The sequence below is a fragment of the Atractosteus spatula genome, chromosome 12 (assembly GCF_055471065.1).
Source record: "Atractosteus spatula isolate fAtrSpa1 chromosome 12, fAtrSpa1.hap1, whole genome shotgun sequence".
NCBI lineage: Eukaryota > Metazoa > Chordata > Actinopteri > Semionotiformes > Lepisosteidae > Atractosteus > Atractosteus spatula.
Window position 1 is genome coordinate 5,038,709 of NC_142717.1, and position 144,179 is coordinate 5,182,887.

Genomic DNA, 144,179 nt, shown 5'->3' on the forward strand with positions numbered 1-144,179 from the left:
TGACATTTAAACACGTCCAGCTCACTGTAAACCTGGGCAGGCTACTCCATTATTTTGATATGTTGATGGGTACTTGCTAAAACACAACACCGCATCGAGAAAATTGCGCTTTAAAAATGCTCTAAACAAGATCTAATCCTCCCCTTCTTGAAAATGGAAAAGAATAACCCACTTTTTTTCCCCGAATTTCTTTTTAATCTGTCCCCGCCGCCTACGTCATTTTAATTCGTCTTTCGCTCTTTTCATCGTTTTGCGTTTGTTTTCATACCACGACCACTGTGGTTGTAAATAAACGCAACGCGGTATTGCAGGACATAGAACTACATTACAGACGCAGACTTTTAGTTTCAAGTCATTGCAAGGTAATTTATTTAACCAACGTTTTCTGTAACCCTTCAAGAGAATCATTCTGGAGGGTTCAACGGGTTTGTGTTTATTACATACGAAATGTCTGAAGCCTGAGACCACAACCTTTCACATTTCCTCTCGCAATTCACTGTTTATTTTGATTGTAACTAAATATTATTGGCGAGGATGTTTGATTTACACAGGGCAACTTCAGTCCTTGAGGGCCGCAGATTCCTCTGGTTTGCATTCTGCCTCTGGTGCTAATTACATCACTGAACTAATTATTTGGCTAAGAAGTCAGATCACCTGTTTTTGTGAAGTCATTAGTTGTTACGTGTTAAGTACCTACAGTATACGACCTGCAGGGCCCCTAGCCTCTCAAGAGTGGCTCAGTTCAGATTCACATTTATGAAGTGCTGAAATTTTAGTATAACTACTTTCCTGTTAGCACTACCTCTGTTTCCCTCCTCCTCTTAGTAGCAAAAACAACAAACATTGCAAATATTGAATTGCAGGGATTTTAAGGTAATACGTTCTGTTGGATTCAGAGTGATTCTAACATGCAGAGTAGGAGTACTATATCAGTTTAACTGCGTAGGTTAGATATTCGCAGGTATTCTGTTGCCACAAGCAGAGGACGAATTTAAAACGACATGTACAAAGGGAGCATTCAGTGAGGACAATCTCAACCCCTCTGTGTGTTGAACAAGGTTATAGTTCTAATGTGGATACCATCTCTTAGATTAATGTACACAGTATATATCTTACAGTCCGCTAAAAGAAATCGTCTTAGTTTTATGCCTGTGACATATCAATTATTTACATTGGTTTTTCATGCTTTTCTGACTTCTGATAACGTTGAAGGTGCGCACAAAAACAGGAATTTGTCTATTTTTACTATTGATATTCTAAGTAAAAAAACCCTGAATAACATTGGTAGTTTGTGTTCATTTTGTTTCGCGTGTGGGGAGGCGGGGCAAGCACTAGGACCCAGCGGAGATCTTTCTGGTGTGTACTACAGATGCGGCGAATTTAACAGCATGTGTCATCTTCAAAATCTTAAAAAGAAAAAAAAAAATCCGTGACTCTGGCCAAGGGGGCTTCGAAACTAGCTAAGAAATCCCATAGATCTGCAAGCTTTCACGTGACAGGAGCGGCTATATAGAAAAAGCATCCAAGCATCAGGACCAGTAGTGGTATTTCACCTCAACAGATCACAGATGTAGTCAAAATAGAATCAATGAATCTTTTTTATCCGTCTGCCGCTAATAAAAGGGAGATAGGAATTAATCGTAGCTTATCATAAATTACTTCGCCTTCAAAAAAAAGGACACGCTTTTTTATCGGGAACTTACTAGATAAAATCGAAATTGCTTTTAAGAAGCTTTGGTGGGAAGGAAGCAAGGTTCTCACAGGAACGGATCTCTGCAAACTTAACTTCGTACACTAGGCATGCTGTATGCTTCAAGCTCACAGTGGATTGCCGAAGGGACATAGAAATATTTAGACTAGAAGTCTAGAAGCGGACTTACCTATGATCCATGCAGGTATTTTTTTTTATTATCATTCTATTATGTACATTTAATGCTTTGGATCCGTTACCGACAGTCGTACACTCTTCGGAATTACACGCTTTGAAATAACGTTTTATGATTCGAGGATTAATGAAAGTGTGGGACATCCACTATAAGTTTAATTCCCATATCTTTGCACGTGGAAGGTACATTCTCAGCAAAACCATTGCTAAATTAATTTCTTATCTATATACAGTGCATATTAATACAATTTACCAAGCAGTTGACTTAGTTTAATTGATTAGTACCGCAAATAACACACATATTCTCATTTTTGTACAGAACACACAGGGATACTAAGCTGTCTGCACAAATAAAATGGTGTTTTCCGGAGGTGCGAAAAGTTTATTCCTGCTGAACATCTAATGTGTGAAACATTGGACTTCAGACTTCTGTTTGAACCTTTTATTTGGCTTTGGAGAAAGTTGCACTTAACTAACACATCTGAGGAATAGGAAGAGTCAACATCGACCATTCTTAATACTGAACACCGGTACTTCTGCTGGAGTTGGAAGACACAAGACCGTCCAGATGCAGTTTCGACTTTTCTCGTTTGCGCTGATCGTCCTGAACTGCATGGAGTACAGTCACTGTCAGTCACATCGCTGGAAAAGGAACAAGAGAGGTCGGTACAATAAGATGGGATCCTAATTTATCCATCATTACGAAGTCCTTATTCATTGCTTTTGAGGGTTAAGCTTTTTTTTTTTGCACGAAGCCGCTGTAAAAATAGACCATACCCTTTCAAGTCTAAATTAATGTTAATTTCGCAAGCCACAAAACACAAAGGAATAAGCTGTATAAGTCTTATTTCAAATGCTTAGCTATTTTTACATAAATTCTATGACTGAAGTTTGTAACCGTAACTCAATTTAGAGATGACAAAGTTAATTCCTAAGAAATTTAACGGGTTGTTTGATCTAATGACTATCACAGCATGAATAGTCTCAGTTTTGGCATTTTAAAAGACAGAATTTTGCATCACATACTATTTTAAAGCGAACAAGATAAGAATCACAGAGTTGCTGGGTGTCTAGTCGTCATTTGGCTGTCAGTGCCTTTCGTGGCTTTTTTGCACGCTAAATTATTATTGAGGTATTTAAGATACCAAACTGTATTCGCAGTCTCTGAAGATTGTATTACCATTGCATTTGCGCGGATGTATTTCTGGTAATAGTCCTTCTCTAACAGAACGGTTCAAGATAATGTAATGCAGTCGGGAGGTATCATAAGGTAATCAGAAGAGATAATGAGATACCTCGCAGAGACAGATCAGCTATCTAAATGATCGATTTTATGATGTTTAGAGTAGCTGTTAGTGATACATCCAGGACGTCTACCTACCCAAGAAAACACTGTTGCTGCCGTGCCCAAAATGTTCTCTGTGGTAGACTGAAGTCATGTCAAGTTACTTTCAAGGACTAGAAACAGGGCATACCGGGTTAAACTGAGGAAAATTACACCAGCTGTTCAGGCAAATCAACTTGAAAACCGTGGGACAGATTAAATAGACGACATCCTTTCGTGGTAGCAAGTTTTCACAATATCACCGTGGGTAGCGATTCTTGAATACTCCTTGCATGTACCGTTGTTCATCAAAGCTGTCTCTTGCCCAATAGGTAACACTCACGTATTTCATAGTACTCGACAAAAAAGGCACAAAAGTTCATACAGGATAACGTGTATGGCAGCAATTCTATTGATCTTTATCCATTCTAATTAATCAAACAGGATTATGAGTATAAAAGAAAATAGTGTCCAGCCGGTTTTCAGATTTATTACCACGCAAGAAAATAAAAATAAATAAAATCCGTGTCACCCTTCGTGGTTCACCCCTAAACACAGTTTATGCGCATTTTATGATCTCAAGATTGTTGTGTCTTTGTGTGCTTGTGGAATCAGAGCGCCCCAGAGGTTTAGCAAAGCTATTGCAGTTCATCATTGCTATTACGTTCCAACAATGTTAATAAGCCATTTGGTCACTACTACGTTTGAATGTATTACATTTGTATGTGGAGACATTGTGGAAACACTATTGTTTTTTTGGAGGGGAATTGTGCATTTTTGTCCAACGACCTGGAAAAATGCTGAAAAGGAGAAGAGGAGTCAGAAATTATAGTAGACGCCCCAGTAATAAAAAAAAATAGCTAACCTCTTCTCAAAGTGATCAGCGTATTGAGCGATATGAAACTTCTGAGTAGGCTGAAATGTGGAATGTCATGTTGGTTTAATTTTATAAGCACTACGCAACAGATGGTTTGCAGAGTTCCTGCATTTTTAGAGATAGGATCATAATGCACAAAAGTGCCCAGGCTATCTGTGCCAACAAAGGGTGTACTGTGTCTTTAATTAAATGTGGAACTGCTTAGTGAGGTGGCTAGACAGCGGAGGGCTGGTAGAGCTGTTGCGTCTGTCTTGGAGCTCAGCTTAGGGAAAGGGTTGTGGGAGTAATTTAATGAATAGAGGTTGAACCTCTGTCATATGAATTGGCCCTCTACAAAACCCTAAGCTGGTTTTAATTGATCTTATATCCACTGATTGATCTTTGAACAGTTGGTGCTTGCATAACAATTGGCCCTCTACAAGCAGATGGATTTAGTTCTTGAGTAAATACAGGGACCTTGAATGAATGACCTAGCACTTCCAGCTGAAATCTGCTTGCTTGTTAATCTGTATTGCTTTTCCAAAAAATAAAAGATGCACGCTGAGCATATTTTCAGATTCCACGCAGTACTGTGTTATAGCTGCGTGAAATGCACATTGCTGAAACAATGCTTCTGCTGTTGCTGGTATTACTAATCACAACAAAAATGAATTTAGTAATTAACTTGACAGAAATGGCACAGGATACATCAGAGTGTGTTTCTGACTGTAGTCCTGGGTTTTGTAAATTGCAGCCCAGATTTGCATTGTATATACTGTATGGAAGAAAGGGAAACCTACTCTGCAGTTGTACTTTTTCCATCGCCCATCTGCAAATAATCAGGCAATCACTGCAGGGTACTGGCAAGCAGAATTTTTCTGGTATTCTGTTTTTGTATGAAGATTGTGTGATCTCAGATGCTCCATAATATAATTTTCTTAATGGGATCAAACTTTTGGCAGAGATGAAGTAGTTAAGTAGGGAAAAGCAAGCAACACATTTAGCCAAAGGGGCCTGTGTCTTTCCTAATTGTGCAAAAAAGGTTAGAGCTAAAGGGTGTTGAGAGGAAAGGATCTGGCTTTTTTAAAATGTCAGGTTAACCCAAAATATGACCCGCAGAACAATCTTAAGCCTCATGCGTTTTATTTTAAGCACTCTGAACTTTGGTTGCATTTCATTCGTTCTGGTAAAACTCTCCAAGTCACGTACAGATTTTACAGACTTTAGGAAAGAGCTCATATTATTCTGAAACCAAACTAAGGCCTCGAGCTGTGTTTAAACATGGTAGCTGGGATCCAAGCCGAGGCTGTAGAGCATCCTTTATTTATTCTCATTATTTAATTAATGGGCAAGATGGTTTTTTCCTTATGCCCACGGCTGCTTTTAAAACCCTTATGTATACACAAAAGAACTCCAAAGTGCCAAGTTTCCTGAAGTAGGAACATTTTTGTAAACCTAAATACTTAATAATTATATTAGACTGCCACCTCATTAGACTGGAAGAGTTCCACTGTGTCATGAAATGCGAAATGTCATTTGGTTTGAAAAACAGTTTAAATTAGCTCAGTTTAGGTAACAAGACTTAGCGTATGAAAATAAATATTGTACCTGATAATGTATAATGTTCCATTTAAAAGTAAAAATGAAGATTTAGCAAATTTTGCACAGGTATATTTGACTAATACTACCTTTCAAGCAAACAGAAAAGATTTTGAAAACAGGTCTATGATATTATCTTTCTCAACAGGTGATTTTTTTTCCTTTTTAAAAAGTAATATCCATGTCAACATTTTTGCCTGAAACCAGTTACACTAACGTATATGAATAAGTGAGTCAGCAAGGAAAAGAGTGCATCAAGATAAGGTCAGATAGAGAGTAGCTATTTGAGGTGTGGTCAGCATTTCACAAAATACCTCATAATGACTAAATACTCACTTCAGCACTGAAAACACTGAAGTTCCAGAAGATCTTGATAATTGTTGTGTTTTATGACCTGGCATCAGAAAAAGTAACAGATAAAAATGTGTGTCATTATAGTAAAAGCAAGTATTACTTTTCATTTGTATTTTTTAGCTAATGATGCCACCTGCTGACATAGTAAAAACTAAAGGACTAAAGAATAGACATTGCCGAGAGAAAGAGGCAGAAATGCTGCAGAGCTTGGAACAGAGAACTAAATGCACAGAATTCAGTTAGTCTAACCTCTGTATATTCATGTTAGTGGCAAAGTTTGTTTAAGGCAAACTGTACTGATTGTGTATTTGCATTACTGTAATAATTCAAATTTAATGGAGTCTTTAAATCCTTCCATCCATTTTCTAACAGGCTTCAAATGATTCAGGGTCACGGGGTACACCCGTGGGTGCAAGGCGGGGTACACCCTGGATGGGACGCCAGTCCATCACAGGACACACAGACACGGAGGAAACCCACATGCACACTGAGAGAACATACAAACTCCACACAGACATCACCACAGGGCTGAAACTGAGCTCAGAGTCCCAGTACTGTGAGACAGCAATGCTAACCACTGCACCACCTAGAGTCTCTAATGTGTATGTGACATTTTTATTTTTTTCCCAAAATGATCAACATTAAGTCTACAGACTTTCCTGGAAACAATATTGTCGGAATACATGTCTGAAAAATTAGAGGCATAGTTAATTCTGCACAACTTATATGTGCTTTCTTAATTTTCATTTGATTTGTAGCAAATGGGGTTTTGGTGATATTAAAGGCAATGCATCGAGAAAGATCCTGGAATATGACTAACTTCAGTGCAACTTCAAAGAAATTTCTCCAATTTAAAATGATATATTAGAACTGGATTTTACTTTTGCAGACGTGCTTTAGTTTCACAGAAATGTTAACAATACTCATTTATACTTGTACAACCTGTACACTTGTACAGTTCTTTAATGAAGAGCATGGAAACTATAAAAGTTTTAAGCAACAGTAAAGAATGCATGTTCCAGTGTACCGTGGAATTTGTTGGCATAAAATTAGAAATACCAAAACATTTTTTTGTTTTTCAAGAATTTAAATCTTTTACTAATTGGGAAAAATGAGGCAAGTGGCCCAATCACTAAAGGCCCTTGGTCAGAGTGCAGGTTGAGCCTTATTGTCCAAACAGGGTTGGTTTCAGCCTGGCCAGTGATTGTAGATGACAGTCCCAGGTGTTTCCCAGGCAGGAGCATCTGGTGACTACTCAGAGCTGGGGATCAGTGGGTTACAGCCAGTCCTAGGTGTCTTGTTAAGCAAGAGCTGCTGAGCATGCAGTGCTGTCAGTGGGAGCTGAGCTGACAGCACTCTTTCTATTGGTGCTAACGGTGCTGCAGGCAGTGTGAGGCTTGTGGGATGCACAAGACCAGGATGGTTTGGACAGGGAAGGAGAATGCTTGGTCCTTATCTTTTCTGTGCTGCTGTGAGGCTGGTGAGCAATGCTGGGCAACATCTGTTCATTCCAAATTGTTGGGGGTCATAAATAACTACTGTTGTATTCTGAGTTGCACAAGAATCGAGATAAAGTCTCATTAATGTATAAATTCATTGGTATGCAGGCTTAGTGAAGTGCTTGAACACCTTCATTAATATATAAATAATCCTGAAAGAAGAACATAAATAGCACCTGTATTCAGTTCATAGATTCCTTGCTGTCATGGGAGCTATAACAGATCATGAGAACGTTATCTATAGTACATGGCTGTGTTTCAATCTTTTATTTTTTTCAAGTTCAAGGCTTAACTCCACACTTAACAACTTCAGCAGAGCTATACATACAGTATATGTATAGTATGTCATAGACACAAGAAAATTAAGGTGCCTTTCACTGTCTCTTCCATAAACCGAATACAACCAAACTGGCCAATTTGTACGCTGCATGCTTAGATCTATAGCACTTGCTGTGTATTTAGTGTTCTGTTGTATGAAGCCCAAGGTCACTGTGTCTAAGCATTGACACTGGACTTCTGTACTTACTTGCAAGTGATACAGTATATGACGAAGAAAAGGATTTATTCAAACATACGCACAGGAAATTCTATATCTGATTGGAAAAAGGGGAAAAAAAGTAACACTATAACTTTTAATTTGGTTTTTGCATTTGGTCGTTTCATTCTGAGGCGTTACGTGTTGTGATCAGTATCATACAGGGAGGGTTCCCTTCAGGGAAACATAAGGCATCACTGAGAAAAGTGACTTCTCGGGTGTTTTTCTTGAGAGCCCCAAAATGCTTTGATTGTAATCTTTTGGAGCCCACACCATGTTCACTACACTTGACGGCCTTGAGCCTCATCTGTGCTTTTGTTGTAGCAGTTGTTTCAGAGATGATCACTTACAGGACCTAGAGCACTGTTATCAGAGTGTAATCAGAGGCTCATTGGGTAGAATAACATTAGTTCTGTGCTACTTAAACATACTCCAGAGGGCTTAAGGATGAGAAGAAGGAAAAATATTTGAGGAGATCAGCTGGATGTGGCTGAATATAAGCAACGTCACCTGAGAAGGATTAGAGCCTGGCAGAGCCTTGACCTCAGCATTTAGGATTTGTGTTCCTATCAGGCCAGCTGCTGGTAGCTTTTCCCTGTGTAGTTGTTCTGTGCCCACAATTGTGCAATGAAAAGGTCTAGTGATTTCCCTGGCTTCAGCTGTAGTACACACACACAGAAAAAGCAATCCCAATTTAACAATCCTTACACTTATTAGTTGCAGCTGGGTGCTTTTAATTACAAATATTTTATCTTTTCAACACAAAAAAGGTGCAATGTTTTTTTCTACGTGAACTAGGAATGTTACTAGTATGAACGTAGTACTTCCTTTGCAAAGTGATTTTCAATCCTTTCGTTTGAAAATGACGATACTTATGCAGGTTTTCTGTTGAACAAAATCATTTATAAACAGATACAATATGCTGAAATTGGCAAAGAAGGAACTGGATACATTTCTTAACCTATGAATTATATCAAATGGATAAAATGGCTCATGTAATGAAATTCTAAAATACACAAGTGTTTCATTTCCTCACTTTCCTTCTCTTCAGTTAATCATTTTCACAGTTTGTTGTTTTTGCATTCTTTCAGTTATCACACAAGTATAGCCACTAATTGTGTGGGTGAAATCATAATATTGAAGGAGTTTTCAACACTCGGATCCATGTGTACATGGTGTGAAAATGTGACTTGACAAATTGTAAAGGAAAACAGAAGGACAATTCAAATTTTAAAGTGAAATAAAGTCAGTTAAGTGTTTAATCCCTACATTTTTATATAATTGTACAGTCCATAGTCTCCACTTTGAAAAGGCCAAACACTTTTTTTTCAGTTTTGACTAAATGCCAACAACTAATCTCCGTTCTTCTAAACCCACTTTAAAATCATGTCTTTTGCTTAGATAACAGTGTAAGTCTAATGTTTTTTACGTTTAAATTTTCTAATGGAACCATGGTTCCTTCTAATTTATGTTTGGACAATATGAATCCTTCCTCCCACATTACTGGGTTGCTTTCATAACATTGTCAGGAATTTACTATTTATGAAAGTAACCTGTGATACAGAATTTGGTTAAAATCCAGACAGAGTCCATTATGTGAAGAGCCACATGTTAAAGGTTGAAAATATTTTTGTTGTACACAGATAACATAAAACCCCAAAGTTATTTCTTGGTGTTTGCCAAATCAGTTTTTCTTACGTTCTTATTGTTTTAATTTTTCTTAAGGAAAAGGCTCTCGTCTTTAACGCTCAATCGTTGTGATCATAGTATCCCATATGTGCTGGTAATTCTTAATGTTTAACAGATGTTTTTGTTCCAGGCTACATTTTACCACACTGTAAAAGTTCATTTTCGGAAATGTGAAATAAAATGGACTTATTATATAAATGTTATAATACACTCCATATTTTCCTGTGGTGGTTGGAAACTCTGGAGATGCAGACAAAAGGTTCAGTGTATCATCTTTGTAAAATAAAGCCTTTTGTAACCTTTACCTACGTTCCTCTTTGAATTACATGGCCTAAAAGCAATTATAACTTAATAAGTTTTCTTATAAAGCTACAAAGTACGGCGAGCCAGTTTCCTTAATTTGGTCTTATACTTTAGTTTATTGAGCAATAAAATTCAAATTTGGGATTTATTCCAAATGGTAGGCTGAAGAAAATAACAAAAAACCCAAAATTTAGTGTTTAACGAGATTGTAGTGAATGATTTTACAGGTATTTAAAATTAAAGTAACAGAGAAATCACAGAATATTATTCATTGTTAAACAACCAACATTTCAAATATCTGACAGCTTTACACCACAAAAACTGCCAATCCTAACAAAAGATAGGATAGGGACTTAAAACAAGCTAGTTCTAGTTCTTGCCTTTTTGAAATGGCAATTTTTGCACTATATTGTCATTTTGAAATTAAAGGACTGTGCAATTTAACATAGACAAACAAAATGATCTTTTAATCCATGTGGTACGCAACACCACCTTCCTTTAGTCTTGCTGTTAGGCAGTCTCTGTCTTAATAGGCAAAAACTTTTATGTGCAAAACTCACTGATCAGTCTTCTATCACATTGATTTAAAAAGAAAAAAAATGCTGATTTTTGTGGACGTCTTTTATAATGTTCAAAGGCTCAGTTATCAGTTCAGAACATTTTTTGGAATCCTGAAATGTCATTTGTGTGGGTACACAAAAGGGGCATTGAGTAAGAATATAGTTTGGTTTTGTATATTTAAATTGGAAGCACATGTCAATCTAATATGTAACAATTTTGAAACCGACATCTGAACTGCTGAGGTCGACAGCTGGTGCACCCAACAGTTTACGTCTAATACCTGGATAGCAATCAGCCATAGGTTACACACTGAAGGCAGCGCACCCCGACCACCAGTGTGGTACCCCACAAAGAGGAATGACCTTTCACCTTGTAGCCGTTACAAGCTTCATTGAGTTTTGCACCAGAAATCTGTGTGCCGTACAGTTATCGAGAATTATGGGAAAGGGGCGATTCAGGTTTGCTAAATATCTCAGCAGCGTGAAATCTGCAGTCTTCTCCTGAACCTGAAGGTGCTTCGAGCAGTTTTTTTCTGTTCCCTTTGATTAAAAATAGTGTCAGGTCTTGTGTGCGTTTAGCTGTATATAATACCTGGCTGTGGGAGCAGATTTATTTTAAGTGTTCTTTGAACCAGTCAATTTCTTACCATCCTACTTACAGGACCAAAGGCTTTGTGAACGGGTAGGTTATGTAAACCTGTGCAGCGTCCTTTTCCGTTTGTACTGTATATATACATGCATCACGTTTACTGTATTGATCTCAAAGACCGTGACTCAGGAATATAAAGCCAACAGGCCTGCTGAAACACATTTGGAACGGCGCATGTCTTTGGCAATGATGGATATTTACATACGCGCCTGCACAGATCGGCACAACAGCTTTGGCCCTGCTTTGCAGCGCGAGTCTCTAACATCATACAGATGGACCTGGTTTTTCTTCTGCTTTTATGGGACCTCTAATTACGCTTACACACCACATCAAAATGGGGCTCAGCATGCAATGCTTTGGCATTGAGAGGAAGTGCGCTGGTCAGATGTAATAAAATGTCTCCCGGCACAAGTTGTCTGTAATTTCAAAGTAGAGAGGGGGCATATATGTAAATGCGCGGGTGCCCCGTCTTTCAGCCTCCCATAGAACTTGAAGCCACCAAATGTCTGCTTATCAGATTTGATTTGATTAATTCAGCTCGACGTATTACTACGTGCAGCTTTAGCTTTTGTCAGATCGAGCTCCTACGTGGAGCCCAGGAGCTGAATGTGTTTGTAATCAAGATGAAAGATGTTAGTGATTAGCTTCCCCCAGTGTTTAGCTCATTGTCTTTCGCGAGTTTTAGAGGGAGTGCGCATCAGACGCACGGAGGTCTTAGCCAAGTAAGCTAAGCTTTGTGCAAACAGAAGTAGAATGGAAATCACTACCAATAGTACGTCTAGAACAATAATCTAAATATTAAAAAAGGGTGAATATGGCTGGAACATGTCAACAACTTAATAAATTAGATGACTGGAATAGTGCATTTAAAAATGTGTATTAAAAACCAAGTTTTCAGTTTCAATGAGGAGTCACTTATTTACCCAAAGGGTTGTAGGAGTATGGAACGGTTCAGCCATGTTATTGAAGCCAATACCCTGATTTCTTTCAAGATATTCTTGGATCAATTAACCAATTAACAACTATCAAATGGGCTAGATGGCCTGAATGTTCTCTCCTCTTTTGTAACCGTTCTTATGTTCTGAGGATTATATTGAAACGTATAGGGTGTTTCTATAATATTGACTGAAATTCAGGATTAATGTACAATAGCTGAAAGGTTTTTATCTGACAAATGGTGTGCACATGAAGTAAGGTTCTGCTCTGTTTCTATCTAGTGCCCTTCAGTCTGACAGACTGATTAAAGTGTCATGAGATGCAAAGACAGAAGTATCCACAAGTATCCTTCTTTGACCTAACACTTGTATTTTACTTCTACATTGACATGGACTACTAGACATGACATGCACACTTTACCTAACAAAAGACAGAATATAGACGTATTGCTGGAGCTTCAAAGCGTAAGTTTCAAAAACGCTTCCTAAAAATGCTGAAAACATTTTTAAATACAGAAACATTCCAATCCGAATTGTAATTGCACTTAATTGCATTGCATTTAGAAATACCTATATTGCTAAGATGCAATATAGTGGCAGTTCTGTTTGTTACAAAAGGTTAAAAATATAGGTTAAGTTGGTTTTGGTAAGACAATTTAAGCAACTGTCAGTAAAATACAGCTATAGTAAGGTAACTGGAAAAAAAAACAGTAAAGCCATGATCATTTTTCAAATTCTTTTTTTTTTTTGTCTGCTGTTATGCACTTGTGTTACATTTTGGCTGACTTTTCTTGAACTTGATATTGTTTTATTTGAACAGGAGCCAGGCAAACTGTCTTTCCCTATGAAAACAACTATCGCTAATATAATAAATTGTGAGAAATAGCAACAAAGGTCTCATTTAGTTTACTAGTGAACTGAAGGCTTCCTAGTATTGGCACTGTAGTGTTTTCATTTAATTGGTTCATCTATAATGTACCAATTAAATGAAACCACCTCCATTTTTGGTTGTGACATATTTAATATAAAGAGATAATGTATTCTTGTCTACATGAAGGCGAGTCGAACACTGTGGCATGTATGCTTGTTTATAATAGGTAAGTATGTTTACTGTGGGCACAAAAGTAACCTAACAAACCAGAAATGTTTCTTAGAGAAGAATACACTCTATACTCAAAGTATGTCCTACTATAATAACCATTTTCCACAAAAGCAATGAAAGGTATGGGGCATCTCACAAGCAACTTAAGCCCCAAATGTCAAAACTCCAACAAGAGCTGTATCTGCTTGTGAGGATTAGCAGTTTTTTACAGAAACATTGGTTAGCCCTTTACAGTGCAAATGTTTTTTTACAGTGAGTTTCTGTAACAACTTGGCACTGTTTGAGATTATTCAGTTTCAAACTACTTTTTATCCTCAGACTTTATTATTGTAGTCATTTTATATATTTTTTAGATTTGTGGGATATTGATGATTACAATACAGCAAAATGTTCTTTACTTTTTTCGCAATTTATTTAAAAGCAAACATTATACTCACGAGAAATGCCTTCATGTTTAAACTAGGAAGTGAGGCACTACCACTTGGATTATTTCTTAAACAGAACCATTTCGGGCAATTACCAAGTTTCAGAGTGATTTGATATGTTTTTTGTAGCCTTAAACTTTTGCCGTGACAAAGGCGTACTTGTTTCTTCAGTGACTGAATCTAGGGCTCCCTTTCCAGAAAAGGGCACTTCATTTCCTATAAGTGTCACACAAAAGTCATGTAAAAGTGCACTTTAAGCAAGGGTGTCTGAGTAAAATGGAATTCCTTTCAAAATCACCATCTTACACAAGAGTAGTGGCTCATCTCGTTTTTCAGTCTCATTATGTGGGTGTCACAGTGCATATGTATTTTTTCAGGACCCTGTGAGAATAAAATGGGTGCCTGTAAATCATATATTACAAATACATGTTTGGGATTAACCAGTAACATCCCTTGTGAAAATCTGCTATGGTAAATTTGCACAGTGGTATATTTATATGCTTTAGCCATGGCTTTAAGTTACTTGCTCCATGAATTTACTTCAATTCCTTCCTGTGCTGTGTTATACTGTTATGGACTTTAGTACACTTTGTTCAATTTGTAAATGGTGTTCCATATTAAACACTGTTACAGATGACAGTAAAAAAATGCATTTTGGTATTGGATAGTTCCTACATAACAAGGAGGATGCAGTCTCTTAACCCAATTAGGCATGGAATCAATATGGTTTTGAATACTGCCTGGTCCACATTTTCCCATGGTTGTGTGGTTAATTAGCAGGATGTGGAATTTCTTGATCTGAGTTTTTACATTTTGCTTCATTCAAGAATTCAAGAAAATGTTGTCCTACATAGCACCTCGGTTCTGCGACGGCTCTCTCCAAATTGAATTTTTCTGTGGTATCAGCACAGGCAGTTTACGTGGCAGTAGTTCGCATGCATAACCAAAGAAAATATTATAAGTAAAGCTGCATATTGAAAGCGCAGTGTGAGGCTGCACTTAAAATGAACATTTGTGAAAAATTGTATGAGTCTGCAGGGCAGGTTGTGAGCCAGTTTTAATTATATAATATTCAGTAATTTTGAAAAGTATTCGTTTAACTGGACATGCAAAGCTTTCATGAATTAGACCTTGCACATGTGTTTGGAATTCTAGTCCTTGTCTGAATGCTTCTAAGAAATGGAAGTTTAAGACATTTAACACTATGTATTGTGTGTCTTCGGTGTTGTAAAATAATGAAGGTTGAACATTTTGAGATGTATTTATTTCTGCTTGTCCTTAATTTCAAAAGTACCTTAATTTTATATCCTCTCTAGTTTTTACACCTATTGGTTTTGAGTGTCATTACACTCCTTTTCAAGAGGTTATCTAATGTGGAGCCTCTCTTTATTGTAGGGGTATCTGCTTGATGCTGCTCTGTGCCTAACATCTAAACTCAGAGTCATCTTAGCTACTACAGAAAGGAAGATCCCCATCTCAGGTAGCAGGGATCATCACGTTCACACATAAAACACTCTGAGTTCTGGTGTTAAATTAAAGGTCCAGCTGGTGATCCTGGCTGTATGGAGAAATTTACAAATACAAAAAGATTACAAAAGACAAAACAACAGGAAACTGTGGTTCTGCCTAGCTTTAAATAAACTTGAAAATTCTCTCTTCCTGCTACTACTTTCCTACTACCTGTTGCCAGAGACATCACACCATTATATACACAAAGATACTACTCATAAACCCATATGAGAATTTCCCATTTGAAAAAAAATTCTCTGACAGTGTACATAGGTGTGATTACGGTAAAAACAAATCTTTTTGAGACCGTTTTGGCGACCTCTAGTGGCATACCTGAATTAACCAAAGACGTCTCACTGGGCATCCTGCCACAGTATATAGACATCTATCCAGGTTCCAGGGCGTCTATCAATAAAAAAAATGGCCCACCACAAATAGGATATTGTCTGGTCAGGGTTCAGGTTGGCTGAGCTTGCATATCAGAGCAGCTGAAAGGCGTCTGTGGTAAATGGTGAACTACATAGTACTTAGCACTCCTGCCTCCTCTGAGAATATAACTACGCCATTTCCCACAGATTGGCCTCTTTTGTTTTCTCAGGGATGTGGGAAGGATTGTATTTTCTTCTTCTTTGCGAACTTAGATTGCACATGTATCCCACCGGCTAAAGGCACTTAGTTTTCCCTGCACTCTGTACTCTTTTACTGAACTCCATTCTTTGCTGAGCTTCTGTTCAGTCAGCTTTGGCTTGCCAAGCTGTCTTTAAGGTTTATACATTTTTTCTCCTTCCAGACGAGCCACCCTAGTTTGCCATTTCTTCTCTGACAATTTCACCATTCTTCCTCTTCCCTTCTTTTTCAGTTTGTAGTACTCTCTTTTCTCCTTTTACCAGTCCTGAATCAGGCGCTGCTTAGTATGTTTTTGTTTGGAGTGAAACTAGTTGTTCAGACATCTGGTTTGTTTTTCGTTGGTTCAGCGGACAATTGTGTAAGATATAAAAAAGGTTTAAAACAGGGAGGGGGTTATGCAAGCACAAAAAGTCATTTCTGTGACTGTCTGGTACACCTGCATGATTTGATGCTTATCTTTCATCGGTTCACAACCTGTACAGCTGTGATCAGAACCTGCCCAAGAAGGACTGTCATGACAGTTGATCTACCTTGTCTAAATGCATGCCAACAGAGCCCTGGTAGATAATATTGTTTGTGTAGTTTGCACACCAAGTGGACCAGTGGCCTGTCAGTCATTGCATCTGAAAAGGACATGGGCCTCACACTACATGAGTGAGTTGTAGCAGCCCTGCTTGGTGTTGGCTGGATTCTGACTGGGAATCTGAGCCAGCTGGGTCTATGCAGGCCTGAGCTCTCTGACACCACCGTCTGTACTACCCACAGCCCTCTGTTGCTCTTGGCCTTCCCCAGCATCCTCCAGAAAATCTCTGCTTCCTCCAGCCAACCCTCTTGTGTCTGGCCCTTTTCCCATTGGAAGATTGCGGTCACTGCCCTGGTGTAGACTGCTGCTGTTGTAGAACTGTTTCTAAAGTTTGATCTGCGAGGAGGTTCATTTTAAATTTGGTTTAGCTCTGTGCAAGGGAGACAGACACCTGTTGTTTGGAAAAAGTATGACATTTCAAAGCAACGGGACGGCAAGGATATGCTTTGTTAGAAATACCATTGTACTATGTATGGTAATCTCTATGTTGAACCAAAATGTTAATCCTAAATATATGCTGGTTCTAAATACACAGTATGCTCAAAAGGCTTGACTAAACACAATATCTATGGTAACAGACAGACGTTCAGACCATAAGAGAAGGAGTTCGTTTGTGTCACTGTTGTCTCTAGAAAAAGGTACTTCTATATGAACCAAACACAGTTCGCTTAAATATGCTGTGGCTTCCTGCTTTACTACACTGTCAGACCACACAGTGCTCTACATGACAGGACAACACGCTAAGGAATATTGCTAGTCTGCTACAAGGTCTTCCTCACCAGCCATCTGACTCTGCAATCAGACTTGGATAGGTTCTAGGTGGGAGGGGAGGATCCCCTCCTTCTAACAAGCTTTTTAGAAATTTCAGCACATATGTCATGAATAGCCCTCTACCAGACTTGATGTCTTGGATGACTGGGGTCCGTGGATCTGCAATGAGTTGTCTTTTGGCTCTAGGCGGCTGCTGTTCCAGACTTGATGTCTGGTGGAGGGCTATTCATGACACATGTGCTGCAATTTCTAAATAGCTTGTTAGAAGGAGGGGATCCTCCCCTCCCACCTAGAACCTATCCTGGCAAACCAGCACGTTTACCCTGCAGGAGCTTCCTCTACCCTTCCTCTCTGGGGCTTTGAGATGGTGTCAGACAGTCTGGCGAAAGCCTCCTTTGAGTCTCCCCATACTGTGGAGCGACTGCTTCTGCCAATAAACACAGCAGTCCTGGTGACCATTGCTTCAACATTACTTTCACCTGGTCTGTGGGCAATGGCTTCACAGAGTGTGAATTCCAGTGGTGTAATCCTCCTTAGCTACGTAGGTAGTGCCCTTCTTCCTGCCTCCCTTTTCTTTGACTGAGGATTGTCGGTGGAAAATCCTCTACCAACTGTGGGAAGAGGGCTTTTACTTTAACCAGATGAAGGGCTGTGCCGGAGATATCTGTCATGGCTCAAAATTCCTGGATCAAGCCCTGTCCAAACAGGACTATGACAGAGTTAGCCTCCCATCACCCGTGGGGGTGGTGGCACATTTGTCTAAGGGCATAGACTGGCCATAGATTGACGTATTTGACACAGTGATATTATGGGCCCTGTTCCACCCAACCCCCCCCCAGATGTCTGGCAGAAGAATTTCAAATATTTTCTCGAAAGTCTTCAAGCAGTTTAATTACTGAAACAATGATACCAAGTTTGCACATTTTAGCTGAATTAGATAAAAGAATAAAGTTTCAGAACTTTGTTTTTGTGATTTATTTATGGCCTGTCACCATAATGAAAATATTGGCTCTATGTTCTGTTGTTTTTTTTTTTTGCTATAGTTCCACTGAAGTAGATTATTTTAACACTTGTGGTTTAATAGTCACATCTGTCTGATAGCTTGGTAATTATTTGCAACTGCATTTCTGTATGAGTATTTGTGGTAACCATGGTTAGTAAATATACACATGACATTATCCATAACCAAAATGGACAGTGAGCAGTAGGGGTCAAGAAAAAAAAATGTAAAAACCCAATGCAATATGCATCTTATAGCCCTGAAGGGGTTTCATTTGAATGTGTAAATATGTGAAAACAATTCAGAACAGGCAGAAATAGCTTTCAGTTGCTATGGTTCATTTGTTACAGGCTACTCAGCTCATTTTGATATCGATTTAACTCATTTAAATCACAAATGACTGTGTGACAGCTAACCGCAAGGTTCCAGATTTGTTACATAAGTGGCGTAAAAACAATAACAACAAAACTGAAAACTTTGAAAAGAATCCTTTACGTTTCTATCAATTAATAAGGACACTTATTTCATTGCAAGACATTGCAAGAAACAACAGTGTCTTGTCCTCATACGTTGATATAATGTCTCCATTAACACCATCTGTGAAAATGAAACTATCATGGGCCTTTTCCTCCACTTTTGACCCTCTGGATTACTGTGGATCTCCCACATTGTTCATGGGGGGTGTAAGACTATCCTGTTAAAGGGTTAATGAGGTATAACTGTGCAATACGGTTCACATACATTTCACTGGTAGGGGGCCAACTACATAAGGAGGAAAGGTTTGAAGAATGAGTCAGTTAACTTCTAAAGGTGGGGTTGAAGCAGGGGAACCTGGCTTTGCTTTTATTCTTTAGCATCTAATTAGAAACTAATTGGCGTTACTTCGTGTAAATATGCTTTAACTCAAAATGGAAGAGGGGTTTCAGCTCAGCCTGAAAGATTGTATGGGGGAGGAAAAATCAAAAGCATATTGTCTTAGCAAAGCTGTTGGGCAATACCTCAGACTGTTTCAGTGCCCTTGCTGTAGGCCCTATCAAATATCCCCACAGAGCATGTAACCCATGGCCAATTCTGCAGATCTTTAAAGCCTTCAATTTTAGAAAGCATGTGTGTCCCAAGTACTTACGGAACTCACAGCAAATCGAGCTACAGGTGTGAAAATTAGGTGTAAGTTTTATGTGTGATAAATTACCAACAGGTGTGCTCATTTAAGCCACTCCATTTTTTTTTCCAGTCCTGTCTGCATCTATTAGACTGAATGAGAAAGGAAAACACATTGCCTTTTCCTTGGGTGAGGAAAAAAACAGCCAGAAATACGTAAAACACATTTACTTCTCTTCACAATCGCATATTTTACACAGAGAAAATTCTTGATTTGCCTTGGAGGCTGCCAAATGAACACCTTTTTTTTTTTGCAGAGGGTCCTCATAATGCAAAACTTTTTCAGCTGTGGAGACCTGAACCTTTTGAAAGTGCCTGCATAAAGCTAGACCATGTCTAACAGATTATAGGTACAGAAAGTTTAGATAAGTACAAGAATTGTTCATTTTTTTAACAGTGGTGGCAAACCAGATGATTATTTCATCTCAGATTAACTAATATTGTACTTTTTTGTTCTGAGATACACAGTTTTCCCCTGAGTATTTAACTGCTGACTGTTTTGCTTGGTCCATCCTGAGATTTGATCATGGTTGCTTCCAGGCTCAGAGCACACACAGCTCCCCTCACTAGACTGTGAAAACTCCTCTATGCTGAAATATTGGGAGAATTGTACACTGTCTACGTATCAAGGATGGTGCTGTCATTTCTATTACATGCTCCAATCAGCCCTGTAACACTAGGAATGACAGTCCCTTGCATTTATATAGAGATCTTAATCACAAGAAATCTCGATGTGCTTTACGTATGGGAGGGAACTCACTTTTTATACCACTAAATCATGTTTATGCATAAGACTTTAGGAGCAAAGAAGTTTTTTTTTTCAGATTTGATGTTTTATACAATTGCCCTTTACTCTGAGCCAAAGTTTTATTGTTTTAGCTCATTTTTCTTAAACTATTTGTTTTGATGTAGGCAGTTTAATGAAGGAACTTGTATTCCACTTGTCATATATAGTTAGCTAATGATTTTTTGTCATTTTTTTGTCACGGGTGGGTCAATGTGTAGGTCAAGGTTAGGAAAAGTTGTAGTTGTAATTTTAATTAAATTTGATATGCTGATTCTATTTAATCACTCCGCTGAGGCATAATCCATATGTCTGTTATCACGGAGAGATAGATGGGATCATATTTAAGCAGTACTAAAGGTTAGTTTTTGCATAAAATGTGGTCTGGTTTTATATTTTAGGTTTATACATATACATAAAAGGCTTTTCATGGAAATTAACATACAGTTAAGGCTGGTTGATACAAAAGTACACAACCTTGAAATTAACTTTTCCCATTGTGGAACTTACCTGTACGTTTCTCTGGTATCATTTTTTTAAAAACAAAACAATTGTTAAACAAAGCATCCAGATGAACATGTGCAAGAAAGAACATAACATTCTGAATTGCATTAAGAAATGACTAGTTGATCAAAGTCATTTCAAAAAGTCCAGCAGAACCCCAAAGCTGGTGACGCCTGTGGTGGTCTTTCCATTGACAGTCATTTCTCAGTGGATTAGGAAGACATGGTTTATCTTCCAAATCCTGGCTACATCTTGGATCATTCAAAGAAATCCTTGGAGTTATTACCAGTTTACACCCTCCAAAATCTGGCATTTACTTGCTAAATGATTCTGTTCATTGTAATTTAAGATGGAAGATGTAAGTCAATTACATACAATTTTTCATATTCTCATTTATCATGCAACAGGCATCGCCCATTTGTTACGCTTGCTGTGATTTTGACAAAAAAGATAATTAAGACAAAGATTCTAGTTGCTTGGCCCTTGTTCTGTTGTAGAAGTATTCCCATGAATGTGTCGAGAATCTGGCAGTTCTGTCAACGAAAGTGGAAGCAATCTCTCTTTAGAAGTGTTTAATAGATTATTAAAAAAATATCTGGAAAAAAAAACCCATTCACATGTCACATTTATGCCACCTCTGATATGTCATAGCTCATTCACACAGAGTTATTGCGAAACACCCTGACAATCAGTAAGTTACTGTCATGGGAACATTAGTAACAAAATGTCACTGCTTGTGTGGCGGCAGCTTTTCTTCATTTTCAATTATTCCGTATGGAGTAAAACTTAATCAGTGCCAGACTGCAGGACCTTCGTATAGATATAGATTTTACATTGTGTTGCAAAGAAGGCCTTAGTTTTTAGTAGACAAAAAGACACAGCACGATTTAACAGCAGAGTAAACAAAATGGATGGAATATGTCTCCTATCAGTGAAAGATGCACCTCTGTAGGCTTTGTTTGGATAAAATAATGTTGGGACCAACAATAACATGTTGGGACCAGTTTCTTCCATGATTTTCTGATGCAGATTAAATAAAGCCTTTGGTTGTGTGAACTTCCTTAAATGATTGAAGACAAACATGCTCACATGCAGTTAAATTTTTTTTTTTCCTTGCAACTTGTTTTTCACTGAGGTGTTGCTGTAAAAGCTACGCTTGCTACACCACTGGCATGTCCAATCACACAGACAGCTGTGGTGGCTTAGTGCCATCTCTGACTCATCACATGAAACTTGTGATAAACGCATAATAAAATACAACTGATCTGTACCGATAAAGCATGTTTGCATCCTGTTTCAGACAGCACTGACCTGCCATAAGTCATCTGTGTGAAAAAGGACCTATAAGGTGAAGCATTAAAGCTTTCTTCCTTCCAGACACTGTTATCTTTGTCTGAGTTCATGTGCTTTTGACTGAATTCCAATTATAATTCCCTTTACGTTTCACTCTAGTATACTAGACCACGGAACACACATGCATTCATCACAAAATGAATAAACCAAATTTGACACTGAATGAAATCAAGCAGATGTATAATAAATGTTTTGAATCACTGAGAAGCACACATCATTGCTGTCTGCAGTATCTATGTGCTGTTTGTGTTTAGTATAAATTAATTTGCTGATATCAGATGAATCCGATGAAGTTGACGCATGATGAAAACAGGACTGTTTTGATAGTCCCGATAATATAACTATCACAATGTAAGTAAATATTTTTAATAAATTGGGAAAAACAAAAAACAATAGTAGCATTGACTGTCCAAGAAATATAAATGGTACAGTAGGTTACATGCATGCAGTACTCTTCTGGACATCCAGTACAGCTAGAATCAGATGAACATTTGTTTTTGCTATTTATGTTACTTTATAAATATTCATGTAAATAGCATAGATAGAATTGATTCTGAATTTGTTTGAAAAGAAACCCATTTACTGAGACTGCTGCAAAATTAATAAAATAAGGTGTCTGTAATTATTAACACGTGTTTACAGTATACTTCACTAAAGTAAACTAACCAAAATAGTTATCTTTAGCTTGAATGTGACCAGCTGCGGGAATGTTAGTGAAGGGTCCAACATATTTTCTGCTACATTTGGTCTTCTATCGTACAAACATACAGTATAATTCAATTGCACTGTGCTTTTGTAGTTCATAGTGGTAACTTTCCTTGTTTCATTGCAAAGTAAAGTGCAACCTCTATACCCTTGTGAAAAAGTTCAATAAAGATTGTGGGAAAGGCAGGGGCACTTCAAAATCCTGTCCTTGACGGGCGTGTTTTATCATTTCGTTTCATGAAAGGTGCCTGGTAAGCCACAGCAGTCACGGTTCCTTAGCATGCTGAGAAATTCCTGGCTGAATTCAAAGCCACCAAATCCTAAGAAGAGCGCCCCCATCTGAACAGTAGCCATTACAAGCTAATACGCCCAATACACAGCACGCCAGGTAGAGAACTGCAAAGGGACTTCACCAGTTGAATTTAAGGGTGAATTCCAGTTGGATAGATTTAATTTAGTGGACTCTAGCCTGGTCATCTAAATTAACTCCTAGAAACCATGTCGTTGAAACAATAATGACCAAGAAGTCTTTATTTGAAAATGTCATCTGTATTTTCTACAGATCTGCTCTCACAGATCTTGGGAATTGTTTTGGGATGCATTATCCTAGAAGGAAAAGTGACACTTTTTGGTCCAACGCCACTCACAGCAGATACCCGACTTTCCATCTCAGTAATGACCAAAACAAACTTTCCTCAGCCTTTGTGGTCTGAAAATATTGGACTACAGGGCGATTATGCTGCTGCCTCACTGGTAGCACTTGTTCACTTGAGATGCTTTGCAGGATTTTCAGCCACAATTGCCTTATGACACAGCTCAGATTACACCAAGGGATCTCTGATCTCAATCCCTTTTCCAAAAGGAGAGTCTGTCACATAAGCCACCTCAGAACCCCAAAAGTGCAGAATTTTGGTAAGCTTTGCAGGGTTACTTAGTGTTTAATACATAGGGTCAGGAGAAACCCTCATCATGAAGTGCCATTTAGCCATAAAATAAAGAGGAGAAAAATTAGGACATAGCAAAGGCAGTGCCTGTAACACAATGTTTGTCAATATCTGTCCTGCATCTTAAAAATGATTGTGGATTAATTTTATATATCTATGGTTAAACCTCTTAGAACTCATAACACGGTATTGTTTTGAGCCTGGACAAGACTGGATTCCTAAACGGACACAGAAATTAAGGGGAACTTCCATGCCACATTGCGTGAAACATCACCAGCCACGTTTGAATAGAGGGCTGAGTTCAGGCTCACAATGTGGCCGTTGTAACTGGGTGATTCAGTACAGCATCTGGAAAGTTAATGTGGCATGTTTATTTAAACCTTATATGTCTGACCTTTTGTTTGTGTGGACCTTATAATAAGTCTCTCTGAGACTTGAATATGTATTTAGAAATTGAGACTACTCCCTGTTTTTATTCCTGGGTCTGCTGTGTATTTGCATTTAGTCAACAGATGGTACTGTAACTTCTGAGTCAGAGCAAAGGAGCCAAAATTGAAAACAAATCAATACTTTTCACCTGGCTAACCCTTTCTTTAGAACGTGGCACCAAACCTTTCCAGTAAAAGAGTGCTATAGTATCTGTGTGTCTAGAATAAAGTGACAGAAAGGCTGTATACTTGATTGTGAGCCACGCAGTGTAGCAAATTAATAGGAAAATCCTTCAATTCTGATCTAGTATGTGCAGGCTTAAAGTAAAAATAACCTGGACTAGACCCTCAAGTACTGAATTACTAAAGTCCTATTTTCAATTTGCCTTTTTTGTACAGACCACTTGAAACGATCTCATTAAATATACCTGTGATTGCAGTACAGTTTTTATTTTGCATCCGCCAAGCTCAATGATCTTTCCAGTCAGCATATAATAGAACCGACATATATTGGTTGATTTGTACTGCTATTCAATTTCTAATTAATATATATTATTAATATTGTTGTTGCGGTTGATCCACGCTATGTGAATTAACAGGAATTCTTTGATGTGTAGGGATTGTTAATGAAGTCAGTAGGTACTTTGTGCTGCAATATCCCAAAAGGAGACTCTCCCGATTTGCAGATGCAATGCATGAACAGTTTTTGTTCTCCTTGCTCAGGCACTGTGAGCAAATGGTGTAGGTGGTAGACTGGAGCAAGAGGGTACAATTTCAGGGGGAGCCAGAGCATTGTAATTTAAGATTCTGAACTAATGGAATGCCTTACTTATAGTAACAAGCTGTTTACAATGGTACTTTGACTAACAGATTTTTTAATATTGCTGTTCTTTTACTTCTGTTGCTTCATTTGACATACTTTCCACAGTTAGGATGTATTGATTGTGAAAAGAAAAGAGGTGGAAAACACGGACGTTTTGTCTTTTTTAACCCATTGATTACTGTTCTTTATAATGGTTTGTCTTATCCTGGCTGAGAATACAGTAGTCACACAACGTACAGTAGCCCTGTGTACAAGGGCTATCCAAGAGTTAACCCCATCTTTTGATATGAAAATAAAAACGACTTACATGCCAGCTTCTTTCAGTGGAGGCTCTTATGGGACAGACCTTATGAGTATCGATAATTTAAAAATATTGTTCTGAAAAACAGAACAATAAACACAGAAATGCTTCTGTGCTTTGAAGAAATGTATACATACACGGTTCCAGTGGTATATGTCATTTTCACCACATCACAGGAAAAAGCCTCATAAGCTATTTGTGGCCATGTAGCTCACAAGGCCTGAGGTTTTTTTTCTAACCGATGGGATATTCTTTTAGTGTGTTCTAAGTCCATCTTGTGTTGCATCTCATTTTATGCTTTGAACTATAATTAGAGGATTTTTTTTTTTCATTGAGGACTTTACAACTCACTGTGTACCATCAAGCCCTATTTGGAATAATTTTGGTTTTCGAAAAGTCATGCCAACAAATGCCATGGAAATTGGACTAGATGTATGACACAGCAATCATATATTCCTGTGAGCCATGGGCACTTTTCAAATTAAAAACAAAGCTCTTAGTTTTCCCCCTCGTTTAATATTTTATACTTTTACTGTCCTTAATATCTATACTGCCAACATGTTTGCCTTTCCAATTTTTAGTTCACTCTAATTTCCATGAATAAGGTCATTCTAAAAAAGAAAAAGCTGTCCAGGACCTAGTCTCAGAATTAATTTTACAATTAATTCTGTAAATCTGTGTATGTTACTGTATATGTTAATTTTATTAAATCTGTTTCTTCCATTTTATTAAATCAGTACTCCACCCACTGTCAAATTTCTCTGCTTCTCATCAGTTAATTGTTATTAGAAATAAACCTTTAGTCAAAATAATGTACATAAATACCCCTTGATTTTAAAACTACAATACAGGTGGATCATGTTTCACTCTTAAAGGACAAGATCTGTCCTCCACATGGTTAATAAAATCTGAATAAACAAGGAAATAGCTGCAGTGACGAGGGTAACTTTTACTTTTCCATTACAGTAAATGACTGTGAGATTTCTTGAGGGAGCAATCAAAATGCTTACATAAAAGATTTGTAACTGAGTTTTTATGGCTTAAAGTTGCAGGAACTTTTAATGAGTCACTGTATGATGTCATTCAAACCATCTGTGCAAGAGGATTGCTCAAGGTTGCCAAAACTTACCCCTTCGTACTGGGGTTTGGCAGTAATACACAACATTAGTTATGGGTTTTCAATCATTAAGTATACCTGTAATTGCAGTATTTTGTGGTTTCAAATACTGTTTGTAAGTGTTTGGCTCTGGTATGAAAAGTGTTAAAAATATTGCTTTCCAATTATGCAAAAAACACAATGATCCAAAAATTCATCATACAATCTGTATGGGACATCAAAAGATACTTATCACTTAGGAATGCATATTTTATATAAAAAAAAGTTTTTGGCAGAAGTTTGATTACTTGATCTTTCATGATTGACTATGATGTACTCAAGTGGCTTTGACTGTTACATAAGGACTAGTAACCTTATTAATGAAAGAGTTGATTGAGCACGGCTGATGAGGTAATGTAACTTGTTGAAGGTCAAGCCTGTTGAAAGTCAAGAATGAAAAACATGGAAAAACCCACCAGAATTCCCTGCTTATAGAGATTCGTCTTGGTCCAATAGTGTGAGGTCAGTACACTGTTGCTTTCAGGGGAACAAAGACCTTTTTAACAACTAATCAACGTTTTGTGTAGACCACTGTCGTGGATATCAGCAATGCAAAACAATGCTAACAATTGCAATTTCCTATTGGGGACGCTCAAGGGTAATGTTTTTTTATCATGAATTAGTGCTGGCCATGAATGTTTAGGTGCTATATAACTCCTATAAAGATAACGGTGGTCTTGGAACCCCACTTTCTGCTCTTCTTCATCTATAACAACATTCAGGCAAGGAAATGCATGTCTTCATATTGCTGTGAGATGAGAATTTGACAGTTATGCTTTAGATACACTTGTCACTAGACTTGAACCTCATTCACAACTTGTATTATGAGCTGAAATCTAGAGAGCAAAGACCAGTGAACAGGCACATGCTTGTGAAGTGAACTGGGACAGAGATCAGACAGCAGCTGCAACCTGGTGCAGAGGATGTATCACAGATGTCCAGCTTGTACTGCTTCCAAAGCTGACCAACCACACTTCTAGCCTGTGGTTTTCAAACCCCTGTTGGAAAAATATTTTTTAGCATTAACTTGTTGAATGAATTTACATGATTGAATTTACCTACAGTATGTTATGTCTGTTTGATAAAGTATCAGTGCACCTGCCACCAAAAAAAGTTAAAAATGTTTTAACATGTTTGTGATATTTTAGTGTACTAAATGAGAAGTTTCTTCTGATGCACAGTATATTTCTCATAAGAGTAGCACATACCTAATGCAAGATTTTCTCAAAAATAATTTTTATGTTTATGTATATTGTATGTTATGAGAATCTGAGCAGGCTAAAACCTTACAGAAAATGTCTATAGACATAGTTGGGAGTATAGGGAATTTCACAAAAAGCATATTTTGCTGTGGATCCTTGCAGGCTTAAAGATTTTCATATTTTCAGTAGTGCTTTTCACTCTTGGAAACATTAAAGGCAACTTTGGAACTTGGGCAACATTTTCTAAGTCAACATCTTTAGTCACTTAACAAAGTTTCCATATATGGTTAAAGTTTTAAAAGTACAAATTTTCATCACACTTCAGAATTCTCTGAGTACAGTAGAGAGGGACCAGTAGGCATATCTGTTGGCAAAGGAGGACACCACAAAAACTCTGCTAACTGCCACTTCAGAGTTGCTAACAAACCAGAAAATGTACAGCTTCATTAAAAAAAAAATGAAAAGGAAAATTAACATTAGACAGCAAGTACACCAGCAGGGAGTTCAAAACAATGGAACAATTTTAAACCCAAAAAATACAACACAGTAGTTTTATTATCTTCCCACTTTTTATGCCAGTGTTTTTAAAGGATCAGCACCTCAACTATTTGGCTGGGTTCTACCACATTACTTTATTGTGGCATGAATGGCAGAAAAAGATGAACTAGTCATAGCCAAGCATACAGTTTGCTGAAACTGAAATTTTCTTGAAGCTATTTGCAGAACAGAATTCCATTGTCCTCCTTTGTCAGTTTCCTGTCTCGTCCTCCAATTTGACTGCAACAATAGGGTTTCCTTCTGGTGTCTTCATGGGGGATGTTCAAAGCTTGCCTGTTCTGTAAATACTTCTTCATGGAATGACCAGTAGCTCTTTGATGTGGGAACTGCGGTGATCATTTGTCTATGATCACAGTAATCTTAGGTATAACTATAAATATAAACATTGTTTATACAGTATATCAGCATTAGACAAAAAAAACATATTATGTTTTGCATTGTTAATAATTCTTTTTACACCTGGTGTACAATAAATATTTTTAGTGTACTGTGCATACTATGTGTAGAAACCTTATTGAAAATGTTTAGAAATGTTTAGGAAAAACAAAAAATGTAAATTATTTTAATCCACACAGCAAAATAGTGAACTGTTATGAATGTATTAGGTAAAAATATTTTCAGAAATGAGAAAATGTAGCTCAAATACAATGGAAAAAATACAGAAAAGATACCAAGGTGTCAGCTTTTGAAGTGGCTGTGTGACAGAAACTCTACGCGAATATATCCTTGAGGTCATGTTGGATAAAGTACAGTAGTTCCTCTTGACGTACTTGTCTAATTTCTTGAAAATGAATGCTTTGGCAAGGAAGTACTTACCAGAGCCTCTGTTTATAGGGAAGCCTAATGAGGTCGATTTGTTTTTTCTTACACAAATGAAGTTTGTGTAACTTGACAAATGCAGTTTTTCCACTGTGATTTTACTGAGAAAATCCTGCAGACTTCTGTAGTTTGGTGAGTTCTCCACGAAGGCAACCAAAAAAAATGAAGATTTAAGGGACATTTATACAACAAGTAGGATGTAGAGGTGAAGGCTAACAGAGTGAACCCTTCCCAAGAGTTAGCACACTACAAGGCAGTGAAACGACAGGGAACAGAACAACTATCACATTATGCGTGTGTTTCTGGTGTGCCACAGAGAGATCAGAGCCTGCTTACACCAGAATATGTGTAGCCTGTTGCATGCTTTAAAAGAATATAACAAACAGTATGTTAAACTTTCTGGACATACAGTTTTGTTTGCAACATGAGAACATACAGTAAGAAAGGTTACACATCAGAGGAGGCCTTTTGGCCCATCTGTCCTGTTTGCTAGTTAGTGGCTTATTGATTCAAGGATCTCATCCAGTCATTTCTGGAAGGAAGCCAGGGTATCAGCTTCCACCACATGGCTGGGCAGCTTGTTCCATAATTCTTTGAATAAAGAGGTACCTCCTATATTTAAGTGCACTTCAAGATAGTCCTCATATTCCTTTTGTGTCCTCTTATTAGTGTCCACTAATGTGCGGACATTACTGATGCCTTTTGAATACTTGTGTCAGGTCCCCTCATTATCTTCTCTGTTCCAGACTAAAAAGGTGCAGCTCTTTCAGCCTTTCAGTGAGGGATATCCCATTAAGCCTCAGAGTTGCTCTTCTCTCAACTGATTTCAGAGAAGCATTACCTTTCTTTTGTAATGGGGTGACCAAAATGTTGCACAATATTCTAGGAGGCCTAACTAGTGCATTGTACAAATAATCCTAGCATCCTTTGATTCTAATTCTACATTGGGACTTTTTGTATTGCTATTTTTCTTGCTTTGCTAAGTACCCCTTCCAGCTTGGTGTTTCCCATTTTGTACTTATAGACAGTTTTTAATTGCCTGTATGCAAAACCCTGCCTTGAGTTTTATCTAAATATTTTTTTCATTTTATTCTTTCTACAATGTTTGTTCATTTGTTAATTTGGTATTATATGCAACCTTGGCTGGTTTACTCACTATACCAGACTCTAGATCATCGATAGTGTTTTGTTAGTGCTGCTTAGGTGGTTGAAAGCACATGCTATACATGAAACAGGGGCAGTGAAATATGGTTTTAGTTTAAATGATATTTTCTGAAGGGCACAGTCCTTTAGATTTTATAATTATGGTCTCTAACAACTAAATATTTGGAAACTGAAGCAGTTGAAGATTCCTCAGCATCAGTATCCTAGTGTTTCTTTGGACATGTAAAACTGTATTCAAGTTGGGTTATGCAATATGCTTTTAATGTCAATTCACTGTGATCACCAAAACACTGACCCTGACCCTGAGAGGCTTTCGCTGTGCTGAGATAGGAATTCCTTCATCAGACACAGCCTTAGCTTAAGCTTTTGCATCAGCAGTTTTGTCAAAATCTTTCTTAATCTCTTGTACTTTTTTCAGAAGCAATTGTAGGATTTTGTCACACTGGGTGTCATGGGGGCATTAAATTGCAGATTTGCTCAGAACCTCCAATTATTCCTATGATAAGATTAACCAAACTAAAAAAAAAAAAAAAAGCCAGATCCTTGTGAGACGAAGATAAACAGTCAAAGACTGAAATGTGATATAGTAGGGAACAGTCTTTTACAGATCAGAAAAAATAATTTGTGGGAACCACAACAACAACCCTTAATAATTCAGAGTTAGCTAATGATTTATTTCCCCTTATTATGCCCTTTATTACTCTGTCATGAATGTTTCTAGGTGTCCAAAGTGTCTAATTAGGTTTTTTTTAATTTAAGAATGCTGTGAAAGTTGTGACAGACTTGCATTAGATTTTTACCTACTGAATTTGCTGGGCAATTAAACTTGGAAGATTGATCCACCAAATTAGTCTGCTTGACGTGATTTGACTGTAATTTAAACTAATGTAGATAATCACTGTTACTAGTCAGATGAATCATTTTTTCCTCTGGAGGTGAGTCATTTCAAATTACAATGTCATTAAAAAGTGGCACAGAAATGAACTTGGGCCTGGATTGAATCAAAACTGCTACCCTTCCTCCAATTGCAAATGACCAGCCTAGTAGGTTGGCAGGTTTTCATTGGGTGGATGCAGGAAGCCTCTGGCAAACAACGAGTATGGAAGTCTAATTTGTGATTGGTGGAGGCGTCCAGATATTCATTGAAACATTCTGCTAGATGAAGAAAGGGGAAAGAAACGTATCACTTAACATTTCAACAAATTCACAAAGTGATAATCAGGAAAATTACAAAACACTGCTGTAGGTAGAACACTGTATTGAACTGTGTATTGAATTGTACTGAACCGACATGTCAAAGATAAAGTCATTATGATTCATTATACTGGTTAACACTTGACATTAACATGGTTGATCAACAGAATGTCTATAGTGAAAGTCAAAAGCTAGTGGCTTATGTGGCCACCACTGCAAGAAATAAAAGTTGTATATCTGCAATGCATGCTTGGTGCCTTGATGGGTTCTGTCCCATTCCTACTATACAGCCTGTATCTGTTACAAACGTATCTCACAAAAGAGGAGTTTTTACACAATCATAATGAGGATGTGCGTCAGGATGTTAAGAGTAAATCAATGTAGACCCCTGTAGTTAAGTTGCCATTCAATCACTACAAGTGCAGGAGTAGCGAGTAGATACTTCTAATTAGATCATCTATCTTGTAGCTCCCCATCGATTGGTCTGTTGCACCCTACAATTAACATATTGTTATGCACATCTGCTCTTGTTGATGTCAATCAGTGTGATAAACAGAAAACCTTTATTCTTTGCTAAGGAGGACTTGATCCCCCTGCTGACACGTCCATACAAGGTGATGTAGTTTAGCTTCAAAAATGCAGATGACATTAAGAGTTGATCTCCCAATAAGTGGAGCATATTGGTTATTTTCTCTGGTATTCTTTCTTGATTTTCACCAGACTTGACATTCAGCAGATTACATCACTTCATCGCCTATGTCCTATAAACTGAGATTTAGTGCTTATGCAACAAAGTCACTTACTGTAAGTGTATCAAGGTCAAAGTCAGTCATGAATGATTATTTCATTAAAAACCAAGCAAAAATTTATTCCACTTTTATATAGTAATTTCTGTTATAATGTGTGTTGCCATAACACAAATTGGCTATAACATAACTGTAGTTATAAAGAACACTTTTTCCATAATGCGGCACATGTTGGCTGTAACACAGCTTAAGTACACTGGAACTAGTTGCACATGTAGAGTAAAAATGGTTGTGCAGCTTAGCGCAAACAACACAGTATCGGCATCAGTGGGGTATCTGTGCTCAGCTACTATATTTTCATTATTTGGAAACATCGTTTGCAAATGTATTCTACATTCTCTTTGATAAGTTAAAAAATTACAGTTGTGTATGTTGTTAAAAAACGTTTTTTTTTTAGTAAAAAATGTTGTCTCACCATCCCTCCTCCACTGCTGAATTTCTCATTTGTTACAATGCAAATACTGAGGCTTATTATGCCTTCTTTAATCTATTTTTACTGTTTTCTGTTGAAAATTTTCACCAAAACATATTCCGCAGATTAATAATGTGACCAGTTACAATAGAAAACAAGCTTTCTACCCCCTAAGCCTTTACTTTCCATTGCACCAATGGTTTCTATAACACAGTGTTTTCTAGGAACACAGTTATTGTTATAGCAGAAATGGCAGTGCTTTATTTTGCCCCCCAAAACATTTTCCTTAAAGAAGCCAGGACATGGGTTTTGATAACACAGCTACCTGTAGGTACTCGTTCCAGAGTCCCACTAAAATGTGTGTAAAACAGTTTCTCCCGTTTACAGTTTAAAATTTCCTTTGTAGTTCTACTTGCATTCTTGGGTGAATCTTTCTCTGCTTTGGTCCTGTTCATTATTGCTTCCACTTTTTCAGGCACTCTAACAGATTAATGAATTTACCTTTTTTAAATTTATTAATTAAATTTAACAATTGAACCTCTAACCTCTAACACTTTTCTTTTATGTTAATTCTATTAAATCTAGCAATTTGACTTAACTCAGACATGTTCTCATTTTTTAACGAGGTAAACATCCATTTAATAACGTAGCTATTTCCCTTTTATCATTTAAATGTTTATCATTATTATCTATTAACTTTTTTTTTATTTTCCATACCATTGCAATATTCTTTTCAATCTCTGTCAACTCTTTTAATATTCTTTTTTACCTGTACACCCAGCTTCAAGGTAAATATTTGACGTATTAACATACGTTGTATATGACTTGATTGTGACATTTCAACAGAAGACTTTATTCTGCATGCCAAAAGGGTTGTACTAGACATGAACCAGAGTGCTTCTCAGGGGAAATTGACATTGCCATATTTTGGTGACTCTTGAGTGTCTTACAAATTTGCAAACGTTAGCTGGAAAATATGCTAATGTTGTAACACACACAGCTGATGCTGAGCACAGCAACAATCTTAACTTCTCTGATTGCAGATGTTTAGTTTCAGAAGAGAAACTGGGAGAGCTGGAGCGTCTTTTTTTCAGTCTTGGAATTTAACAAGTTTAACTCAAAAAATATTTTTTGTTTAGTCACGTTAAAGGACTATTTAATTTGTTTGCTCATTACTAATATTTTGATCAGTGGTATGATGGAAGAACGTGATTGTTGCTGTACATTGCAGAACCTGAGATGCTTCATATGCTTTGTTGATTAATTGCTTTTCGTTTTGCATTTGGATTTAAAAAATATCACATTTGCTACAGAAGGGGGACAATTTGCTGACATTTAGAAAAATTCATTTCAGTTTCACAAATATATATTTTAGTTTTTAAAATGATACCTGCTGATTTGCTGTGTTCAAGGAATGCTAAAGCCCTACAATGTTGTCTTGTTCATGATAAGATGTGTGAAACTATGTTATATACAATAAATACAGATGCATAACTCCTAAAGAGGGTTCATGTAGCATTGTCTTCTATTGAATTCTGGTACTGAATATTTGTGCATTGTCTAACTGCAAAATCTGCACTTCTGAATTGATTTGCAGGAACAGAAAACCTGCTGGTTCAAGACCAAGCAGTGGACGTAGCCTTTGTCTGTCCCAGAGGCACTCTTGTGTTAAAGGAGATCCCATCCCACATCATTAGACTCCTACCACCCTAGAGGTTATTTGTACAGATTCTTAATCAGCTGATTTTGGCAAATTTGATTCAACTAAAATATAAGACACCCCAATGTTCCTGATCTGGCTTTTTTGATAGAATTCATTCGAAAGGAAACTTGAAGATTTCATTTTAAAGTGTGGTCCCGCAAGTTAAAGGTAAAATGCTTTCAAAAGTATAACTGCCGCCCATCCAAAACAAATGAATATCACAGTGCTATTGATGTCCAAGGCACATGAACCTCCCTATAGGTACTGTAGCTGTCATTATTTCACACGTTTCTGATATCTTGTTCCAGCCGTGCCAGAATCCAATCTGAGCTGTATCCTCTGTGCATATGATTTTGCTTTTCATGTTCTTCTGAAGAAGCATTCCTGTTAATACTGCGAAAGAACAATATTTTCTTTCAGTGTCTAAAAGAAAGGGTTAAGGAAATAGAATACCCTTAAATAAAACGTCTGCACAAGCTTTTTTTTCAGATTATATCGAGCTGTGCTATCAAGCATCATAGTAGGTTGTCATGTAATAGCTGTCGTGTTATCTGTAGTCTTGATATTCAAAACTTGGCTTCAATCAATAGGTTTGAAATCACTATGTGCTCAGAAATCTTCGTAGAGTACTGTGAGTGATTCTATCTAGCAAAAATAATCTGTAGAACATTCCAGTTCTTTTGTGCTAATTTATAATCTCTTTATCATGGACAATACAATATATTTTTAAAGATGATTCTGGTCCTGTTTAAGGAACTCAAAAGTTCCTGAAGTTGTTTAATTGATATAACACTAACGGGGAAGCATCAACCTCTAAAATGGTATGAGTAACGGAAATCTTGTAAGGGTGCATCTTTCTCAACTTTTATTTTTTGGTAATTTGATCATTTTCCATGTTGTTTTTTTCTATCCTTGGACTATGCTATCACCGCTTTCATTTATTTTTTTACAGTCCAAACAAATAGACCAACTTTAGTTATGACAGATGCATAACGCTACAGCAGATCAGTAACTGTAGATTTTACGAAGCCCCTATCTATAGTAACAAGGACTATATAGGACACAAGGCAGGATCTTATTCTTTAGTAGAAGAATAAATCCCACATATGTTTGATGAAAAATGGATTGTGGTATATACAGTAGACATCTATATGTCTATAAACTGTAGACATCTGGGCAGTATAGTCTCTGTTTTCTGTACTTTACATGAATGCATTTGTAGAAACATAGGACACAATTTGAAATATCCTGATTTACAATTACATTTCTAATTGCAAATTAATCTGTCCCACTGTCAATCTAACATTATTAATACCAGATGATTTTGTATTTACAGGATGTAGTCCAGATGATATAGCCCCAATATACTTATCAGTTTTTGTTTTTGCAAGAAGCACATTTGGCTAGAAAATAATTATTGGTACAAATATGGCTTTACAGTGAAAAACAACAATTGATTAAGGAAACATTCATTATTCAATATAACCTCAAATAGTTTCACACTTGAAAATGTCTCTTTCAAAACTAGAGAGTAAAATGTGACAATAGACCTGTTACAAAATGTTTTTAATGTACCATATAAACCATAAGAACTAATCCATGAACAAGCTTGGTAGGACTATAACATTGTTCTGCATTTTTGAGATAACACAATGTATCATAATGCTAATGTGGCATATAACATCTTATAATTCATTTATCATTATTAAAATGCATGTTTTTAAAAATGTGAACAATCACGTGTAACATAGTACTAAAATGAAGTGTTTCATTCAGTCCGAAGGGAGGTTTCACTTTAAGGATTACGATTCTTTTACTCACATTTGAAAGTGCCAAATTTAAGACCAGTTCTATTTTGTTTCATTTAGAGCTGCAAAAGTCCTTTAAACGAGACGGTCCCTCTGTTCACACATGAATCTATGATTTGTGATACATGACTAAGTCCTAGTTGTCAACAGTCGTTTGAATGTAGCATGCTATGTGGAAAATGCTGAACACATTATCACTGTGTGCTAACACTTACATTTGGTCTTTTTTGCAGCTAGTTATGGACCTTACCCAATTTGTAAAGGCTGCTCAGTTTGTTCCAAAGACAATGGATGCCTCAGCTGCCAGCCACGGTTATTTTTATTCCTTCGGCGGGAAGGAATGAGACAATATGGAGAGTGCTTGCACGCCTGTCCATCAGGATTCTATGGTCTCCGCGCTCCAGAAATGAATATCTGCTCAAGTAGGTATTTTGTGTCTCTTCCTTTACTTCTGCTAAGTGCTGACGGAAAACATGAAAACAGTGGGTTGTCCCTTAGAAGGGCTTTGTGATCAATCTCAGCGTAACAGAAGCTGGTTTGTTTTAAAAAACATAATTCAGGAACGGCATGCTTGTTGTGAAGCAAATCTGTGTGTTTTGGCACATCAGTACCTTCAGTGCAATGAACATGCTCCATTTCTTGCACCGATATTGTATTATGTTTCCAACCTTTTAACAAGACGTTCTTTGGTATAAGAACTATACGAGGTACTGTATATAACTGTAACAATAAGAAGTATACAGTAAGTGTTGTTAGTAGATCAATGCAACTCATATGCTGAAGTTCATTTTTAGATAAACTCAACATCACACAGACTTCAATGCATGGTACATAAAAGAAAATGAGACAACTGAAATTATTTTATATTGTTTTAGATCAAAGTGAGATGCACCATGTCAGAATCCCTTACAGTATATGTACACATGGCTGCGTCAAACTTGGGGTTTTCCATTTTATATTTGTAGTTTATGTTTTCGCTACCTGCATACAACACCCTGAATCTACGGAGTAAACATTAAATGTCATCTTGTGAAACATATGTTTCACGCATGTGTTTCAGGACTGTCCTGAATGTGGTCTAACTGATTTTTTAAAATCCGTTACAGCTTCACTGTTATTTGCTAATCCTTTGAGTTTCGGATCAACTGCATTCTTGACTAACTGTTTAGCTATTCAAGAATCTAAATCATTGATATAACTGATGAAGAGAAATGGTCCTCATTTTGTTCCTTGAGATACACCATTAATCCCAACAACCTGATTTTAATTATCTAAAATCTGAAAAAAGGACTTTTGTTTCTGCTATTAGTTATTTAAGTTTTTTTTTTAATTATCTGCATGGGAAACATTTCCCTTTCTGTGTTATAAGGTGTATTCTGATGAAAGCAGTTAATAACAAAATAGGATAACCGCATAATTAAATTAAGAAAGATAGCAGATTCATGTATTATAATTCTACTTCTAGACTCTGTTTGTACTCCAGGTCGTAAGTAGCTCTTAACCACAATAAATCAAGCTTTTGCTTGATCTAATACATTGTATGTCTCTGTCTTACCTTATTTTGAAATGCCCTGAATCAAATAATCTGCTTAACAAGTTTACATAAAAGCCTGTGGTGTTAGTTGAGTATTTCATATGAAAACAAAAGAAAGCTTAACTGTTTTTTGAGCTAAGCTAATATCTGGACACTATTGGAATGAAGCCTCCATCAAACACGTCAGATCTAATGCCCAATAGAACTAAAACCTGTTATAAAGATGTAGTGTAAGAGCATTTACCAGATGGTGGCAAATAATTTAGAGTGGAAAATCTCATTTTACATTTCTCAGATTTAATTCTTGAACTGAAATAGGCTGTAAAAGGAATTGTAGTATCAATAAAGTTCCTCTGCTTCCCAGGGTAAGGCAAACTGGAAACCCCTGCAGTAACTGTCCACCATATTCACAAATAGATGAAAATAAGAGGAAAAAGACATTTTGTTCTTTCAAATATTATATATTACCTTTTTTCTCCCAGAGTCTTGTGTTTTTTAATATAAACTATACAGATATGTGGCAAGTCACTCAAAGTGCCTTTCCAAGCGAACTGTTCTCAGAATAAAACCCCATGTTGTCATATAGTATCAAATCTACATGGGTAGGCTACTTTGATGTGATTGCAATTTGGTCATGACTTCATAATCCAACTTTTCTTTGACCCTCTACTTTTTGTTACACTATTTATGTCATTTTCACTAAATATTTAAGTTTATCCGGTATAATCGGATATTCTACTGAGTTCATACAAATGCTAACTGTAAGATTACTGGAAACAATTTGTGTGACAGCATACCAACTGTTAGTAGCTCTTAACATTAACTCTTTGCATGGCTAGTGGTTACTGAACCCCTGAAGGAAGAAATTATAATTTTACTGTTCCTAATTACTATTACCATTTATTGTTTTTTGGTTGAATACAATAAAGTCAGTAATGTAATAAGATATTAATTACATCTGCTTTTTTTAAAAGCGAGGTGCCCCTGTCCAATCTTATTGTGCTTTACTGGATTGGCCCCCTTAAAATTTAAATTAATTTCAAGCGCTACAGAGCATAGTCAACTTGTTTCCTGCTTTATTTGAGTTCTTAACAACTTGATTAAAAACTACTGTTAACATCATTGTTCAAAATGATGTTTTCTAGCTCTTTAGCACTAGATCTTTTAATGAGACTATAAAATGTGAAGGATTTCTTGGTCCTGGCAAACAGATTTTGGCACCTGATAGGAATCCCAAAATGAAAGCATAAAGCCAAACTACTGGTACTGTAAAAAGCAGGAACTGAGACAGTGTTCTTGCTGTTTAGTAAAAGGAAAACAAATTTCTACAAATGTTATTTTCTTTTTCAACTTCCTAGCAATGTGTGGCACTAATGGAGAGCATTTTGTTTACACCAATATTAGTTTTTCAGCAAACTATTTGTTTATCATGAGTTCTTGGATGCAAACAAAAGGCATTTACATTATGAAAATACAGATGAAGGGAAGTTATTTAACTGGAAAGAAGGCCTAATCATAACTTGCATGACTGGCATCTGTACTTGCAGATTTGTATAAATCTCAATCAGACAGAATAAACAGTAAATAGGAAGTCAGTTCATTGAAACTACAATGTATCCTTGCTAATTAAAACAAATAGTAAGTATTTCTCAGAAATTCACAATGGCAGCTTATGTGAATCTATAGTGCCCTGACTTTTGGTTTGTAGTCTGGGAGATACAAATTAATTTAATTTTTAAATCAAGTGTTGCCTGTTGCACTTTCAGGAATTCTGGGATAGAAATAAAAACCCGATTATATCAACATTTTCATTTTAATACCTTACTATATCCATTAAATGTGGTTACCTTGGTGCCTAGTTAATTCATTTGGGATCTGAAGTCACAGAAAAACTTAAATTCTTTTAAATGTGGAGGATAAAGTCAATGTATAAACTGGATTTGTAAGTTATTTGCCGGTTGCTTTTCCCAGGTGGGGAAGATTGTTCTGTTTTTCAACACAGTCCCCTTCCACGTCCACACACTTCTGTTTTCGTTTTTCAAGGCTGTGGGTGCTTTTGTAATCAAAAAATTTTTGTTGGCTCTTGAGCCATTTTCCACACCTTGTTACAATAACAGAAGTGGTCTCTGTGACTTTGAGGAGCTTCCTTCACTGGGCCAAACAGTTGAAACGTCAACAGCACTGAGATGTGGACTGAGACTTTCTAATGATGGATAAAATTTATTTTTCACAATCAGACATGCATAGTTATTTTGTATATAACCACGAATAAATGTATTACATGCTCAACGGCATTTCTAAAGGAATACTAAGTTTTAAAAGTTTTATGCACATGCCTTCACTTTGTAAAAGTTTTAAGATGTTAACCAATGTAATCAATGGTGTAAATTTTAACAGTGAATCTGAACAGCATCAAATAATTTCAGCTGAACATGCAATGAAGTATGTTAGTACTTACTGGAATATATTTAAAAATATTCTGTACTTCACCAAATTTAAAGAAATTACTCTTTACGCAAAATGCCAGCAAAACGCATTCTCCTTTCATTGTAGTCCATATTTATTATCGTATCAGAATACGATGAGCAATTTTCTTTCAGTTTTGGGAATTAAAAAAATTCAGTTTATATCTGTGGCCTATTTTTAATCAAATGATTTAATGTTACGTTGATTCTAGCAATATGGATCTTATAATTACTCTTAATAGTGTTAATAGAAACATCAGTATTCGGGCTTGGAGAATCAGCTGGACTTGGTAAATTGCTCACAAGACCTCATTTTAATCAGCTTCAGATGAAGTGGTCACACGGATGACTTTTGCCCAGTGTACTTGTATACATGACAAGTGTGCAACACCCTGTGCTTTCCACACATGACATCATGCCACCAAATTGAGGATGCACAAGTTTTAACACGTCTGCACAGGCTTGGAGAATTGGGGCCATATGTCTTTTATCAACTGGGAAAGCACACATTGAATCTGGTGTGGCTTCTCAAGCCAAAGGGAGCTTCTCTGCCAACGTCTGTAACTGAAACTAACCATATAGATTTCATTGCTTTAAGTAACTGTAACTTGCAAGAACTGTCAATAGATGCCTAGACTTTAAAAATTTAGTTTATTCCTTTTTTGTCTCTGGTGAAGGCCACCACAGTCAAAAATATATTTAAACCACACATTGCATTATTCCGTTCGTTACACATTTTTACATGTTCTGCAGTTAACACTCCAGTATGAGCTAATGGAGTTTACATTTCTAGAATTACCTCCTGTGTTTGTAGCCATTCGATACCTGTGTTAGAGTTGGTCTTTAAGTAGCTAGTAACAAATGTTGGCTGCCCAGGATAAGTATACAATGAGACGATTTTTATACAAATGTGAAAGACTTATTATTATTGGTAGTGATAGCAGTATTATTAGTATTAGTTGTTTAAGGATTAATAAATAAATAATAAATAATTAATAAATAATAAACTTGTAACTGTTTTTTTTAGATTCTAAGCGTTTTGAAGAGTTATGGTATTTAATTTTTCAAGGTTAATTTTTTTCTCAGAAACTTATTATTTACTGATTCTCCTCTGTGCTACATCTGACTTGAGTAAGAAGGACGATGGTTTCCAGATGTTAGAATGTTTCAGCTGATAAAACACTGTATTGACTAGCCTGTTTTCTCAATCTAGAAGCATGCCCAGTGAACTAAAACAATATTTATAGTTGCTCTATTCGTAATGCACCAACTAAAATCATTTGCATTGTAAAAAAAAAAAAGCAGGTTCATCTTCTACTAATATTCTTTAGATATTAGAGATTCAAATGCATAGGCAAAGCAACTTTTATATATTTTGAAATAAAACAATTAGAATAACAATTTTGTGATGGGACAAAGTTCAGTGTTATCACACTAAAGTTTATATTGTCCTTAACTTAGTAATAATGCATATTATTTTACAATAATATTGGCAGTAAGGAATATCTGATTTTGTAACCAGACAAGCGTTTTTACAGAAAAAATAAAACAGCTTTATTAACCAAAATTCATAAATAAAGAGAAGAAAAGGGCAAATTCAGGGTAAATAAAATACTAAATAAAAGATTTTGGTTTATACTTCTGCAATTTTAAATCAGCAAGAGGAGTGTCTCAGTGTATAATCACTTCTGGTGCTGGGGCAATACAAGATAAAGCAACTCCTAATTATTTCCTATCCCCATTCTGTGAGAACATCGAAATCAATTCTGAACTCCTTGAGGGGTGCCTGCCAAGACAGAGACCCCATCAAGCAGAGCGTCAAATTACCAATGTCCAGGAAGTGTGCTTCAAATATTACAGAACAATGTGCCTGTAAACTGTACGGTATCGGACACCTTTGGCTTCAGGTCTGGGTAATTTTATTTTTTATTGTAATTTTCTAAATTCACATGCTTCTGTACATCAGAAATGATGAGTAGATTTTGTATTCTGTGTTTGCTAGTTCCTTTAATGCTGTTAGTCAGCCCGTGAAGCCTGGAGTTCACATACTGTAGGTTAGGCCACACCACTCTTAGCCTTTTGTAAACATAGTGTGTAAACCATGTGTGGTGTCAGGTGAACGTTGCAGTTCATGGTGGAAGTGAGGCATGCAATAAGAAGCTGAACAAAGACGTCTTCTGTAGATTGGCATGTGCATGAGTTGTTGTTAAAAACATCTTGTTGTCTCCTGGAGCAAAATGTCAGAGCAGCTGCAGTGTTTTACAGCTGATCATGCTGGGATAGGCTTGACTGAGGGCCTCTGAGCAGACATGTTTCAGAAGACAGTAATGGAATCGATCTCTTTGATTTTTTTTAGCTATACACAAGGGTCAAATTTCCATTTTTTGTGGAACTAATTGGCTATTTGTTTACTTAGCTTTTGAGATGGTTGATGAACAGGCACATTATTTGGAAATATAATATGTACAGTACAGTGGTAGAGATCTGTGGTTTTTACTGTCAATACCTTTGATACTTCTGATCAAGTTTTAAGTTTTGTGACGGTACAAATTATTGCAAAGTGCCACTTCATAGGTACTGTGTACATACTGTTCTTGCTGAATAAAGTGATGTTAGATGAAAAATTGCCTTGACTGCAGAGATGCATAATGGCAATTAATAGAATGTCAGATATTGTAGTTGTCATTACTTCCCTGTTCAGAAAACCCAAATAATAATAATAATAATAATAATATCCTTACACTTATATAGTGCTTTTCTGGGCACTCCAGTCAAAGCGCTTCACAAGTAATGGGGACTCCCATCCACCACCTCCAATATGCAGCATCCACAGTTTTTTTATTGTAATCTGTATAATGGAAGTGGTGAATGCTAGTCCGTAAAAAAAACAAAAACACCATTAAAGGTCTATCATTTAAGTGAGAAACAACTTTGTTTACAAAGCTGTAAGTAAAATTGAATGCTGATAATTAGACATTTGAATGTAGTGGCCAAGGAGCCAGGGGGTTCTAAAATAATACATTTTTAGTGAAGTTTCTTGGTGGCTCAACAGGCAAATGCCTGCGTTGGGGGTACCGAGAACATTGTGCCCTACTGTCCAGAAATTGATTGTGGGTTTTAATCCACGGAATGTTATTAGCAGACATTAGAATGCGGTAGTCACAGCTGGTCAAGTGTTGCTGGGGTTGAATTGGTCTGATCCTGACAAGCAACTTGCAAAAGGCAGGGTACACCCTGGATGCAGACACAGAAATACAATCCCAGACACACACACACTCACACCTAGGGCCAATTCTCCCAGAAGCCAGTTAACCTGCCAGTATTATTGGACAGGAGGAAACCCACATGAACATGGGGAGGACATACAACTCCTCACAGATCGTGCCCCAAGCCGGTTATTGAACGTGGGGCCCAAGCGCTCTAGGCAAAAAACTGCACCAGCATGTCAACCTAAACAGAAATAATATTTTCCATAAATGTCAGGCAAATGTAATAGCTCTCTGAGTACAGTGAAGGCTGCAACTTTAGCACCTTGTAGCCTGAGTTTATTAGCTCTCAGAAACTAAGTAAAGGTTGTCCCTGACCAGTCCTTAGAGAGGTGGGAAATCTCTGAGGAGAACCAGGCTTGTCCTCTGTGTGGTGCTGGTGGGTTAGTCTTCCTTCTGGTCCACAAATACCAAACTAGGGCGCAGGTATGTGGGAATGGTGGTATGATTTGTGAGAGCTGGGGTTGCCTCGAATGTGTGAAGTGGGATGAAAAGTGCAATATAAATGCAAGGAAGTATTTTAATCTCACTGTACGGACCATAGGATAGGCATTGCATTTGACTGAATCGCATTTCATCATGGTGCAGTGTGCCAACTATTTCAGATCTGGGAAATATTCCGCATCACCTCCGAACACAAGCTGTTGTCTTAAACTATCCAGCCTGCTATGTTGCAGATCTGCCACATGCTGAACCCTGAAGGTTACAGCAGCAGGGTTTCAGTGAAAGTGTGCCTGTACGAATGGAAATATTTACAAACAATATACAGTAGCTATAGCTACAGAATATACACACAGCATTGTAAAAAGCTATGGAAGCAAAGAAAGAGTGTACCATAATGAAAATTATGCACTATAAATCAATTGATTTTTTAATAAAACCTAAACGATACATAATACTAGTTGAGACAGCAGTGAGGAGCAGTGGGCTTGTAAATGGATGTAGATTTGTATAGATGATGCTGGTAGAATGCTGCTGTTTTGCCCTTTATCAAGGGACTTGAAGTTCTCCAATACAACGCCCAGCTCTGTTAATGGGTCATCTCCAGGTTATCATTATTAATGAGGATTTGTTCTCAGTTGACTTAAATGAGTTAATTAAAGGTATATTATTATTATTTCAGGGATACACTGACAAGTTACAGTCAGTGATGTCACTTCACTATAATAATGTTACAGTAAATGTTTTATTTTTACATTAAAGCTGTTAATCTATAATATGTATTTTGCTTTATATACTGTATCCAGATTTTCGTTGTTTCTATAACTATTTTGAATACTGTGTATATTTTGAAAATTTTTACCCTCTTTTTTTCTATAACACTGTACTGCTATACTGTGGTTTAATTTGTTTTTAATTTGAGCGGACTGCATGCTGGGCAATCGGTTGTGATCAGTTTGGTACCTTTCAACTGTAGAAACAGGGCTTGCACTCTCTTTGTAGGAAAAGATTCTAGTTTTCCCCTTGATTTGTGTTTGAGAATGATTTGCAATGAAAATTATGAGAATTTTTTCTGGTCATGTGGTCTCTGAAAAGTCAAATGTTTTGGAATCTCGCATTGCTTTGAGCTTGTATGATATAACTTACTCGTACATTGTTTTTCTGTTTTCAGTCCAAACCACAGTGGAGAAACACTCTAGCCACAAGGCCCTCAGGATTAGATAATTCAAAAGCTTGCTGATTCGATTTAGAATGCACTTGACAGGAAAACCATGCAAAACAGAATTTTAAAAAGCAAAAAACTTATACTTTGACGAAATGAAATATTACTAAGCTTACTGCTTGAATACCTTTGAATTTCCTATTTGTGATATGGATTTTATAGGTTTCTTCACATGTAGAAGCAGTAAAACAAAAAGAGTATTAAAGGCATTAAATTGAACTCATTTTACATTGGATTATTTATGCTGCGCCAGATATAGAGACCTGCTTTTTTCTTAGGTTCCCAGTGGCATCTAGGCGGGATGTTAAACAACCCTCTACTAACAAGTGTATGGCAGAAAAATCAATTAGGGCAAACGTCCTCTATTCAATGGAGAGTATGTGAATATAGGTAGGTAATTTCAAGGGTTTATTGAATTATGAATTAAAAACATGACTCAGCATGCTAGCCAGGCAAGTTGTTGAGATGGGGACCAAAGGGATCATATGCCATGCCTTTGTGTTACCGAGATACTTTGTGTGCCCTGTTGCCCCTTTTGGATATCAACACAGAAGCAAACATATCACATTTAATTACCTTTTCTTAAAATTGCAGTTTCACGTCAATTTAAATCAATGTTAATTTAAAGCAAATGTTAGCGAACTCGTCATCCAATGCTAGGTTAGAAACATTCATTATTGACATTTCTGTATTTTTATAGTTTACATTTATTACAGTACTGTATGTGGGTGCTGGTTTCATGCAGTTCTGGAAACAGCTTGTTAATTTTCTGATTTTTGCTCTCCGGCCACACAGAGCATGACTAATCTGCTTTGGTCCAAAACAACGTACTGAAGACAATGTTTATCAATAAGTTATGCACAGGAACATACATTACATTGATTTAGAGAAACAGACCAATTCAATAGTTACTTTAAGCGACTAACTGTACTTTACCTTCACAAGCTTCATACAGTATTCTTATTTCATATTTCCCTCTCATTTGGATAATGTCCAAAAGCTTGGAAATCATAAGTGGAATGAAGAAGGGCAATGTCTTGTACCAATGGCTTAGGCATCTTTTTCTCAGCTCTATTGAATTGGGCTTTTAAAGATCTTGCAAAGGAGGTCTACCTGTCCATGAAAACTGGAAGCACGTTGTATAATCCCACTTGTCCCAAAGCCAAGATGACATTTGTGGCATGTCTGTATTAGGTCAACCTTGTTTGCAGATCCTGTTGCACTTTGTGCCCATGAAGAAAACCAGCAACAGAGCCACATGGATTGTCTGTTCCAAGTATTATTCCATGTTTTTCCTCACAAGCAATACCAAGAACACTGGTCATGGGACAGCGTTTCACACAGCAGCCATTTGGTAACCCTTGACAATGCAATTCCAGAGGTAGTTCATGCATTGTGCAATCTCAGATGAGTGATAACTTGTCACTTGTAAAGACTTAAGTATTCATATGTGGAAGGCACACACCATCTTTGTTAGACTCACAAATATATACAGTACCTGGAACAATGTGAATCTATGTAATTTACAAATCACCCAGCACCACTTGTCCGCTGGCAAGAGAAGAAATTAACAGATTGCACATCTGGCGAGAAAATGTATCTAACATCTAACACGCAGCCTTGCAGTCCTTAGACAGATATAGCTTTAGTCAGATACATGGTACCTGCCAAAAAGTGAGATAAGAAATGTCAAGAGACCAACTGGATGTCCAAAAGATGTATTTTGCCCGTCTTTAACCATATCTTGAGGCTCTTGAGGCTCTCTTGACACCTATATCAATGAGTGGGAAACTCTGACAAGCAATATACACAACTTCCATTATAGCTGTGATGCCTACACGCAATATCATGATGTGAAATGTCTCATTCAGATTTGGATAAGTACACCTTATTGGAATGTAGAGTTTTTATGGTTGAACGAAGAACGAAACGTGTTGTTCAACAATTAATGCTCTTGGATTCCACTCTTTTTACGTGTTTTATAATACGTTTGTGTATATTTTTCTCTGTTCTTCAACATTTTCTTTCATTTCGAAAACTTTACAAGGTATAAAGTAAAAAGGATTTTAAATAGCTCTCAAATTATCCAAACCCCCCAAATTTATTTTACTTTAAAACCCGAAGGTTGTTGTTAGTTGTAAATAACTGAAAGTCACACAACAAGCCACAGCTTGAAATAAGTACCAGATGTTTTTTTTCCTTTTTTCAGCAAAGGCATTCAGGTGATGACAGGCTTTAGTGGAACTAGAATTCAAACAAGAAAAAAAAGACTTTTTGTGGTGAAGAACCACTGCCTTCCAATTATGGATCTCGTTTATTAGGTCTCGATCTTGCCTGCAAATTGACATGAATTTTAGTGTAAAAAATGTATTATTGTAAGTAAAACATACTGTAAAGCAGTGGGACAGTGGTTTTATCTACATATAATGCTGAGCACAGCTTCTTTTAACAATGCATAATTCGATGTGTATATGTACAAATATTACTTACAATGCCTTGAGAAAGTATTATGGTGTCCCATTTTATGAAATTTACAAAATGATGCATGTGCACTGTTGTAAAACTATTCAAGACAACAGTTTGCATGCTCATCTGAAGACCTCTTAGGGTAAGATACATTACAGGGTAATATGACATTTATTGATTGTGTAAGAATGTACAGCTATGAACTCAATATTTGCGCCTTTGGCAGCAGTTATAACCAAAAGGCTTTTTGGGTGGGTCTACCAAGTTTACACACTCGCTTGGTGCAATTGGTGCCCATTCTTCGTAGAGCTCTCTTGAATTGCTTGGGTATTTCTTATAGGCAGCAATTTTCAAGTCTTTAAACACATTCGCCAGAGGATTCAAATCAGGATTTGACTTGGCCACTCAAGGACAATCACTTTATTGGCCATTTTGAAGTGTGCCTTGAGCTTTGGCCCTTTGCTTTGGTTCATTGTCTTATTGAAAGGTGAATATTGTCGCTGTTTTTAGGCATGAAGCAGTTTCTATCTAAGATTTGCTAGGAGTTTCTACATTTATACTTCCTATCAGTCTTGACATGTTTCCCAGTCTGTACTGATGAGAAGCATAACTATAACATGATGCTGCAACCATCATGCTTGACTGTGGGGATGGTGTTGCCTGAGTGTGTTGGGTTTGTGTCAGAGGTAAAGATTTGCATTGAGATGAGAAAGTTGCAATGTTGTCTTAACAAAAGAATAACTAATTAGGTGCTTTGTTGAATACCCCATGCATGATCTGAGATCCTTCTTTCAGTATCATACAAGCACCCTTTATGCAGGATAGTGTTTGCCAATGAACATTTTCTCCTGTCTCACAGCTGATTTCTGTAAATTTTAAGTAAGTCAAAAATGACCTCATACTGGTATCCCTAACCAATATCCTCCTTGCCTCCTTGCCCTCCTTGCTCCTTTCCCTTGCTCACCTCTTGATCTGTGCCATTTTACAACTTTATCTCAAACCTGTTTTGAAAGATCATGGGTCTTCATGGTTGAATCTTCTGAAATGATGTAAACCACTATTAGTGCACACAGATGGAGGCCACTCAACTAATTGTGTGGCTTGTTAAGGTCATTTTGTGCAATGGAATTAACACACGCAGTTTCAGTTTTTCCTCAACAGTAATTATCTCTTTATTTCTTTATGTATATTTTGCTTTCAATGCGTGAAGCAGGTTGTGTCTACAACAAATAATATTTGCTACTTCAAAGAGTCAAGGCTGCACGCTTTAAAGCAAAAAAATACGTTAACTGTAAAATGGTCTGAATACTTTTGCAAAGACACTGCATGTGTGTTTAAAGATTTGGGCATACATTGGCTCAATTTGAGTTCATTGGAAAGAAAAATCCTTATCCGCCACATAACTTCCATTTTTTCTGTGGTTCAGCAATGCGGTCCTGCTCGCTACCCCCCTTTAATCTTCCCTTTCTGTTATGTGGCTGTTCACACTTACTCTTTTCAAAGGGTTAGAATGTGCAGTGGCAGGAAGTGGTTATACCAATGGTGTCTGTGTTAAAGCTGGCACATTCCACCATTAACTTATAACCATATTCAGAGTGATTGAAGCTCTGTGCTCTATGAAGGCAGTCCAAGAAGTATGTACTTTTATGTTCTATTATTCATCATATTCTTACTCCCTTTCAGCTCCTTCTATTTGCTGCCAGGACTGTGTGTTTCTCATTTTGTACCCATCCATTTTGGAATTGCCTACTGTGTCTTTACATTTTGGCTCACAGCAGTGACACCTGTACTACACTGGGAGAATGAGGTTGGGCCAACATGCCGTTTCAACATGCCGTTTCTACTTCAGGCAACACGATGCCTTGCAGGAACATTAGTTTCAATTGGAGCAGTAGCAGATCTCAGTCTGGTGTCACTGCCCAGGAATCTGTAGGAGTCGCTCTTCATTGAGAGTCAAGAGAACCCCTTGGCAACTCATTCTTAGCCACAGCATGGCCAGACAGGGAATCCCAGCCACAGTCAGCTAGTGATGTGACCCAAGCTTGAATTTGTGATATCTGGGCTGTAGAGCCGAGCCTGCATTTGCCTGTGGATGTGGCTATTACTGTTTGAGCCACTGGGGAGCTTGCTTGCATCTTTTGTTTGCACGGAATAATCCATCCATCCATTTTCTAACCTCTTTATCCAATTGAGGTTTGTGGAGGAGCCGGAGCCTGTGCTGGCAAGCAGTAGGCACAAGGCAGGATACACCCTGGAGAGGACCCCAGTCCATCTCAGGGCAGACACACAGACACAAATGCTGTGTGAACACTCACTCACACCAGGGCCTGTTTTCCCAGAAGCAAATTAAGCGATCAGCGCGTGTTTGGACTGTGAGAGGAAACTGGAGCACCAGGAGGAAACCCACATGGACATTGGGAAACCATGCACACTCCACAATAGCACCCCAGGTCTGGAATTGAACCCAAGGACCCAGTCATGCTAACCACCCTGCTTCCATGCCGCCCTGTAAAGAATAACATGAAATGGAAATACAGTAGGCTGGGTGATACACTGGCTTGGTGGTGGCTGACTAATCCCACTCTTAGTGGTGCTCAAGCTCTTGTTTGCCACCACTTGGGAAAGTCACAGTGGACTAGTGATACAGTATGTTCCAAATGTGGCCACCCTCAAAATGTTGAGAATAAATGACACATAAAATTATCACCCTGATACCACACTCTCACCGTCATTTTCAATAGAAAACCCCAATCAAGTTAAATTTTCAAAGTAAAAACCGTATTTCGGATTAATACCAGAATACAAACATATGAATTCAGAGTAACCTATCATCAGTGACTTAGCAAATGGCTAATTAATTAATCTTATGATGAATCAATGAATTTTGCTGAGGCTAATTTAATTGCTAAGAGAATACAGTATGTATTCAAATTATGATTGATATTCCTAAATTTACAGTCTACTATTTTGGCTAAAACCATAACAATCGTGGTGAGGAAACACAGGGACTGTCAGATGCTGGTGAGAAATCAGCCGCATCTAAGAAATGTGCATGTCACAGTTTCACCTAGATGTAGAACCTTATGTAACATGTGATTAATGAGAAATGCTTAAAATTGTTTCATGTAGCAAAACCCATATATAAACCTAAATAAAATCTCAATAACAACAATAAGTTATCATTCTGAAATTTAATACATTTTCAGACACATTTTGGCAGATCTTTTAGAATCTACGGTATGCCTGGTCTCACAATCATACTGTACATGGTACGTTCCAAATATCTGCAACAAATGTTTTGAAATATTCTTGTTGCATGCATCACTCTATGTAGCAGAGTATAACTTAGGAAGATATTGCCTTTATAAACTCTTGTTAAACAAGGTAAACAATTACCAAAGTACCAGCGATCAGCCATAAGAATTTCAATGGAAGAGCTCTTTGTTATTTAATATTTTAAGTTTTTAACTAAAGGGAAGATAAAACGTTGATACCGATTTTGTTTTTAGGATGATGGGTTTATTTGAGCAAATCAAAAACGTGAGACCAAAGCAGATGGGCAAAAGACATATTTGTGTCCAACTACAGAGGAATGCCGACAAGAAGGGATGATGGGTAGTGTGAGGTGTTATAATTAAGAGGCATGATTGCTTGAACCTTCTGGGGCCTTGAAGGGTTAGAGATAAAAGAGTAAACCTTGTTTTGAAATGGGAAAACACATTTTTTGAAAAAAAAAAGGACATGAACAACCCAGGGGGTCTAGTATGCAGAACGCAGCTTGAGAAAAACAGGAACTGCACTGACATTTGTTGGAAAGACAGAAGAAGAGTGTGATTTGGAATTGGAAGAGGGGATCAAGTAATCTGAAACCTAGAGTCTAGTCACTAAGTTGGAGTTTCTAAAGAGTGCTATAAATCAGACATCTCCTGGAAACTCTTTTTTCTTTTTAATTACGCTTAACAGTAACTTGAGTGATTTAATGCATGTAATTTGCAGTGTCTGACATGCTATTTGCAGTGTAAGATTGTGATCATATGTCATGATACTCTTTCTGTTTTAAATGCAAAGCTTGGGTGGTAAGTGAGATGAAAAGGATACTTTGGCCCCTCATAGATCTTTAATGGGTATTTAGGATAAATATCAAAAATACACATATCTGTAATTTGGAATTTCATACTTATAAAGTTTTAGGGCTTCATTATATATTTTAAATCTGAACCAAGATGGCTCTATCAGTTTCAGAAAACCACACCAGTGTGTCAGTTGAAGATATTGTATGTCTTTTAGAGTGCATAACTCCTAATTTATTTTCATTTGAGCTAGGTAGTACTTAAAAAGGCTGTTATTGTGCAAAATTATTATTTATATCCCTGAATATGTTAACTGCAGATCATTATTCAGAAATAAATACTTTTTATGCGTTGTTGTTCTGTGAGCCACTTAGAAACAAATTAAGCAATTATCACTTTAAGCAGCAGTAAGAGTATTAGAAAACTCCCCTCCTCAGTGTCAGCTAACAAAGAGATTCAAACACAGTCACCTGTAATTGTGTTACTCTGCTCTCTGCTTCCTTTTGACATCAGATAAACCTTCATTTCAAGGCCAGATCAGGTCCACTATTGATATCCTTCTTATGTCTAGTGTTTTAATTATGTCAGGGCTCTTTCAGCATGGAAATATTATACTGGGATGTGCATGGAATTTATTGGGTACTTAAAGACTAAACAGAGCTATGCAAAAAATATAACGTACATCATCATTGTACAGTATGTGGCATTTTTCAGAAGTACTTAGATTGGAGTCTGAGGAAAGCTGCACTCTCATGAAGACTCACTTTTAATGGCATAGCTCCGAGGACAAGAGCAGTGCATGAACTCTGAGGTCTTGCTTGAATACCAGTGTAGGTCAGGATGTCAGCCCATAACAACCTTTTCACCTCTAGTGTGTGGTCAAGACTTCCCTGGAAACAAAAACAGCAGCTAACGTAATTGTGGGCTGTGCAGATAAAAAAAAAAATTATACCAAACCTTATTTTTCATCTCTGTGTGTTCTCTTATCCCCGAAATTGAAAAACGTTATTTTTCCATTTGATCTATCAGTTTTTTAAAAACTTTTTAAATTGCTTAAAAAAATTCTGCTGACTTATGCCATGGATAAGAGAATTCCTTCAATCCCAGACGCATCCTCTTTTATGAAATTATTTTAATGAAGTTTTGTTGTTTCTTTTACAATCTGGGTTATTTGCTTTGTATATTTTTTTATACCGTTTATTCTTAACAGTAGAAAAAGATTGAAAGAGAAAGGTATTTTTTAACCCCCTTAATACATTACCAACAACATTTGTACAATTACTGCATTTTCAACCAATTTAAGAAAAGACCTTAACTAATTTGTTATAATAGAGGAAATAGCTTAAAATAGTTCAAATTACATTTTAAAAAAAAAGTATAATTCTTTCCTGTTCAAGGAAACATTTGTTCTTTGTTTTTCTGTGGGTGAAAATTTAATTTTAAAGTTACCACTGCAGTAAATCAAGAAAAGGCCCAGATATCAGAAAACAAGAATGAAATAAAATAATTATGGTCAGGAAAGTTTTTTCTCGGGGGAACAAAAATGGGTACAATGCTTCACTGAAAAATTTGTTTGGATGTCATAATGTTTCTGTAGTAATGTTTGAATGGGCTTTCTTCATCAAAGCTGTACGAAGTTACTGTCCATCTTGACAAATGTTTCCTTTTCTTTTTCAATCACAGGATGCAGAATAGAGAATTGTGACTCTTGTTTCAGTAAAGACTTTTGTACGAAGTGCAAATCCGGGTTTTATTTGCACAAAGGACGCTGCTTTGAAGAATGCCCAGAGGGCTTTGCACCCTTAGAAGACAGCATGGAATGTGGGGGTAAATGAATTTAATCTAATTTTTGTCCAAAATATGTGTTTTGGAATCAAAATAGCTCAGAGTAAAACCAAGCTTTATTTTTAATGTACTATGTTTTTAAGACATATTCATCTGCTTACCTTACTTGAATAGATCAAAACTGACAGCCCAAAGTCGTTTTGTGGTATTCAATGAGCCAATCTCCAAAGATGACTCTGACCTCATATCACAGATCTAGAAATTGTGAGCCCAATTTCGGTGTTGTTTCCAAATCTTGAAGAATCAAACCTTTCTCATGATTTTGGAATGTTTGAACCATTGAACCAGATTCTCCTGCCAAAAGTCTTGGAAGAAGTTCTTGTCAACCAAGACTTTAATAGGTCTCTGCTTATATCCACAGTTGGGCTATGTAGCTTTGGACTTTTTCTCTGTTTAACTCTTATCCTGAGCTTTGGAAAAAAAAATGAAGAGGAGAAAGAGGAGACAATTCTTCCATTTCTCATTCTGAGCTGTGGTATTTTTATAATTTAATTTTATTTATCATAAACCACTTATTTAATCGTTCATATTAAGGATGTGTGTTATAGGTATATATCATTCCTTGTCACAGACTTTGTTGTTTTTCTACAGAGGGCTGTGAGGTGGGTCCCTGGAGTGAGTGGGGAACTTGCACCAGAAGAAACAGGACCTGTGGTTTCAAATGGGGTCTAGAGACCCGAACGCGACATATTGTAAAAAAGCCGCCCAAGGACACAATACCCTGTCCCACCATTGCTGAGTCCAGGAGATGCAAAATGGCAATGAGACATTGTACAAAAGGTAAGATTATTAAAACAAATACTAATGTCAACAGAGGTGGGTCCCCAATGCTACACAAAGGATAAAGGACTAAGAAAACTAGTGCTGTACATCTCCATGCATCCCTTTAAACCTTGACATGATAGAAAAACATGTTGTCAGCATTTCTCTAGCCAACGAACTGTCAGACAGACAACACCCATGATACCACACCACCGCACTGAAGTGAATGAAGCATTGGACATCTGACTGCAAACATTTGTTGTGAAGTGAACGATGAAAAGAATTTCATACGTTTTACTGAAACAGTTGTAGCAAGAGATGGTGATAAGCCTAGATTTTTGTAACCACAGTATTATTTGAATATTTTTACTAGAGTAATTAGTATTTTAAGCACAATGTTTTGTCATGGATTTTGCCTTTCTGTTTCATTTTGTTGTTACATCTGCCTCTTTTGTATTGCTATTAATGGTTTTATTTCAGGTGTAATCATGATCCCTAGGAAGTGTATGGAGAACCTAATTTCTGTTGCACAGAGCTATTCAGGCAAATGGAGTAGCACTATACTTTTGAAGAATTACATACATAGTTTTTTTCCTAATCTACTGCTGAAGAAGTGGTTACATAATCAAATCTGACAACATGTTGAAGCTGCATTTACAGACTTTCCCTAAAAAAGTCTTTACAGGCAAATGTGAATGTGCTGTTTACAACCTTATTAAAGCATTAATTTGCTAGAAGTTTTTAATGGACAGCGTTTTTTATTTGCTTATTGAGAAAACTTCTAAGACTGGTTTCTGCAGGGCTTTTAACAATTTAAAATAAAAATGTGTCAGACTTGTACGTATATATACATTGTGTTTACATTGGTAGGTTTTTGAGGAATGACCAACACAAATGTATGTCCAGTGACTCAGGAAGCAAATCTCCTTCAAATGTCATTGGAAAATAGATGAAATGTACTTTGTATTCTTTTCATGAAAGGCAATTTCAAATTTTTTTGAGGATTACACTCCTGCGATGTCTTGCAGTGTAAGGAGCATGCATTATTTATTATTTGGCAAAGACACAATTAGAAAGCACAACCCACATTATTCTTGAAGAGTTTAAAGTGATTTATTTCAAGTTGGTCAAATGCCCATGAAAAATATGCTTCTTGTGATGTGGTTTTGAAAAAGACAAATGTCTTTGCTTATGAAAGACCGCTAGCAACAATAAACAATAAATCACCTGTGGAGCTATTAAGAGTTTCAACAAATTGTGCAGCATCAGCAAAGTATGACAATTTAAAGATTTGTTTTCTACACCAAAAATGATGTTCACTCATTAAAATGACTGTTCCAGCAAAATTCCAGTAAAGCCAGGATCTTAGACAAAGCTGGTAATCTATATTTCACAGCTGAGTAGAAATTCTCTGATTGGATGCGGCTTCAAACTCTAATACATAAACTTTAAATTTAATTGGCAAGTGGAATTGTTGTTGCTGAAATCAGCTTGAACCTGCAGGTACCTTCCCTGCATTTGTTATTCATGTAAATACCATTAATGCTTAATTATTGCCAGAAACAAAAATCACCTGTGAAGAGCATCAATAAATTATTAGATAACATAATTTCTATGTATATACCATGAAGTAATAGCACGTATTAGTAGATGGATTTTTATATTTACTTTATATAAAAATGATATATTTGCCGTGTAACGATTATATTATATATATATTTATCTTAGCTACCCCTACTCTTTAATTGACTTAACTACCGTTCTATTATTAAGGACAACCTGTTCTTCTAACACACAAGAAACATAGATAAAGCTTAATATAAAGTTGAGCATCTCTGCAGTAGTTTTACATAAAGCTTTACAGAATTTGTTCCAGTGTGCCAGTTCATGTCGCATAATCAGTAGAAATTGATTGCTTTGAGTTTTGCATCTGTTGGCAATATTAGGTTAACATTTTATACAAAACCCTTTCACAGACTGTGTCTGCTTTACTTCTTTTAAGTACGTGTTTAATGTAGGGCACAATTTTGTTTGTTGAGACGTGCTGGTTTGCTTGGTAATTGGCAGAGGTGGGCATGCATATTAAGAACATTTTTGGTGTGCTGAGGTGTTCTGGCATCTGTTAATAGAGTCCTTAAGGAGAGTGGAGGATAACACCCTTGGTGGTGAAATTCCTTGCACCAAATCAAAGCGTTCAGATTACAGTGACAGCCAAGGGGGGCTCTCTCCCTCCCTAATAATCTGTTGACATTATAAAATACTAGCTGAGCGTTCGCTGAACTTTATTAAAAAAATCCATATATTTTTGTGAGACTGATATATTAGGTGAATTCACTCCCTTTTAGTCCAATGGAATTCTTCCAAGTAGAAAAGGCTACGTTCCACTGAAAGGGGCATTGTTCCCACTACGGCATCTAAGCTTATATGTAACGTACTGCATGTATCATATTGTCAAAGAATTATTACATGCGATAGCTGGACAAAAAACATTTTAAAAATATAGGAAGTGTGAATTACAGTTTGCTGTAAGTGCAGTATTAAATCTGTTTCAACACTGAAAAAGCTTCCAACGTCTGGCAATTTGCATGAAAAGCATCTACTGTTCTTTTGTGTAGATTAAACAAAAAAGATTGAGAGCACCTTTGCAACCACACTTTTACCTTAAATAGCCTTTGAAAAACATGTCTGATGTTGGGCTGTTCAGCATTCCAGACAGCAGCCTGCAGTTGTGCTTGTCTTACATTGCACACTGTTTGGCTCGTTTCTTTACATTTAATGCTTTAGTTCTTTGCTTTGTGATACTTAGCCTCTGAAAATAGGAGGAACTGTAAAATATACAGTGTGTACAGAGTGGTGAATGTTTGGTTAGAAGGATCTGCGTGTATATCTGTGAGAGAAGAAATGCAGTGGTGTAAATGTAGAATTTTAAACACAATTTGGCAATCATCAGTTCTTCTTTGTTAAACTCATCCAATTTTGGTATTGCCAGTTGTGTGTTTTCCACATCTCCGGTCTCGAGTATGAACCCAGAGACCACAGACAGAGGAGAATGAGGAATTGTAGGCTGACTGTGCCTTGTCTACCTCCGAGCCTGTGAGGCAACGCAGCTCCATACTGGAGAGGCAGTTTCTTCATTGGCCATGAGAGTGAATTGCTGTGGGACTGCTGTGCTTGCAGAGAGCCCAGATCAGCCTGATTGACTGTTCCCACTTTACTCTTTGGTGGTTCTCATGTAACTGTGCTGGTTGGTTTATTTCTTTGATCAGAGTGTAAGTCATCCAAGCCAATCAACTCGATGCTTGTCTTTCATATACTATTCACATACTGTTTTAGCTATTTTGGGGTCATGGTTCAGAATGTACTTTTGCTTCTTTTGCATGTTACTCATGTTTGGCTGTTGAGGATGTATTTTATGTAACCTTTTAACCTCTTTAAAGTTGACATTTCCTTGCAAAACGTTATACCTGAAACACTTTGCTTCCTTAACAACTCCGGAAGTATTCATTAAATGCTAAAAGAGTGAAGGAATTTATGTTGTTGAAGATACTGGCTGGTAATTATATTATAAAACCAACCCAGGACTCAGACTTTCTCAGATTATTATAGGTAGGACTGATTGAGTTTTAGTTTGGTTTCGGATGTGGAGCCCTTAACAGAAGAGGAGGGCTTGTAGGCATTCTCTGCTGTGAAGAAGAAAGATACTTGGATGTCATAATTGTAGCTTATCAAAAAAATGCTAAAATTCATTCCCCGAAAACTGCTCGTAAGTTGAAAACTCGTATACCAGAAATAAAATTCCCATTGCTTCCCATGTTCTAATCTTTGTTTGGTTCCTCAAAAACCCGAACTTCACCTTAATACAGCACAAAATGGTACTTAAGTATGAAAACGATAACATTCCTGGTTAATTATTTGACTAATATGCTTAAAGGTATTAGCCGATGTATAATACATAGACAGGAAAACAATGACACTCCTGCTTATTTATGGTACACTACAGTAGTTACATCGTTACAGTGGTTAGCAAAGTTGTTAGCGATAAACATTAGGGTACTATGCTGTACTGTACAATCAAAATAAAAAAAAATCAAAACGTAAAAAAGAAGAAAATAAAAAGAAAAAATGAATCTAGGCAAACCATTACGAGAGCCCAGCTTTTAAGATTAAATTAAATCAGATTACTCATTAAACGACAGGTGGGAATTACTACATCTTGTTTAAGTGAAAACTCGTATAACACTCTGTTCATATAGCAAGGGGTTAGTGTATTCTGTTTTTACCATACTGAAGCAGGGCATGTTTCTCAATATCTTAACACAGACACCTTCTGTTATCTTAGGGCAACTGAAAAATGTTGTTAGGATTCTAATTACATTTTTAACTGGAAACTGTGATATTTATGTCATGACCCTCACTTCATACATTATACACTTCTCTGTTTCACTTCTCCCACACTCTTGCTGATTTGTAAGCCTGCTTGAACTTCACCTTGTATTTTGCAATCTGTTTTAATTAAAAGAAAGCATACCTTTGCTAGGTTGCTGGTGTTAAGTATGTTGTGTTCATGTGAGGGTTTAATCAATAGGAAAGCTGATTTCTTTGGCTCTGTTTTATTTTGCCCCGGTTTTTAATGTGGTATAATCAACGACCTTGCACAATACATCCCTGATGCATTCATAAAGTGCAGGTTTACTTTTGTTAGAAAAACTCTTCTGGAAAAGGGTGATGGGTTTGTTTTTTAAAAGCCACACGTGAGCAAGTTCCCTGCCAAAAGGGTCATACTGCGACAATTAAGGAATTCAGTTGATATTTTCGAGATAATAGCCGGCAACTATGTGTTATTATTAAATTTCCTGCCTTGTTTTGTCATGGCTTAGTTATTCCTGACTATATTGCACTAAATATATAGGTAACTTAAATATGTGTCATGTGCATATTCTTATTCTGATTTAGTAAGGTCTATTCAAGTATTTCACTTGATCACAAATACATTTTGAAATGAGTTAAAAACCGTGCTGCTTTTACAGTCTTATGAACATGGAGGCACAGTTAGTGATTGACTGATTTGTCTACATACACGTGTCATGACAGCTACAGGGAGACCACAGATCAGCCAATTTACTCATTTACGGCAGGAATTCAACATTATGGAATTGTATAAATTGGATGTTAAGAAACTAGTAGGCCAGGCCAAGGTGCTGTACATTGGTAATGAAAATCCATAATTTATAGGTTTGTCAAGAAGTATTTGAAATAAATCACAAGAGCTTCATCAAAAAAAAATTCAGCAAAAACTTTCAGTAGTATTGGCTCATCATTTGAAGGAACTGTTGTACACAATAAAGGTCAAAAGAGGTCTGAAGAGGTGGGAAAGAGCAAACTCTTAATCACAATTGCTAGTGCAATTCGGAGCAATCTAATGAGTTATCAAGTTGTTGCATTCTAGAAGTGTCTCTAGTTCATACAAATGTACACTAGTTTTGATATACATCTGACAAGGTCATTTGTGCCATCCAATATAATTTTATGTAATATGCAATACAAATCTAGTGTGTTTTAGGTTTTCTACACTAGCAACAGTAGGTTATAATGTTTATATTAGCTTCTAATGTTGCTTTGGATTAAAAGCAACATTTTTTGTGCTTTTAATCAAAACCCGTGTTTGAAGGAAATGAAAGAAAGATTGCTGAATAATACTCAGTTTGAACATAAACATACAGCAGCATGTGGGATTTGATTACATAAACAAAGGTCTTTTAGATTTTCATGGATTTTCAGGAAATAAAAAAAAAATTAGCTTGAGACATTTTGACTCGTTTGTACAATTTTATTTGCAGTTTCATGTGACGTAACTGGCTTCCTTTTCAAAATGCTTATTGTAAACCTCCAGATCTTTGCATTTTCTGCATATTGAAGCTTGTCATCTTCAGCACATATATGGGTTGGTTTCAGTGGCCCCTATGCTTAATCTTAGTATCTGTAAAACAAGCACACATTTTAAACATATATATTAAATGAAATATGTCATGATTAAACATTACTTACTACATGGCAAAGAAACTGATAGCTTCCTCAGGCAACATGAATAATAAAACAACACCCAGAGGAAAGATGAAAAAACATACTTTTCATCATTTTATCCCCAAGTTGGTCCTTTGGCATGCTTTAATTTGCTGTTTATTAATGGAAAAGTTAATAAATTCAATATCCTCTACCATAGCAGACCTGTCTGCACTGACGATTTTGGATGGTATGAAATGTCTGATTTGTCTGAGGAGAAACACTCTCAGAAGAGATTAATTGTCAGAACTCAGCTGAGCATTACTTTCCTTACTGTGTCCTCAGGAGACACTACTGAATCCCTGTCATCCAATTCAGTGGCTTAAAAATTGATGCATGACAGTCATAACTATTTAAAAGTATTTTAAGCTAATATTATCAGTATTACTGCTATTGCTAGTACTGTCATTGCTGAAGTGACTATATAGAGCTTTAGCGTTACAGGGCGGTATCAACATTAAGACCCATTGAGCAAACAATAACATTAATACTTAGGAGTACCTAAACCCTCTTTAAGCTCTGTAAAGCTCTATAAGTTTTCTAATAAGATTTAGATGCAATATTCTATATAAACATATTATTAGTGAGCATTTTCTAATTCCTTTAAGAAGGAAAAGCTGCTTGTACTTCCAAGAGAACATTATACACAGGATAAAGGTGTCTGTTTGTGTTAAAGGTATGTTTCCTTTGCATCCTCACCATTCTCACATTCAGTCTTGTTGCACATTAAAAGTAAAAACCTGTACACTTTCTAAGCTGTGCAATAAAAAGTGATGTTATGTAAGAAGAGATACGCTCTGCCGCCCAAAGGAAAATGTTTTTGTGATCATTAGATTTGATACTTGATTTTGCAAGGCAAGCCATCAAAAGTATTGATCTCTGCAGTAAACATCTCTCAAGCTGAAATGAGAGAAACCTGGAAAACGAAATCCTATCTGACAGATATTTGATCAGAAGTATCACCACGTGGCCTTTTATGTCATTAATTGCAAAGTTAATATGAAAAAAACAAGGTTTGCAAAAAAGCAGATTCTCTACCTGTGTTATTCCTGTGCTGTTGTTGTGTGATGTCCATTATTGAGAGCTTTGCATGTGCATGCAAATTTAATATCTTTAGTCTTGCCAGGTTTAAATGAGAAATTTTGACTGACCAGCATTTGCTGCATTAATCGTGTTTCAAAAAACAGTATACTAACCAGCAAAAGTTTTGTTAGCTGTGGTTCTGCTGCTGAAGCAGTGTATGTTTAAATGACTAGTGTATAAAACTGAGCTCATCAGTTTTACAACCAAGTCATTCAGTAATGTTTTCCTTAACACAACATTTTTCAAAAAATTGTATCCCAGTCCTTTCATCAGGCATGAAGTAATAACTGTCAAAAGGAATTTGCAAACTAAACTGAAAAGGTACTTATCTTTAATGGATAAGGATAAGATAAAGACTAGAAACCTGTGACTATACTTTCTGTATAGAGGGTAAGGCTAACATCTAAAAATGGCAGGAATGGAAAACATGATCATTGCAGCTTTGTGTACTGTTTGCCATTAATAACAGCAAACACCAGGTTCCCTCATTAATATACTTTTTAATTGTGTACGTATGTAATTAAAAGACAATTCAAGACGATTGTACAACTTCAGTATGTCCTGAGTATTTCTGTTATAATCAGTCTTTTTGAAATGGGACAATACTGGGACAAGCATGCATATTTGAAAGTGATCATATCATGCTACTTTATGGGCATGCCTTCTCAATCCTTATCTTAAGAGGATGATGGGTCATTAGCTTAAGCCTATCACTGGCTGCTATTTGAACATTCAATTCAAAAGACCTGACTGGCTTTTGTCTCTTCTGGATTTTTTTTCCAAATAAAGATACATTTTTAAGTTAAAGTAGAACTTCAAAATGGATTAGTTTAGACTTTATCTACCAAGCCTTTCCATTCTCTTTGCTCCATAAATGCCATCATACTGTAGATGTAGTCCACTTAATCATACCTGTTAATGGCATTTAGCAACCTGTCCCATATGAACGCATTCATGGGAATGTTGTTGTACTTGAACACCTGGTTAAAGTCCTGAAAGGAAGATTTGTGGTGAAACTCAGACCTGATCATACAGGGCTGAAGGAAATCAGCACCAAGGCTGTCTGACCCAGTCTGCTTTTCTGCAAATGAGAAGCAGTGAAGCCCAAGGGGACTCTCTTTTCAAGCAAAGCCAATCTGCTTACTCCTGATAAGCATGCCACAGCATTGCTGTCTGGAAATCATTAGGAACATATTTAGTTTTTTTTTCCCTTTTAAAATGTTTCTAAACATACGAATCTGAATCCATTTAAAAGTAGCGAAAACATACATGGTGTACTGTAAGTAGACACCGTTCACTACAGATGCATAATGTTGTCTTTCTGATAACAGTTGTAAAGAACTTTTTCTATAACTTTGACAGTGTGTTCCATGAGAATTTGTCGTTATTAGTAAATTGTTTTAGATTTAGGATTTGGCAGATAATATTCTGTACTGAACATTTCAATTTAGCACTCGCATAATCAAATACAAGCCTTTCTTATTTTTTTGGACTGTAAAATTGGTATCCATATTCAATTTTTTATGCCTTTGTGTTTTGACTTTCCTTGAAAAGCCAATGATGAAGCACAACCACATGGTTTAACTACAAACTAATTTAGTTCTTATGGTCCATGAGTTTATCAGTTGAAGGATCCATGGCAGAGATGAGATCCGAAAGGAATAACAACTTTTATTTGCAGTTTTACTGCTCTTAAGACGAAGGCATATAAATGACCTATGCTTTTCCCTGTGGAAGGCTTAAGCCCTCAGTTTTTCTCTCCTTCTATGACTTTAGCATTGAGCTAAATGACTTTTGATGATAACTTTTGCTGATGATTCATTATGAAAGTGAAAATGATTAATGGCAAATTGTATCTGGGCAGTATCACAGAAAATCCTGGATAAAATGTTCAGCCAGAAATATCCAGTACACTTACCACTGAAGATGAACCTAATTGCCTAATTCTCTGTCAGAATGACTGTGCACACCCTGGACTAGAATTGATGTGACTGGTGTGCCAATTTATTAATCTGTAGTTAACTGGCAGATTGTGTGTGATCTGATTCAGTAGACCTTAATATAGTCTTTCAATGCAAAGGTCTGTTGTGTAAAAGTTGTGTCTCAATGTTAGATACTGCTTACAAAAACACTCTCTTGAGTAAATATTAACTGAATGCATTTACTGTAAATATTTAATCAACAAAGTGTTAAAGTAGTATTTAAGGAACTATTACACTTTTTATTTTTTACATTTATCCTTATTAAAAAGTATTAGCGTAACATATTGCTTTAATTTATATATAGAAGAGCACCGTTTAAGAACGAGAGAACATGAGGCATATTTTAACTATATTAAATCAATCCACTCAAGAATTGAGTCGTCTGAATTTCCCCAAATTGCTTCCGCAAAAAACAGTGTTAAATAGGGCTACAGTAGGTCTGCTCAATACTGGGATAGGAAATCTCGGAAAAACCAACACCGTGGAATGGTGTTTGGAAACGTGATGCTGAAGAAGGCGGCATCTTTCCGATGAGATGAGCAACTGGGGTTGTGATGATGAAAAATCCCTCTTCATAAGGAGCTGTGTTGTTAACCCTTATGTCCCAGCTAATTTCTACTCTAGGTCTGCACAATCTGGGTTTTCCAGTGTGTCCCCTTAATTTCATTGCTGAAGCATTTCTTCACTTCTTTACTTGATCCAATGTGTTGTGGGGTTGCTGGTGGACATGGCTAGTGTGCATCACACAATATCATTGTGCACCCACACAGATGGCTGCTGTACTTCAGTGGTGAATGGAGTGGGTTCTTCCATGTATGTAAAGCACTTAAGAATCCTCCTAGATCCAATGAGATGGAATGTGGCTTATAATTGTAATTGTAATTGTAATTACTTTATTATTCTGCTTACATGCCATCACTGGGCCCAGTTAATGCATGTAACTCAGATACTATATAGATGACTTGGTTAGAGCTGTCACCTGCCAATTGTAATATATCTGAGTAATAAGCTAGTTTTGCATAAAAGGTTTATTGGTGTTTAATTGATTTCACTTCTAGCTGAGCTTTTGAAAATTCAATGAGTGTACAAAGTAGTCAACAGCTCCTGCTTTGTAATATTTTCATTATGGACAGAGTGATTTTGATGTAGGTCCTAAAGGGTGGGGTTGTATGATATTGCTATACTAATACACATACACCACAATTTTAAATACATACTGATTTTTTGTGTCATTTTTAAACAGTGTATTCGGCCCAACGGTCTCAATTCTAACATTTTGATTTTTTTGACAGTCAGAGTCAACGTCATACTGATCGGTTCAAGCAGTGTAATTAATTGTCAAGGTCTTCTTTACTGTGCTCCATAGGGCAGCTCCCAGAGCTGAGATCTGATTTCTGAAACCTAAGACTGTTTTTTTGAGAAATTAATATGCAGTCCGTCTTCACTGACTAGCAGCTGGGCACAGGGGTATCTTATTGCAATGTCAAAAGCAGCAAGGGATTTCTCTCAGAGGCTGGTTCCTTTGGTCATTTGTTGGAAGGTACGCAAGCACGCACCGATCACCCATAATTGCTGCACATCTTGAAAAGCTTTACATTGCAATAGCACTGTAACTTCGAGCATAATCTTGAGGCTTTGCGTAACAGAATAAGAGTCTTTCATCTCCAGAAGACTCTATGAAGCAAGGTGTATCAAGACATGGCAGTATGTGAATGTCTGTCCAGTTTTTTTCTTTTTTCCAAGGTATAGATGGATGTATAGCACAGTGGCTGTAATATAATACTTATACGGTGTCTCCAATCAATATTTATTGAGTATATACATATACAGTTGTATACTGTAGTAGAAGGTATTCACATGCACTGCAAAATATTCGGTAATTGAACAGAATCAACTTTTTTCAAATAATGACAACATACCTGGAAATACACTACCAAATTCAAGAAATTGTAATTGAATAGAACACACCAAAACTTAAATTCATTAACATTTATTTCAAATATACACCTTAATAATGATTGATAACAGACAGCAGCTATTTTGGCTAATAGTTTATTGAAGATGGGTGGAAGAATGATGATTCAAATGTTTTTACATCATTTTCTTTAACATAAGCAGCGACACAGATTAATGAAATTGAAATAATTTCAATTTCTTTTGCTATTTCAGTCTATCTGATGATCGAAATGGACATTTCTGGAATAAATATACAGTAAACGACAAAGCAGTGAGACATTAACTGAAAAGAGTTTCATGACCCGAAACCTTGCCAGACACTTCTCTTGAAAAAATGCCCTCAGACAAATCTGTTAAAGCTTTTCGAAATAATATTTTGATCAACCGCAAGATTTTTCGCACAACATTCTTTGGCCTAATGAAGCCAAGATATGACAGTTCTGCAACAAGGGAGCACAATAGGTTTGGAGAAGAGTGTACACAGTATTTAAAGAAATAATATTTTGCCAAGTCCAGCGGTGGGCGTCTACTGTAATAGCTAGGTCTAGCCTTAACACTGGAGGGTTTAAATGCCAAAAATCGAAAGAAAAACAGAGATTTCCATCTGCTCATAGGCTGATTGTTTTTAATTCTAGCCTGAAGACTTACTTGTTCTGAAAGGCATTCAATTCCTAACATAATTCTTTCCTTTCATTTTAAATTTTATAAAAGGCTTCCATTTTATTATTATTTTTCTGCTTGTTGTACGTTTTTAGGTTTACTTTATGCAAAATGCCCAGAGAATTCTCATGATGGAAAGGCACTTACTGTACTGTATATAAGAATAAAATCGATTGATTTATTGACTGATTGGTCAGAATTGTCCATTTCATGGACTTTAAACGCATAGAGAAAAAAACAACAACAACCTTTTTTCAGGAATGTCAAATAAAGTTTTGTGCTGAGACCGGGCCTTCAAAAGAGGAAGGAAGGACATTTGGTGGATCTAATGGGAGGAAGAAAAAAATGGGTCAATATTCCAGCTATATTTTGATTCAAAATGACCACCACTGTTTCCGAGCAGAAACAGATGGAAAAGGAGGATACACCATAAATTGAAAAACGTGACTGGAATAATTTACCTGTGAGAATATCCTGTTTAAGGTGTTTATTTTGCTTTTTTATTAAACATGGTTATTTCTGAAATACAGTTGGAATTGCTAAATACAGTATGTATGCCCCTATTGTTTATAAACAAGAAAGTTGCAACTCCTGTATGGCCTGGGGAGAATGGGGATTCTCACTCACCTCAGATCCAATCATTTTTCAGAGCTGCTTGTCATATGATACTCCGGTAGCTCCACTACATGTAGGAGATTTGGCACCAACTGGAGAAGTGGTACATTTCTCACTGCCATCACTACAGGCTCTTCAACACTTAGCAAGTTCTGGGAGTTGTTGCTGTTGCTGCAGAGCATGCTGGGAGTTCCAAGCCAACTCCAGCGCATCCATCTCCAACAGCACTCTCTTCATTGTGTGTGTTACTGGTAGAGTCATGGTCAGCACAACCCATGGCTCAGTCTGGTGTTGCCTGGATCATAAGGCTTAAGTGTGCGCCGAATGAGCATCTTTACTGGGGCTCACAAGAGCCCTACGTTAGCCATGATTAAGGTCTGTTTTTGTCTTTACCATTTAGGTATTCAAGAATTATTTAATTGAATTTAGTTCAATAAAATATATTTCTGTTGGGTTTATTAAATTTATTACAATGTATTTTCTGATGGGCATAAGGAATATTAGCTAAGACTGTATACTGTATATAAAGAGAGTGTCTGTAGCACCTGTGTTCAGAGAAACAGGTATCACTTTCTCACTGTATTTTAAAAGAAGTAGTGTTTTTGGAAAAATCTATTTTGATTATTCTGTCAATATGAGAAACTGAATATGTGTCATTACTAATAACCTTTTTTAAAATGCAGAAAAAATTTAATAATAATTCACAGAATATTTTTAGAATTACCATGAAGTATTGACTATTTGAAGGTATCTATTAGAACATTTTACTTGAGTTTGTGTAGGAGGTTCTTGTAAAGCATTACATACTGTATACGTAAATAAATAATTTTATTTCAGGTTTTTACAAGTTTATTATGCACTAATTTGAATAAACGTGTCTTCCTTTAGACAGTATTGGATTTTGTTTAAATTAATCTTAACAACTTATACATCCTAAATAAAAAAGGAAGTTTCTAAAATCTTATAGTGATACAGTTTTTATACTATGGTATTTGTTGCTTTTGAAGTATTTAATGTTTTAATGGTATTTAATGTTTCATAAATGGGAAAGTCATTAGCAGTAGCTTTATCTGCAAGTCTCTGGTCTTGTGTTGGTAACATTCCTTGTGGAGGAGAGAGTAGGAGTTAGACATTCTGATTAAGTTCCCACAAAGTGCCCTGCTCTTTGACCAAAATAAATACTGTTGAGTGTCTCACTGTCATTTTGTCAGCAACTGCCTTCAAAAGGGAGTATTTGAAACACCCCATGTCTCGTTGGATTTCATGTGGAGAATCCTTCGTCATACCACAGGCACGGATGATAAATCAGTGGAAAACTTTCAAAGTTTACGTATATTAAAGTTAACCAATACGTTATTCTCACAATCCCAGACTTCCAATATCTTAGAATAAAACATTACAGTGTTCTCAGATTTAGAATATATTGGATTAGCAATATTTCGGATAAGGTGACACTGACATTTACACCTTGCAACATCATCTTTGTCATTGTCACTGCTTTTCTTAATAATGTAAATTTATTATTTTATGAAGTTAAGACTTAAACACTGTGGCTGTGCATAAAAATAATCAAGGGAAAGTTCATATTCTGTATCCATGGTAAACATTAAGCACACAGTATCTGCAGGACCATTTTGCTCAGCACCAAAAATGTTTCTCCAAGAAACATTAAAATAAATTTGAGTGAAAAAGCGCCAGTCCATCACAGGACACACACTGACACACATGCAGGAAAATTAGAGACGTCAGTTGAACTAGACAGAAACGTTTTGGACTGTGGGAGAAAACGGAAACGCCTGTCAAAAACCTGCATTCTCATAAGGAGACCATGCTGTCTCCACACAGAAGGTATGACCACAAAACCCAGAACCACAGATTCCAGTTCTGGAATATACACTACCTTGATTGGAAATGTGGGAAAACATAACTGTCAGCTGGGATGAAAAGGAGTAGGAAGAAAATTAGAAAAGTAGAATGACAATGCAGTGAATTGATTTTCTTAAGTTTGGAAGCTTGTCCAAGTCCATTATGTTTATTCAGAACTGCATTGCTGTTTGGTGGCAGTGGTGGGGTTCTTGTTGTCACGCATCACTGTCAATTATTTTTCTTCTGCACAAATCAATCTCTCCAGCAAGGAGTATATCTAGTATATCTGTGCCATCCTTGTAAACATTTCTAGACATTCTGTGTAGAATGTCATCTGTAATTTCTAATGGGCTTAGACAAATCATTTAAAAAGTGTTTATTAGGATGTCCTAGTATCTTTTTCCCAGCACTGCCAGACGTGGCCTGTGAAAATTTGTTTTGCTTTTGCTCTTTAATACAAGAAAACTGATGCAAGATTACACCAGCTGCTCACCATTATCAAAACGTTTATTTTCACTTGGTAAATCAGCATACGTTACCTTTCTGCATACTGTATAAGAAACATTTTTTTTTAGAAACATACAATACATATCTGTTTTAAAATGCTTTTAAACAACTCTTTTTTACCTTAGAAAGAAAAAACATAATAGATCTTACTAAAAGCCTACAGGTCCTGTAGGAGAGAATTTACACTTTGCAAAGCTTAAGGGCCAATGTTAGTGTCCCACTCGTAATTTAAAGTTTCAACTTTAGTCCAGAATCTTAACCCTAAGAAAAAAAGTGTCAACAGGTATTCAATGCAAAGTTGAACTTATGGTTTCCTAGGTAACAACTGTTTGTTATGGCGGTTGTGGCATCACTACAGGCATCCTGCTGATAGTTTGCAGTTTGATAGCTGCAAGTGTAGGGCGGTAAGGAGATCTTTGCAAGGAATTTTACTGCACACATGCAACTTTGTTGCAGAAGCCACGATAGAGGACGATTTGACACTATTTGGAAGCCTTCAGTTTACAGTAACATTTTATACAGTATCTGCCTTATTTAACTGAGATAGATATCGGTGGGGCAGTGCCCCAACACCTCCTGTTGACAGCTTTGGTGTGCTAGAGGTTAATGCTTGTACTGTTCGTATACTAGTTTGTGGCTGGACAAAAAACTCTGTATAGAAGAGTAAATAACCACCCTGATACAGAAAAAAAATCTCAGATCTGACAAATATAATCCAGACATCCAAACATGGCAGTGTCTGCTAGCACTGCCAGTTTTTACACTAGAAATGCATCCAAAAACTCAGTAGACTAACCTGTTAAAAAAGCTAGAAACTGCCAGCATAGCTTTACGGTCGGTCAGTTTTCTACCAGAATCATAATAAATAGAGCCATGAAGTAATTTTTTAGAATGAAAACATTTTGCTAGGTGTTTACAGTATGTAGCCTACAGCAAGTTCTGGAAATTAACTCTTTTATGCATGCCCTATTAGCAAGAGCTAACTTCCCTGAACAATAAAAAAAGAAATCAATACCAAGTCTATTGGGAACAGAAAGGGTGAGTTATTTTTTTCAGCCACCCAGATCCATAAGCGATAAAGTCAGTTCAGTGAAGATAAATATGAATACATTTCCCAGAGGTCATACATATTTAAGATCATGTGAGCCTTCGGAAATGGGAGAATATAGGAAAACAAACAATTAATGGGGCCTAATGAAAGCATAATGAGGAACTTCATTTCATTACATGAATTTGTTTATATAGAGCACACCTAGGGGGGTTAGGAACTGCTTCACAAAGCTATTAAAGGGAACAAAATGCAAGAATGCCAAAAAGGCCTCACAGTCTCAGCTCTGTCACAGTAAGGTAGCTATTCACCTTGAGTACTTTGTGTCATCCTTGACTTTTTATGGATTGAAGTAGTATAATTTACTTTGAGTGAGAAATACTTTTGAAAAAGTCTTTTTCTCGATTTATTGAAATGCTTTGGCTCTGGAAGCCATTAAGCCATGGTAACCTTTGAACACACACTAAGATACCCATGGAGGCAACATTGTGCTGGAATGAAAAGTTGTGAAAACTATCGAGAATAAAATCTTCTGCGCTAAGCAAGCTGACATACTCCAAAAGTCTTTGCTTGGCCTTAATGAACTCAGCAGGATTTCTCTAAACTACAGAACTTCGATCCTTAGTGTCATACCAAATGTTTCACACTGCTGGTCCCACTGGGTTTCCTTTGATAACCCCCGTTTTATGCATTCTCAGGCCTTGTATAAGCTCTTCATTTGCCTCTGTCTCTGGATGCCAGACTTTTGTCCTTTGTGTTGCCAGCTTCTGGCTGAGGCCTATAGACACTTTAATCTCAAGAAACCACACATGTCAGGAACAGCTTTAATGACTGTTTGATAATGTGAAATAAATGTTATATAAAGAGAAATATATTAAATTAAACATTAGCCTATGTATCTGAAGATAATCAGTATATTCCAAAACATGGTCACTAAATGAATTTTTTAGCCACATTTATAGTTGGTGATGTGCATACCCAAATCCGCCCCCAGAAGTTACTGGTTGCAAAGCAAGAGGGTAACATTTTAACTGACATCTGTTCCACAGTTGCATCAGCATATCCACAGAAGCCCCTCTTAGGGGCTTCTTTATAGAGACATCAGAGCTTGTAATTATAGGCTGATGATTCAGAAAGACATTTTGGGCTGTGACCTGCCGATATCCCAAAACAAGGCTGGAAGGCAGGAGAAAAAAAAAAGAGAGACAATAAAATGGTCATGCCAGCTTTCAACATTTGTTTGGTGATTTCTTAAAAGGTTTATGAAAGTAATTGCATTTAACTGTGCAGATCTAGCACAGAGAGAACCCAGGCACTGAAAAGAAAAAGGAAGCAAAAAGTTTATTTAACTTGTGACTGCTGTGAATAGTTTCTTGATTAAAGATGGTCAGAGGAATAGTTCTTAGCTTTGGTATTTTATAGCTATTTATTGTATTACTTGGTGCTTATGCCCTCTTGCGTGCTTTGTGTGAGTGGTTTTCCATGGTTCCTTGTAGTTCAAGTTAAACACCTGGTTTCTACAAACCATCGCCTCTCAGGAAAGGGGGTGGGTAAAGAAGCATAAAAAATTCCAAAACATAGAGCACTGGTGAGTGAATATGTTTCCCAGAAACGTGTGTGATACCAAAAAATGTCCCTCTTTGTTTCCTGATGCTGTCAGCAGTGTTTTAAGCGATTATATTTTGCCTGAATAGTTAATAACTACATCACATTAAGATCCAAAGACATTAAATATTATACAGTATAATGAAAAACGTGTGTTGTTGGGGCACCATGATGTGATCTAATTAGCATTAATGAAGCCACTAACCGACAGATTTTGGTAATATAGGCTAATCATTCCAAATGCCATATATCTTTCATGGATCTGTATTGTAAAAAGTAAACACAAATTGATCACTCGGTTAAGAACTTTACATCAGAATCTGTAAACTATATACCGTGGGTTCTGCAACCCACCCTGTGCATACCCTGGTTTCTTTGAGGAAAGGGCCTTACTGTATAAGATATTTGAATCAATTAGTTATTCATTGATTATTAATTGGTTATTAACAATCAAATGGACTAGATAAGCTAAATGACTTCACTTCCTCCTGGAATCCTTAGCTGTCCCTCATGTATGTAGCCCTGCATTTATGCTACAGTATGTACTGTAGATTACCCTTAAGCACAGTGTGTCATTTATCCACGGACAGAGCTGTGAACTTTTTTATTAACTCCTTTTTATTAATGACGCTTCTGCTCATATTTTTCATGTTCTTTTTAACAAGCAGGAGCTTGAAGTTACATAGTAAGTATAGATAGTAAAACAAAAATAGAAGAAAATGTCTACATTTTGTCCACGTATAATAAGTAGAGTTACTCACGAGGTTCAATAATACTAGGAAAGTAATATACCATCCACTGTCTTCTCTTCCTCGTATTTTATGCCAGTCTTAAGCTTCATTAGTGAAGATTTTTCAAAATTGCCCGACATTAATGTTTGCCATGTACTGTACAAATAACTGTCACCTTTCGATATTCATATTTGCTTCCTGATTGTACTTGCATGAGCCTTGGAGATGCTGACAGTACCTCACCTCCCTAAAAGTGTTTTCTTAAATATCCATTCATTATCAAATTATCCAAACGCTGAAACTGGAAATGAAAAAAGCCTTTGGGATTAGTTACTGTACTTTGCATAGTTAAGCAAAGCATTTGGTTTCTTTCTCTTAATCAGCTTTGTAAGAATTAATAATTTGACAAAAAATGTGGAAGAGATCACCATATAAATGATCAGTTATAAATGACATTATGGTTTCAACAGGTAATAAATATGAGAATTCTAAAAATAAAACTAAAGATTGAAGTACAAATGAGGAAAGGGACAGCAGGTTTCAGGAGGTGGACAGATGAATTTGTGTTTGGTATTTAATGAGGATTTTTCAGAGACAGTTTACTTGATGTGCCTTGTGATTCTTTCTATTAAAACATATTGGTATGGAGTGATGTACATTCAATTACATAAGTTGAAGTACAGTATTATTGAAAAATACCCACTTGCCTATCCATAAAAGTAAAATCTCTTCCCCTGACCTCTGGCTGACTAATAAAGCAAAACGAGTGCATCATTTGTGTTGTTTATCTTTTAATGAAATGTATTTTTTGAGGAGATGGCTCTCTGTGGAAAAAGAAAGCAAACATCACTGCACAAACTGAACATGGATAAATGAGTCACTTCAGGTCTTGATTTGTTTGGAAAGAAAATATCTATGGACTTTAGGTCCCTAACCATAATGAAGTGTTTTGCACTTATTATTATATGACAAACATGCCATTTGGAAAGAAAGAGAAAATGGAAGCAATATCTTATTGTTCTTTAAACTCAGATTAGTCACTGTCTTTTCAGGGATAATATCTGGAATATGTGACACTTACGTTATCATGTGCCACTAAGAATTTATGAATAAAAATTATGCAGTTTCGTAACTGGAATGTAAAGACCTTGACATGATAGTACAGTACAATATCATAAATAGATGCAGCGAATAAAAACCAGTGCAAGGCAACAATCATTAATCTGTGGCAACACAAAGTCAAGACGGTTCTAAAAAATGTCACATTTAGCACTAAGACTTAAGCTATGATTGTTGCCTATTCCCATATGTTGCCTATACTGAAAACAAAACTCTTTATTGTGCGTACCATTCAGTAACTAACATGTACGTTTTTATTCATAAAGTTTTGTTTTTTTTTTAACTGTAAAATAATTCTATGAATTGCTGAGGTTTAATTGATTCAGCGGGGATCTGTATTTAATATTGTTACTAGGAAATAAATCACACTCCACAGCACACCAGTGGGATTTAAACCAAATTTAAGAGCGGCAGCATTTCGATTATTTTCTTTTTTCTTTTTCCTGTAAAATTATTTTCTGGCTTCAGTCTGCCATAGTCAACTGCACTGACTATTGTACCAGGTTTGGCAGTCATACATCAGGAAACACGGCTTTAGGGTAAAATAGAAAACAAATGTTCCATCAAATATTTTTATGGTAGTATAGTTGTTCATATTTTTGGCACTACTATACGTTTGACCAGACTGCCCATTTTTTTTATTTTTACATGTTATTTTAAAGACTTAATTACTGTATTTTATTGGCATTGCTATTGCTATCTTAGAGTAAAGTGGAATATTTTGGAATGCATGCGATGGCTTTCTTGCGAATCAGTTTAGAACGGTTTAGTAAGAAATAGTTAAGGGTGTAAAAGGAAGGCCACAGATTATCATAGCATTTGATCTATAATTCCTGGAAACAAGGCTTGTTACATTTGTAGTCAATGTTGTGTGCAGTATTAAAAAGTGACACAAACAAAGAATCCAATCTCAACTTATTTTCTTTCCCAGAATCCCGTTTCATTAAGGAATTAAGGTTTTTTTTAAAATAAAATATTATTCTAAATCTTTTAGATATCTATGTTTCGGGACAAGACGATGAAGCAGGAAATACCAGTTTTCTGTTTTTGTAGATTTACATAGAATATTATCATATACTGTAGAATAAAAATGACAGCTTGCCTATACTGGTCCGACATTTGCTATGAAACAAGACAGTGTCAGATTGCCTCTGGAACTGCTTTTTTTCAGCTGTGTGGAAGATTAAAGGTGGCGTTGACAGGACATAATAGCCAGAGATTATTAATTTGGCTCACAGCTGCTTGCAGCTACTGAATTAATTTCTGCCTCTCATATGTGTTAGACTATATCATGTCAGAGTATCATAAGGAAGCATCTCACTAACAAGATAAATAGTATTGTTACACCTAGATGGGAATGGTCACCATTTGCAGCAACACTGGGAGCTTCAAAGCAAGAAAGGAACTGAGGTGTTCACTGAGTATTGGGTCTGAGACACACTGATCATCACATTGAGGAATCATTTGGTACTGTATACCCTGGTTAATTCAGTTCTTGGTAAATCATAGAGTCATGAAAATTCCAGGTACAGAGGATAAAAAGAGAGGGAAAGAAAGGAAGACAGGAGACAGGATGGACATAAAGACACAAATGGAAGAAGAGACAGTATCAGGTACAAGGTCCTTATTCTGATCAGCCTTTACGACCAGATTTGAGTTTGTGTCTTGTTAAGATAACTTGCTGTTCTGTTTATGAAACTCTGATTTACTTCATAAAGAATCCCTAGGTTAAAAACGGTCTCTCCTGGTTAGTGGATGCAGTTTGGAATAGGGAGATGCCTTGTTCACAAATAGAGTAACTTGTATGTTGTATTTTGTGTTGTGTTATTTAGCGTGTGTCATTGTCACTATGAATAAATCTTTATTTAACCCAGTGTGCCTATTTATTACTGTTTTCACCAAGTCTGTGCCAGAGATCAAAGAACTCAAGTGTCTCTAATTATAGCATTCACTTGGGTATATTCTTGCCATAATCTTTACAATTTGGGAGTTGCGAGTATTTATTTTAATAATTGATTATTCTGCTCTGCCTATTTCTTTAATTATATTTTTGTAACCTCCTATTTGTAAATGGTCTGAAACCAACAAGTTAGTCTTATGTACAGTTTTGTCCAGTACTGTGGGTGATTTAGTAGTGCTATTTTTTGTGAGATCCTGAATTTGCAATGTGTCGGGATCATCGTCATGCTAAAAAAAATGAAAAATTCTTTTCAAATTCCGACAAGATGTTCCGGATGAAAATTTCAGATTATGTTATGTTCAAGCAGAAAATGTCATTAAAGATTAAATTGCATGGAACTGTATCTGCTTATACAAAATAAGCAAGTTTACTAAAGAGAGGACGCTATTTGACTCATCTAGTCCATTTTTCTGCTAGTAGCTAATTTATCCAAGTATTTCATTCAGTTGCCTATCGAAAGGAGTTAAGATATTGACAGCAACATGGATGGATAGCTTCTTCTCGATTCCCACAAACCTTTAAATAAAAATGTCCTTTCTGCTCTTAGTTTTAAAAGCACTTCTGGATAGTTTTTCATTGTTCATTCTTAAGAAGTTCATTCAGTTGATTTTGTCAGTGCCTGGAAATTGGTCCCCTCATAGTCTAAGAATAAAAAGGTCTAGTTCCTTCATCCTGTCAATGTAAGACAGTCCCTTAAGCCTTAAGATGTACAGTAACTGGTTGTTCTTCTCTGGAGTGACTCCAGAGTAGCAGTATATTTCCATAACATGATAATTGCACACAGTATTCTAAATGAGACCATGCTACTGCATAATGCAATTTTAGTTAAAATTCTGCAGTTTTTACCATATAGCCTAACATTTTGTTTGCCTTTTTGTATTGCTTCCCCACATTGTGAGGGAGGGATCCATTTCTCACAGACCTCAATGCAAGCCTGCAGGTGCCTGATAAATCATGGTAAAACCAAGAAGACATTGGCTAACTAATGTACACCTTACCACAGTGGCACTCTGCCAAGTGTACATTGCTGCTTGGGGAATCCCAGTCACATTCAGTCTGTGACATGACCCAAGCTTGAACTCTTGATATTTGAGCCACAGGACTCGACCTGCGCTTGGAGCAAGTACCTTTATGGGTTGAGTCAGTAGGGAGCCCTGATTTATTTTACAGAGCCATTTCTCGTGGTTTCTAATTTAAGTTGTATTTAGTTGATATATCTTAGAATGTATGTTTTAAATACCTATAAGAGGGCAACATTTTAATTTCATTTTAAGTAGACAGCACACCACTTTTTCCTTTGAAATACAGTCATCTGTTGCTTTTTCCTGAATGTGAATATACTGTAAGGGAACAACTTTTTTGTTTAAATGCATTTGATTATAGTTTTAGGTGTTTTTAGATGTGGTCATTGCAAAATCATAGTATTTCGCATGTAACAATAGCTGCTGGCCCAGGACAGTCTTTATGCTTTAAAATATAATTTTTAACATTATGATAGCTACACAAAACTTTGTACAATGTGATATGCAATTTCTTCAGATAGAGATGTAGAATATGCACTCATATGGTGCCTCAAACTGTATGCAGTGATGATAATTAATTATTAAAAAATAAATCAAGGCGTTTAGAGTGCATTTCAGTACACAGCTCTTTATAATAACAACTGACAGATAGGCTTATTTACCCAGCAATATAGAATAATATTTGTTTTAACGAGGGATTATATTTTCAGTAATTACTCATTTATTGGAAACATTTCTAATGCACTTTAGTTAGTCACTCCTTCCTTATGAAATCAGCATGTTTTTCTAAACACATTTGAAATAAAACAAAGGTTTATTGGGTGAGCTCATAGCAATATCCCCATTAGTAGATTTTGCGATTGTTAAGACAGCAAGCTCATGCTTGTTTTGCTTCTTCTTTCTTTTGGTGGCAGGGGTAATTGTCGTCTGCTCTTCAATTAGAGCAGAAATTTGTAACATTTTAAGGACTTCTTTTGATGTTTTAATTGGCTTTCAGATCCCTTTATTTCTGTACCATGTCATAGCCATCAGTTGTACACATACTGCATAATGAAGAAGCAGTCCCTTTGAAAAACAAGGCAAACACTTTTATTTTGGTCTTCGGAAAAAAAACGAGCACAACATTTAGCCAGTAATTAAACTTAAATAATGCCATTTATCTGTAATTTTCAAAGGGCCTAGTTTTGGCATGTGCATGTAAATATAAGATCCTGTCCTGTGGACTTTGTATTTTCATGCAGATGTCTGTCCAAGTCATACAGAGAAATACCAGACTGGAGATATTTAATACATATTTCCTTCTGGTTTAGTTCATTTTTTAAAAAAAAAACAATTCATGTTTACAACAAGAAGGACAATTAGATTAATTAGATAGGTAATTGCTATACATTTTATATTCATGAGTAGACTGTTCTCTCATTATAATGTGTCATATTGTAACCTTTCTTTCTCAGCTTTATTATTTCTCAGTTTTATATATATATAGTTTTAATTATCTTGTCCCAAGTTCCTATAGGAAGCTGTGTAGAGATCTTAACAAGCTCCTCCAAGCATAAAATATAGAGGTGCAGTAAGAGAGACTGGCTGCAAAATATTGCCTTCACAACATTATAAATTTATGTGAAAGGTCCTTAATGGATTGTAATCCAATTTCTCTCACTGAAATCAAATCTTGCTGGCGCCAGTAGTCTTCTTTATCCCTAAAGAAATAATGGCATTCTCTGGCGTGTTTATGAAAAAAGATGAGCTAACTCTAGCTATTTAAAAAAAAAAAAAGAAATCTACAATTGTTTTCAACAATGCTGATAAACTTTACTCTGTTAAGGAAAATTAAAGAGGCAGCAATAGCAATTAAAAAGAAAAACATGCTATGAAACATGCTATCAATGTTTCCCCTAACAGAGCATTGATTTTTTAATATAAACTATAGTGGTTAGGTCTTCTGTTACTAATCGGATATAATAGCAAACTTCATTGTCACTCATTGCCCCTTTGTGATCCTTTCGTCTACCTGTCTTTACAATTGGCAGTAAGTTGCAGTTATGCAATGATAAAGAAAAATGTTTGATATTTTTCATTCACAAAAGAAAGAAAACCTCTGTACTCCTCCTTTTTCATTTTCCCAATATTTTATCTGGGAAACACACCTTTTGCTAAACCTAGTTCAGGTGGGTAGCTGTGTCAGCATGCGTAGGCTGCAAAGGAACAAGTAATAGGTTTATTCCATGCTGAAAAAAAGAAGAAAAAGAACACAACGTTTCGGCCATGGAGCCTTCTTCAGGTGTGAGAGAGGCAAGGCAGTAGGCAAAGGTAATGTGGCGGGAGAACAAAGGCTGGCCTCTCTTTCTGTCCCTTGCTCCCGCCTCTCACTCCTCCTCTCTCCCAGCCTTTGTTCTCCCGCTACATTACCTTTGCCTACTGCCTTGTCTCTCTCACACCTGAAAAAGGCTCCACGGCCGAAATGTTGTGTTCTCTTTTGGAGAAAAAACCACTCCAATGGTGCCAGGGTCAATGTACAACAACATTTTGGGAATCTGGGTTAGAGTTCACCATGGCATTGCCCAGAATGAACCGCCAATGCTATGCTATGCTGTAGTTCAGCCTGAGGTCTAAACAAACACCTTTGCCAGTGTAAAGGTCTCATCGTGTTGTTTGTAACAGTAGGGTGCCAACCCTATGATCTTTGCTAAATTTGCTCTGGACTTGTACAGTCCTGCCAAAAACATTCCCCTTAATCCGATCGGTAAGCAAAGTCTCACTTCTACATCTGATCTGATCGTAATGACTCCCATGCATCACTTGTTTCACATTTTTCCTATGAGAAGAAAAGTGCTATACAGCCACAAATTATATTATTACTAGTGCTCTAATATACATTTATATGTACTGTAGTAGTAGTATTAGTAGAAGTAATTAATACTAGTATGAGTAGCAGTAGGTGGTTCAGTGGTCATCACTGGGACCCAGGGTTCAATTCCTGGGATGCTATCTGCATGGAGTTTGTATGTTCTCCTCCTAGTGCTTCAGTGGCCTGACACAGTCCAATAACCGGTAGGTTAATTAGCTTCTGAGAAAATTGGCCCTGGTGTGAGTGTGTGCCTGTTTGTCTCTGTGTGTGTCCTGCAATAGACCTGTGTTCTGTCTGGGGTGTACCTTGTACCTGTGCCTTGTACCTGCCTTGTACCTGTTGCTTGCTGGGTTATTTCTTTATTGCTTTGGATAGTCTCCACTGACATTTTTGTACATTACCAACTAAACAGCTCTTCACAGGAGAATTAGACTCAGCGCTAGAGACAGCATGTCTTTTACTGCAAACCTGCAGGCACCAAAAAGTTGGTAGAACTTGCTATTCCTCCAAGAAGGCCTTGACCGACTAATTCCAGCCCTGTCACAGGCAATGACCTGAAAATTGTGTGTATCTACATTATCTGGAGAATCCCAGTGACATTACACTAGTAACATGGCCTAGGCTTGAACTAGCACTGACAGGGTCAGTTCCACTTGTGTTCTGAGTGAGACTCACTTGAGTTTGTGAATTCTGACAGAACTTTCAAATAAAGAGAAGTACAGGGGATTCTTTGGTTAAAAACCCGTTACAATTAATTGTATTGAAATGATACCATTAACATAAACAAGTATGCACTGAAATTTAATGTTTTGATGGTGCTATACTCCGCTATATTTCAGTCTCATGTAGTTGGCATGAGTTTTTCTGAAGGAATTTTCATAGCCCCCTGAGATCTCATGAGGTTTCTTAGCATAAAGCAGAACAACACCCCTGACAGTGATAATAAGAAGCTACTGTATTTAGTATCTATAAGAGAAAACATCTGAAAGCTAAAAGAAAATCGTAGATTGATGTTGGACACAGTCGGGAATGTCTGGTCCAAACAGGTGAAATATTTGGTCCAACTGTTGAGAGGCAAAGAAAATTCATATCCATTTAATTTCTCTTTTATCAGGGGTTTGTGTGCTTATACCCTACAGTATGTCTAGTGAAAATCAAGTTCATCTCAAAAGAAAATGTGACTGCAACTACAAGATTTTAAGATGTACTACTAACACTTGGATTCAAAGCTTTTTCAGGTCATTAATAAGACAAGCAATAAACATTATAAAACAATATTTTTACCTGTACAACAACAATATTTGCTGTATTTTCTGGCTCATTCTAAAATGAGCCATTGCAGTCTTTTAGCATACATGTACTGTATTATGCAGTTAGCAATGCAATGGAGCTTTTACTGGAACATGGTTTCCAAGACGATTTTAGGTTTTTCACCTTAGGGTATTTGCTGAATTGCTTGTACAGTTTACTTTGTGGACATTTTGCAAAAAATTATTATAATTAAAAATAAATATATTTAATAATAATTACTTCACTAATTGAATTAAGGGTAAATTTAAGAGAGCCTGTGTAAGTCTTGCAGACTCTGGGTTTCACAAATCTACTCTTACAAACAGTGCCCTGAAATCTTTTCAGGAGCTTGGTTGAACAGTTCATCTGAAATACATGCAAATTGCCCTTTGTCACCATACTGGAGCATTGGTTTAGGAGTTGTTAAAAAAAAAGGTATGTACTTTGTACTGAAAACAATTTATAATCTTTTGTCTGTTTCTGAAGATGACATGGTCATTTTGTTTGAGTTTTAGGAAAGACTAAAATGTTATTCAGTTTGTGTAAAAGCTTAGATTTTTGCAACCGCTGCTGACATGATTTATGTGGAAGCAATAATAACAACACTAATAAATAGAGAATATCAGTACCTAATTTTATCTGATTTATCAGATTGTGTAACCTATCATTTTGTCAGTGCTCAGCAATGAAATTCTTGAATGAAAATGCAAGTAGCTGGCTATGAACTACAAGAGTTTCCTACACCATATGCTCTAAAGAACTGCTACATTCAACAAAGGAATCTCAAATAGTCTGCATGAATTTTTTATGTGCCAGCTAGTATTACAAGTGTTCAGCAGCTGATGTCAGTTCTCAGTATGCCCTTAACTATAAACTACAAACATGAGATATGGAAGCACTATGGGATGATAATGTAATTTGTTTTTACGACAACAGGGAAATTGGTTTATTTTTATAAGCATTTCAAGAAGCACATGCAATGATGTTCAGAAATAATAAAACAATCCTAAAGTGAACAGTTCATATTATCAGAAGCTCTTGCAACTAAATCATTGCCATATATTTTAGTTCTGCATTTAAGCAAATAACCCCACTGTGTCAGTTGTGTAATGGGAAGTTTTAGATTGATATTTATATAATCAAAAACTAAGATTGCATTTTATTATAAAAAAGAAACACCCAGCATGGATTTTATGAGTAATTTAGTTCCTGTTTTACCTGCATGTTTACTCAGCTTTGTACATTTTACTAGAGATTTATCAAAGTTACAGCTGCGTACAAAACGATGTTCATATGTGAGGAAATAAACTGATGCATGTATGAGTACTGACACATAGGTGTCTGATATTGATTAACAAACAGTTTTAGTTTTCTTTCTCTTCGAAATCCTAAGATTTACTGGCAGATAAGAGACTCCATCTACAACAAGAAGCAAAAATCGCTAAAATTCCAAGGCGTTAATAGGTGCTGAATGTGGTCCATAAAAAAGTCAGCAGTAAGAGACTGTTCCCAAAGCACGATGTTCCCTACTTTACGCTCTAAAAATCCTGAAATTCTAAGTCTGCAAATACCCTGTCTTTTTATAATCTCTGCAGTGTTATTCAAAGTAAAAGACCTTGTTGAAATGTTTCTGTAATAAATCACGTTGGCAATTCCTAGTAAAATAACCACATACTGTATATACAGTGCCTCACGTGTCCCCTTTTGTAGAATTACAGAATGATACATACACATTATTTAAAACTTAATATTTTATTAAAAACCTAAATACTCAAACTTCAGACATCTAAGGTAAGTTGCACTAACGTCCAGAAAAACTAAAGAGAAACAACTGAAATGTTTATTGCATAAGTATTTAGACCCATGAACTCAATATTTGGTGAAAGCACCTTAAGTTAAATTAAGTTATAATTACAGTATAGCTGCACGTCTCTTTGGGTAAATTGCTTCCTACATTGCTTTGAAAGCTTCTTGGACTTCACGGTTGAATTGCTGTTTATAAATTCACTACCTGATTAGAAATCCTTACAAATACAAAGTGTAATTATTCTGAAATCATTTCAACTACTATTATCGCACACAGGCAGAAGCTTCTCAACTTATTCTGCAGCATTTTAAGGTAATGTTGTGCCTCTGAATTAATCTAGATTTACCACAGAAAAAGGTTTGAATACTTATCATAACGTTTCCATTTTCATTTCATATTCATTATTTACTTATTTTTTTGTATTTTTTGAATGTGTGGAATAAGTTGTGTATATTGCACATGTCAGTTGCAGTCATGACTGCATGTTTTGAAGCAACACAATGTGAAAACTGTGCAATGGACAGTCTCTGTATATAAACTTTGGTAATCAACATTACCAGTAAATAAGTTGTAAAATTATAATGTATCATTAAAGCTTGTTCTGAGTAGCTTATACATAAGGCCAGCAATAATGATGGAATTCAAACTGCTTCAGGTCTTTGGATTTAAGTTCCCATATTCACACTGTTACTTACAGTAAAGTATATTTTTGACTTGGTGTTGGATGCCCTCTAGCTGTGAGACCATAATATTTAAATTAAAAAATAATGAATAATGATTTAAACAGGTCTTTTTTTCCAGAACGTAAAGTAATATTTAGTCAAATAATATCAACTATTAAATTGTTGTAATAAACCTCTACATTTCAAAAGCATTCTTTACCGCACCAAAAGGACTGTATTTTTTTCAGGAATGAATGTTTTCCCCTTAACATCCAATTTCCGAACAAAACTTTTGAGCTGACTAAAAGGATACTGAAGTACTCTAGAAGATATTGCTGGCACTGTTACTTGTTTGTGTCTTATCATGAAGGCTCAAATGTGTAAAGTCAGCATTGTGTAATGTGTTTTATAAATATGACACTTTATGAGTTCCATCCATTTTCTCAGCTTTGCTAAATATGCAATTGAATTTCCAGCCAAATATTTTAACTACTTCCTCTTTATTTGTCTGAAACTGCCCAGATCTTAAAATTAGACCACTGAATTTTTGTTACAGTCCAAAAATTTGGCAACATGTTTATACTACTGTATATTTTTATTTTGAACCTATAGTAACAGGACGAATGCAGCCATAACATTTTCAACATAAAGCAATTATTATCTTCTCTGCATGCATGTGATTTGGTGTCCCTCGAAACTAAAACAGAAAACAGTGATGAATGAAGCTTATTGTATGCTGTACTTTCTTCATCATAACGAAAGATATCAAAACAGTTAATTAGAAAGGATGGGCTGAGGCGAAAACTATATCTTTTACAGTATGTTTTGACTAAAAAATGTACATTTCCATTTCAGCATCAGTGTGTATTATATATAATACAACATTTTAACATTGGTGCCATATTACATAATACACAACAATGGTAATATCTGGGCAAAGCTAACATTTATAATTTACTTTTCTTCTCCTTGATTGTCATCTAATTCTTTTCAGGCTCCTTCTTGTCATTGGCTGGAAACAACGTTGAATCTAAAAACAAATGCAATGAAACCAACACATTTTTAAATTTGAAATTAAATAATGCATTTTTCAACAGACATCCCTGCTACAAAGAATTAGCTATCCAGAACTGCCAATTTCATACGTGACCCCATTTTATTAAGACGTAACATTAAAATCCCCCCAAACAAATTCTATATTGATGATTCTTTGCACATGTAATACCAGATTAGTGCCTAATTCACACTAGCAAGAAATCTGTACCCAGCATCTTTAACCATAAGGCACAATAAAATAAAGCCCTGATTACAAATTAACATGTTTCTTGCACACGACATGCAAATGTAATAAATACCAGTTTTATAACCCAGGATATTGTGCTTATAGTTCCAAGTAATAACACATATGTGCCCAGAATCGTAGTGCGTTTTTAATTACAGCAGAAGAAATGGGAAGTTTAATGCGGTCAAGTGTAAAAAGCTTTTTGATTTGATCAGATCTGAGAAAACGGCCAAGTAAAAGCTGGAATTAATTGTTGTTTTACTCAGCTTTCAGTCAGGACTTACACAGAAAATTCTGCTCTATGAAAAGTGGTCTGAAACTGTAATAATGTATTGCAAAGGCAAGATATGTTTTGAGATTTCCAAGATGCATCTTAAATTCCTATCCCACTGGTCAGGCAAAAACCAGCACCTCCCAAAAATGCTGTCACGGTATTTATATATTCTTAATAAGAGCTTCCAAAGTAATAGAAAATAAAATGTACCTAAACAAATAAGAAGAGTTTGTAACTGTCAATTAATTTTAGATCTATTAAACAAAACCTAGTATAATGGGTACCAAAAATATCACTAATCTAGCACTCTAAAAACTATACTTGAAGATGAAATATTTGTTAAAGAAATGTACAATAGTAAATTTATTCAATGACTGAGAATGGGCTGAGAATTCATGAGCAGTTGTTACAACAGTTAAAAATGAAACATTGCTCAACTGACTGAATCCCAGCTGGGCTGCTGGCTGCTGAGACGAGGAAGAGATTGTATAAAATTAACGATATGTTCCCGAATACCATACCCTGGCAAAATCTTTTAGGTCCACCACGTTCAAAGATCAAATGTGTAGGTGATAGAGTCAGATGACAAATCTGTCACATACTGTAAGGGTCACATACTGTACAAAGACTGCAAATACACCATACCTTCTTATAATAATGGACATTTTAGATCTAACTCAATTCCAAACGAGGTATGTTCATTGTGGTATACCTGTGAACTGTGTGCTGTGCAGCATATTTACTCTCATTTATACTAGACCAATGTCCATATCTCCATATATCACTACTTGTAAGTGACCAGTGAACTGGGTTCAGTCCATTTTGGTCTTGCAAAACCTAAAGTTCCTTCTAAAGTCAATTGGTGATTTTTTGTTTTCACTTGTCCACCTAATCTTTTGTATAGCTGGGCTACTGGCACATAATAGCTGCTCTGTGCCAGCCAAGTGGGTGCTGCAATTCAGTGGTGTATTCCGTGGGTTGCCTCCTAAAGGCAAGTGGTTTAAGTTCTTTGGCATGAAAAGCAGTATATGGATGTAACGTATTACATACAATAGGATCTCGACTTTCTCAAGGGTTTGATGCAGAGAATCGTCTCAAACAGCCAGATTTGCATAAATCTGAGTCCACCCCTATACAATTGCAGAATGTATAGGGTCCAGTATGTATGGTTAAACGACTCAAGTAACCCTCCCTTATACTGCCTGATAATTAAAGTACCAATGCTTTGTCTTTAAGTTAAATAACCGGTGAAAGAAACAACAGTGATCACAAACTTGTAGTAATCAGTTAAAATAAACAACACGGATCCCTGCTCTGCCTCCAGCACATGCCTGCACTTTCTCCCCCAGCCTCCATGACTAGCAGGCCCCACTGTAATGAAACAGGCAATAGAACTGTCAGAGATCCTGTAAAGTCTTCTCCATCCTGTCATTCCCCATGGTGCTGACTGAACCGGGAGTGTTTGTTGCAATATTAAAACAAGACCACGCTGAGCTGCTGAGTAGCAAGTACATGGGCAAGGCAGCAGGCAGAGTCTCACTCACTTGCTAGATCTGTTGCCCCACTAATTTGACAGTTGCAGTTAATAACCTTCAGCTTGGTTTCATCCTGCTCTGCTTTTCTTCCATACAAGACTCCAATGTTAAATTGGCCTACAGTCGAGCCCCTGCTGTATTTAGTATTCTTTCTGTTTCACTATAATAATTACAGTGATTATTATACCAAATTTTATGCTCTAAAGAAATGAAAATGGCTTGATACAAAAAGGTTAATTCATCTTAACACAGTGTTTTGTACAACATCCTGTAAACACCACTTTTCATGGTCAAGTCAGAACTTGAAAGACGCCAGAGGTGGTGCTTAAACAAGAGTTTTCCAACACTTTGGAATAAACAGTTTGACTACAAGATGTGACCAAAAATAACAAGATTGAATTAATTACAGGAAATGGGCCTGGCAGGGAGACAGAATCATTAAATATTTGTGCAACATTGTTCATTTTGAACTGTATCTGAGCAACACAACATGTTTTTCTCCCATCATTTCACGATTGCTTTTTGAGTTAAAAATGATTTCAGAGACCATTCAAAGAATCCATGTTGTTGTGGTGAGTGATGTAATTTAGCTTGCCCGTCTGGGCGGCTAAGAAGATCTGGCAATTGTCCACTGCATATGAGGAAGTAATTAGAGACAATTCTCACACATAGTACACTGGTTTGGTCTAATTTTCCTGTGTGTAATGAACAAGTGTAATTTAAAGAACCCATGTTTAAAACCAACTGTTTAGAGGAAATCTCCTGTGTCAATTTGTATTCCTACTTTCTGAGAACCCAAACATGATACTTTTGCTGGCAATATTGTCAGATTACATTAAAAATCTATAACATTCATGTGCATATGTAAAAGGTACATTTATACATCATAAGTTAGGATTTGGAAATGATATACTGTACTCTTTCTTTCCCAATTCCCTGTCCCTGTTATACAGGTTTTGTATAGTGTGCAGTTTAATTAAAAGGACAATATATCTCTAAAATGGACATAGAGATAACTTAATAAACACTCCACACAAAAGGGGACAATCACTAGGAAAAAGAAACAATTGAAAAGTATAACATCATGATTGTAATCAAAGTCATCATTCTCTTGCTTATGCTCAGCAGAAGTGATTCATTGTACTTGTGGCTCTGTACTTCTAATTTCAGTAAGGTTTCTGTTGACTCTGTTTTGCGCAGAGGTTCAGATAAAACAACAGCCCAAATCTGTACCAACTGTAGGTGATTTAATGCGCTTTGGTGCATCTTCTCATAGCAGTCTCAGATAAGGAAAAAAAGGAACATGTTTATATAATTTTACTGAGTATCGGATAATGTGATTTCATTTATTAACACCATCATTGTGCTTTTACGTTAAAATATTGCATTGACTGTTCATGTTCTTAAGGTCGATTTATTGATGATTAAGACATATGAATACATGTAACACCTGGAGAGTGGGCACAGGACTTGCCAATCTGCTTCCCTAGTCAAAGAATAATAACTCTCATAGTAATTATATGCATATTAATTTAGTTGTATTGCAAGTTTAATAAATATTTCTGTTAATCCTAACTTCCGTTTTTTTTTTCAGACAAAAAACAACGAACAAAAGACCAAAAGAAGAAAACAAACAATAAACAGAGGCTTCGTGTTCGTGCCCAAAAGCAGCACAGTGATCATCTGGCAACAGGCAGGGCCAGCCAGTGAATGACAAACTGTACCTTTTACACAACCAGTGCACAAAAGCTGCTAGCTACTCCTACACATTAACGCACTACGGCCCTGCTGCTTCGTCAGTATTGGCGGCGATTCCCCTCGTGAAAACAAAAGGTCTACAAAGCTCGTTTTATTTTATTTTTTTCTTATTTTTGGAAAACACTGAAAGTTTCGGAGATCAACACTGAAGTTGATACGGCTGAGCGAGGATGTGTGATGAAGGCACTTCCTGTGCTCGCGAGAAAAAAAAAGCCAAAAAAAGAAAGGTGATGTTAAGATTCTGTTGTCAAAGGCTATAAATGATGTCAAGAAGAAAGACTTGTATGTATTTATGTAAAATCTTTTTTTCTTTTATTTTTTTGAAGGAAAAGGACTGTTTTGTGTATGGCATCTAAGTTTCTTATAGTGTACATTTTAAAAGTAATGTATACAACTATCATGCATAGTTGCAAAGTATTTTATTCTCAGCACAACAATGTTTACGTAAAACCGCTTTATGCTATAATTGTATATTGTGGAAAGAGAAATTTTGTTGTTCAACTAGCATGGCAATCCTCATATGTACATAAGTGCTGAGAGTTTATGTAATAATAAAAATTATTACTGTATTTTCAGTATTGACTTCTTCATTGTTTAACGTGTTATGGTTTAAGACGTTATAGTAATCATCTTAAAACAAATCTATAGCCAACACATAATTAGTACTTTTATATAGTATATTTGATTTATTTATTGATTGATTTTATACTTTTGTGTTTGAAAATGTTGTCTTCTACTCTTTTTTTCTGTGCCATTATATACTTTAAAACCATTATAACAATACAGATAAAGTTAAAATTGTTAATGTTAAATATATTGTGGAAAACTATGCTGTTCTATTCTGTATCCATTTATTTAACTACCTACACTGAATTATTCTTTTATTCTTTCTTTAGAGAAAATGCTCATATGCTGCAAACACAGAATGGTTTTATGCTAGTAACTGTTTTAAAGTGTTTTCGGATCATGTTTAATTAAAATACATTGAATATTACTCAAGCATAACTTTCAATTAATGAATCTCTTATTAAGATAAACATGAATTAAGTGTTTTGTGAAAATAAAGGAGTCAGAATAGCTTCTCAGATAGATTGTATGTGAGCTGAACACACTGAAGTGTTAAAAGTGCATAGCTCAAACTCTGTGTCATTTCTTGTGTTGAATCCAGGATATTACACACAACACTATTATTCACGTCATTAACAAAACCTGCCACACTGCTTAGTTAGAGGTTTTTAATGTGGAGGGATCCTGTACTGGTTTATTCAGCCTTTTCACACAAACCACTGTGTATTCTGATTTTCGCATTATTTTAATGTTCTAAATATCTCTTGTACAAAAGTCCCCCACTTTGCTAAAAGTTTAATGTAGGTCTTGACCAACTTACATTCAGCACTTTAAGTGCAGCAATTTCTTTCAAAAACGAAAACAATTAAAAGGTAACTGCAACAGTTAAAAAGAGCAGATTCTATTCTACCAGTGGGCCAAAGGAAATAAGTGACATGAACAACAGTACCAACCATGTTAATGAATTCTGACTCCTATCTTCACAATAGAGTTGGACAATCCCAAAGTTGGAAAAGCATTGTTTAGTTTGGTAATCAGCTGACTTCAGCACTTTCCACAGATTCTAATCAATATATATTGATGCATTTCAATGGAAATATCAAGCTAAAAAGAAATCACTAACACAATTTTCAACCAAAGAAAGCCATTTACTTTTCTCCTTTATAAAGTAAGGTCACAGGACCTCGGGGTACTACCACTTGTTTGGAAAACTTGCTATACTGTACAGTAGCTGTCAGAAAAAAAATGGCCTTAGGTTTTGCTAGTTTTGTAATATTTTTAGAGTAGAACCATGGAACTCTGCAGCCCCTGTGAGGTGTGAGAAGGAACTGCACTTTTTCATATTGCTTTTCATAAGAACACCAGCCACAACAGACAACCCAAACCAATCTTCTGTCTGTCACAGGAGCAGTGGGACAATTTTAAGATCATATGGCTGCAATCTCATGACAGAAGCCACTTGAACCCAAATGGTTAATTTCTGCAGCGTATATGGCATGTATTTTTTCACACAAATAGCTTAAAGGAACAACAGGTTTTGTGACTTACTTGAACCACCAAATAAATTAGCTCCTCACAAACTATATTAATATGGTGTGTTGTTCTGAGCAAAAGATGAAAGAACACAGCTCCACTTATTCTGGCTCAGTACGGAGTCTAGCCACACAAGTGCCAATCCGCTATAAACTCCAAAATTCCTATAAGGTACTCTAGGAAACACATTTACCGTGTCCATGGGTATGCTTTGTAAAATGGATCAGTCACACCTCCTTGCTTGCTGAGGCTGCACAAAGGCTGCAAGGCATACATTTAAAAAAAATCATAAAAAAGTATAGTGAACATGAAAGTTCACAGACTTTGAGGCAGAAGCTGTCAAAATTATCAGTAGCCTGAGCTGTATACTCAATAATGTGCTTTAGTTAAAACCTGTTGCCAAAGAACAAAACACAAACCTAAAGGTTTGAGTCCTTTAGGTTCTATAATCAGGAGGGGCCGCCTTTTGGAAGACACAGTTGTCATGATACAGTAATTCGACAGCAAGTGCTAAACAGATTTCCATATACAGTATATACTGTCAAGACAGCCATCCAGGATCCAGTGATGGTGGCCAAAATTCATTTCTGCAGCTGTGGAAACCCCAAAACATGTTTAAAATGTAGGCATTGCCTCTCTGAACAGAATATATACTGTACAAGCGACTTGGAACACATGTTCATGATATATTCCTTCTAAAACGGTTTGATATTCGAAAAACTAAAGGTATTCCAAGTGGTGCAACAAAAAACTAGGAAAATGAAACACATTGTGACTATTATGTAAATAATAAACACTGTGTGAGTATCCCTAATATAGCATATAAGAAAATGTAATCTTTATTTGTGCTACGTTGGGGCTGGTGGCTCAGTTCCTTTACTGATTAATTCTTCTGCTTTCTGCACCAATGTAAATAGATGCTTTCTGTCAGCCTGAGCACAATGGGGTAAACACTCCATAAAATAAACACCTAGGGTTTCTTGCAGCCTAAAGAAATGTGATCACTCCATACTGTATATTGGGCTCTCTCCACTCTTCAATTACACGGTGACAGACTTGGGAACTATGTTGGGATTGCAGATTTGTCAGCAAACTCAATTTAACCTATCTCAACAACTTGATTGATCTGTGCTTTATTTACAGATTGTTCTATTCTGTCTCTAGACTTACAACCTGGATGCAAAGTACAATGGCCCAGAGAACATTAATTAGATATTCTGGACATTATAGATACAAGAAAAATAGGGAGGTTGATTTGAGTAAGTAAGCAAGCAGGTGAAGTAGCATACAAAGCTGATACTGGACTGTGGGTTTTGTAGATGGGAGAGCCCAGGAACTATAAAGATGAACTGGGAATACAAGCAGTCCCTATGGATAATTGGTTACAGATAGAGACACCTATGAACGTTTATCTTCTCAAGATTTAAAATGCCATTATTTATAATGTGCACTATGAATATATGACAGAACAGATAAGGACAGAGTCAGGCTCCCAAAAGAACTCAAAAGAAAATAAGAGTAGCCATGAGTATTGTTTGCAAATACTACAGGAGAATCTGAAAAGATTCATTTCAAAAGTGAGTCGAAAACTATCTTCTTTACAGCCTTGTTATGGGCTGTTTTGTCTTGCTGTTTTGATCAGGTGTATCACGGCTTAAGATTGTGTAGTGCAGATGAAGGCAGCACTGGGGAGCAGACATGTTAATGCTAGGAGCTGGGATGTTATGAAGCAGACAGACTGATGACAAGACATGTTGAACCAGAATACATGGTGGGTGGCTATAAAGGGCTAATGCATGTTGACTAATCTTGATTACCATCCTTTTCAATATGTTATTAACATCCTGAGCTTGCCCCAAGTCTTCATTTTGATTACCCTTGTAACATCTCAAAAGGTCACTAATGATTTTTCAGGGACATCTGAAATAGTTTAGCTTGTTGGGACATTCCAGGTTGAAACATATCCAGCATTTCATTATGCTCATCATTGTACAATTACCGTAGGTTATCATTAAGTCTGGGACAGAGCCCTTCTTGTTACGAATTTAGGGTTGCTCAGCGTTTCCTTTAAATACTGCACAGTAACTACAGTTTCTAAAGAAAATATTATTTTGTGGGGCAGTACATATACAGTATACTGTTTACTGTTTCTTTTCTTTATCTTTGAATAACCCTTTACCTGTTCATACCCATACAAAATTTAGAAGAGGGAAGCTTTTAAAGCATAATCAAAGCTTTCTAAAATGTTTTGAGTTTCTAAAAAACACACTACAAGATAATCACTAATTTGTTTAGATGTTATATGTTTATCTGCAATTTCCCTCACGGGATCAATAAAGTATCTATCTATTTCAATAAACAAAAAATGTCCGGCATGTTCCAAAATTAGAATTTGAAATTAAGTGATTCCTGTGTACAACTTGCAAGGAAATGACAAAATGTGTCATTTTTGTTTTTGCAAGACTCTCAACATAAATAATACCGATAAATCCAGCTTGCACCAACATGGAAATTTTAAATCTATTTACCGCTATTGTCAAGCGCAGCTGCAGGACTGCTAATGAACATTTTAACATCTGTGTTTGCCAGCTACCAGATTTTGTTTATTCTAAGATAAGTTAATTTTATGACTGGGTGTTTTAGATCACAGTACACTTGCAAAAAACTACTAATTTAGAAAATATTTAAGGAGACCACCAACAACTCCCCTGTTGCTCTTCATGAACCACTGAACTGTAGGGAAACACACTGGAAGTAATTGCTCCCTCATAGGGAGCAAGCTTGATGGATATTATAAACTGTTGTTGCACCGTCTGTTCCACTTTAATGCTGGTTGAAAGTCAGATGTTTATCCACACATCAGAAGGTGCTGATCTCCTTCCCCTGCTGTGCTCAGAAAATTGTTTTTCACTGTAAAACCACTTCTATAACTTTCCTTAATTTAGACTTACTCTGTACAGTTTCTATAATCTGAATGACTTTTTAAAAAATTTTCGGTAACCAAATTTCAGATAATAGTTTATCGACTTATAGTGTATGTGGTGAAGGAGACAAAAGTCTCTTCCGTTTCTCATAATTACACCTTTTTTGAGGGCTTAGGGTTAGTTTTAGTTTAGTTTTAGAGGGTGTAGGTTTAGTCAATTTATAATTGACACAATATAAAACACTCATAATATACTGTATAGCCTAATATTAGTATTTTATTTATCTTGTGAATCATTAACATTGCAGCTAAGTATTCCTCATATTATCATGTACTTTCTCTAAAGAGGAAAGAGTTTATATCATGTTTCATTCATGTTTCTTTTTGAATTATGTTTTCCTGTCGCCATTTGTATTTTTAATCTCGATATTGCACACACTGGAGTCCCATTTGAGTGCTAAACTAGACAATACAGCATTTACCTTGTTCTGAAATATGAAAAAGAAGTAAGGAACTATTTTTTAAAAGGAATTGACCATTTTATTTTTACATTAAAAAAGACATCATAGGAGTGGTCATTCTTGACTACTTTTCCACACTTCTATAAAAAGGAAAGTACTGTAATCTGCTGTTCTCTTTCAGCATGTCCATCACAATAGAGGACTAGCATATGGTTAGTAATAAGGTCAAGCAATTTCTTGGTTCATAATAAAGAGGCTAAAATTGCCTCTTGTGCAGGATAATAAATATTAGAAGCATTTGCCGTTTCTAATAGCTATATAATTGGGCATCACTCGCCTCCTGAGAAAAGCAAAATCTGGAATCATTAGCAATCACATTAAAATATTACTTCTTGGCACACACAGTACAGTGTGCGTGGATAAGCTTGCCCCAAAATGCAGGAGTAGCAGCCTAATTCGAGACGTTAAGTTTTCCATATGTTGCATATCGAGACCCAACACATGTAAGGTTTTTTTTAGTGGAAGTATGAAAGCTTTTCTTTTATCCCTTAAGTTGGACAAATTCCCCTCTTAATTGCTAATAGTATCCGGAGTACATTTCCTTTAAAATGGATTGGCTTCATTAGCAAAAAGTTGCTAAGTAACACATTTATTACGTACGTAAATAAATACATCTATAAAACTTAATGGTCCGTGCCTCTTTATTTTCAGAGAAAGAATAAAAAATCGAAAGTGAGTGAGTACAGTGAGAACTGCGGCTGATGGATTTGATATGTCTCATGGCAAATGAAGTTTTCCTTTGAAGCCTGTTATCTGAAGTACTGCTGGAGCTTATACTGATTAAATCAACAACTAACAGGGCTTTATCAGCAAACCAAAATATTTTGAGAGGGGAAAGATTATTTGCACTGTATGCAATGTAGAGAATTATTGTAAGTATCTAGGGCTGGTTTTTTAACTAATTTTTAGTCTCTATAAATTGGACTAAAGATAAACATATCCTCAGTCACCGCACTGGTAGTGGTAGGCCATAATGATGATTTTGAAACCCTTCTTGGCTGACGAGTTTTTCAATTTTGACAGCACTGCAAGTGAAACATACAAACATGTTTTCTCCAAACGCTCTGGGTTTAATAAATTCACTAGAAAGCTAAATGATTGGTCCAGGACATTCAGACAACTGTTTGAATGAGAGGGAAGGGAATAAAAACTTATGCATATAATGTAGTTTTTTTTAATTACTCTGTGGTAAAAAAAACATATACAGTATACAGTACAATATATATTAATTATGCAACAAATTAACCCCTAAACATCAGATACATCTGAGCTGGTGGTATCTGATGCAGGTCACATTACCCTAGTAAGACCATGACTCAATGTCACTGGACAGATATAAAAAGAATTATATATATTTCTAAATACAGTATGTTCACATTTTTCATACAATGAATATTTTGAAAGTAAAGCAAATCCATTGGAAATCCATTAACCTGAGGCAGAAGTTGTCCAGGAAAGAGATTTGAAACTGACTTATAAATAGCCGAAGATGTTTGTTTATACAACTGTGATTTTTTTGGGAGATAACTTTGCACTAGTAAGAAAATTAAAATTATTTTTCCAATACAGTACACCTCCTGTAATGTTTTATATCTAACAGTTCTGCAAATAAGTGATATTTGTTCTATTCTGAGAAATACTTCATAGTATAAATGTTAAGGAAAAATGTGTCTTTAAGAATCACTACTTGCGGTAACAATGGGGCAGAGAATTTAGTATAAAGGGCAGACTCCAGACTTAGCAGACCTCAAAGTAGTCTGTTATTTGTTTTTCTTTTCAAACCCTTGAGACAGTCTTTCTGAGAGACTAAGGGGAATTTTGTCACTTAGACTTTGCTAAGTATTGTATTGTTTGGGTTGCCTTACAACAATTTTATGAATAAATGAGCAGTTTACTTAACTGCGAAGCTGTTGGTCTGGCTTTTATTGCATAATTTCCAAAGCTACCACTTGGCAAAGGGAACAGGGCAAGGATAAAGGAAAAAAAAGGTCCTGAAATAGGGATTCCATGATGTTATTGGGACAGAAAGGTAAAGTGCATGGAGGAAAAGAATGTCATCACTTCTACGAAATTATAAATGGATGTGTTCTTCTGCACGGAAATAAAACCTGCTTGCTTTGTTTAGTCCTGATATACTTCTTAGAAATGAGCATCAGACAGATTTCAAGGTGAAATATACCAGGATATTTTACCCCAGTTATTGAGGCCTTCAGTAATGAAGCTAAATGCGGTGTACAACAAGTGTACACCTCAGTAACCAAATGTTTAAGACATCATTACGGCCAGTTTATTGATTATTATTTTACATTTATAATGTATGGATCATAATTTTATTAATAATATTTATTATACATATACAGTACGATGAGAACATCTGATGAAAACAGATCACAAGTGCAGGCCTTCCGACATACAATACCTTGCAAATGTATTCAGACCCTTGGACAGTTTTCACATTTTGTTTCTTTAAAGCTTACATTTGTGCCACTTCAAAGTGGCAATTAATATTTGTTATGCTGTATACACAACCTACTCCACACATTCAAAGCCAAAAAATAAAATCCAGCATCGTATCAAGCAAAAAACATGCCTGTACGGTGTAGGGTGACAAATCCATTTCATATCCCACTTGCAGTTTGCAACAAAGTCTTCATATAAGTTAGATGGCAAACCATTGGCAAAAGTTTTGTTGGTTCCTCAAGACAAAACTGGAACATTGTGTTTAAATGCAAAGGATTTAATCAATTTCATTGAAAGCCAACACCATCCATATAGTCAAGCATTTTGTAGTGGCAACATTATGTTATGAGCTTCTTCTCTTTACCAGTGACAGGATAGATTGTTAGGACTGAAGGAAAAATGGAAAGAGAAAAGTACAGGGATAAAACCTAAACCTCAGTCCACTAAAACCTTAATACTACGGAGTAAATGAACTTTTCAGTTGAACATTATACAATCTACAAGACAAAATCTGCTTTGGAGTAGCATAAGAATAAGACAGCATGAACACTGTGGGGCTACGAAAATCTGACTCACAGATTCACAATCTGAATCTGAATCAGCAAAGCTGTATGTAAGAGGACATTTACTCTGGTTCTATGTTATGTGAGAATCCATTTGAGAAATACTGTAACATACTGTAGAAGAATCAAGTGGAAAATCAAAGTGAAAAACTAAGGAGAAGAATTAGTTTTACACAAGCATGGACATCTATTTTTCTACCAAACTCCAGCTGACAAAGACAAGGCATCTGTTTCATCATTCTCAACATTCAGGACAGTTACCGAGACTGAAAGTGCTCCAGGGACAGTGGAAAATCTTTTGATTAATTCACAAAGAAATACAACCACTAGGTCATTCAAGTTTATATTCCAGCAGGCTTTTCTGGTGAAGTGGTAGACATTTGTGTTAGATGTTTGTGTTAATGAGAACATTAAACAGCTTGTTAGTGTGATTAAGTAAAATTGAGAGTCTTGTTTTAAAAATATAGTTTAACACACTATATGTACTACATTTAATAAACTAGTGAATAACATTGCAGTATGGTGCCATTAGTTATATTTGTGATTAGATACTGTATACTTTACATGTAAAGGTTTATTGTTTTTGCCATCCTTTTTAAAGTAAGAAAACTCGTTTGGCCAAATAGTTATAGATGTGACCACTGCTCCAATTTAATGGAACATTGGATAATTATTTCCCAGTCTAAAAGACAGGTTTCCAAGGGAAACACAGAACTGAAGGCAGTTAACTTAACAACTGAAATAGATTTTTGGTGTCTGTCTTGGCTAAAAACTTAATACAAATTCTTCTAAATTAATTACTGCCAGTAATAATATCTTCAAACAGCATATTTTGTTGAGAAGAACACAGACTCTTGGTTTTAGCCATGTGAAAACAGTCATTGAAGGCTACTAAATTGAATTAAGGATTATTGGCAAATAGCACAGCAGAGATTACATTTATATAAGTCTAGTAGCCACATACTGAGTTTTCAAGAGGGAAATAATTTGAAACAGCTCTTATTAAAAAAGAAACAAACGTTAGATTAATTTGTTACCAAAAGAACAAAGTTTGTGCAGTGCTGATATCTTTAGCACAGTAGGAGAACAGGAACATTAACTGGGAAGGAATATAGGTTAAAAGTCTACCTGAGGGACTCCTTCATGTGTTACATCTAACACAACTCCTGATAATAAGAATTGGTATTTTAATGTACAGTACAGGGAGCGTTTTACAGTTGTGGAATTTTTATGCTACCCTTCTGAATAATAGGTTCCACAGTAAAAAAAAAATGGATTTCACCTAGGTGCTTCTTGGAGGGTCTCAAAAACAATAAGACGTTTGTTGTATAAATTCGCGAGTCAATGTCTGTAATGAGGCTGGCCAGTATTGTGACCTAAATCTACCTTCACTTCTTCTAATCCTATTGGAGACATTATGAAGGAGGAGATGTTACAATATATTCCATTGAATCTAAGTTCATTGAATCAAGTCTTTTGCCCAGCTGTCCTAAATAATCCTTCCTGGCGTCCTGTCTGTAAGTTATATTTGACACGCAGATCCCTCACTTTTTCACATTTTGATTTAATCTTTTTCCCTTCCACCTAATCCCCACCTTTACAGATACCCCTTGCTAAACTCATTCTGTATGATTGTCCTAGCCTTCAGCCAAGTGGGATGAGTCAAATTTCACTGTGTCTAAATAATTAATAAACATCCTCAAATACACATAATTCTTAGGTGTCATTATGGAAAAAATAATTTGTCAAAATTTCTGTTCCATTATTGTTATTTGGTCAGCATATGATTGTCCTGCTCCAATTACAGTATGACAGGTTTACATTATGTTAAGCAAACAGAAAGCACATAACTCCCCCCTGTATGGAATGACAGTTGATTGCAGAGCCTGCCCCCAGCAAACTTTGGTCCTCATTCACACAGCTGGAGGGACTGGAACAGTTGGTGTAAAGTACAGTACCTCACTCAAGATATCAGAGTAGCGTCTGTAGAGGAGATCTGAACCCACAACATATCAGTCACCCAATGTGCTATGCTAACCTCCATAGCATTACAGGGTTACTCAAAAAGATGAAGACAACGCAAGTTACAAAACTGTTACATTTAGCAATAAGCAAAATTTAACATCTGTAGTAATTGTTCATATGGAAAGGAAATTGGCTTACTTACACTTTGCTAATGCAACATCTATTGTAGCATAGTCACTTTCTCATCTTAAAAAAAATGTTTAACACTTTTCAGACATCGTAGGCCAAGATACTGTATTTAGTTCTAGTGCGTGTATTGAGTAAGGCATATTAAAAATGTGAAGGTTCAGAAAGTATGTCCAAGGTGTCCTCTTTATATTCAAGACCCTAACCAGGCCTGTACTGTATATACTTTCCAACACAATTCGAAATATTAAAAGGTACATCCATTCCAGGAGGACATTGACCTTGAATGCCATTTTGGGTGTGGGGGTGGATAAGTGTTCATGTTCATGTACTGTTGCACAAGTTGTACAAGTTTGGAAAGAAGGAAAATACCACTTTCAGCAGCAACCTTATTCTTCTTTAGGTTTTCCCAGTAGTGACCAGGACTAACCTTGCTTAGCTCATGAGCTCTGAGGAAAAGGTGGTAACACTACTTTTTATACCTTACAGTAGAAAACATATGTACCAAAATGAGAAACAGAATCTTGAGAATTAAGAAGGACCTTGTTTTAAATGCATAGGTTAGGTCATGTACTGTGTAATTATGGTAGATGAACATGATCAAAAATGGATACTGTGTTTTAAAAGATAAAAAATAAAGATTTGGTAAATGTAAGAGGCTGATCACTATTTTTTAAAAGAAGCTGGAATTTAGACAAGTCTTGGGACATCATAGGAAACAAGAGAGACATTATGAGTAGTTGACTTAATACAGAAACGTGGTAATTTTTTGTAGTTCTACTCAGAAGGTAAGGATGCTTACTATGCGTGAAACACATTACTGAAATGACACGAATGAGGTCCAAAGTGTTTACAATAAAAATTATTGTCAAAACAAATAACTAAGAGGGTCAGTTTTTGTAATGAGCTACGCATTCTTGGTCCTTGAATTTTTTCATTGTGCTGGTTTACAGTAGAGTGCCATCTAGACTTCTAGACTTATGATGTGGCTGTGTGTCAGACTCTGAATTTTTAGGTGCTGAGATGGCAGTTATTCCATAAATGACATGAAACCAAGGACCTGCTTGCTTTGTGGAATTTTAAAATATCTGAAAAGAAGAGGGATATTTATGTGGAGACTCGTTGTCTAAATTGCAAGGTTGAGTGACCAGTAAAAGCTTGGTCACTTCACTTAATAGAGTGTAAGTTGCATTGATCTTTGGAGAAGTAAAGATGGATAATGCTGTGGGCCACTATAGTAAGGCTTAATTGCCAGAACTACTCTGAAGCTTAATTAAAGCCGTAGTACCCAGCAGTCCTTGTCAGTTGTGTACTATAATGTAAATTCTGGTTGTCTGTTAACTGAAAGGGTTTCTGTTCTGTGTAGATAATAGAAAACAGAGGTTGTGGTCAGCACAACTTTCTGTCATCCCTGAATGTAATAAAGTAGAAAGAACAAGAGGAACTGTAGTTCACAATAATATTTGCTTTTTGCTTAAACTTACATTGCACTAATCCTCTAATGTATGGCTAATTTTGAACTGAAGTACTTTGTTTTCCCTGAATGCTTTGTTACATAACTATGGAGTAAAAGAGGTATTTTTTACAGATCATTAAGGATCAAAAGAACACTGGTTGTCTATTTCTTGTTTTAGGTTGCTTCTCATCAAAGATCATATACTTTGAATGACCCTTCATCAATAAACATTTTAACAAAACAACATTGCCCTTATCTAATTATTATATTGATATGAAATGAAATTGTGTAATAAGTTATAGTTACCTTGGATAGTCTCTGACAGCAGGCTTGATACAAATGGTCTAGCAAAGCCTAGGAGAATTCAAGTAGTTTGATGTCCATTTGAGTGTGTCTGGATTTTTATTAAGAATGGTATTTTTCTTTAATTCAGATTATTATTCACATTTAATGATGATATCTGAGGAGCAGCAAATGTCTGCTTTTGTGCATGTCTCAGAGAGGACAAGTTTTGATTTCAAAACTGTGTGTAGAATAAAATTTTCTTTGCTTTCTGGAAATCTGTGACACCAAGATTTGGTTGCTCCCAAACCCACTATCCATAGCGATGATAAGAAATTATCTTCATATAAATGTAAAACATGAACAACAGTTCCCCAGAATGCAAACACATAGAAAATAGAGTGGTGTCTGAGCTCTTACCTCAGTTGTATAAACTCTGGTACCAAATTTAACTCAAACAATTCATGATTCTCAAGATATGTCACAAGACGTAGTCTAGATAAGATTTGAATGAAATGATAAAAATTGAAGAATCTTATTTCTAGAGAGTGAAAAGGAAACCAAAACAGCAATTCTGAATGAAAAACACAGAAGCTTTTATTATTAGGCATCTTCAATACTTTTTATTTCTACTACACACAGTGGACGTTTCAATTATATATATATAGTATTCTGGTAAAACAGAAGAAAAAGCTCAGCACATAAAGAGCAGATAATAGAAATTAGACAAAACACAGTGGAGTAAAGAACTGAAAATACTGAAGCATAGTGAAAGGATGCAGAGAATAACAACAGAACTGATTCACAAATTATATCTAGAATTAGAATTAGAATTGTACAACACTAAGAACTTAATCTCAAAATTAAAAATCCAGGGAGGAAACTGGCAATATCTAACAGTAGACAGCAAAATCAAAACCTTGTGAAAGTGAAATTCAAACAATGATGACAACAGATAACTGTTATCAGTACCAACATCACTTATTCAAGTGAAACATTTTCTGACTTCACCTTATAGATCCAGAGTGGCAGTAGTTTGGGATTCAGTAGTGTTTGAATATTTAAGCAATTTAAATATTTCTCTTTTGTTTTTTTTTTTCAATTTTTGCTGACATTTCTTTCACCCATTTTAATTTTTCACTCATAAAATTGCTGGGTTTGATATTTCAAGTTTTGAAAAAAAATAACTTTAATAAAAAGTGTCTACAGTATTTATCGTTAAATAAAATGGGACATCGTTCGAAATGGTGAATACCTTTGCAATACACTGTATATCAAAGAAATTAGCTCTCTGTAACAGTCATCCTCTGTTATCTAAGCGTAACACAGCTTTTTGAATTATCAAGTGGTAAAGGTTGATGTGTGCTACATCTACAGTTTAAAAAAAGAAGGAGCTAGTGTATGACTTTGTAATTTTACTTTTTGTCTCTAAGTTATTTTCAGAGTTTATGCATTCCACAGTGTGCATACCTCTAATCAAACTTTTAAGAAAACCACTCAACTTAAAATGAGACATTTGTCTGTAAAGTAAGTACTAGTACTTTGCACTTCTCTGACATTTTAAAATCCTGCCATTTTAATTTTATGAGAGTTATTTCAACACTATGGATCTATTAAACTTGGCAAGGCCCCCACTCTGTCCTCTTTGTTTTTTCTAATATTTATTTTCTTTGCCTGGTTCATCAGAGCACAAATATCTCAGTTTACCTGAATATCTCAGCGATCTCTGTAATAAACTCATATTTTCCAACTAGATTTACTCCAGAAGTCCATTACTGATATTCCTAACCATTTAATCTGACACATTACATCTTATTTGGGTTCATACAGAATTAAAGTAATTGCCTTCAACAGTTTGTGATCTGACCATTGTCAATTTCGTGATCGCACATGTCACTGTCTACTTCACGAAATCTACAATAAACGTTGTTCTAATTGGATTGTTTTATATTAGTTAAATCTTTTGCAGGTCTTTGTCTGCATGACAAAAACTTAAAGCAGAAGTTTCTTACAAATTGTTTCAAATGCTGTGTGTTAGATTGTTATTTCTATAAAAAGGCCTTCAAAGCAGTACAGATTTCAAATTTTAAGAAATGATGTTCTGGCATGTAGCAGCTGTAATCATTGCTGGAAGTGGACTAACCCATTATTAGGAGTGATGGATTGCCCAGCTGAGAGCTGTAATGACCATGGATTGCTCACGTGAGGCCGCCAAAGAGACGGCCTCAAGCACTTGTTTGGGTGCAAATAGTTCACTGATTGTATGATTGTTAATTGGCTGCAATGTGGGATTTCCACATGGGGTTATTTAATGAACTTTGAATTTTTAAATTGTATCTTTGCCTCGCTGAGGGTTAATGTATTTTTGTATAAGGTTGTAGGTGTAGCTTGAGGTAGCTATGTATAATTTGCGATGTCAGTTTTATTTTGAAGACGGAATCATCTGAGTTAAACACAGTACAAGTTATTAATGTTTTACAATGCCCAATAGGTCAGCTTGCCAAGGGAAAAGCTGCTGGTACAGATGACTACCACACACCACAACACCCATAAGGCCCATGAAAGCAGAAACTAAGAGGAAAGAACAACAAATGCGACTTTATGTACAGGAGATATGGGAAGCATAGTCCCGCAGGGGCCTAAAGTTTGAGGCAGAGTGTGAGTGCAACACTTGGGAAGATCCCACTCATATAGTTAGGATATAGTCCACTGACCACTGCATAGCCTGTGCAGTGAGGGACCTGACCTGACCTAGTGCGTCAGTATTGAGTGGAACAGTCACAACAAGCAGTACTACCACTCCACTCTTAGCTGTTGCACAAGGTTGGATCCCTCTGTACACAGGCGGCTCCACAGGGAAAAGGCAGCCGAATACTCTGGACCATCATGAGGGCCAGATGCCTGTCAAGCAACCACAGCTGGCACAGACAATCAAAACCTCCACTTCTCCTGTACTGCCATGGGGGGGGACATACAGTCTCAACGAGAAGGACTGTAGCAAAAAAGGCTTTGTACAGTGAAAATTAGGTATTAACCTACTGTACGCAAAAACTGTAGTTGTAGTAAAAGTTTGTGAAGAGAGTGTTCATATACAGTACAGTAGCAAGCAGTAGGTAAACAAAGTTTCACTTTTTTTTTGCCAGGTGTGGAACTAGATATCCCCACAATATTCTGTTCAACAGAATAGAGCACATCCCATATTCAGAGGGTAATTAGTATGTTTTGCTAAACTACAACTTGAAAAGACACAATGACTGTTAATTTCAACAGTTACAACACTACAAATAATACTATGTTAAGTTCGCCAGTTGTTATTGAAATTATTATTTCAATAATTGATGGAAGATATGTCGAGCTTGAAATATATTGAAATCAAATCTTGCCCGCCATAGCAAATGAGTTTGCCACCCATGTGCTAAGGGTTAATGTACATTATGTTCATTTACAGTGATTAATCACAACACTTTATACATTATTTCTCAATACAGCATTTTGTATTGAGAAGTTTATTTTTATTTTGAACTTTTAGTAAAGCCGGGAGCTGCCCTAGATCTTTTGAGTTCCACTCCATTTTGAAGTGGTTAGTAAACATTACTTAGGTCTGAAAACAGCAGATGGAGAGACTTTCACATGTAGATATTCTATAATATTTTGGTAGGGTACTATATACATATGTATTACAAAATGGCCTTAATAGAAGCTCATCCACAGGGAGAAATAATTGTAGAACCGAGTGCAGTTAGGGTAAAGGGTTGTGGGAGCATTAAAAAAGCTGTCCAACCAAGCTGAAGCTGATACCCTAGTATCCTTCAAGAAACAGTTGCGTGAGAGCCTTAGCAGAAAAGAAACAATCCGAATGGGCCAAATGGATGCCTTTCAATTGTAACAGTTTTTATTTTCTTAATATTAGTTTTGTTGACCTCCAGTAGACATCTAGAACTTAATATTGCTATAATTACTGCAGAGAAGATTTTATTTTCCCTTCCCTTGATAGCTGCAATATGGTTTAAATATAAAATGTGGCAAGGAAAACTACCATGACTTTACCCTGGACTCACTCTCTCATAAGACTTTTACAAGAGAGCAAGCCTGAAGAATGAACCGCTCTACTGTATGTAAGCAGCAGTGGATATTTGTGGTAAGAGATGAGAAGCAACCTAATGCTCCTTAAGTGATAGTAAACATATCTCAGTCTTTTAATTAGTGTTAATGTTGACAAGTGTCTCATATTGGTTGCCTTTTAATTTGACATTCCTTTTCTATCTCTCTGCACTATTTATATTCATGTTTCTTGAGCATGCGGTCACAGACATTGAGACTAGAGGGCATGTTTACGTTTACAAGTTTAGGAGGTTTATTTTTAACTAATGAAACATACAAAACTGATGGCCAGCAAAGAAACTTCTCAGATTTTAACTGTAATTTAAATAATCAAGTTACTGAATCAGTCATTAATAAACTCCTTTACTGATGCTTTTTTATTGCATATCAAGGTTGACAGCTGACCAAAATATTGAATCTACATTTAAAACTCAAATATATTTGGCAAGTCTTGCTTGTGTCATTGGGTGCCTGCCCACTTTTCCTAATCAACTCCTGTCTTGCATTCATTTTTGTTTCGTCTGATAGGTAAAGAGATCAGATAATAGAACATAGCTCCAGTCCAAAGAGGTCCCTTTGCTCCTTTCAAACCCATAAAATAATATTTTTGTGGTACACGAGCACAACCTATTTATCATTTATTATTCATCTCTTCCAATAAATTCTATTGTATGGGAGCATAGCTCTCTACCGGATATGGTCTTCACCACTGTAAATGTACTGTATTAAATGAAAATATGACTGATTGATAGCACAACGAGGCACGACAAGAAAAAATATTTTCACAACATCATGAAATGGTGAAATGGCACATGTTGCAACAGCTAAGTAATTATTACCCACACTTGTGAAGGCCTTTGAGATAAATTAAGTCTGTTCCACAGGGATACTATTCAATTTATCCAATGTTCAAGCTACTAATTATATATTTTATACATTTTTTTCTGCTAGATAAAATAAACCACATACGTATAACCACTAGCATATATTCTCCTTTTACTGTATGTCTTCTTGTGTGGTTTGGCAGCAGCCAGATGATATGAAGGCATGTATCTGAATTCATTGTACTGTATGGCAGGAGCCTTTCCTGTAGAGATGCGGTGATCTCCTGTCTGATGATGACTTGCTGTATGAGGTCTGGTGGATGTCTGTGTACTAATGCAGGGGTTTGGTAAGAAGCCTCCTCTTTTAAACTGTTTGATGCCCATTTTCTTGTCGCACATCTCTCTCAATTTCTTTTAGTTTTGTGAGTCACTGTGTTGTCATTGATCACCTCGTGTATGTTCTTGGATTTTTGCTGTGTTACAGGTGCTCTGCAAACCTACTTGTCAAAGGAAGATGTAACCAGCGTTACTATCAGTAGTTCAAAGACAGACAGAGCTGCCCACTGAATCTGAGCCTTTGTTCAGCAGTCCGAATTGTTCATTTGTACCCAAGGAAAGCAAATGTTTTACTGAGCATCAGAGGCTAGTTATGAAGACGCATACCTCCCAGAATTATTTTCACCCTTGGCATCTTTAAGTTCACATTTCCTGAAAAGTGTAGAACACATGGCCCATTTGCTGCTATAAAGCAGGATTGTAAACGCCCAGGGAACTTCTAAATACACATTTGTAGAGAAAAGAAAATGGATACGAAAACCAGATGCAACCAGTTTAGCTAAAGTAGTAGACTTAGAGTACATAGAGTGTGTAATGCTGTGACAACAGCACAAATATAAGTACAGAAATATAATTGCTAAATCATATTCCTTAGCAACTTGCTTCTCACTTCAATGCATGTGCTTCTGTACAATGCATGAAGATAGGAACCAGCTGCAGTCCATGTGTTATACACATGTGTAAGACATGACAAAGATGGATACCTAAGAATCCGAGACTTCCAACCTTTTCTAACATTGCCTTATTCATAGATTTTATCACCAGTGGATCCATTTCCATTTTTCACTTTGGAAACCACACCAGATTAAATTAAGAAAAATCTGCCGAACCACAACTCTCAGATTTCAGTGGCTTCCGAATGGGTATACTAAAGAAGACTCTGGCACATGTTAAAACTATGAGCAACGTATCATTTGTTTGGAATATGGTAGAGGAAATTTGGTAGAAATTTTAATTGAATCCTTGCCGAACTTTATTTCTTTGAAGATTTTATCATACCTCTTTTATGATGAAAAGTTGCATTTTTGTTTCATCTGACCATCATGCAGTATGCTAGGATAAAATAGTTTGTGCCTTAACATATTTGTTTGAAGAAATACTAACCAAAAAAAGAGGTAAGCCTACACCATATTAAATAGTCGTTCAAATGGTCAGGAAACCTTGAAGAAATTCATTGCCTCATTCTTATCAAACATCTGATTTTTCTACAAACAGATAACTCACTCCTGGTACTAGAAAACCACATGATTTTGTTCCACCAAAATGATTTTGTTTGATTTAATGAAGACTTAAATACTGTCTTAATGTAAAAAATTATTTCTGAGTCCTTGAGAAACTCTATAGTTATAGTTAGGCTATATAGTTATAGACTTTTTTTTTAATGAGGGCTTCCTCATTTAGTAATTTAGAAAAAAAGTGTTGTGTGGAACTCCTGCAAGACATTTGTAGGGCAGCATAAAATGCAAACGGACTAAAGAGTAATCATTTCTTTATGTGTACATATAAAAGGACAAATCAGGTCTCACTGCTGTGAGCTCAGCCTCCCACCCTCATCTTAATTTTGTTGTAAAATTGTTCAGCTGAAGGATGCCTTGTTTGTGGGTGTCAGAAGGGCTTTCTCATTCTACGATAATGAAACAATTTATTTTAGCCTTTGTACTCATAAATCTTAAACAGAAACAGTTTTCTTTTTTTGGAAAGGAAAAAAAAAACCCTGTAAGTATTGGTATGTGTGGATGTAATTAAATTCGAGCAGATTTTTTATTAAAGGCCATTATTGCAGAAGTAGTAACCGTCATTAAAAAATGAATAAAATTGCATATACAGCATATGAAAAGGCAAGAAGGTATTTTAATTTTGCTTTTTATAAAGTGCTAAGTACCCTAAATACCTCAGTCTCGTTTCCATAAAAATATATTTTAAGCTGTTTGCATTCAAAACTGAAATTTCATAGTATTTTGATTTTTTTTTTTGCAGTGAGACCTCATTACTGAATGAATTTCATATACAGTAAAAGCATCATTCGTGGTTCATAACAGCATGGCATCACATACATATGCAGAGGTGGGTTAAAGACCTGCCAGCCTATTTTATAGTCTGACATTCTCTTAAAACTTTCCATTTCATCTACAAATATATTTGATTTTTTTAAACCTTTTTTTTTTTAAAATGCTCACGATACAAAATGGACAAAAGCATAACATAAAATACATTCACCCTCCAGCATTGGAGGAACTCTAGCTCTACTCTACAACAGAAAAATGTCTCTATAGACCTAGCCACTGACAATTCCATATTAATAACATGAGGCCAGTAAAGGAAACAGTGGAGAATCAAACTGTAGTACCAATAACAAGAGACCAAAACCAGAATTATCATAAGGTAAGAAGATCTACCATGAGCACGGTGATTCTTCATCTTCACAGGTAGTTGTAATAACAATATGGAAGACAGGTGACTCAGTTTGCTATATTTGATGGGGAATTTGTGATTCTTTTCACCAAATTAAAGTGATTGTAAAGTGCAGAATTACAGGTCTAAAACGCAATGATGTCTAAGGTCAAAATACATTACATCTAGAAGTCAAGAGGGAATTAGACATGCTTGGTACATACAAGTTCCATGGCATGTGATCTTTTACTAGGCCTCAGGAAAACAGACAAACATAGCCGTAGGGCACAAAATCAGAGGCATTTATTTACGGTGCTATAAAATAATCAAAATACAAAGCAAAACCTAAGCTCTTCTGTGCTTCTAACTAAACGTCTTCTGTCTGCTCACTATATACACCAGGAAGTCCCTCTATGGCATTCAAAACATTCATCTCAAAAACTAGGTCTCTTTCTGAGGCTTGTGTCAAACTGAAATCATATAGACTCTTGTCCACACTCTTGTCCACACAATTTCCTCTGTCTTTGTAGAAGCCCACGAATCCTGGATTTTGAACCATCACCTGACTCATTGCGACAGCTTTCTGGGGATTTAGGCCAGAGCTGCCATCTTGTCTGAACCTGGCATCCCCTTACAGCAGTGGTTCTCAAACTGTGGTACGCGTACCGGCAGTGGTACGTGGAGTGCAGCCAGGTGGTACGCCAAATGATCCTGGAACTGTGTCGTGTGCGCTGAAAAATCGGGACGGGTTTTCATATTTTGTATTTTAATACGTGTCGAATACACAGCCTTCAGTGGACACAAGAGAAACTCTGTAATTCTATACCACTCTATAGGAATGCGTGCTACGGACGCAAGTGTCCAATTGTATTTTAAAAAAGCTACTGTATCTCCAGCAAATAGGGAGGAAGGAGAATGTGCGTGATTTTGGAACAATGCCAATGTTGTAAACACAGGAATGCATAGAAATATGTGCTACGAACGCTGGTAATCTTGTGAGCACAGGAAAGCGTGATAGATAACAGAAAAAATATTTAAGAACTGTTCTAAGTTAATTTGAGAAAAATACACCGAGCGTCTCTGTGTTTCGTTCCCATGCGCATGAAATAAAAACTTTAAATAAATACGGAAATAAAAACGGAAACGCGGAAAAATGCAAGCTTGCGGATTGCTAAAGCAGGTAAGCCCCACACTATTTTTGAAGAACCTTATTTACCATTGGCAAAAGAGCTGACACGTATTATGTGTGGAGAAAAAGCTGCTGAACAGCTCGACCTGCTGCCCCTCCGAAAGACACGGTCACTCATAGAATTATTGAAATAGCGGATAATATCAAAAGTACGCTGGTAGAGCATATTAAGATGAGCAGATGCTTTTCACTGCAATTAGATGAGTCTGTAGTCGATTTGGCCAATTGTTTACGTTAGATACGAGTTTGAGGGTACGTCCCATGAGGACTTTCTGTTCTGTAAACCGGTACCAACAGGAACTACAGGAGAGCACATATTTCAGCTTCTGAATGAATTTATCGAAGAGAACGGCATCGACTGGATAAAATGTGTCGGAGTTTGTACAGACGGTGCTAGAGCAATGACAAGCCGACATAACGGTGTAGTTGCACGAATTAGAGAGGTTGCTCCAGAAATGAATGGACGCATTGCAACATCCACCGCCAGACCTTTGCCGTCAAGAAAATGTCTAACGATTTAAAATCTGTTAGACTCTGTTGTGAACTGTATCAAGGCTCGAAAAATGAATTCACATCTGCTTTGCTCGACTAAACAGGCTCACCCCTCTCACTGAAATGGTGCTTTTTTAATAGTTGTTGTTACTGTTTTTTTCTGTAAAACACTTTGAGAAGCCACCTTTAAAGGCGCTATATCAAATAAAGTTTATTATTATAATATTTATTATATGCATGTGTGTGTGTGCACGCTTGCTCATGTTGGTCATTGAGAATTTCTGGGGTTCCTATGAGATGATGACTTGTAGGTGGTACTTGGATGCTTTGGTTGGATTAGGGGTGGTACTTGGTCCAAAAAGTTTGAGAACCACTGCCTTACAGGAGTGTCACCAAATTAAACCAAATTTGGTTTAAGTAAACCAAACAGATTAGAGAGACAGTGCCCACAAAACAAAAATGTATAAATTAAAATAAGATTGGCAAAAGTAGATCTTCCACAGATCTGCCATGCTGGAGAATGGAGTATTTAAGGCACAATTTCTATTCCACGGGAATTTTTAGTCTGCAATCTATTTTTCCCCTAAAACAGGGAAACATGAATCATAGCAAGCAAAACGTTTAAGTGAGAAAGCATGTTAATTTTAATTACAGATACACAGGCTTTAAGAGAACTGGGAAAATGAGTCCATATGTTCAAGTCAGCATTTACCTGTGTTAAATTATTGTTTATATTCTGTTGTTGTCAGATTACAGTACAAAAAAGCCGCAAATGGGTAAATGCCCATTATCAAAGAATGTGTGTAAAGTCTATATATTATATAAATATGGGAGATATGAGATTTGCAGTGAGCTGAATTAAGGTTTAATAAAGTAATGATTTATAATTAAGTGGATTAGAAAAAATTCTAAAATAAAGCAGAAATACATATTCTAAAATAAATGTCTTAACAGAGCTACCACTGTAAGTATTGGAATATAGTACAAACGTCATTGTTATGTTTGGTGTAGAGGGTCAATAAAACAGATCACCTAAGACCATTTACTTGTTTTGGAAGATTCTGACCCTTTTGAAAAATTAATCGTTTTCTTTTAGCAAAACGTACCAGGCCTCAACCCAGATGGAGAAAGCACGAAACCTTGTAAATAACAATGGCACAATGAAGATATCTTTGTTCTATGTTTATATGTGGTAAATACGTTTCACAAAGAGTATGTCTAAGAACACTAAAACACACACGCAAATCTGTGTGCTGTTTAAAGAATAATATTACAGCCGTCATTCTACAAGGAAAAACATAGTGAGAGAGTGCCCTCTTATGGAAATATGTAGGGGTGCACCTTGATCAATAACAATAAGGAAACAGTCATCTTACAAGTGAGTCTGATCTTTCTATGAAATACTGTGTAGCATTGAATTCAATTTCCAGTGTCACTTACTGCTTGTACTCGTTTACACGGACAGCCTACAGATTCCCTTAAAGTGGTGACCGAGGGTGGGGATGATCTTGGACTACTGGTTATTAATAAAGCATCAAAGGACAATGTTTGAATTGAAAATTAGAAAGGCAGTGAAGGGTGGGTTCCTTCCCGCCCTATATCTTAATATCTTCACATTGCAAGAAGACAGTGAGGTCGGTTGGAACGGTTGCCTATATCAGAAAGCTGTGCTGCAAGTATGTCATGCCATAGAAGTAAAGCACTAAATACACATCCTGCTGGGAACAAAAGTTCGGATCCCAGTATTGTTGTCTCCTTGTACCTTGGAAAAATATGCATATAGTATGCCGCCTGTTGTTGCTAAATAGTATTGTCAGCTTAAGTATAATTTATTTTTTATAGAAATCGTTAATGAGTACTGTACATATAAAGATTCTGTACGTAAAGCCCAGCACCTTGGTTGATAACTAATACTCTGGGCCGAGGATATCCAATACTGTTGCAGGAGAGCTAGTGCCTCTGCTGGTTTTCATTCTTATTCACTTAATAGAGTCCCTTTAACACTTCTCAAAACTCTTTAGGTACTGGAGCTTAACAAAGACCTAGCAAAGCTGTACGTAGATGCAGACGTTATCTGACAAGATGTAAAACATCTATATGGTATCTTAGAATAGACTATTGGAGTTATCGACAATCAGAAATTATTTCTAAGCCAGAGAAGAACCTTTCTATATACACACATGTTTCTTTTTCACAACATTTGTTTTAGATAAGATGCAGTGCATGCCATTCAAATGTTAAAGATTTCTTTCCTGGTTGTGATTTGGTCAGGAAACATGTACCAACATACATTTCAGATATACAATCCTTTCAGAAGCAATTAACTTCCCAGTTCAAGATCCATCCATGTTTAACTATAGTTTTTCCAGACATTTCTTCACGTGGCTCTCGTTGAGTAACCACGGCAAATATTCTGTGCATGCATCAAGTCTTACAACTTGTCTTTGTCTATAATTTTCTTTGTGTCTTGTACTTAATTAACCCAGTGACTAAACCACAAGTCACTCTTTTTTGGCCTCAGCAGCTTTTTGGTGGAAATAAGTATATTTAGTCTTCTCGTGTGGTGCTTTTAGAGGTTTTGAGGGAGGGATCACCCATTTCTAGAATGCCTTCATGCCGATGCTTAGCTTGAGACATTGCAGTTTTAGTCTGCAATGTTGTAAAACAATTGCAGACTAAAACTCAAAAGCAATGAGACATTATCCAAAACAAAACTCCTCTGCTATAGCAAAACATAAAGAACAAAGGACTGAAAGAATTAAGAAACTAAATTTGTTAGAACAATTCTTTGGCTATGGTAAGGAAATGAGATAGGGAAATGCCTTCGCAATCTTAGGGCAGTCCTATGTGCTCCTTCTGTGTTATGCTCGTGTGTACTGGTGAATGGCCACAATCTTACACATCTTCCTCTTCCCTCGGAAGGGGACCTTAAGTACCACCTCAAACATTCCTGAGAAAGCCATGGATGATTCTGGTCCTGCCCTAGCTACAGTACGACTGTGATCTTACATACAGTAGTGGGGATCATCAGACTATGGCAGAAGTGACAGTCATGACCAGACTCCTCACAGCTGACATCTAGGCCCCTTTCAGGAGACAGCTTCTAATGGTGAATGGGATCACTGAGCCATCAGTGACCAGGGCTGAAGTTCTGTCAATTGTGGGAGGCATTGCTTGTCCCTCCTGATGCACTGTCACACTGCATATACATGTACCAGAGGGTTGTGTTGCCTAACCTTGGATGCTTCTCCACCAGAGTGCTCCTCGGTTTTTTCATCAATTTGAATCAGGACTTCCCCAGTGATCTGCTTTATTGTCCACTTTTGCAGGTTCCCACCACAAAAGAAAGTCACCCAAAGACCCCAACCACCACTAGCACTGTGAACAGCCTTTATATACCAAACAAAGTCCTAATTAATCCCATGTGGCTAAGTACAGAAACATCCTTCACCACTATTGTAATCAAGTTTAGTAATCACCACCGCTGTGTCTATTTACAGTAATGAATGCTGGTGACAGTTCACGCTGCTACTTTCCTCTACCGACCTGCTATATCTATCTGAAATAGATCCCCTTTTGTGCACAGCAAGAAATCATTTCTGTCTTTCCAGATGTAATCTCAAAGTGACAGCTGACTAATTAAAGTCAAGCTAAAAAAGTTGCATTGTTGTCAAGTGATTTCTCATTTGAGGTTAACTGTAGCTCAGATATAGTAATTGATAGGTGTTATTGCAGATATGCTCCAGTTACCTAAAATTAAATTTCTTTATATTGCATACTTGTTATTTTGAACAGATTATGGAGAAAAACAAACAGTTGTTGTTGTTGTTTTTTTTAACTTGAGGCCTATTATTTGCAACCCTTCAGATTCTAAGAACATTTGGGGCTAAACTTACTAATGTGTGAGGAAAGCCAAAGAGAATTTTGACTTTCTTGTGCATTTAAAGTGACCTCCTTATTGTCACATTAACTGCTAAGGATACCCTTTCATAAGTTTATTATACTGCAGCATCAAATCAAAGTAACCACATAATCCATCTGGTTATTTCCTTGGCAAAAAATACTGCTTCTGAAAACATCTGGAAAAATTACTGAATGCAATAAATATGTTTTGTTTTATTGCTTGTTTTTCAAAGACTCCAAAAGAGAAACCATGCAATATTGAATCATAATTTATTTACTGTATTTGTCTATGGATTATACTAAAATTGTACAACAGTAACACAACGGTTTGATGTGAAGTGCTGGTAGCAGAAAAGGCACAAATCTCTTTTGTGATCTCAGTGATTGTTGTACCTGGATTTTAATTTTGTTCCATCTAGTCAAAAAAGGTTTATATATTCTTAAACAGCTACTTTGAAACTGAGATCAATTTGTGAATCTTACAAAGATGTTCATATTCAAGTTTTTATTGATGATTAAGAATTACCAGAATTACCTTTTATATATATATATTTTGAATACAATTAATGATTAAGGTTGGAATTACATAAATTCATCTATTTAGTCATCTTTAAAATTCTTAACCTTGGGCAACATTTGCAGGTAATGTGCATTTATAATGTACAGTATTTTGAGTAACAAATAACGAAGAATCAAGATTCCTTTTTTAATAAGAAATAACCACAGCTCCTTGTCAAGGCAGCAAGAAAACCATTGAGAGCAAAACAGCCTTCTCAGCTTGTTCTCTCATTCTGTCAATTTTTGGTTTCTTACATATTCCACAAAGTTGCCACAGCAATAAACAAGACAAAACCAAAACTGATCAAACAAGCTAAAAAGAGCAGACATGTTTTCTAAACACTGAAATATTTTACAACTTTAATTACAGTCTATAGAATTAAACTAAAGGAAACTGTGATAGTGACATACACTAAAGGAGACAAAATATTGGAGGTCAGCGGAAGAAGAATCCAGTAAAAAAAAAGGTGTTTCACTGTTTGGTCATTCACAAATTCCACAATACAGTGTTTAGAGTTATTGGTCAATCTCAATGAAATCTAAGAAATGATTCCAGATATACTGTAGTGTGGTTTATTGTTCAAATGACTTGAAATACTTCTGAACTAATATATAATATATGATAATCACAAGCAACTGTTCCTCACAAAAGTATTCAATTCTTCTAATGTTTTAAGAGAACCTTCTTAAAACTGTTACAATCAAAAATGGAAACATATAAATTGTGTTATTATTATTCAGCCCTTCCCCCCTTGAGTAAATACTTCATAGAAGCACCTTTTTATATCATTTTTAACTTGTATACAACATACAAACATACTGTACTTTTCTGTTTCAGCGAGTTCTTGGTGCATTGCAATTCAACCTCATTTAAATATAGATATATAAATCTCTCATTAGAGATGCCTCTCAAATATCTGCTATTTCATTTATTACGATTACACACTAACTTTCCTAGGTATTCTACAGAAAACGAACCCTAAAAAAAGTAATCCCATATGGTGTAATGCGGCACCATCTAGTTCGACAAAATGGTGCAAAAACCATTTCCGCAGCGCTTTTCCTCTTCACAAACAACCCCGTATTTCACTTCCTTCATTCAGGATACTGTGTAAATACTGTATAACCTATCACCCTAATGCCCAGGCCACAAAGAGTATGGTTGACCCAGCTCCTTACATTCAATTACTTTTTCACTCATATCGTCTGTCTAGAACTGGAACACAGTACTGTATGTCCTCATATGTACCCAGAAGTAAAAACACACCTCATTTGCTGTGTCAGTCTGCTTGTGTATATATACACAATTATAGAAACAGATGAACAACTTGACAGAAAATATTCTAAATACACACATGGGACAAACAGAGTTATTTCGGGAACACATCCTGTCTAGGATTGATGAGGTCACCTACAATTAGCCTGTTAATTTTATTTGCTTTCAAATAATGCCATGGTTTCCTTCATTAGTTAAAGTCACCTTCAGGCTAAATTTAAGCCAGTCAAATACTAACAAAATAAACAACGTAGTGCTTTTAAATTGAACAGCAACAAGGAAATGCAATCAGAGTGGTGGAAAGTGGAAGGCATTGTAAACTCTTGCTATGATTCTGAAACTTAAATTCCTTTACAATAATCACCAGTATTTAGCTGAACGGGTCTTCTATCGAGTCTTGTGTTAAAAATATAATGATCCATTCGTACAAAATTCATTTGTATTGTATTAAATATTAATATTGTGTTTGAACAAAAATAAATGATGATACATTATCAGCCAAAATGATACATTATCAGCCTCTATGGAGATAATATCGAAATGAAAGTATTAAAGAGCTAGTATTGTGTATGAGCTCAGTTAAGTATGAACTACTGTCCTTGCCACATTGATTTATAGACTTGTCCAGCTATGGAATGTTGCACCTGTGCAGCTATTGGTACATTACAGAGTTGTCCCAATAACTTGCTGTGCCAGATGTTGTACTGCACTCAGATCAAGAGAAGAAGATTGTTTTCTTGTGTGGTCTTGCATTATCCTAATGGAAAACCAGCAATTCCAGATTGGTTTGCAGGAATGGAAAGATTGTTGTCTTTAGGACTTTGTCAATGTATTTTTGTGCGGTAAGTTTGCTCTTGGTTTGTACCAAAGACATCCAATCATCCATTTTCTAGTTGCTTCTTCTAATTCAGGCTTGTGGGAGAGCCGGAGCCTATCCTGTCAAGCAACAGGCACAAGGTAGGTTACTCTCTGGATGGGACACCAGTCCATTGCAGTGCAGACACACACTGTTTATGATTTTCTACAGCTTTGTAACCCCCTATTTGTAACAATACATACAATGTTTAAAAACAGTAGCATTTAAAAAGTGATTTACATTTGCTGTCTGTTGTATATTCGATATAACGACTAATTAACTTCGGAAAGGTTCGGAACAAGGAACATATTGTGTTTTACTGAGTGTTTTTAAGATCACATATTATCATCTAATATGTCAGCTGTTAAATGGAAAGTATGCAATTCTGCTTTTTTTTCTTTCTTCTTCTCATAGTTCAGCGTCTAACTTTCTAGTATGCAGTGACCACAGTAGCATACCTCTGTAAATTGGCAGGTCATGCTATGTGTAAGGTGAGCCATTCACTCACTTTTGACTTTCATCCACACCAAGTTGCTGATTTTGGCTGCAAACCTACAGAGAAATTATTACTTCTGGTGCAGACAACCAGAAAGACATTTTCAGCTATAGACCTCAACAGCACAGAAGAGCTGATTTCAGAGAAGCTTCTAGGCACACATCCTAATTGTGTTTCGACTTTTGTGAATAGTACTGTACCTATAGACTAAATTAGTGAATAATGAAACAGATCTCCTGACGCAAAATTAATCATTAAAAACATCTTGAAAATTATTTTTATATCACAAATGTGGACTTTTTTGTCTTCCATTATTTTACTGTATATGCAACTGTTCTGGTGCTCTATTAAGTACAGTATATAGATGTACATGTAGATGTTGTTCTGTTTAATACAGATACCAGAGGAACAGTAATTAAAAACAGTCAATTTTGCAGTAGCTAGGGGAAAAGTGTTGTTATGTACAGAACACAACAGCATGGGAGAAAATAATTGTACATTTTGTTTTTATTATTTAGAACAAATATTTCTCAAAGTAATAGGAGAACCCTACCGATCAATAACACAGGAACAAGGTGTCAGTTGGGGTTTCTAATGAAATTAATTTCTTTTTAGGTGTTCATTGTACAGTAAATGTAAAGATATTCCATCTTTCTTTGTGGTTTAAACTTGGTCATTCATTTGACCATAATTAAATCAAATATTGTGTACTGGATGCATGTAGAATTAATTAAATACTTTTTTTGTACAGGTACAACTTAAATCCTTAAACATACTGTATTTACTGTACATCAACCAAAAAGACAAGCTATAATAACATTTTTATTATCCTGAAGGAAAAAAACTGGCATCCTTTAATTTAAACTACATAGGCAGAAGACAATTTCTCTTTTTAACATTTTTTTCTTTTCAAAATTAATTGAAAGGATGCGCTGTGTACGCCTACGCTCTTCTCAGTGCTTCAAAGACCATCACCCTAACAATTATGAATATCCTTAACTCTGACAGTAGCCTCCCACGAATCCATTGCTCATAGTAATCAGGTACCCTGGCATGAACCAATCCAATGAAAGGCAACAGATGTAAAGGGTGCTTATTCAAATAACTGTATCGTGAAATCCGTGCCATACTGAGCAATGGAATTTAGCACAAATGAGTGCATGAGGAAGCATTTTGATGGACAATAACAATATACTCAAGAACACAATCAATATGATTTTCATGTATCCCCTGGTGTGATGATATTATTGCCCACTGGTGTATTCCTGGTGCATGTGTACCAAATTGTATTGGTACCTGATGCAGGAATCACATTAAAGTTCTGCGTAAAGGCCAAATAACCTTTTAAACACCCTATATACAGTACATAAGAGATGTAAATGTGTAGTTCAGGACCACTCCATCACAGGGCACAGACAACACAGAGACATATTATGCATGCACACACTCATACTCACACCAGGACCACTTTTCCCAGAAGTCAATTAACCTATCAGTACTGTATGTCTTAGGGCTGTGAAGGAAACTGAAGCACCAAGAGGAAACCAACATTAATGTAAAAACTCCATGCAGATATCACATCAGGTCCCAGGGACACAGTGTTGCAAAGCAACAATGCTATCCACTGTGCTACCCTTTATTCGCCATATACTGTGGTGTCTAAATTGTGTAAATGGAAATTAGATGAGCAAACTTGTCAACACAAGACAAAAAGTTTATGACACTGTTATATGACAAAAAAATTAATATTAAAATTTACACATATTATACTGCATATACTGTACCAGTGGTGAAGTGTACGAAAAGCAAATAAATTTCTATCTGAAGTTTTTCATTTTTTTAAAGAAATGTTTAAAATATCACCAATTCACAGTAATAAAAGATTTCTGAAACTAGTTTCCCTTTGCTTCCATTGGACATAATCAGGATTTAATCTGGAACTTATAAAACTTCTTCAAACTTTTTTTAAAGGTCACTACTTGTCAAACTATTTTATACTATATTCGCTGTCTGTATTTGAACGATAAAATAATAAAATGTACAGTATGATGTCAAACCTTAAAAAGTCTAACAGTGATCCTTTTAGTAAGTTAGTAAAACTAAAAATAAAAAAATACAATAAAAATAATTTTAGTTTTTTTAGAGAATATTTAGAGTAATTATAGATATGTTTCAGAATATAAACTTTAAATATATTTAGATAAATATATTTCAATCAACAGTAACATTTTAACATCTATTGTTTCACAATTGTGTTCCTTGTTGTAGGTAGGACATAGAAGCACAGAAAAAGAGCTGGTCTGATAACATTTGTCTTGCCCAAGATGACATTGGTAATTGTGCTTAGGATGTTTTAAAAATTTGTAATAGGAACATATTTGTCTGATGAAACATGTCTGATTGCTTAAGCTAATCTTTGTTTCAACAGTTGGAACATTCTATAGCCATTAATTTGAGAGTCTGCTGAATGAATGTCCTCAAAAGTATGATGGTAATATGGATTGAATAACTTACATTTACATTTACACGAAACCCACATTACCTTTTCATGCTTTTGATTATAATGACACCTTATTTAAAACACATGTACATACCAAAACTCTGCAGCTGCATATTCTTACCTTCTGAGCAATGTTTTAGCAGGCATGTTTTACAAAAAGCTTCCACATGCTAGCATTTACACTGTGATTTCTTTTAATTGCATTCTGCTTTTTAAATTATCTTTAGACTATTGCTTTTAAAAGCAAGCTTTAGATATTTTCTTGAACTTGTGCCTAATGTTGGACAGTGATCATTTTTCTGATTACCATAGTCCTGGCCTTCAGTCTCTACCTGGCAACATGGAGTATTCTTTAATTTTCAATGTCAAACATTTAGAAATTTAGCTCTGGGATGATACAGAAATATTCTGAGTGCATTAGTTTTGTCTGGATTCATTTTCAAAGGATGGTTAAAAGTTAACATCCTGTGCATGACAACACTTGGAGACATTAATATGATTCGCATTTACTTGCTTTAAAATATAAACAAAAATTAACTTTTTTCCTGTCTAATTTTAAACCGCAAAAGATTTATGAAGGTTAATTTGGGAAAACCCATCACTTATAAATCAGTGAATAATACTGCAGGAAAGTGTGGCAATAATTATGTATTTGCATATTACAAAGGTTTCCATGTTTTGAGGAGACATGCTGCTCTTTAAATACATGCACAAAAATGTCATCTTGTAATACTTTTAGCACATACAGTAAATTTTAATAACATAAGGCGAAATGGTCAGCAGAAATGTATAAAAGCTTTATATTTTAAATTTGAAAGTTAGGGACAATTTGTTAAAAGCAGAACTTTTCTATTATCTGGGATACAACACAGACTTTGTTGTATAGTATATAAAAGGCAAGAATTGTATCACAGAGCCAGCAGTATGTAACTTGTGAAAAATAATTTGTTTAAAAGAATCAAACATGTTATATCCTTTCATTTTAATTTTGGTTTATTTTGGTTCCTTCTATCATTTGAGATTGTATAATTAGGATTGAGACCAAATATAAATTATTGTCTTCTTCACAAAGCAAGAAAAGAGTGTATTGTAGTTTATTTTGTAAATTCAGAGACTTTTTGGGAACCTGTCTGATCACTCATTTGTTTTCCTCTAATGTATGGCAGAACAGGTCACAGTCTTTAGCACTCCATACAGTACGTCAATCTGATACAAACAGCATTGACCCTATAATCCATTTAACCAGTACATTTACACTAGTTTACAATGTTTGCTAAAATTCTCTTTTCCTTTTTAGTAACTGACTAACCAAATTGTTGCTAAATTTAAATTATCTGTTTATCTCTTCGAAAATAGAATTGTTTCTTGAAGACAAATATATTATTTATGTCTTATGTAATCCTGAAAAAACACATTACATATTTCAGCTGACTAATTTTGCTTTGTGAAACAGCCCTACTTTTATTATTAATATTATTTTAATATTTAACATACTGTGATATATAAAATAATAAGAAAAATGTGAAGTTAGTATACATATTATATTTTATTAAAGAAACAGTCTTTATTTCTTGACTAGGAATTGAACCTGGGACTTTCCATGGGGCAGGCAAGCATTTTACCAATGTATCAAAACATCAATCAGTTTGGGCAATTAACATTAACAAACTATGAGTGTTTTATTTCCCATTACAACAATTACAAAAGCAAAATGTGGTTAAAATGAACATGAAATAAACACAAGTGAACAAGTTAAAGAATAAAGAAGTTAAAGTAGTCATTTTGATAAAGGTGTTTAGAAAGAAAGTGGAATACGCTACCATTACCAGCTATATACAGTAAATATATTATACTTATATCCATAAATTAAGATTGTTAATGACTTCAGCTACTACAATTTCTCTTTAGTAACATGATTCCATACTACACAAAAGTACTACAATTTTTGTTGTAGAAAGATAATGTTGTCAATAAAATCTAAAGCACCACAAGTAGTACCTATCAATCATCTTTGGCCAGTGAATCAACACCAGGCCATACTGCAGCTAATTTAACATGGCAGTGGCTTCTTACATGCGTTCTGAATAGCTGCATCTGTAGCAGCCATAAAGTAATAATACAGTAAGTGCTCTTTACTTACACAGTGTGAAAAAATATTACACAGTACTAAATCGTTTACTCTTCTTTGATCTTCTGAGTAGACTTCTGAGTGGCAAATGGAAAACTGCTTCTGATTATGTGTTTGTACTATATAGTCTTACTGTGTGTGTCAATCACAGGGAGTCGTGTTTGAAGCAAATCTTGCATTTACTGTAAGTTTTGGCTGGATTGAGCAGTCAGCTAAAACTAGTCCAGCACTTTGTCTTTTGGCAGCAGTGTCATCCAACAATCATCCTACAAGAGACGTTCTGGGAGTATATATTCATCTTTGGCTTATACATTAACAACTGTATTTTTGCAATAGAAAAAAAACTGCCATTTATTACCAAGGAAATATAGCCTATGCTTGACCTTGCTTTGACTCCAAACCTCAGTGCTACTGTATCTCATCTAAAATTCTGTTATGCTCTAACTTTATGGTCTTGTAACCCTCATAAAGCTGCTACCAGATGTGCTGTCAAGCCAATTAATGTTTAATACTTTAAGATGGCACTCACAAAGAAATGACTCTGTATTATTATAAAATAATGGTGTGTTTTAATTTCAACTTTTAACTTTTGCATCGATCTAAGGGTGGACTCAGTCCCTTGTATACACTTTCAGGAAAGAAATAAATTAAGTTTGGTTAATAGAAGAGAATGTTCTAACTATATGCTTCAATCCATACTTTTTTTCAGAATACAGGGGTTCTCCGTTCTCTACTGTGTAGAGATAAACAGTCTAGACTGATGACTCCACCTAGGTTGTGAGGAGAGAAAGAAGAGAGGCTATTTCAGTAGTTATTTGAGTTATTTTCGTTACAGCTAAGGTAAATTGTGGTCAGTATTTATTTTTATACCTCTTCCTGTAAGGAGGGAGTTCAAAGTCTGAAAATAACAAAGATATACTTCATGTGTTACTGTAGCCCTTCAAGCAAGTTTACTGACATTTTTTTAACTTTCAATATGTACAGTATAATATGTATAAGACGAGAACAGTAATCTTCTAGATGTCAACCTGCATTCAAGTAGCATGGGTTGCACCTGGCTGACATCATTTAAAGCTGCTGAGGACAAGCTTTTCTCCACGATGGAACAAGTAATAGGTTAGTAATAGGTTCAGGTGTGTACACCTGAAGAAGGCTTCACAGCCGAAATGTTGTGTTTTCTCTCTTCTCTTTTCAGCATGGAATAAACCTATTACTTGTTCCATTGCAGACCACGCATGCTGACGCAGCTCCCCACCTGGACTTTTCTCCATGATGATCTGTTGGAAGCATCCGTTGTTGAGATTAATGTGGAAATGGCAAATGATATCAGACAGTCAAGTGCATTAACATCTATCTGCTCCACAAATGCAAGAAAATATTTAGATCCTAGATACTTGTTTTTAATTCACTATGCATATGTCCCTCATTATCCTACAATATATCCTCTAGATGTTTGGCCCTGTTAGAACACTTTTTCAGTTACTGTGCCCCCTCCCCTCCCTAGACCACTCCCTGTAGGCACAAGATCAACAATTTCTCTCTCTCTCATCCAAGGGTCATCAATAAAATTTAAGTGCACCATCGACAAAAGTCAAACTTATTTTGTGCCTTTTCATTCCAAGACATATGAATTATCTTAAAAATAAAAGGCACATTCACATCCAACAGTACTTGCCAAGTGGAATCAACAGAAACCAGATGCATCTTAACTGTTATTTATTCATACTTTTATTAGGAGTAATGATAAACTTGTAAAAACACTGTCTTTTTTCATTGTCTGATTATAACAAGTGAAGGTTGTTTCTTTTAGGGGATTACACAATACTCCATTTTCTAGAGGTGATTCAGTAATATCTGAGCCATATATGAAAGGAAACATGAAATTGCTCTTTTCCATGTTGAATATATTGTACTCAAACAGCTACTGTAATTCATAATATTCTGTTCTGTTTAAGCCTTTATTTAGACTGTACTAGGAGTTGAAAAAAACATCACATGTGTCTTTCCAGAGAATCAAGTCACACAGAGTATTCTTAAGCCTTTAACTGCAATGCACCAAACCATTTATGTACTAAAAACTGACATTAGGCAAGCAATTTAGTTTTGGACACAAATAGTAACAAAACTGCATCCACTTAGAAATATAGTATATTCCATTTCAGTATTGACATTTTTGAAAACTCCATACCTGTAAAGTAATATTCATTTTCAACTTCAAATTGTAAACAAATTTGTAAATTTATCCCACAGGAGCAGCCTGGATCATACTAATTTCAGCAGAAAAAAAAGAGAGGGTGAAGGGAGTTAGGCAGAGAGGACATCGCTTTCACAAAGAAACAAACCAAAACATCTACAGTATAACCTTCTTTTTCAAAAGGTAAAACCAGGAGAGGCTCTGGCTCCCCCACGACCCTGAATTGGAAGAACTGGTTAGAAAAAAAATAGATGAGAGGAAAAATATGTCCCCCCTCTTTCCAGATAAAGATGAGCAATTCTGAGTAAAAGCTATACAAAGAGTAAAAAGCTATGATTTTAAAGTGTAGTGTCAAACACACTGGTGAAATAAAGCCAAAACATTGTGTTTTCTTTCTTCCTTTTTTCAGCACGGAATAAACCTCTTACTTGTTCCTTTGCAGCCTACGCATGCTGACGCAGCTGCCCACCTGAACTATTATAAATATCAACAGGTTTTAAATATTAAACAGTTCTTACCTGGTGTTACAAGTATTAATCTAGAGATGATAATAAAATAAAAATGAATTAATATCTTTATATAATCATTTGTGTGACTTAAAAAGCCTGATTTGATGATTTTAAGCTCATGAAACCATGTCCACAATGGTTGGAAATTTAACATTACATGTGGTGACACATACATAAAAGAAAGTGCACAAAATAGTGTAAGTGTCAAGAGAGAATTTCAAAGGTACGAGGCAAATAAGAACTTTAAAATATCCATCATGTTTAATTGATATCATAATGTTTTATTTAAATTTACTATCATTTAAATGAAAATAAAGTTTAAAAACAGACACAGTGCTCTACTTCAGCGAAACACATGACCTTAATAAGAAAGTTAGCAGAAAATTGAATGTTAACTCAGTATCACTGCCTGCAATATGTCATCTGTACTTGCATTGATGGAATTTCTTGGCAAAGTAATTCTACTACAGCTACTGATTTAGTGTTTTTCAGATAAACATAAAATTTGCTTCATAAAATCTCAAAATTCAGTATACTGTACCTTCCTCAATGTTGTCAATACAAACAAGTATTTGATGTCTTCCAAGTTAAAAAAAATCTTAAATGTCATATGACATTTTGCACACCACAGAAAAATAAAAACATATCCCCAATGTTATTTTTTTAGAACACTCACTAAAAATAAAAATGGAACCTATGTTTTCATTTTAAATCCTATTGTTGTAAACAGTCCCATACATTTCAATAATTGGTAATAACTTATGACAAAGAACAATACATAACTAATATGGGATTATAAACTTGTACAGTAAAGATCTGACAACAAGGGCAGTTTTCTAAATAAACAACATAAAGACTTGGGTTCTATTCCTGAATCTTGTGTCCAAGTAATGCTTTCCGGTACCAAAGCATAACGATAAACAATGTAAGACAAGAGTATTCACAAAGCAAAGGTTGCAGCCTGCATTACTTAACTTCTGAGCTTTTAGTCTGAGTAAGCTTAAATTGCTGTGATTTCTGTTTACGCAAACTTTCTTGCAATAAGCATTACAGTTGCAAGAAAATCTTTAAAGCAAATTACTTCTTCATCCACAGAGGGTATTACGAAGATTGATGCACCAGTGTTTATACTTTGATACAGTTGATTGCATCAAAAAACTTTCATTCTGTTTAAATCGGTCTAGTACTTTAAATAGGTTGTACTGATTTTCTTTCGCAGTGTGTTTCATTACTTAACTTGTTGTTCCTTAAGTGACATCACTCCCCGGGCCTCAAAACAAAGTTTGAGTTGTTTTTTTTTTGCAGCATGCGGTGCCAGTTTCTGGTTTATATCAGGATTTGGGAAGTGCCTGAGAGTAGACAGGTCAAATTCCAGATCTAACCACACAAGGTCCATTTCTACTGAGGGGGTGACTGATGCCTGTCAGTTATTGAGGCAGCTGAAAACTTTTGAAGAGCTACAGCTAATCATGTGCAGAATAGTCGTTAAAAACTGATTAAACACAACATGTTTTGCAATAAAAAGACAGATCCAAATTACACTAAATTGTGGTCATAATTTAAGTGTGACTGAAATTATGACTAAAAATCATAATATAAAAAGAAAGTATGTGCTGCACATACAGATGCAGCCATTCAAAGTGCGCGGCACAGACACGTACCGGAGGTAATTGGCTACGGCCTCGCGCATCGTGACGCGCGATGATGCAAAATACCGCTGTACGTGGTTGGTTGACCAACAGGGGCACTCGTGGTGCGTTGGTCGGTCGTAGAAAGATTTTAATGTCTTTACTGTGCCCATTTTAGTATTGAATATTTATATGGAATTTTACCACTGAAGGGAAATCTTAGTAGCTGAGCATAAAAAGAATAGGAGCATACTGTAACGCATGTGAAGGCCACAAACAATATTAATTTTGGAACATAAACATACAGTATATGGCTGGTCTCGGTACTTTAAAGAAAACATACACACCAGTATTCCATTTCTCCCTAAACATTTTAAGGGTCGAAGTCTTTAACTAACGTGATACCGGAGTCAACAAGCATACTTTTAGAATTTGATTAAAAGGGAATATAATATGGAATTGCGTATCTCAAGAAATTAATAACGATATAATTATATTCATGTACCGTAATACAAGAATAGTACACACTGTACGATGTCTGTTGATAATTCAGGTGGGTAGCTGCGTCAGCATGCGTAGGCTGCAAAGGAACAAGTAATAGGTTTATTCCATGCTGAAAAAAAGAAGAAAGAGAACACAACGTTTCGGCCGTGGAGCCTTCTTCAGGTGTGAGAGAGACAGGGCAGTAGGCAAAGGTAAAGTAGCGGGAGAACAAAGGTTGGGAGGGACGAGGAGTGAGAGGCGGGAGCAGGGGACAGAAAGAGAGGCCAATCAAGAGGTGTGAAGTCAGAATGGGTGCAGAGAGGTGTGAAATGAAACTTCCAATGAATGGAGAAAATTTAAAAGAACAGTAGTCTGTCGTTAAGGGAAGGGAGAAGGTGTGATCCTAGCTGCAGAATAATTTTAGTTTCGGTGGTCTTTCTGATGTATGAGTTTGGAAAACCGTCTTTGAGAACACAGACGTGTTCTCAAACACTCTCGTCTGTGTTCTCAAAGACGGTTTTCCAAACTCATACATCAGAAAGACCACCGAAACTAAAATTATTCTGCAGCTAGGATCACACCTTCTCCCTTCTCTTAACGACAGACTACTGTTCTTTTAAATTTTCTCCATTCATTGGAAGTTTCATTTCACACCTCTCTGCACCCATTCTGACTTCACACCTCTTGATTGGCCTCTCTTTCTGTCCCCTGCTCCCGCCTCTCACTCCTCCTCCCTCCCAACCTTTGTTCTCCCGCTACTTTACCTTTGCCTACTGCCCTGTCTCTCTCACACCTGAAGAAGGCTCCACGGCCGAAACGTTGTGTTCTCTTTCTTCTTTTTTTCAGCATGGAATAAACCTATTACTTGTGTCTGTTGATAATGTTTGTAGGGCTTTTTCAACACTCCTCATGTGGCGCTATGGGTTAGGTTCCTGACTCCCACATCACACGTTGGGTGTTCAAATCCAGCCGGTGCCGTGACTTATTTTTTTAACAAACATTTCTTTGAAAAAATAAAACGTTTCCTTGGGTCAGAGATTAAATAAAACGTCACTCGCACTCGCCCTTTTTATGCTCAGCTACTAAGATTTCCCTTCAGTGGATAAAATTCCATATAAATATTCAATACTTAAACGGGCACAGTAAAGACATTAAATATATGTATACATACTGTATACAGTACAGTTTGCATACAGTAATATGTTTATGTTCCTAAATCAATCTCTTTTATGAGCATATGAAAGGCATGGTGAATCGGAGATTCTCAAAAATTACTGTACTTTGCATGATTGGAAACAAATGCGTGATTGCGAAATGCTGTGGTGTTACTTTTACAAAGACGGTCAATGAAAAAAAGAATGTGGACCAGGGCAATACTTTGAGTTTACAGCTTGTCCAAGGTCATTCATTATTAATACTATTAGTAATATCTTTGTTAAAGACTTTGATGGTGACAGCTCAAACATGAGAGGTTGAGCTTTATTAGCTCCACCATGCGGAAATTCCGGATACTATTATTTTACTTGAGGTACTATATGAGAATTTGCGGTAACTCGCGGTAGACTGCGTAAAGCACACCGCAAAATAATGCGGTATCGCCTGCTCGTTTTGAATGGCTGCATCTGTACTATTTTTAAAATAAACTTTTCAGGGAGCTCGATATGTCTCTCCTGTGCTTCACAAATAATTACATCTCCACACCTGCTCATTAATTTAACACGCTAGTTTGGTTGGTAAATTATAAATTGTGGACATTTTAAGATCATCTTAGGTTTTTGAAGTTGTAGGCAAAAATATTAATTCAGTTAAAAAACAACAATAATCAGATATTACTTTTTTCTATGTGCATCACTCAGTTTAGGATCACTGTTTATTCACTGGGCACTAACACATCCTGGACAAAAGACACCCATGTAACCTAGATCTCTTTTGAATTGTGAGCACAAGTTGCCAGCCTCAGACCTACTGTACTGTAGGCCACTGAACTGAGGATTAATGCAGTTCTCACTGTTGATACAGCAAGCTCATAGAACATGGTATGCCTGGAGTCACTCATGTGGTACAAGCCAATGAAACCCTAGTTTAATTGGCTTCACCCATCCAACCTCAGCAGTGTTGTATATGTTGTAAGCTGTGTAGAGCCTCTTGGTGCATCCTGGCCACTGTTAGTTAATGTCTGTAATCTCTGAAAACCTGTTAAGTCTGAACCACACAGGAGACTTCAGGAAGATGTTTGTTTTTTGTATCTTCCCTAAATCACTGGTCTAAAGAAGACAGAAAAGCATGTGCCTTCTACAATGCAATCCACAGCACAATCATATAGTATTCCCAGAAATTTAATGTAGCTCTACCTTTAAAAATTATATATTGTATCAAGTGGCTTATTTGCTGAAAACGTAATAACATAAGGACAATGTAACATTCTGTATTTTAGAACTGATACTTTTCTGATAATAAATTGACCACTAACCTTCCACTAAGAGTTGCCCATCTGTTTGCTCTCTCTGATGCTATAGCTGCTATACTGTACACTGATTTGATTTGAGAAAACAGCTTTTTTCAAGGAATGGGTACAAAATAAAATGTGCTTCGTTTGATCTGTTGTGTTTTTATTAACGTCATCACATTGCTAGAAGCGGTGAAGGCCTTGCCGACTGGTGAAAAACAGATGGAGGATAAGTGATAAATGTAAGGTCATAAATTGGCAACATAACTATGTGTGCTTGTGTGGAACTCTATTGTTTCTGCTTACATTTGCTCTCCAGTATCAATGATTCTAAATGATAGAAATGCTTGGGAAAGCTTCATGAAAACTTCAGAGCAAACTATGTGCAACTATTCATTTACAAACCATATACAAAACTAAGTTCTAACATTAGATTTGTTTTTCCTTTTATTTCAGGACAAACCTTATGTCCTTTTTTTTTGCTAAAATGGGTGTGACAGAAAATATGCATAGTATGATTTGGAACAAATCTAAAAATGTTCAAAATGAAATAACATGAAAAGGCTGATTGTTTAAACTACCTTTGTAACGGGGTCTGAAAAATGACTCCATATGCACATTATTCTGCTGGCAAATCTGAAAGCTTCCTTCCGTGCAGAAACCCTGGAATTAATTCAGCTTTTTTAGGAGCATAGAATGCAAGAGAAATGTCTTTATACTGTATCTTAATTTTAAGTGAAATTGTCCTGCTACAACTGTTTAATAAACACTTTAAATGGGTTTTTGTTTTGAGTTTCATTTCATTTTCATTTACCGCAGAACAATTACCTGAACTATAAACCTAATTGTGCAGATGCTAGTTAGAGGAGGAATCAGGATGTATTCTAAACAACATCTGCCTGCTCCAGTCTGCCTCACCTCTCACCTTTCAGACTGATTTTCATGTAGAAATTATAGAGTTTATGCAAAAGGGTGCAAATCAGGAATTCATTCACAGCTTGGATGGATTGATGCAACTTTGTTATTTGTATTTCTTTGAAAATTGACAGAGTGACTGCTTTTTATATTTTGAATATTGTTGAAGCAATAATGAGAAGAGTTCCATATAATTTGCCCTCGTAAATGAATATTCCTTTTACTTTGTCACCATTTTTAAAATTCTGCTTTCACACTTTTGTCCTTAAAATTAAGAAACAATGCTTACATCACAGCAAATCACAGCAAAAATATCATTATTCACAATTAATTATATGTCAATGATATGAGAACCAGCTAACATACAGTAATTTCTACTTCTAGACAACTAATAGTACTAATAAATTACCACGTTCATCAGGACATCTTTTTAAACAAAGTGAGGAAAATGTTATACAGTATTCAAATTAGAGTATCTCAAAATAACTGAATGAGCCATAAGACAATTGAGCAATTAAAGAACATTTTATGCAAGACAAAACACAAGTGTGTATGTTAAATATAAAAAAAACAGCAGTGGTATAAAATATAATCTGAGACCAGAAGAAGAAAAAAATGTATCGGCTGATTAAAAAGGGTAGAAAAAATGCAGTTATTCTTGGCAGTGTATCCTATTGCGAAACAGACAGAATTATTGAAAAATAAGTCACAATTTAAATGGTTGTAGAGAAAATGTTAAAGGTGGTAGAGGTAATGAAAAAAGAGTGTCTAAAATAAAATCTACTTTCGACCTCAAGGCATTGGCACTCAGTGTTCGATATACTGTTTGTGGTTTACAACAATTTTGATTTGATTTCCTTTCTGATTTGGACTGGTAGCAATGGAGTTTGCCATGAACTGCTTCATGCAATCAATTGCAAACCTTTTAGAATTCAAAATAACTTAATCAGGAAGGTAATGAACGTCCAATGCCTACATTGCAAGGATGAGATGTTAGTACTGTGGTGCAAATTGTGAATTGTGGTCACTCTAGAAAAGCCACTCCATTTTTGATCATATGTAAAGGGACCTATTTATTTTCTGAAAGTTCCTAAGGCAGAAAAGAACATTAGGAAGCTTACAAATGAGAGGAGGTAATTTGACCCATCTAGTTCTTTTGGTTGAAAGCAATATCTAAGGATCTCCTTCAGATGTACCTTCTCAGAATCAAGAATTTGGGTGTCGGCTTCGACAGTATGGCTCTGTAACTTATTTAAAACTACCAAAACACTTGGGAAAATTGGTTTTACCAGTGCAGTGTGCAATATTAACAAAGCATCTCTTGATAAGCAAAGTGAGTGGTAGGCAGTAATTCTGTCTAATGGCTGTAGATATAATCAATAAACCTAGCGCTTGGGAAGCATTGTAATTGCAAAATGTAATCGCAAAATATCCAGAATTGAACCCAGGGCCCCAGTGATGTGAGGCAACAGTACTATCCACTGTGCTTCCCTTGACCAGAATAATTAAAAATAATTCAATAGTTTTTGAATAAAGCAAGTAAAAATCAGAGGAAAAAGAAGTCAGGAAGTGGTGGTGACTACATTGACTGTTTAGTAACTAATTCATGGAAATGTCTATGACTTTGATGAGCTTCTATTTTAGGGAGGATAGATTTGAAGTACTGTATCAGAAACAGAAGATGTGCACTTAAATATCTTAAAAACACTAAGCATATGAGTTGTACTAAAAGTTGTAAGGGTGACTGCGAATGTATGATCACCTTCTTGTGAAGCACTTATTGTACAGTAAGTACATGCAATGATTGTGTTTACTTTTGTGTACAATGTGTACTTTTGATTTGGTGATTCACAGGGTCTTCTCAAGACGGCACAGTCTTTCATTTTAAAAACATTAGAGCCAAATAAGTAGCGTCAAAACAACAGGGTAAAGCTGCAAATTGTATTTTTCTGAAAAGTACACCCTACATTGGAAATGATGCAAATCACTGAATTCCACCAATTTCATAGAATGCACTTCATTTTCTGCCCTATTAGTATAAAGTATATAAAATTACTGTTGAATTAGGGAGCTGCGTCAGCATGTGTTGTCTGTGAAGAAACAAGTAAAAGAAACACAATGTTTCAGTTGTTGATCCTTCTTCAGAAGTGAGGGAAAGAGATGAAGCAGGAATATAAGCTCAGGAGAACAGCAGGAATTAACAAGCATATAGCAGGATTGGGACACAATTAGCAGTAATGTACTTTAACAAAATATAGAACAGATGAGAAACAATATCCAACGAATGGGAGAACTGGGGGAGAGATATGAAAAGATTAAATTTGTCAATTAATGCAGATGTTCTAGAAAGATATTAGTGTATCACTGATCAAGAAAGGGGAGGTGTGATTCAAGTTTAAGGATAACCTAACCTTTTGATGGTTTTCTGGAACACTAAAATCCGCGTGAAAAGACGCAAACAGAGAGGTTAGTGTAATAATGTCTGGGAGTCGTGAAAAACTACTGGCTTCGAGAGATCTTTGATCCTCACTACTCTGCCATGTTCACTGAAATGGTCTGCCAGTTTTCTTACTAAACAGAAGGACTGTTTGCAAGAGATGCAGTAAATGAAACAACTACAGTAGATACACATTATGTTCTCTGAATGATTTGTAATAACCTTGGGTCATGTACAGAAAGTAGATAAAAATAAGTAGCACCAAGTATGTTATTTATTATTAATTAAGCAATGACCAGTAGCCTATATACTCTATATAGTAGAGTATAGTACTCTTTCCTTGCCTGGTGTGGATGGTAGCTGTGAACAGTTAAGGAACATAAAGGCTGCAAAGAATAGATGGTCAGCAGTATGAGATGATAGCTAGGTCTGGAAAAAGAGTTTCAACAGTGGGGTCATCCTGTAAATTGGAGTTTTCTTTTAAAATACTGGGAATAGAAAGGGTGTTGAGGTGAAAGTAGAACACCAGTGAAATATGATTCTGGATCTGGAGATTCCTTGTAAGGATGATGCTCCAATGGCTGTTTTTGGCTTGGGACTCTGTAAATACAGAATGAAGGGGTATCCCCTGTCTGAGTTCATTACATTGCAGTACAGCTAGTATTTGAATAATTTTCTGAAAAGCACATAAGCAACATTAAACAATTAAAAATGGGAAAATGGGGTAAGAACTAAAATGTGGTTAGGTAGAAACATTCAGAAACATACATACATGACAGACTGATCTGCATATTTATATGTCCTTTAAAACTGAGATCCAAAATGTGAAAAACCGTATTGGTACATTTTATTAGAGATATACAGTACTAAAATATTTAAATGTTATTTTCACAGCTTTAAAATATTATTATAAAAGTAACCTGAATGTTCTTCATGCAATGTTTCACTTCACTTTCAAAGTTACTCAACACCACTTTTCTATTCCAGCATCAAAGCTGAGTTTTGAAGCCAAAATTTGTTATCATGTTACTGAATTCTTAAAAAGCAGCATACCCCCTCCAAAATTATTGCAACACATACACGTATCAAATGGTAAAACTATTGAACCATCAGAAAATATTTCTGATAAAAAATGGAGATCTGTACATTTTATCTGTACTTTCAAATAAAGAAAAAGTCCTGTGGGAGGTATATTTTTCTAAGGAGAACCAAGAGCTCCATCTTGTGGACTGAAATAAAAAACATCACTAAGCTCCGCCACCTTAACTATTTCCTTCTTATGATTTCAGCAGCATTCAGTTTGTTCATTTAGCCAATGGGCTCCATAAACTTTTCAGAGGCATAGAATTTTGTTCAATAAGACACATAATGAGTTAATTAGGTGGACGATACTGGAAAGTCAATTTCTTTTTTCAGCCCCACATTAAAATTTTAGAAAATGTTTCTTCCTGGTTCTGCTTTTTCAGATATTTGATTGATTCCATTTTACACATTAATCAATAATAGCAGGTATACAGCATATAACCAACATATAAGGTGTTCATTTACCATAACACAAACAAAACAATTTGGCACAATTTAAATATTATGTCACCAGTGTAATTTCCCTCTCAATGTTACTATTTTTTGTGAAAAGATCATATTGTTTCATGCCTCATGGTTGAGATTCAAAGGACACTAAAGAACAGAAACAACACAACATGAAAAGAAAGTGCACGTCTAACGTGCATGTCTTATTTCCATTAATGTATGTGTCTGGAAGTTATAAGGTATGAAATGTATTAACGTTATACAGTAGTTTTATGGTAGAAGATCAATATTCTAGTAGTTTTATGGCAGACTCTCATTAATCCCCTTTTTGTACAGAAATAAATAATATTTTTTATTTAAATGTTACAACTTGGTCATTGGAAATATCCCAAGTAAAATATAAAGCTTTATCCAAGCGGTATAAAAATGAAAATTTAATTTGAATATACTGTAAGTTGCATTCAAAAAAGAATAAATACATCTTTACAATACCAATTGAAATAGCCAAAAATATCCAGTAGTTTCTACATATTCTAGTATATTTAGTGTTATAACTTTAGTGAAACAGAAGTTATACAGTAACAGTTGATAAAGAAAGTAATGATTTTAGCTTTAGTTTTTGAACTTAAACACCTCAACCATCATACTAAATCAAATGATACACATTATAGCATGAGATAACAAAAGCCAGTCCTATGATAAAATATCATATTAAAATAAACAGTATTCACCGCTATTACATATGTTCTCACTTAGATTTTGTTTTTCTACTTCTGTGTGTGGGCGATGGAATTCTTACTCATGAAAGGAGAGATCTTGTCAGAGCTGAAAAAATGTGAAAAATGTATTTTAATGTTGCCCTGGATTTCAACTCTTAACACAATATGCCCTTCCTTTATTAGAAAAAGTTATACTCCAAAATGTTATTGCTGTCTGTAATATTTACTTAAAAGTACAATGATAAAAAATTGCAGTCTAAACCTTAAAAAATATATTTTTTAAAGAGAGAAGTTACTTTGTACAAATTGATAAATTAAATGGGTGAAATTCCCAATTAAGGGAAAACCTTTTTCATTTATTACACCTCTCAGAATATGCTATTGGGACTTTTAAGCATGGCTTTCTTTTATTTTCCGTTTAGGTAATGTTCAATACTTGGTAATTTTGTATGAAAAACAGAGTGCTCACCGTGCTCCATATGCTGTAATTTTATCTAAAATCCAACACTTAAGAATATCTGTGTTGTCATTTTGCAAACACACCTTGATAAAGTTATATCTTTTACTTTTCAGAAGAAAGTTAAAACGTGCTCGTTAGCTTCTGGTTAAAGTAATCATCATGTTTTCACATAGTTTAATGTAAATAGTGCCAACTACAACGGAATCCAAGTTAACTTAAATGTAATTAAATTTAATTAATAAAATCTATTTTACTATTAATGAGAAACATGCTAGAGGGAAAGAAACAAAGAAAACACCTGAAGAAGGCTAAACAGTCAAAACATTGAGTGTCTTTTCTTTTCCTTTCAGCATAGAATAAATCTTGACCTGTTCCAAGAAAGCAAAACTACTCATTACTACTGATTACAATTAGCCCACAATATAGCAAACACTACACGGTAGTGTAGAATACTGCATATGGGATCTTTTTTTTTTACAAATAAATCTCTTCTTTTTAGTTTAAATTTTCTAAAATATCCTTTTACACAGACACTCACATCATCAAAAGCAGACCTGTAACAGTCAAAAAAAGCTGTGAGGAACTGCAGTATATTAATAATGGTATTGTGAGACTATACATCATGGAGTTATTGAACAGAAGTTTGGGTGGTCAAATTTCCTAAGCTTCCTGGCTGAACAAGGCGCTGCATGCATCTTTTTCTAGCACTTCGTATTTTGCTTTATTGCAGATGGACATGTTCCATATTCAGTGCTGCTGGGACCTCACTTTCATCATGTTCATTTCCTACAGCCAAGAACCAGAGTCGCTTTCTCACCTCTGCTAATACAAGTGGCCCTGCTAATGCTATGCCATCTATGCTTTTCTTTCAGTTCTCCTAATCTTATCAAGCCTTCTCTATCTTCCTTATCAAACTCCATTGGTTGGTGGCCAACCAGTACAGTGTTGGCTCTTGATTCTTCCTCCTCACAAAGCTTCCTACTGCATACATATCTGATATTCCTTCTAATATTTTGGGGGGTTCAGTTCAGAATACACCTCCATTCTATCTAGCCAACGTCAGCAAGCTCTTAGCTCAGTGGTCACAATCTGCATGAGTGTTTTGGTAATTCTTTTTGTGACAGTGCTGAATTAATGTGACTCAGCAAAATGAGCTAAAACCAAAGTAGTATGCTATCCCTTTATATTTGCCAAGTCATTTTGTCAGTATTAGAAATTGACCAAACACCTGAAATGTTGTTTTTGAACAGGTCAAATTGTTATCTCACACTTATGCTTCCCATAAAAGCTCCCTGACTGAACACTATGCTATGCCCCTCTTTTCTAGCACCCCTCAGTCCATTCCAAGATCATCACTGCTGCATTCTCTCCCTGGCTCATTACTTGTATGGGGGACAGGCCTTGTAAAAAGCCTTTTGACCCTAGCTTTTTTAAGCCTGGTCTTATTTAATGTTCTTAAGAAGGTTAAAAATAAACTGGATTATGATGCAATTACTATGCATGTGAATCCTGTTAGAAATATTTTCTAAATTAAAAAAAAAAAATTCTCAGTACAGATTTATTATTTTTAAATTACATTTTGAATTTTGTAGCTAGCTCTTTAAAAGGTTACTTCAATTTTTTTACAATATGCTCTTAAATGTTGCATTACATAGAAATATATAATATATCAAATGATCATCATTGTAGACTGTTAGTTCATACTTTAAATCTCAGTATGCCATTATATTTACCATTTTGAATATGCACTATCAAACCTGTTACACTTATGCTTTTTTCCATTCTTCCATCATCAGAAAGCTGCTTATTCTTGGTATGGGTCACGATCACCCAAAACTTATTTTTAATACACACAGACACAGGGAGAACATCCAAACTCCACATAAACACAATTAAGAAAAATTCTAAATAAATAATTGCCTACAGGTTAGATAAACGTCATGACTACACAGATATAAATCCTTATACTATTTCTTATCCTTTTGCTTCCTGCACCTGACATTACTGAATAATTTGACAATTTGACAATTCTGACAATTCTCTAGACAATTAATGTGGAAGAGAACTGAGATATGGCCATACCAAAGGAAAAGTTGTTTATCTCAGTTTCCATAACATTAAGCAGACCCCTATCCTAGGTGGTAACACAATATTGTAACAGAGATAGCTTTAAATGTATCAGAGGAAGATTGGTTGCAAAATAAGATAGCATTAAATGGGTTTAAATATGATTAAAAGGAATTATAATAAATCCATCTCAGGTCTAGAGGTCAATTAACATGTACATCCTGTACATTATATGAATGGGAATTCAAGAGTGTTATCAAAAAAGAAGCAATAATGTAAAAAGCAAGAGACCACACTTCGACAGAGATAAAGTTTCTTTTCATAGTCCAAAAGCTCTTTCTGAACAACATGAAATTACCTCATTACACCAGGTTATTTTTTACTGCACAGTACAATAAGAAACTTCTAACCTTGTGTATCTACAGTATTTCCATTTTACATAATAATATTACATTTATTTATAAGTAATTAAAAAAAAACTCCAAACACAGCACAACAGTACATGCACATACTGTAATACAGAAGAAAAAAAGGAGGTAAATCTTTGGCAAGTTGTAGTATGTACAAAACAGTATGCACAAATTTATAGTGAATTCCAAAGTGAAATCCAAAGTGAAGTTTTATAGGATAATAATGATGTTGCGTGAAAGTTTGACTCTGTATTGAAACATTTGCTTGGGGATATGACCCACAGTATTTTATCAGAATTGTCCTGGTTCTGGAGGGAGGTACCACATACGACATACTTATCAAAGATGACAAAAAAGTAACTGAGTTGCTTTGTATCAGAGCCCCAAAGTGACCTATTCGTAAACAGTTCAGTGAAACCTGTTAAAATTCAATGATCTGTTTCACTGAATGAACAGAGGATGTATTCAGAGAGTGAAAATTGAACTCCTCACTTTGACATTGCCTTCCACCCTCAGGTTAACTGAATTAACTTTTCATAGTGGTAGGAAACACAGGGAAATTGAAATTAGTATGAATGCAATCCAATACTGCTTAGTCTAAAACAGTTTAGTAAAAGTCAAACTGGAAATATAGTTTTGCACTGAGGAATTTAGTATTGCAAAATTGATTTAAATTACTTAAAATGCTGGTGAAAACCTCAAGAGTGCATGACTTTTTCTCCGTTTTCTAATAGTCTGAAATAAAACATTGATTTAAATGCTTACAGTAAGTGAAACAACAAGAACTTTTATTACATAGAACCAACAGCTGATGGCAGCAAACCACCATTTTACATTTATTCAGTGGTTATCCAGTATTTTCATAACCTGCCCTGCACAAGAGAAACACAGACGTTTTTCCACATTCCCATCAGTGATATGACACTTTTTTCCTTATAACAACAGATACAAAACGGAAAACGTCCTTATCTAGGTCAGTGTGTACCAAAAGTATATAAAGAATATCCCTGATATTTTACTGGAACACTATCTTTGGACCTTTTACTTTTGATTGGCAAACAAGAAATGATACTAAATAATATTAAATTATAGCACCAATGTATCTACAGTACCAATGGAATAAAAAAGAGACCAGAACCAGGAGTTACTGTAATTAGATAAGTCAGATTTTCATACAGTATGTTATCATTTGCAAGCACACTGTATTGTTAGATAAATTAGCTAATGTTTCAGTCCACCAAATCATTGAGAAACATTTTGGTGTGTATGGAACTGTAGTTCTGGATTTTAAGCTGTTAATGCAATATTTTGTGACCATGTTTTTACAGCAAGATATTTTTCTGAAATATTACTTAATCTTTAGTATTATAATAGATCCTAGAAAAAAATCCCAAACATCAGTAAATCACGTTCAATACCTACTTAATATCTCAATTTTATGCCACTATTATTAATGAAAATATATTGGTTACTGTGTAGTTGTGGTAAATGCTGTGTCTTCAGGATTGATTAAACAGCTTCCTTTCAGTAATCCTAATTCCTGTGCTCAAAACACTTATTTATGCTATCATTTATATTATTTGTGCTCAAAACACAAAACAAATCTTTATTGGGAGCAATTGAGATTTTATTACTTACATTTTTTTAGGGCCCTATATACAGTTATACAATGAAAATGAACATAGTATAGTAACATTAAAGAAAAGTGTACCATAGATACAGTATGCACGAATTCTGGACATGTATCAACATGTATCAAAGAGCTGGGGAACAGGTGGGAAAATCTTTATCAGAAATAACTGCAAATTGTGCCTCAGATAATGACTTTGATCTGACTTTTACTGCAACAGGAAAACTATATATAATTATACTATATACTTTTTAAAATTTCACCTTAAAAATTCAAGACTATGGAACTTTGTGTTGAATGTGCTTGAATGGGCTTTATGTAGCCCCCAGTAACATTAAAAAAACAAAGAAATCTGGTGATTTTCTTGGCTTTGCTGAATTAAGTATATGGCGGGTTTCATTTACACTTGGCATTATTTAGAATCATTGTATGCTCATTTTAGACACAAGAGGTGACAAAGGGCAATTTGTAGGTAGTTCAAATAGATAGCTGCATCGGCATGCGTAGGCTGCAAAGGAACAAGTAAAGGTTTATTCCATGCTGAAAAGAGAAGAAAGGAAACAACGTTTCGGCTGTGGAGCCTTCTTCGGGTGAGACACACCCTTTTCTCCCTTCTCTTTGGAACAGTGCATATCCCCTAATATTGCATTTATCACCGTCATCGTCAGTTAGCTATTTCATTTAGCATTTACATTGTGAAATTATATGCTGTATATGGGAATTTATACAAATGTGGCTGCCGAACTATAGTATATAGTGGAAGCTACGCTTAGAAGTATTTGTACAGTATGCATTATGTATGTCTCATGATTTATTCATACCCCTCTGTCTCAAATCTATAAAGAGTATTGCCCTGCAACATAGCGCTTTCACTTTGTTTCACATCTGTTACCAATCATATAGGATAAAAAGCATTTCAGGGAACAGTGGAAAATCATGTTTTGTATATTGTTGAGCCATAGTATAACCCATTGAGAGTCTGGTTGCAAAATATTAAGCCCCTACTCTGTAAAGAGCAAGGGGACAATAAGTAAATCACACAGTTTTCTTTAATGTTGATGATCTAAAACTGTCAGGAGAAATAGATTTACTCCTCTTCCATCTATTCCTTAGCCTATGTAAAGTTTACTTTTCTGCAGTGTCTGATCAAATTCTCTTTTCTTGACCACACACATTCTACACCATGAAGTGAGAAATCTGTGTAATGGGATTTAGTATAGAGGATATTAAAATGCTTCTTGGAAACATTATATTCAAAGGAAGGCAGACATATCCTGGGATTGCATACTCTTTCCTTTTGTCTTCCTCTAAATCATTTTTCAAACCAAGGCTATCAACATCACTTAATTTCACTTGCACCTCAGTAAAAGATAAGCCAGCCTGATGGATGGAGGATCAGAGATCATCGCCAATCTTTTAATTTAAGTCAGGTTTTTCTGGGGATTTTTACAAGCTCAATAAGATTCAGCTGTCTTGATATACTATACAGTACATGTAGGTGAGGACAACACTGTTAATGTTTATTCAAGATGAAGTGTAATTTCTATTAAATCATTTATTTTCCACAATATTAAGCAATACACTTGACTGCTTAAGATTGATCAAACACAAAAATGTGCCTTACTCTTACTGATTTAAAATTATGATGATTTTTAAAGAATGATTTTACTTCAAAGAAAGTTGCAGCTTATATTGATACCCTTTGACCTTGCAAGTTTTCTCATGTTAAAGAATTTCTTTTTTCAAACAGGATTGTATTTCTGTCGTAATGGACATATCACTCAGGAAAGATAAGTGTCATTCGTTATTCAGTATCATCTCATTAACCATTACCATACGGACAGTTTAGCAAGTGGAGATTAACCAGTGTATTCATAGGAAAAAGATCTTTAAGTAAAAAGTTTGGATGTTGCTTGAAATGTTTTCTATTCAAGAATAAAGATTAGGAAAAATAATCACATTTGTCATCTTTGAAAAATACAGCTCACGTTTGTAGAAACGTCTGGTAGAAACTTAAACATATTTTGCAGATGTCCAACAGCTGGAGCCACTTGCCAGTAATATTGTATATGCTTTCCATTCATAACTATCACTTTTGGGAAAAAATGCCTGAAAATGGACTGAATGTTTAATCTTAACAATGTGGATGTTGAGACAGGAATAATGATCATTCATAATGACGAACAACTAAAATGGAGCTTCAGATTCTGTTTATTCATATGAACATCAGACGAAAAGTTGTGATAATGTGAAAAATTAGTTAAAGCATTTTTTGGTTCCAGTTATTTCATCGAGTGTAGAATTTCAGGCATGAAAATTGTTCAATCAAAACACAGTTCAATAACAACAGATGCTCACCTGGATGACTGCTTGAGTCTTGCTCTATGTAAGTAAAATCTAAAGTTGAAATGACTGGCTGAAATTATACATTGTCTCACAATTTCCCCTACTAAAAACGATACATTAATATTTTTGTATTAGAGCCTAAAACTTTGGATTCATCTAATATAGTTCCTCATTGGGAGAAGGTTGGAAATTCTTGAAACAATTATTTCCTCCATGGTGATTAACCGCTGAAGTTCGTTTGTCAGCATTATAATTTAAAAACAATTTAAAAATATTATTTGAAAAGCTGTTTGAAAAGACTGATGCTTTATAATTAGAAATCAATATGATAATGAGGAGAATGAAACAGTGCTGAATGTAATGTGAAGCACATTTAGTCTGCTTTTCAAAGATATTATCAAATGCATGCTAAGGAGGAAAATCAGAAAATGAACAAATTTGTGATGTGTATAGGCTACTCATTCACCATTTTTATACACCAGGTATTGCAGCATCAAGACCATTTTTGATAAATAGTATATGACAATAAAGTTTCTACACTAAAATGCTCTTCTAAATCAGCACAGATCTACAGTACTATTAACAACTTTACATTCATGTCATGTTCTATTTCTTGAAATTAAAGTAGTTGAACTCAATTCTTCCGACTGGCCTCTTCACCACTCTTTCAGAGAATTACTCTTCTTCTCAATATAGATTTTCTGCTCCAATGAAGACCTTTTCAAGACCTAAGCAAGAGTCTTCAGGTACTCATGGACAGCCTTCTTCTTCAGTGTCCACATCTGATCTTAGTTTCACTTACATCTTCTGGATGGCCTTTCATTTGATTTTTCTTTAGGCTTATTTACTAAAATCTGCTGTCCATATTAGCCTCATTAGGATTGCCACCATCACTATCAGCCCGCCATAACCCTCTCGTACTGAACATTAACAGCTTGATTCCTGGAGCATATTTTTCCCTTCACTACCATACAATAAATGATGTTATTTCCCACATTAAGCTGGCAGAACCAGGCACGTGATTTTAAAATGATGCCTCTTGAAGTATATCTAGGGTTTCTGGCATCTCAACTGGACATCTGGCAAAATAATTTCATTTTAAGGTTCGTTTAGCATTTTGGCTACAAGAGTGGCCCAAAGATTTTCAACACCTTAGCCAAAACTCTTATTTGGATCTTGTTACATATTTATAAATTCCTCTTTCTACTTGATGATTTTCTTTCAATTGATTTTCTCAAAAACCTCCCGGCAGGAACCTCTTTCACACTGATCTCCCTTTTAAAAATATTGGTGAGGATCCCTCTCACTATAAAATAAACATCACGTTCCTCCACAGTCATTACATTTCTTGGAATTATTCAGACGATTTTGTGTTGTGATAAACCTTGGTCACAGTCACCTATGAGTCACCTAAATCATACACAAAACTTTTGTCCTTGCTGGGTCGGCCTAACTATGCAATGCAAATCATCTCACAAGGCAGAACATTCATTTTGTATCTACCCTCCATTACCACATAACCTCCACCTCTGATTTCAAAGCAGAGAATGAGTTGTGTCAGTTAATTTTGGAGAATAGGAATGGGCTACAAGGGCTTCCATTGTCTCCTTACGTCTTCAAGGTTTTTACAGATAAAGACCCTTCTATTGCCTTCATGGTTATTATCAAGGTCATTCATTCGCAGCACTCTGGCCTTCTGAGTTTCCTTGTTTCCCACCTTCTGCACATTCTTTCACCCCTAATCGAATAATTGATAACCAATCATTATGGCTGCCTGTCTTTGGCACTACAGTTGGAAACAAAAATCTACGCTTCTTTATCCAGATAACCCCACAGTTATCTATGTAATCAATAAAGTGTAATCATCTCCAAAGCTCGTCAGGAAAGTCCTCTGTCGTCTCAAACAGCTTTCTATTACTAATCAGTTCCTAATTATCACAGCTCATATCCCAGCCCATCTCGACACTATTGTTAAAGCTCTCTCTCATGTTTAATTAAAAAAATAATTATTCTGATTCCAGTTCCTTGCCCAATTCCTCCACCCAATGATCCAATGATACTTTCAGCTGATCCAAAATGCCATTTTACTGGGATTCATACCACATTCTCTTGGTTCGTATTGGACCATCTGGAAATGTTTTTGATCATTCCATTTCTTTTCCAATGCCAATTTTCCATCTTTCAATATCTTAACTTTTGTGAGTCTGTAATACATCTACAAACTCTTTTGCTCCCCAAGGGTCTTCAATGTTTTAAAAAGTCTATACAAAAGCAACGAACTAGCACTTACAGCAGATATTTCATCTGTTTGCGTACACAAATCTGGGGAGTAATTCCCTACCCCTTGACAAAACTTTAGAATTCCTCTACATGTTACTCTTTTGTTACTCTAACAAATTGAGTGGCTGTAGTAATACAGTTTTAACCATTGAACTTGCACAGGCTTTACAACCAGTTTGAAACCTCCATAGCAGTGTAGTAAACTTACATTTAGGATTAAATAAAAAGATTAGATGTCTAAATTACACTTGGGGACCATAGTTTATTACTTTTAACAATTACATGAAATCTAATTTCTTTCTGAAATATGAGAAATGCAATAATTATATTGCCATTAATAGTCTTAAACATCTTAAGAACATTTATAGTTTAAGAATTATAACTGACAATGTAACTACACTATTTGTAGTGTGAACACAGTTCCTTTTCGTCAAGAATTTTGCAATTATGTCAGTTGTTTTTTTATTGTAAATCTACACTAACCTACATGCTCTTGTAAGTACATTGCTGCAAGTTTTTATTGAATTGAATACATTTTCTATAAAGGAAACATTTTTGCAGACCCTGAAATGGCGTCATAAGACATGTACCTGTATTAAAAAACAGCCCTCAAACAAACATTTGTGGATATCACAAAAACTTTACTTTGGCAGGCTAGAGTTAATCATCCATCACTTAAAGATCTGTTGCAAAGTTTAGTTCAGGAGTTTTCTCAGCAATTATTACAGCATAAAAGTATCATGCAGAGTTTCATAACACAATATTAGCTAGTAAAATCACCAGGGGACAGCAAATGCATTCAGCCTTGTTTTCTAAAATGGAATCTAAGGAACTGAACTCAGGACATCG

The 144,179-nt window shown here is 35.8% G+C and overlaps 1 protein-coding gene across 1 annotated transcript; it reads left to right on the forward strand.

Moving 5' to 3' along the window:
- Positions 1-2,408: 2,408 nt before the first annotated feature.
- Positions 2,409-88,763, forward strand: rspo2 (R-spondin 2). The gene is made up of 5 exons (XM_088929214.1): positions 2,409-2,547; positions 36,263-36,451; positions 53,177-53,320; positions 53,930-54,118; positions 87,607-88,763. Exons 1-5 carry the CDS (start codon positions 2,454-2,456, stop codon positions 87,720-87,722), a joined length of 732 nt encoding a protein of 243 aa, XP_088785340.1. The 5' UTR covers positions 2,409-2,453; the 3' UTR covers positions 87,723-88,763.
- Positions 88,764-144,179: the final 55,416 nt, after the last annotated feature.

What these genes read in the sequence shown, in the direction of transcription:
- rspo2 (XM_088929214.1), top strand. Translation starts at nt 2,454, where the DNA reads ATGCAGTTTCGACTTTTCTCGTTTGCGCTGATCGTCCTGAACTGCATG. An exon ending in CTGGAAAAGGAACAAGAGAG is followed by an intron (nt 2,548 to 36,262) that starts GTCGGTACAATA and finishes TCTTTTTTGCAG; the next exon opens with CTAGTTATGGACCTTACCCA. An exon ending in AATGAGACATTGTACAAAAG is followed by an intron (nt 54,119 to 87,606) that starts GTAAGATTATTA and finishes TTTTTTTTTCAG; the next exon opens with ACAAAAAACAACGAACAAAA.